This window comes from Siniperca chuatsi, linkage group LG7 (assembly GCF_020085105.1).
Source record: "Siniperca chuatsi isolate FFG_IHB_CAS linkage group LG7, ASM2008510v1, whole genome shotgun sequence".
Classification (NCBI taxonomy): Eukaryota; Metazoa; Chordata; class Actinopteri; order Centrarchiformes; family Sinipercidae; genus Siniperca; species Siniperca chuatsi.
In genome coordinates, this window is record NC_058048.1 from 20,183,319 (window position 1) to 20,319,466 (window position 136,148).

The 136,148-nt window shown below is 39.7% G+C and overlaps 4 protein-coding genes and 1 pseudogene across 8 annotated transcripts; 3 read left to right on the forward strand and 2 right to left on the reverse strand.

The window, feature by feature from the left end:
• The first annotated feature begins 658 nt into the window (after window positions 1-658).
• On the forward strand, window positions 659-28,262 carry LOC122878682 (rho guanine nucleotide exchange factor 26-like). Of its 3 annotated transcripts, none has more exons than XM_044201813.1 (16): window positions 659-1,028; window positions 1,111-1,171; window positions 1,658-3,208; window positions 4,165-4,216; window positions 4,386-4,528; window positions 6,489-6,545; window positions 7,021-7,181; window positions 9,481-9,633; window positions 9,836-9,965; window positions 10,510-10,584; window positions 10,987-11,076; window positions 12,327-12,481; window positions 17,103-17,312; window positions 25,761-25,831; window positions 26,054-26,158; window positions 26,539-28,262. In XM_044201813.1, exons 3-16 carry the CDS (start codon window positions 1,754-1,756, stop codon window positions 26,679-26,681), a joined length of 3,000 nt encoding a protein of 999 aa, XP_044057748.1. In that variant the 5' UTR covers window positions 659-1,028; window positions 1,111-1,171; window positions 1,658-1,753; the 3' UTR covers window positions 26,682-28,262. The 3 variants fall into 3 exon arrangements, with proteins under 3 accessions (XP_044057748.1, XP_044057747.1, XP_044057749.1); XM_044201812.1 differs by having other exon boundaries at window positions 1,127-1,171; XM_044201814.1 differs by having other exon boundaries at window positions 1,132-1,171.
• A 152-nt stretch (window positions 28,263-28,414) lies between these two features.
• dhx36 (DEAH (Asp-Glu-Ala-His) box polypeptide 36) lies at window positions 28,415-52,987 on the reverse strand. Its single transcript, XM_044201811.1, has 26 exons — window positions 52,408-52,987; window positions 51,491-51,648; window positions 51,194-51,307; window positions 50,828-51,035; window positions 49,981-50,019; window positions 49,686-49,856; window positions 49,404-49,483; window positions 45,227-45,301; window positions 44,074-44,240; window positions 43,877-43,958; window positions 43,596-43,736; window positions 41,362-41,467; window positions 37,997-38,084; window positions 37,158-37,213; window positions 36,981-37,045; window positions 36,281-36,424; window positions 35,752-35,869; window positions 34,576-34,674; window positions 33,522-33,695; window positions 33,287-33,373; window positions 33,112-33,195; window positions 32,852-32,951; window positions 32,611-32,701; window positions 30,665-30,785; window positions 29,083-29,235; window positions 28,415-28,998 (listed from the first exon to the last, which is right to left on the reverse strand). The coding sequence occupies exons 1-26, from the start codon at window positions 52,654-52,656 to the stop codon at window positions 28,768-28,770; spliced, it is 3,201 nt and encodes a 1,066-aa protein (XP_044057746.1). The 5' UTR covers window positions 52,657-52,987; the 3' UTR covers window positions 28,415-28,767.
• Window positions 52,988-56,541: 3,554 nt separating this feature from the next.
• Window positions 56,542-68,581, reverse strand: LOC122879305 (probable G-protein coupled receptor 149). The gene is made up of 5 exons (XM_044203274.1): window positions 67,219-68,581; window positions 64,723-64,903; window positions 64,047-64,552; window positions 59,902-60,045; window positions 56,542-58,904 (listed from the first exon to the last, which is right to left on the reverse strand). Exons 1-5 carry the CDS (start codon window positions 68,185-68,187, stop codon window positions 58,392-58,394), a joined length of 2,313 nt encoding a protein of 770 aa, XP_044059209.1. The 5' UTR covers window positions 68,188-68,581; the 3' UTR covers window positions 56,542-58,391.
• An 18,291-nt stretch (window positions 68,582-86,872) lies between these two features.
• LOC122879019 (neprilysin-like) lies at window positions 86,873-117,233 on the forward strand. Of its 3 annotated transcripts, none has more exons than XM_044202635.1 (23): window positions 86,875-87,333; window positions 90,632-90,808; window positions 92,306-92,341; window positions 94,000-94,161; window positions 104,214-104,294; window positions 104,748-104,843; window positions 104,941-105,059; window positions 105,245-105,313; window positions 105,910-106,044; window positions 106,635-106,736; window positions 106,841-106,977; window positions 107,148-107,241; window positions 108,280-108,408; window positions 110,751-110,849; window positions 110,968-111,045; window positions 111,267-111,370; window positions 111,728-111,786; window positions 111,903-112,022; window positions 112,461-112,594; window positions 113,019-113,084; window positions 113,622-113,717; window positions 113,933-114,009; window positions 114,212-117,233. In XM_044202635.1, exons 1-23 carry the CDS (start codon window positions 87,291-87,293, stop codon window positions 114,309-114,311), a joined length of 2,313 nt encoding a protein of 770 aa, XP_044058570.1. In that variant the 5' UTR covers window positions 86,875-87,290; the 3' UTR covers window positions 114,312-117,233. The 3 variants fall into 3 exon arrangements, with proteins under 3 accessions (XP_044058573.1, XP_044058570.1, XP_044058571.1); XM_044202636.1 differs by lacking the exon at window positions 86,875-87,333 and adding an exon at window positions 89,567-89,844; XM_044202638.1 differs by lacking the exons at window positions 113,933-114,009; window positions 114,212-117,233 and adding an exon at window positions 113,218-113,302 and having other exon boundaries at window positions 86,873-87,333.
• A 12,085-nt stretch (window positions 117,234-129,318) lies between these two features.
• On the forward strand, window positions 129,319-133,256 carry LOC122879095 (annotated as a pseudogene).
• Window positions 133,257-136,148: the final 2,892 nt, after the last annotated feature.

A 136,148-nucleotide genomic window follows, 5' to 3' on the forward strand; every position in this document is an offset into this window, starting at 1 on the left:
AATAGATGAAATACTGGCGCACAAGAGCCACACGGTGGGGTACAATCCATACATCACACAGTATGTCAGCCTGGTCAGTCATTTCCAGTTAAACCCACTGTAAATGTTGGCACGGAGTTTCCGTGTGAGTGCTTAATTATGGTTTAGAAATTAAAATACGGTTATTATAAGTGTGGATTTAATGAGAAAATACTTTTGTCACACAGTGTTTTGCAATCTCAAACTCCCAGTGACGCATGAATTAACCACAGCCTGAAGTTGCACAACACAGATTTTTATTGCACCATAAAAGAAAAACTATAAATCCTCCCAGAGCATCTATTTACTCAATACATTTTCGAAGCATCTACAAATGTCAAGGGGATATTGTATGGATACTATATGCGAGGAGCTCAAAGCGCCAGGCAGGATGCCGTTATTATAAAGGCATGACTAATGAAATATTTTGGGAATACTATATGATTTCCTGCCACTGCCTCCACTCTTACTGACTAGCAGTGCACTAACAAGTTGACTACTTTGGGACTTTTTTGTGAAATCAGTAAATAGCCTCCATGTCATTTTATTTTAAATCACTATTTCTCACTGTTGTGTAGTCCGGTCCAATTACGCCACAAAACACACGGTGGCGCACAACAGCAACGAGTCAATTTAGTAGCCCAACATTAATACTGTGTTTGTGCAGGTGTGTACAAAACTTGTAAAATGGACTTTTCTAGACGAGTGTAGCTAACATTTAACTAGACACTAACACGAGTATTTTAGTTTATCTCATCGTGCAACTTTACTAAACACGGAATGTTAGATGAACAACTTGGATAACCACGGCCTCAAGTTGCCTATACCGGAGGTGATTTCATGTGAACTTGGGAGTGCTGTTCTTGCCCTCTCACTTGTGTTCAGCTCCCCTCCCTCCTCCTCCTCCCTCCTCCTCCCTCCTGCTCCTGCTGCCCATAGAAACTCCTCGGTGCAGTCAGCAGCGTCAGACGCGCTCACTGCCGCGTTTCCAGTCGATCACAAACTTCACAGTAAGTTATTCTCCGGCTCCAAATTTGGTTTCGATACAATGCTGGATTAAGCCAATTAATCTTTGTTATTCGGTTAATGAAGGTTTGTTTCACTACAGCGCAGGTACAATGACCGCACTCTGCAGCAGATCGACTGATTAGAGGTAATGTTGGACCCGACACTTTTATCCTACTGAAAAACTGTTTTCTTCTACAGCCGAATCAGAAACTTTCAGTTTATTGCTTGTTTAATGTCTTTTTTATGTAGTGATGTTTGTACGGATACACACAAACAGAAGAGCAAATAAGTTTGGATTTTAAGTGACACACGAGATAAAATCACTAAACTCACTGTTGCCGCGGACTATTGTTTCCCTTTTGGAATATTACAATGATTGCTCACAGCTAACAATAACTTGTCAGCTTGTAATAAGGCCATTTCACCTCAGTGAACATATCCAAAAGGATTACCAGCTGTCTTTGCTGGCTTGGCTTCTGTTTTGCGCAATTCAACAACAGTTTCACTCGTGTTTTTTAAGTTTAGCTGCCACTATCTGCACTGAGTCCCTGTTAATGAGTAAACTTTGGGAATTTGGACGCTGCACTGAGCTCTATACTGATTGGTATTCCTCTCTTTTGTTTACCCTTAGGGGTGAGATCAGTTTTCTACAGGGCTGAAGTGTGTGCACTGTGACCTGTAAGTTTGGGCACATATATAGTGAAGAGGACACAGACACTTTAGGATCATGGATATAGGCAATGATGTGGATCTGTCCAATAAAAACATCACTCCATTGTGGAAACGCTGCACAGACAATTCTAAAAAATCCCAGGACTCAAGCAAACCCAAACCGCGACCCATCAGTTACCACATAAATGGGGTCACGTCGAAGGATCTCCCTGTGGAGGGCAACAAGTCATCCTTCACCTTGAGCCAACCTGCTGAGAGACTGGTGGTCACACCCCCGTGTTGGGGCAACAACACTGTGGTGTTGAAGCACATTCTGCACAAACCCTCCAAGAAATCCCGAGTTGTTCGAAGCATCAGCATCGGGCACTTCTCCAACGGACTCTTGTCACTATCCAAATTTAGGTCTCAGGATAGAAGATCTGCTTCACTGGACAATAGAGTGCGTAATGAAGACTGTGACAGGGGGAAAGCCAGTAATGGAGTGACAGTATGGCCTGAAAAGCATCTGCAGGACCCCCAGAAATGCATGTCCAGTTCATTCAGTCTGAGCTCACAGAAAGACCAGATAGCATTTGGGATGAGTTCACCCGAAGCTGTTCCTCTTAACCATTCCTCTCCTGTCCTGTCACCACGTACTCCTAACAACAACAACAACAACTACAACTACCATGAACTGTCCTCCCTTTCATCTGCATCCAGCCCCTCTCCTCCAGCCCGACGTACCCCCACCCCCTCCTACAGCTCCACCTCCAGCATCCCCTCCCTCTCTTCCCTTACCTCTTCAGACCCCCCGACCCCACGCTCCCCGTCGCCGGCAGACAGAGGGCAGGCACTCCTTAGACAGTCCTCATCCTCGCCTGCCTCCTCACAGGACACCAGGCATGCCTCTTCCTCATCTTCCATCTCCTTCGCTTCACTCTCTCCTTCACTTTCACCATCCATCTCTCCCTCTCCCTCCATCGTCCTCAGCACCCACAGCCCTGCTGCCCTGAAGATGGGCACCCAGCAGCTCATTCCCAAGGGTTTAGCATCTGATATTCGGCAGAACAAGGTGCCTCTATCTGGGCAGCAAGGCCAAGGTTTGGCAGGGCTGCTGGGGTTGGATCATTCCAAGCGAGCGTTGAAAGCCCTCAGCATGGTGGAAACAGGAACCTACTTTTCTACAGGAGGGGGCCACAGTGAGGGGATGGATGGGGAAAGTGAGAGCCCAGGGACACTAAGAAGAGGCCTGAGGAGTACGTCCTATAGGAGGGCCGTTGTGAGTGGAGTAGACATAGAGGTCCCGTCGGAAGATCTAAAGGCCCATCCGCTGTCCCAGCCTGTCGTCAAAGGGCTAGATGGGGATAAACCAGCTTCACCAGTCAGCCCAGCAAGTCCTGGCACTGTAAGCCTTACTATCCGTGGAACAGCCAAGCCTGCGAGCCCTGTGACACCCACACTTGCCAGTCCTGGGACACTCAAACCTGTCAGCCCCAGGATGTCAAAGCCTACCAGCACTGGGAAAAACAAGGTAGGTAAACTTGTTAGTCCAAAAGGATAGTGGTGGCTTCAAAGAGTAAGTGTTAGGGTGCACTCAAGAAACAGACACTGGTGCTCTTGAAGAAGAAAGGTTAAAATCTCCCACAATATATGCAAATGGTTGCATTTTATAGACAAAAACAATAGAGGTGTTCACACATATGGGTGCAAGAGCAATTTTGAGGTTTCATAAGCATCTTTTAGTTTTGTGGCTTTTTCATGAGACAGTTAAAACTGTCAAGTTTTGACAGTTTTGACTTGACTGAATTTTGCTATTTTGTATATTTTTGGGTTGACTTTCTGTTGCTCATAAAGAGTACATGTACTTAACTAACATACCCGACTGGCTCTATAGAACTAGTTTTAGAGAAATGAATGCCAAAAGAAGTACATTATAGCTTTCATCTATAAAGCGAATCCCTAGTGAATGCATGTTGGTGAGCTATCAATGCACATGTACAGCCCTGTTAATACCCTGTGAACTTTGGCATTGCATTTAATTTTTTTTTCCTGTGCTGTAGCAGATATTTCTTGACTTATTTATATTATATTTATTATTATATTTATATTTGATTGTACACAAAGATTGCTATAGTATTTGGTGGGGGGGGGGGGGTAAAGTCCAAATGGTAAAATTACAACACAGGCTGTGTATTGTGGAACAAATGTAGCAGCAGCAGCAGCAGAAATTCGTGTAAGGCCTTACAAGGAAACAATTAATGTTGTTGTTGGGAGACATGATGTAATGTGACACCATGCCTACACATACACACTTATACACAGTGGCTCTGTAATTAGACAGGGGTCAGTGAAGGAGGTCACCAGAAAGGGCACAGACAGGTCATGTTGAGGTACACAAGCCTATTTCATTTAAAGTTTGTGTGTGTGCCTGCTTGGTCCCTCCGAGTTTGTCCAAGTCATTACATTTGTGTTGCATTTCTCTGTCAGAGTCCAGATAAGAAGAAAGTTTTGACCATTCAGCGGACGTTTGACAGTGAGGGTGAGAGACACTCATCTGTTTTGTTTTCACCACACTTTCCCCTTTCATTTTATTCTTTTAGTGTCTGTTCTTTTTACCCTTCTGTCTCTCTCTCAAACAAACAATATCTTTATTTTTTGTAAACTTCAACATGATGGATCTTTTTGTCCAAAAAAACTGTGTGTTTCAGAAGAGGAGTTGTACCAGAACTACCAGGAGAAGGCCTTACATAATGACTCAGATGAGGATGCCGATTCGAGAGAACCCAAACCTGATAACAGCATCATGGTGCAGTACAGACCTATACGCACCTCCTGGAGCCAGCTGAGTTTGGTCAGACATAATTCTTACATCTTTCTCACTCTTTCTCTACATCCAGTACACAGACAAACATACGGTATACATTCAGTGCTGTGGCTGTGGAGTCTTGGAATGCTAGGGCTCTGAAGAATGCTGTCATATCCAGTTTGGCCACAGTCCATACCCATCCTCCCACTGTTTCTGCGTTCCTCTGCCCCTCACTCTGTTTATCAGGGAGTACAGGAGCATTTCTTCTAGCACTCAGGTCAGCACGGAGGCAGACAGTCAGCCAGACCCACAGGAAGTCTTGGAAGCACTGCTGGGCTTAATGCCAGTGTGTTGGCAAACTCTACACACTCGTCAGACTGCAAATATGCTTAAAATGTTGCCTCTACTGTTGCCTCTACAGAGAAGTGCGCTGGCTCTGCATTACATAATATAGTTAGGGATTGGAATGGAGGGATAGAAGAATACAGAGGAAGGGATTGAGCTAATTTAGTTTTCTACTTAGGCATTCCCATTTGTTTGTTTACTTGTTGAGGAGGGAAAGTATGGCAGCAAAAACAGGCGAGGGTTTAGATGGAGGCAATTAGGATTAGTTCTGAAATTGCTGGGCAGAGAATGATAAACACACGGACTCTAATGAATGTGAAATTGGATTCAAAGTAGAGAACATTCAGAAAATGTCTCCGGCCCCTTTTTAATTGAGCTGAGTCTGACATTACCAGGCTGACCAGGACTTAGCTCTCTTCTTCAGCTGTGGATCTGTTAGTGTGAATGAGTTTGGCCAGACAGTACATGATGTAACACTGCAGGATTCTTCCTCAACTTTCACATTTAGTTGGAAATGCTTGCATGACACTGGAAAGGAGTTTAGTTCAAATTAAGCCAAGAACCAGATATAAAAGTTGTCATCATGTGAGTTTTCCCTTTCCAACAAATCTCCTCTCACTCAGCTCCTCCTTTCCCTTACTGCCCCTGTAGCACCTCTCGTCATTTAGGGTTTGATGAAATGTCACATCCCAGAATTTTCATATTTCCAGGAACCACCACCTGTAGTTTCAGAAGGTGGAGCTGTGCTGGATCTAAATCCTCCTGTGGCACTTGAGTTGCTTGAAGTTTGTTTTGTTCTGCTTCAAACAAGGAAACATGGATTTAAGCTTCAAAAAGAGAACTTATAATTCACTATTGACTAATGATACCTGATTGACTGTGTTTCAATTACACCCAGTGAAACCAAAAGAGGTTGAAGTTCAGTTGGCACGGCATGGCACATGGTTGCTAGCACACTAAAACCTTACAGCCTTACATAGCTGGTTTTGCTGATATAGAGTGTTGAAGGTTTGGCAGAAGGAAAGTAAGAGCATGAGAAATAATAAAGAGGATGTATGTGTGAAAGGAATAGAAAGAGAGGACTGCAAGAGATGTTTGGTCTGCTGCAGGTTTGTTTGTTGTCTGTGTTTGCTGAAGGCTGCAGGGCAGATAATAGAGAGACGGAAGGCTCCTCCCAGGAGCAGTATCACTTCCTTGTGCCTGTATATCAAAACAGGATGAGAAGCTAGAGAAGCTCATACTTATTCATACATATTGCTTTGTTTCAATCTTATTCAGATATCTCTGGACCAGATCTCGGCAGCCACATCCAACATGCACATACAGTTTTCTTTTAACCGTATCTTTTCGGCCAAATGACATTTTACCTTTTAGAGTTTTTTGGTTACAACAGATTTCCTATTTCTACACTCGCCCTGTATCTCTTTATTCAGTGAAGATCTTTATTTTCCCATTTTCTAGAACAGCTTAATTGGCTCTCTATTCAGTGTGGTATGCAAAGTGTTCCTTTCTTTGTGTGTGAGGACAACAGTTGCAAAGGACCCTTGGCATGAAAAAACCTCAGAGTAGTCAAACAAGCGTGACTTTGTATTCGAAATCTTTTCATGACTTTAAAATCATTCAGATATTTTTTTTTTAACAAATTGTGTTTTCTGTTTAGGTAAAGAAAAGTGGTCTTTCTGACCTAATGACTCAGGAGGAACGCAAAAGACAAGAGGTAGGAATCATATTTTACACTTTGGTTCAGAGTGAGTTCATAATCCAGTTGTGGGCTACATGCACGCTAAGTTGAAAGCTATCAAGTACTGAGGGAGTATGGCAGTCCATTTGGTCTCTGTAAACTCCTCTAGACCAATAAAAAAGCCATTAAAGGAGCATAGCAGGAAACATGCATCATGGACTATTATACCTTTTTAAAGCAGATGCATTGTAAAGGGGAGGAGAAGGGCATGTTCCAGTAAATATTTAACTGAATTTGTGTCATATTAAGAATGACAAGACTGATGAGATGAAACATTAAATCGACTGACAGATAAATGCAAGTGCTTAAATGTGAATGGTATTGTTCAATAGCATTCATGACAGAGCCCATCTCACAAAGCACAAATATGTATAAGTATAGTCCTTTCTTTTCAGTGTTTCCATCCTCAATGTCATGGTTTCCCCTGTTATTCTCTCTCGTCTTTCATCAGGCCATTTTTGAGGTGATCTCATCGGAGCACTCTTATCTGCATAGTCTGGAGATCCTGATCCGCATGTTCAAGAACTCTGCAGAGCTCAGCGAGGCCATGACCAAGACTGAACACCACCACCTCTTCTCCAACATCACAGACGTCTGTGAGGCTAGCAAAAAGTAAGTGTGTGGTCGTGTTGTTGTAATGTGTATCTTCTGTAGGTAGAATTATTATCAGATGTATATTGTCATGTATATTCATGTTTGGTATTCTTAGTGTATATTTATAGAATTTATTTTATGTCAAAAACCCATAATAAATGTTGGTTTTTACATGCTGGTTGGTACTTTTAGGCTGCTCTTACATGTTCCCTAAAGGTCTATCAGTGTTTGTGGTTTTTAATATTAAATTTTTATTTAACAGCACTTAAGAGTTGGTAGAGCACACTCATTCCACATGAGGTGTGTCTGAACACTACTTACTGTATGGTGATACCATTCTTTCAGCCTGACGTTCTTGGATTGTAGGCACACAGCACTGAGCTGCTTTCTGTGCGTATGTGAGGTCACATGCTGATAGACAGAAAACAGAGCCTGGGAAGAAGCGAGGGGCAAATTGAGTGGAACAACAAAGAACAAAAGAACACTTTAGCTTAATTATAGTTGCATTATCAACTGAACATTTCTCGTTGCTTGAGAGAGTAGTTTCTGCCAGTTTTTATAGGTGAGTGTAAGAAAAATGTAATGGCTAAAATTTGCTGCTATGAGCCCTCTGAGTTTACCTGTCCATCATGATTTGTAGTGCATGCGTATGGACTGTATAATGATATTCATGGCCAGGTAACCATGAACTTCCAAAGATCCCATAAACTGATGGAAACGCTCATGCATGAAGCCATGAAAGTTGAGACTGATGAAAATTGTGCTGCCTCAGCAAGTACTGTGTTGTACCGCTCCATTTTTACAAATGACTGAAAGAAGAATTTCTGACCCCATATGTTCTTTGTTAGGTTCATATATGCCACATGTGTTTTTTATGAGATTACTGTTCAGTATAATAATGGCCTCAAGTGCAACTATGATATAGCTGTTCAATGTGTGAATATTCTCATGTTTTACAGTCTTTTCACACTTTCACTCCCTTAGCCCCAAGTTTACTGAGCCTACTCTGCCTCAGAATTATTCTCAAAAACCCAGTGTTAATATCACACTGTAAACCTCGGCTAGAACCAAAGCAGTGTGACATTTTGATGTCCAATCAGATTATTGTGATATGCAACAGCAGAGCAAAGTCAAATGCAATGAGTGCTCTTAACCCTGGGCTCCCAATTTTCATGTGTGACCCCTTAACCAGGGGCTTGCTGGAAGCTCTGGGTCCATAAATCTAAGCATGAAATGAGGTTAAGCCAGCTGTAGTCTTTCTGTTGCCTAGGCTGTGTGAAAAGCCTTTTTAAGACCCTTTTCTGAGTTTTTGTTTATCATGGCTGTCTTAGTGAAGATGTGTGTTTGCATACATGCAGAACATTCACTGCCTCCCTTGTGCAACCGTTCATGACATTTGGTTAAGGATTCCATGTCAAGATTGCAGCCGCCTCCTCAAAAAGATTTCACCATTTTATACAGCTGGTTGTATCTCACTTGCAGCCCTGGGATATGACATACCTCATAACATATAACATAATCACAACAACATACTGTAACACAGAGGCAAACTGTGACAGGGAGCGCACACCTGAAGGCTGATAAATTTTGTTTTCTTCTGCTGCTAGAACTCTTTCATTTTCATTTATAATTCTTGGTTAGCAGCCTAATTTTGGGCATCCCTTTTTTTTTGGGGGGGGGGGGCAGCCTGAGCGGCATTGACCTGTTAAATCCCAGAATACACCTTTAGGACATGGGCCAGAGGTCAGGGCAACAACATGTGTGTGTGTTTTCTGTTATCCTGTGTGCTCATGCCCTCATTAGAAAGGGTATAGTTCAAAGAGTACGGTGTCAGGCAAGGACACAAGGCTACATGGTCATAAGAAGCATTGTTTCCCATAGATAGTCATAGCACAGTCTGTGTGTAGAGTAGGTAGGGACACTAGAGGTGCTTTTGCAGATGGTCCAGCCGGTCAAAGTCAGCGTCCTGTGTCTGTGCGACAGCTTCCTGTTTGTCACCTTGGCTCATGCATGCAAAAACACTTCTCTTGAAGCTGGCCATGTGGCGTGCCATTAAACCGGCCATTTGGGGGTGCTCAGGAAGTGGAAAAGCCTCTGTGTTATGGTTAATGGTAGGCTATGTCTATTTTAAGAGGCGGGGAGTTCCTCTTTTGTGATCCTGCAGCGGGTTTAGACGAAAGGTGTTGGCGATGCTTCCTGACTTTGTATCCTATATTTTCCCCAGTGCAGGATGACTTATGATTTGATGCTTCTGACTCAAGCTACCATGTACGGTATGAAGCCCTGACATACTAACCCCTATTCATCCTGTGTTCAGGTTCTTTAAGGAATTGGAGGAAAGACACCAACAGCATATAGTGATCGATGAGATCAGCGACATCGTTTGCAAGCATGCCCAGTCCAACTTTGATCCCTTCATCACATACTGCTCGAATGAGGTCTACCAGCAGAGAACCCTGCAGAGGCTGGTGTGAGTGACCGAGCAAACACACACAAACAGAACATCTGTTGTTCTTATCATATCTCTCATGGATTTGATCCAACATGACTGTTCTGACACTTTGAACCAGGGAGTTTGCTCTTCCTCCCACAAATTTTTTTCTCTTTCTCTCAGTGTATCATCAGTTCCTCCGCTTTCTGAATACCCAATCTCCCTCCATCCTCTCTTGCAGGTCCAAGAATCCAGTTTTTAAGGAGGTGCTGACCAGGATAGAGGGCCACCCAGACTGCAGGAATCTCCCCATGATCTCCTTCCTCATCCTGCCCATGCAGAGGATCACTCGCCTGCCTCTGCTCATGGATGTGAGTGCATTGAAGACATACAGTAGCATAAGATTTGGAATAACAACACTTTGACTCTTGCGCAACAATTTTAAAATTCATACTGCCCTGACTAATTCTACATGGGATGTGCTCTAACCTCAAAGATGTTTGTGTGACCTTACATCATTCCTTAATTATCTTAACTGATTTAACTTCTCTTTCTTCCATTTTAATTTTTTTTTCTTCTTCAGTTCCATGCTTCCTTTGGCACCACATTATTCTGACCCTACTGTGCCTCCCTCTCTTCCTCTTGCTCTACTTTCTACCCTCTCTCTCCAGTCTTCTGTCAGTGTCTCCCAAGGGACTCTGGGGTTTATGCTTGTACACTCAAAGGCTTTTGAATCCTGAGAAAGTTTGGTTTCAATTAATTTCTTCCCACAGCTCACTTTAGGCATCAATATTTTATCAGGCTTTTGAGTATGGTGTGCATGGGTACAATGAATTTTTGTGGGTATTTGTTCATGAACGTGTTTACGTTATAAATTTGTGTAACTGATTTGAGCCCTGACTCCCTGTGTTGCAGACAATTTGTCAGAAGACACCTAAAGACTCGTACCAATATGAAGCGTGTAAGAGGGCTTTACAAGCAGTCAGCAAGGTGTGTGGGTATAATCAGAAATGTTATACACACTCATTCTGGATTTTTTTCATAAATTTTCACCTTTATGCATATCTATACATATTATTTCTCTATATATGTTGCTATAGGGATGCTATGCCTTAGGAGGCTTGCCTTAGACATAGGAGACTAGGATTAGGCTGAGAGGCAATCACTTCCTGTTTAATGTTGTATTTTGGTGAAGAATTTTCTGCAAAAATGCGATTAAAAACAGCAAATATCCAGCACTTCTTGTACTTGAAAAATGTAAGGCCATCAATCAAGGAATGCTTTAACTATCATCATAGCATGCAGGCATGCATGTGAAAAGCAGAAGAAATATGTACATTGATTAACACACTGTGTGTGTGTGTGTGTGTGTGTGTGTGTGTGTGTGAGCAGGTGGTAAGAAAGTGTAATGAAGGAGCTCGCACAATGGAGAGAACAGAGATGATGTATACCATCAACTCTCAGCTGGAGTTCAAGATCAAGGTATGGACATGGCGTGAAATTGTTACACACTTGTATCTTAGATAGTATTTCTTTTGAAAACAACGATATTCTGGTTAAGCTTGTTCATGTCAGTTAGATTAGAAAGTTAATATCACTCGTGTCCTTTAAATATGAAGCTACAACCAGCCAGTTAGTTTAGCTTAGCATAAAGACTAGAAACAGGGGGAAACAGCTAGCCTGGATTTGTCTAAAGGTAACAAAATCTGCATACCAGAAAGCTAAAGCTCACAAATTAAAGGTATCATGTGGAGTTTTTGACCTTCAATAGCGCTGTGGAGCAGATTTTTTTTTATTAGTGGATCCCTGTTTTGGTTAATTTGTGCACATGCACGATGGTGACGCAAAAGACATTCCTGCCAATGGTTTCATGTTATTCCACTGATCAACAGGTGGTGGTAATATACCAGGATAAGCAGCAATGTGCCAGCAAATGCAGGGAAGAAGAAGACTGCGAGTTAGCAGGTTTCGAAATGTTTAAAAAAAAAATTGGCTTTGCAAATGTTTTATGAGAAAGCAAAAATGCCACAGCACCTTAACACATATCTCTGTTCTTTAATCCAAAGTGTAAAAAGTTGCACCTTTACTGAGGGTTTGTGTCAGACTGTGTCCGGTGATGTTAGGTGGATTTTGTTACTTTTGGATAGAGCTGTGCTAGTGCCCCCCCCGTTACAGAGTGGTATTGATCTTCTCATCAAACTCTAGGCGATAAAGCAAATTAGTGTATTTCTCAAAATGTCGAACTATTTCTTTAAAAGTGTAATTAAAACATGAGCTTATGCAGTCATGACTGACATGACACACATGCAGACAGCAATACCATCGTCACTCACTTGTGTTGTGTGTGTGTGTGTGTGTGTGTGTGTGTACATACCGTTATATATATATATATATATATATATATATATATATATATATATATATATATATATATATATATATATATATATATATATATATATATATATATATATATATATATATATATATATATATATATGCACACAAGGCTTAAAAGACTCAAGTGTGTTTAAGTAGTGTGGGAAATGGCTGTTGGCACATTTGGGATTCACAGATGTCTAGCGAACATATTCTCAGTCTGCATAGCCAGCTGTTCACACATGTACACTCAAATTGTGATTTAGCATTTCCTGACAGCACCAACATTATAGACATTTTAAAATACTTTATTCTGTTTAGATTTATGCCATTCTCTTTCTTCTTTTCTCCAGCCTTTCCCCCTGGTCTCATCCTCCAGGTGGATGGTAAAGAGAGGAGAAGTGACTGCGTTTGTGGAGGACAATGGCATCTTTCTCAAGCGGATGTCACGGCAACAAGTCTATTTCTTCCTCTTCAATGACGTCCTCATTGTCACCAGGAAGAAGAGGTGAGTCTAAGATTACGAATAACTGTTAGACAGTGCAGGCAGGTTCTGTGATTAATTTAGCTGGTGTGAGTGTGGCCTTGGTGTGCAGGCTTTGCTTATAACTAACCTGTTCTGACATGTTGAGGGGGAAAGTGTAACCAAAAGCCCTTGGTTTTCACTGTGTGAGTGTATGAACCGCACATGGCCAAGGCCCTGAGTGCAATATTATAGTAATATTGTCTTCTCCATCCTTATGTTTTACCTTGTCCTGGGAAATGAGCCTGTTCAGATGGCTGTTCATGGGTGTGTTTTTAAGCTGAACAGGTGCAGTTACCTGAACCTGCTGTGACTTGACATTATGAATCTCTTTTTCTGAATGTTGTCGAGGTTTCAACATGCCCTGGTGCCATGAATCATCTGGAGCTAGTAAACCTTCTTATTGTCAGCCCTGTCAGTGAGCCTGCTTTCCCCTCCTCTGTTTTCTCTAGTTTACACCATGAAGCAAGCCATAAAGAGGACTTCCATGAAATGATGTGGTTTTCATTTTCGTGTGTAGTGTGGGTGTGCGCCTGCAAGTGTGTCTATTTGTGCCAAAAAAATCCCTTCCCGTCTGTCTCCCTCTGTGCCTGGAACTGATTTTACCGCCACTCGCAGACTAAGAATCACTGAAAAAAGAAAAGAAGCATTCCATATGATATTTTTCTGGGAATCTGATCCAGGACGGCAGACTCTAGCAGTGTGTGGTATCAGGCCTGTGTTTGGAAGACGGATTTGGGAAAGGGAGTGCTCCGGAATCGGAGTGTGTATTTGTGCGTGTGTGTGCGTTTGAATTGGAGAAGCTGTTATAATATTGGTTTGTACTGCGGGTAGTGCTGGAACCCAGCTGTGGCACGCTACTCTACTGCACTCCATCTGCAGTAATCAAAACAAAAACACCAGGGGTGCACAAGCCAGGCACAGCCAGGTCACAAACCCTCCTAAACATAATGGTATAATAGCTCTTTCCCTTGTCATCATGACTCAGAGTGTATGGGGGGTTAGCTTACAAGCATTGTTGCCAAATGCAATAATTTTGTGTACTTGAATGCTTTCGGCTTTTTCTAGTCTTTCACGAGCTTACATTTCTAAGAATAGCATGAACACCAGAAGGAAGGGGTGAAAAGGTCAAAACCACAGCACTTACACAGTAGAGAGAAAACATAACTATGACCTTAGAATGATTTCAATTGTATAGGCCTATATTTCTTAATATAGAGAGCACAAATGTGTGTGTTTAGCCTGTGTTAGCTGATTGGGAATCCTGAAAGGTTTGTATGCTGTCTGTGGTTGGGATTCAGTAGCATACAACTGAAAGTGAATCTAGTATCATATCCGCTTATCAAATCTGTATTGGTTCTGCTTTTAACAATTTCAAGTAACTAAGGCCAAACATTCCCTCGTTCCAGTTTCTCCAATGTGAGGATTTGCTATTAGTTGCAGCCTTATAACAATTATTGACAAACAGAAAATCAAATTTTGACATTCAAAGATCCAAACCCCTGGTTTTGTTAGTTTACTTATTTGGTATTGTTTTGTACTTTGCTAGTTATAAAAGGAGAGAAGATAAGTGTCCATAAGAGATTTGTTCGACTCTCAGCTTAACAAATAACTTTGAACTGGATCCAAAATGGAACTGGTTATTGGAAACCAACCCCATGTCAGACTGGGCTATTGTCACGCAGCGGGGAAAGTGTTGATCTGCTGCACTCTGGCTCACAGGAACACTTACGTAACACTGAGTCCACACCAGCTGGCTCCTCTCTCATCTTCACTTTCCCCCTTTTTCCTGTGTAATGCTGGGCATCATCTAAACATTCGGTATTGTTGAGGTTTCCATCTTTCTGTCTTCTCATGGCTTTTTCTCTCTCTGTCCTTTCTCTTTCTTTTTGGTAGTCATGACCTTGTGCGTGCAAGTCTATAATCACACTTTCTGTTCTAGTTTTTTTTTTTCCCTCCCCCTATTTGTTTGACTATGCCATAGTCTTAACACTCCTACTTTTAACCAGAGCATTGTGCTCTTACCATGTGTGTAGATTTGTGTGTGTGTGTATGTCTGTCTGCGTGCTTCATTTGGTGTCTTATCTTAACATCTCTCAGAAGATTTGTGTTTATGCTGCTTGTGTGTTGAACGGGTTATACACTAGTAAGATGGTAGCTGACACAGTTGTGATGACGTGTGGTAGATGCCTGCGCTATCTCTACCGCCAGAGTGATTTTCATTCCAGCAAACTTGTGTGTTTGTTTCTGTGTAAGTAGCTTGTGAGATGGCCAAACAGTAGATAGGATTTCTTTCTTCTATTATTTCAGTTCTATTATAACACCTGTCTCCCACATTTCGACATGTCTCGATTTCCCACATTCATTCATCTATTTAGCAATAATCCAACACTGTCTATGCACCCACCCACATACATGAGAAAACTCACCCCACAAAAATGCAGATTCCCCACCCATCCCATTCCCCAGTGTCATGTAAATGGAATTCTAGGCATTTTACCTTTAGGGTTGTCAGGAGCCAAAATGCTGACAACCGTAAAATCCAGCTAACAAAGGGATTCTTATTTTACCTCCAAGCAGTATTTGGGAATATCTGATATATTATTTTAGGAACTCATCTGGGATCATTAGGATTTTCTACAAAATAACATTATATGTACATACAAACGCCCTTAATTTGTACCTATTTAAAAGGTGCAAATTCAGAGGTTCACCCCAAACATGGAGATAAATTAATTGATTGTCATATTTTAAGGCATGTAAACCATTACAGACCGCTCCCTGAATTTTAAAATTAAAAATTTTAAGGGGTTTTTACCTGTGTGTGTGTGTGTGTGTGTGTGTGTGTGTGTGTGTGTGTGTGTGTGCGTGTGCACGTGTAAATGAAAGAGCGAAACAGTAAGACATGGACAGATACACTGTCACTGCTGTTTGTTTAACTGCTAACCTTTTGTCCCTGCGTATGTGTGTGTGTGTTCAGCATGAATGTGAAGACTAATGGACATGCTGGCTTACAAAAAGCTAGTTCCTGTCCAGTAGCTTCTCAGCTTGGCTGCTGTTTCAGTCTCAGGTTGATAAAACACATGTGTGCTGGACTTAAGCTCCTGTACTTCATAGCACTATGAAAACACACACACACAAGCGCGCACACACACACACACACACACACACACACACGCTCTTTCTCTGGGTTCAGTGCTGCATTTGAGGTACCATGTTTCACAATCAGCTCCAGATGTTTTTAACTAACTCTGTGTACTGCTAGACAGAGGGTCATGCTCAGGTAAAGGTACTCATGGGAAATGTAGGCATGTACTAAAGAAACCAGGGGGCAGCTGATTTAGTGTAAGGATATGTAGACAGCTGAATGTTTAGACTTTTGACTGGCACTGAATCTGAGACATAATGTGACAGTTGATTTATTAATCCAGGTGAATTCCATTAACTACGCAGCCTTTAGCCTCTCAGGGGATGAAAAACTGAGGTACCATGAAACTAGATCTCTACTGAAAACAATGAGCTTAATTAGATGTGTGAGAGGAGTGAAAGGATGGTGTAATAGTACATTATAATAGGCAAATGTTATGTGTTTCAAATGTAATTTTGTTCTCAGTTCTTATTATTCCAACAAGATTATAAGATTTTTTCAAGCTTTTGATATTCGGCATTTTTTATATTATATTTATTTTATTTGCTCTAAATTGATTATCCAATAAGAAAAAAATACTGTTGCCGTAACAGACATTAATTCTTTAAACAATTTAGTCTGTATACAAACATTTTGATTTAATTTGATTTAACAACAACATGGTATAGTTTTATTAAAGCTCCAGTTGGTGACCTGTGTTTGATGTCACAGCCTGCATTCCTGTTTCTGCCCCAACATGGACATTTGGGGCTGAACAACGTATTACACCAATTGTGGATCTGAGCTTTCAACAGACTACCACAGTAACCATTTGGGAACAGAGAAGCACAAATGAGTCATTCCAAAAATTCAAAATGAAGAACAACTGTCTGTTAAATGATACTAATGTTTGTCTAAATCTTAGAAAAGTTGAAAAAAAGGGGAGAAAAGCAGCTAAATCCACATTTGTTAGAGTACCGGCCTGCCAAAAGAGCATCCAAAAATCTGGATATTTAGGGCCTTCGTGATATTTCTGTCTGACTCAAAGTAAACCCAGTTACAGTTTTACCTTGAAATTGCAAAATGAAAAATGTACTGGTCTACTGTGTATCTGTATCAAACTGCACTGGCTGGTGGGATGCATTCGGTTTACAGTTTTCTGCTGAAGCAACAATATGTGTGCGAGTATGTGTTCGTGTATGTAAGATGACATTAAGTCTGTTTCTTAATACATGCAGTAACTACACTGATGTAACTGATGTACATGTGGTGCCCTTCCATGTAGTAAACTGTTTGTTGTTTTATCTCAATATATATCTGAAACCTCTTGCAGTTTGTTAACTAGCTTGTTCAAGAGCACTTTAATGGTGGTTGTTGCAGGATGGCATGTCACTGAATTACGAGCAGTTATACCTTCATTAACGCAGTACAGAAAGTGAACTCTTATTAAATCTTTCTGCCTCTCTCTCTCTCTTTCAGCGAGGAGAGTTACACTGTGATAGACTACGCTCTGAGGGATCAGATCTGGGTGGGTTCCTGCCAGCCCGAGGATCTCAACTTATCACCGCTCAGAAGCACCACCAGCATGTTGAGCTCACGGCAAGCCGGCGCCAACCATCTTTTCCGCCTGTGTTTCTGTAGCAACCACTCCGGTGAAAAGGTGCCCATGATCCTGGGGACGGAGTTGCTGTGAGTGCTATTTTTTTTTTTTTTTTTTTTTTTTTTTTGTCCCTCTTAATTGTGCTGTTTTTGTTTTGCTTGCATTTCAGTTACATATTTAGGAGATCTGCTGTTAAGCAACAAGTGAATCATTTTTTTCCTCTGACATAACATTACCCCTGCACCTTTTTACATGCATATTAGTACGCCAGCATAGTCATAAGGTTTAATATATTGGTTTACACTCAACAAAGCAGAGTGAGTCTAAATTCATTATTATTTTTTCTAGGGTTGAATGCTTGTCTCTATAAGAAATAGCTGAGGTCCTTCTCTTCTCCATGAAACAGATTCCTACTCCCTTATCTTTCCTATGCATTCTAATGTGCTTTTTAACTTGAACTAAAAAAATCCCATTACCCCATTCTCCTTAGCTCTTATTTCTTAGTCTCTTTTTGGACCATTACAGGTCACAGGGGTATTTTGTTACATCTATTCTCAAGACACAGACTGAGCCTTACTGCTTGTTGTTTATATGGCCTAGGAAATGAAGTTTATTAGTCCGTTTTACAGTCATACTGTCTGCAGTCGTACTGTAACACAGACTGGCTGTACCGGATAATTTTGTTGATCATGGGTCTTCCAACTAAACCACCTATTCTGGGGAAAGCAACTCTCTTTGTTTAAAGTCTACTGGTTGTAGCTGAAATGTGTTGCATATGTAGCGTGAATGATTACTCACACATCTGACCTAGAAATAAAGTCAGCTGGTTTGAAGTTCCTTGAAATTCATGCTCATTCAGCTGTGTTGGTAAAGTCTCTCTCTTCTCTCTTTGTACAGCAAATGGAGTGAAAAGCAATGTTGTGTAGATTATATAACCCGCATAAACAAAGGGGATCTGTCATATATTGGGCTTCATACAGGGTTTATTTGTTCTAGTTAGTATGAGGAATTGCAGTCCATGTGCACACATGTACACACACTCAGTTTTCACTGTAGTTATTTACTGTGGTTCAAGGCTTTGTTAAGGAGTGTTTTCATATGCACAGGGCCTGTTCCTCCTCATTCCTGTGTAGTTAGAGAGCGTCCCTCTGTATTCTCATTATAGAAGGTGTGGTTTTCAACTCCACTGTACAAAACACTGCCTTTTTAAGCAGCTCTTAGCTCTTTTAAAGCCTTTTTTTCAAATATTTTTGTTATGCAATTATATATTGTGTTGTGTTGTGACTCCAGGTGTGAAGTTATAATCTAGAAGAGTTTAATTTTTACTACTATTTTAAATTGTAAATTGTTTAAGGCAATTGAAGGGATTCAGTCAATGAAAATTAATCATGTAACCTTACACCAAGGTGCTAGTTCAAAGAATAATTAATGAAAGTTATTTTCAAGGCAGAACATAAAGTAAGCCTCCTAACAACAGCTCATGACATGGTACAGGTGCGTAGAAGGCAGGCGACAGCTGAACAGAAACATGTCAAAGTGACAGTAGTCAGAAGCATTTTAATGAAAAGAAACACTTTAATGTAATAACTGTAGAAATTGATGCAGCTTTCCAACCCAACCCTTCCACATCACCTACTACAGTGGTTCCCAACCTTTTTTGCGGATGATCCATTTATCCAGGCTATGTTTACTTGTGATCCGTCATAAAAGGTCATTGTTTCATTTGAAATATTTTTAGAGGCCTGACTGTATTCCCCATGCTGTTACAAAGTGAAACACCTGACAAAGCGACTGCAGTAATAGTGTCAAGTGTGACTGCTATTGGCCTGCGTAAGAGGGAATCTTAGTGAGCTGTGCCTTTTTATACTTCCCATGTATACATGAGGGGGGCCTCCTTGTCTAACTGTCCCCTCTGTCTAGTATGTGTGTTGTTGTGGAAAGCCCCTAGACTCCGTCCTTTGATAGCTTTGGTAAGGGGCCCTCGGCTTAGTTGTAATGATGTGTGTGTGGGTGTGTGTGTGTGTGTGTGTGTGTGTGTGTGTGTGTGTGAAGGTGGCAGCGCTCCACTCACTGTACTACTGAATGAGCTGAGGAGAGAAGACCTTGGCAACTATCCATTGTTACAGTGGTTGCTAGGCATTGCTTAAGCTGTTGCCTAGCAGCGGCCCATTGTTAAGTGGGCTGTTTCCCACGACTATCCCTCCCCCTAGCCTGTTATTTCACTCTCCCCGACTCTTCTTCACAGTCCCGTGTCTGATCTTTTAGACAGCAGCCAGTGTCTGCTCTTTGTTTTTGATGACCAGAGAATAACTTCCTCTTCCTCCAGCCATTCATCCCAATTTAGTGATCTAACCCAACATGACACATGGAAGTGATGTTACATTAGTCAGCCTATTTTGGTCTTCTATCAGAGTTGAATGAAGTAGAGGACAATAAGGATTATTGAGGCTTTCTCACAAATTGCTAGAGTGGAAAGTAGGGCTGCAACTAAGGATTATTTTCATAATCAAACTACTTACTATTCTGATTACTCATTAAGTTTATAAAATGTTAGAAAATAGTAAAAAAAAAGATGCCAGGGTGACTTCTTCACATTGCTTATTTTGATGGAATAATAGGCAGAGCTGCACTTAACTATTGATTTCCTTATACATTTTTTATTATTGATTAATGTTCTGATTGTTTAGTCAATGAAATGCCAGAAAAGTATGAAAAACTCCTAAACTCAAACATCAATTTACAATTATAGAAAACAGAGAAAAGCTGGGATTCCTCACATGTGAGAAGCTGGAACCAGAAAATGTTTGTCATTTTTGCTTCATAAATGACCTCAACGATTAATGAATTATCAAAATAACTTTTTTATCGATCTACTAATCGATTAATCGAAAAATATTTTCAGCACGGCATTTAAGATATTCAATTTAATGATAAAAACTGTCAAAAGCAACAAATTCTCACTTTTGAGAAGCTGGAACACATTTTGACTTTTTTGCTTGATAAATGACTGATTCATTGATTATCAAACATTTTGATTAATTTTCTGTTTTGCTCAACTAATCTATTAATTGGCCAATCATTTCATCACAGTGGAGAGGTTAAGTAGCGGTATAATAACTGAAGAAATGGGTGTGCTATGAATACCCTGTGTTGTTTTGTGACATATGATGTATTATTACTAAAAGTATGTTAGAATTTGAATAAATGAATTGAATAAATCACCTGGTTTCACGAACCAGGTGATTTATTCAATTCAGTTCAACTTTGTCATTATACTTGCATGCAACGAAGCAGTCCTGTCATTTCAAGATAGTGTAACTTGCTAAAAATAATTTTAAAAAGTGTACAGTAAATGTGTGTAAAAGTTATGTGCAGAATTATTTAAGATGCAAGATGATTAAATCATTTACAAACCTAGTTTACACACCTAAGGTACCCTTACTGTGTATTTCAATCTTCACACAGTGGTCAGGAAATCCTGGGAGGTAAGCTGGTGATTGGATAGGACAGGACAGCGAGCTGATTTGTTCTTGCTGTCAAAAGGGAAAGACCACAAAACTGCATATTTTGTGCATGATTTCTCCGTTAATGAGCGTTAGAGCAGGTATATGCATCATTTTACTTGGGGAAAATTAAGAATACTCTACTGGAAAAACAAGTGGCTATATTGCATACACTTGCCTATATTATTCACCACTGAATTTAAGTGCAGCTCAAGTTGGGTTCCAATGTGATATTCCACACATTCTGAGTGAAGGCAGGGTTTTTGTTTTTTTTTTAAATTTTTTTGTGGGAATGAAACTGTAGAAATTGACTTTTTCTCATGTTGGTCAGTGTGACCGTTTCTGCTTTCAGTTCTATTAGTTCTCTACCTGCTGACCCTTTTAAGCACCTGTGTCTGTGTATTGCTGCGTGAGGTCTAAGAAGCATACATGCAGTGGACAGATCTTTGACCACAGCGGTGACATAATACGTCAGGAATTCAGACAGACAGCCGGATTGGAGATGGCACAAGGATGTCTGTGTGGCTGGTCTCTGACAGTCTCTCTGGCATCGTTTGTAATTCTCCTCTTTTTGGTCTGTGTCCTCTTCCTTTTCTCTGTATTCTTTTGTTTGGTGTGTGTATGCCAGTGCGCCTACCCCATGACCCTGATGTTGTGTCCTGTCCAGAGTCAGTGAATAGTGCTTCTCTATTAGTGGAACAGAGCAGCTACAGGAGTCTGCAGCAAAACAGTTCTGTTAATCAGATATGCAGCTATAACACAAAGCAGCACCGGTTACGCAACAGCCCCATACAGAGGAGGGAGTCTGTACTTCTGTTGCACACTTTGGCATTGTTTTTGATTTTCTTACTGTCTGTTTTTGTTTATAAGATAACGATAACTTGCTGATGGGAATCATTCCCTCTGCCTGGGAGTTTCCCTGGCTGGTTAGCCCCAGCGAGATGTCATGTTTTTGTCGGAGGAGTAGGAATTGTACGAATACTGTTCTGACCTGTGGTTTAGTGGAAACAAGGGAGGGACTTGGTTGAGAGTAAACAAATTGATAGGAGTGAGGAGAAAGGGTTAGAGAGATGAAAAACAGTGGTCTGGTGATTATTTTAAGTTGGCAGAGGAAGGAAGGTTAGAAAGAGTCATCGTTCTTTATCTGCCTGTGTGAAAGAGGTTTTACAGTGCAGCAGCGCGGCATCTCTTCTTTTCAGCGGTGAAACAAGAACCTCTAACAATAGATTTATGATTCTTGGCATTCTCTTGAACGTTGGGGTGAATGTTTAAAGGCACAGGGAGCTTTACTACCATGAATAGACTGAACCTGTACAGGCTTGTAGTCATCTAGAGGGGAAGAGGGCAACCACCTGCTGTTTGTGCATATGCAGTATTCACATGCCTGCATGTAAACACACATACTCACTCTCACAGTTTGAAGGCTGCTTTTTTTTCCTGAACCTCTTTTAATATGTGCCTCACATACCACAGATAACCATTAAGTGCCTCTCAAACACGTGGTTGCCTGTTTGCGCCGGTGCTCGATATATATTGAATAGGTGTACATTCATAGCTTTGATAAAGTGTTTCAGCTGTTTAAGCATGAGAAAGCGATCTGTCACGATGGTGTGATGTGTATGTATCCGACTGTGAGCATGCGTGTCCAGCTGTCAAACGCAACGACTAACAGCTGCCTTTCCCACAGAGCAGCTTGGATGTAAGAAGAACTTTCAGCACAGAAGCACATATTCACTTGAATATCATTTATTTCATGTAAGTTTGTTCTCATGGGATGTTGAGCTGAGTTACCAGACCTTTGGCCTGTAAGGCAGGCAGAGAAGATTGGAAAAGTCACAGTGGTAGATGGATCCCCAAACTGATCAGTGACAGTCACTGTTTAACACAAAATGTTGTGATAGAATACGACCTCCCGACTGGGTTTATAAATAAGACGGATTAAAATATGGGTATTGTAGTGTGTGTGTTTCAGTAATGAAATTGGTGGCTGGTATGCCTCCTCCATCTTTACCTCCTCCATCTAACCTCTTTCCACTTTTTTCTGTTGTATGCTTTTCCATTCCTTGACAGTTATAAGCTTAATATGTAGATCTACATAAGGATTTGCTTCGCCTACTCAATGATTCATGTAGATATGATGGTGCCTGGCAACAATGTTGTTCTTTTCTTTTATTTTTTTTAGCCATGCTAGCAGTGTGGTTCTATGGATGACAATGCGCGTTGGTCAGTCCACAACTTTGGTCCAGATTGAAATATCTTCTTTTTTTGTACAGACATTCATGGTTCTATGAGGATGAATCCTAAGGACTTTTGTTATCCCCTGACTTTTAATCTAGCACCATTTGGTATATGACCAAATACTAAATTAATGACATTTCCATCAGCCTCAGGTGTACTTTGGGTTGTGCTAATTAGCAAATGTTAGTATGCAAATATGCTAAACTAAGACAGTGAACATGATAAACATTATACCTGCCAAACATCAGCATGTTAGCATTGTCATTATTAGCATACTTAGCATAAAGTTAGCTGCCTGAGTACAGTCTTACAGAGCTGCTAGCATGGCTGTAGCCTCTTACTGTAAGTCTTATTTTCATTTATTTGGATATAAACAAGTGTTGCTGCATTATTGATTGGCTCACAAAAGGAACAACTTATAAACAGGTAGGAAATAAGACCACAAAAATGAAAGTTGAGTTAACCTCCAAAGTCAGCGGTATAGCAGGAAAGCTTGAAGCAAACACCAAATAGAAATATGAAAAAATAAACATAAAAAATGATTGACGTCACTTTACTAGTGAGTGACTATTTCCCACCTGGACTATGGCCCCAGGAAATATTTAAAATGGTGGTGCTGTTATTGAACATATTGAAAGGTACCAAAGAGAGGTGATCTGATAGGCATTGATTGGAGTTGATAACGATACACTTTACAGTCTCAAAGGTCACACTTTACCTGTCATAAAATTGCATTGTGGGTACACATTGATGCCCACTAAGATAATGATTTTATTCAAAGTAATGGTTATAAAGGTTTAGATGGTGATTTCATACAGTCCAATTAGTTGTTGAGGGATGATGTGACATTGTATTTTATAGCTTATGTGTTCTGAATAGGATCAAAACAGCATGTGTACAATAGGAACACAATAATGAGGTCTGACTCATGGGACTTGCCTGTTTGAGGTCAGTTTTGAGGCCCTTGTGAAGAGTGTCCACACATTTACCGCTCTTAGTCTGTGATTGTCTGAGCATGTTGTACCCACCTGCATGATGTAGGCCAACGGTGCTGAGTCACAGGGGCCTCAATAACCCCATGTGGTTCATTTCCTGAACCCCCTTTATCTCCCCCTCTCTTGCTTTTTCTAAATCCTCGCGTCCCTTCCGTTGTAGATGAGAGTATGGAGCCAGAACAGTGACACTTGAATTTGGCATCGAAAAGAATATTTGGCATTGGGGGAAAAAAAAAAAAAAAACTGGAACTGAAAAAGGAAACCATGGCATTGAAACATTTGTACTGGAAATAAGTAGTATTGGCACTGAAAGTATTGGCAAAGTTTCACTGAAAAGTAAAACACAGACATAAAGTATTTTATTTTGTTTGGATTATTTGGATTTTGCCTTCTGATGTGTTTTTTAATGACATGTTCTGGGTTTTTTTTATGTCACTTTTTTCAGTTTTTTTTTTTTTTTTTTTTCCCCGTGTCACTGGTTTTCAGTTTCAACCAGCCGTTTTGGTGTGGAGAGGAGGGGTCTGAGGTGAGGGGGCAAGGAGAGCGTGATTTACATATAGTCTGCATACTAAGGAGAGAACGTCACTCTTCCTGAACCAGCCGACCTCTCGTCCGCTCCGAAGCCTCTGGCATAACCGTAAACCTACGGCAATGGCTTCCATGAGTTCACTGGGAACTTTCAAATTGCAAGTAAGTCTGTTTCTCTCTGCCGTTGTCTTCTCACATAGAACCGGGCAGTTAACTTTTAACTGACAAGCCTAACGTTAGCTAATAGTGACAGCTAACTAACTTTAGGCTCTATGTGAACAAACAACGGCAGAAAGAAACAGACTCACTTGCGGTTTGGGATTTCCAGGTGAACTTGTAAAAGCCATTGCCATTGGTGTGTGGTCATGTCACAGGATTACTGCTGTCAAGCCAGCCGCTGTTTGGATTTTGATGCGCGTCTATTCTTACAGTTAAGGTACCGGTGCTTGGAGCGGCCAAAAAAGACAAAGACAGACTTGCATTTAAGCAATAATTTCTCACATTGTATACAATACGAAGAAACATTGTTATTGAAAAATACATCAGAATGCAAAAAATATCAAAATAAAATAATTTTTAATGTATGTGCTTTATTTTTTAGTGAAACTTGTTTCAGTGCCAATACAACTTTTTTCCAGTTCAATGCCAATGTTTCCTTTTTCAGTTTTTTTTTTTTTTTTTTTTTTTTTTCCAATGCCAAATTTTATTTTCGATGCCATATTCAAGTGTCACTGTCCTGGCTCCATATGAGAACAGGTGAAATGAGAGATCGTTTCTTGGAATATGACCTGTGCAACTCCACCCACTGTTTTTTTTTTTTTTCCCCCATGAAAAAGAAAGCAAGATCAGGTCTGTCCCTTCCAGAGAATCAGCCTTTGTGCTTGTTCTCCTCAGTTCTCTCCCACTGAAACACACCTCTGTTCTCTCATTGACAGGGGACAGAGAGGAAAACTTGCTGGGCAACTAAATTATCCATTTGCCTCAATAGCCGGTTAGCTTGTGTGCATGCAAGCATGCCTATATTTGATGTTGCTTGGTTTAAGTCGAATCCATCTGTCTGACTTTGTATCTGCGTATGTTAAAAAAGCAAAACATCTGCCACATCTGTAATACAAAATCAAAAGAATTAAACTCCTTCAACCACAATTTAGGAGGTGAGCAACTCCCACAACACTCAAGTTTTGGGAGTTGTGAAGTAAATAAAACTCTCCATTGTGTTCAGAACTCTTTTAGTGCCAGAACAGTTTTCATATGCTGTTATGTGTGCTTTTAGGAATGAGCGTGCTCGATGGATCAGTGCTCTGGGTCAGAATGTCAACAACAAGAGGAGTCAGGACAGAACCAGTAAGTTCCCACACACACATTCACATACACACTCCTCTTAAAAAGCTCCCGACCTCTCCTTTTAGCCTGTTGCACCACCATGTGGTCATTTAATGAAAGTTTTTTTCTCAGATTGATTTTAAAACAATTGGCTTGTTAATTCACATATTCAAATAAGGCCAGTGTATCAGATGTAACTTATCTGAAGTGATTTATTTGACTTGTGTTTATGTGTTGTTTTAGATGTCATGCAGGTGGAGGTGATAAGAACTTACACAGCCAAGCAGCCAGATGAATTGTCCCTGCAGGTGGCTGATGTGGTGCTGGTCTCGCAGACTGTAGATGACGGTACGTCAGCTCTCAATACCTCTCTCACTCCATCTTGTTCTCTAGCTCTTTCTATTGCTGCACTCACCTTCTTTAGTATTCCTCTCAATGCCCACATTCCTGTTTTAACTGCATCCTTTCATTATGCACTTTTGTAAGCTCTCCCTTTCAATATCAGTCTCACATAATGGACCTTATACCTGTTTGCAGATTTTAAAAGGTTTTAAAATCTATACAAAACACACAAGAGGCCAAAGGTCATTTCCCTTTTGGTGACCATGGCAACTGGCTTTCATGTTAAAGAACAAATAGCACTGAGCATCAAAAGAAGAGAGACAGTGACAGCACAAGGAAACACACATGCTTTGGTTTTAATGTATCAATACAATTTCTCCTCTTAGGCTGGTATGAAGGTGAGCGACTGCGCGATGGAGAAAGGGGGTGGTTCCTCGCCGAGTGTGCCGAACCAATCACGTGCCAGGCCACAATCAAGCGCAACATGCAGAGAATGGACCGCCTGCAGGGGTTGGAGACTAATGTGTGAGCAGGACGAGCCGGCTGCTTAAACCACAGAGGGCTTTTCTCAGCTGTTAGAGACCCTTTGACACCTCAGTGACCTGCCTTTTTAAGCAGTGAACCCAGACAAATGAGTTCAGTAACATCATCAGTGACCAAGTGGACCAGTATGGGAGCTGTGTGGCGGCTGGACTCTTTACACTGGGATAAAGTTAAAACCATAATTCGGACTTCTGCTCAGCGTCCACTACATATCAGGCATACCGTCTGAGTTTCAAAGCAAAGAACAAACACAGTGGAAGAACAGAGATTTCCTTAATTACTGATCGGTCCCTGTGTGCGTGGGATGGCTCTGTCACATTCATTAATTCCCTGGTTGGTTAGAAAACTTCACACCCACTGCTAGAGTCACTGCTTTCAACACCCTGCTACATAACTGTTGGTGTGAAATTTGTAAATTTTGTAGGAGGGGTCAGACACATTTTATTGGTATAAATAATGAGCAGTGTAATAACTGAGACTACAGTACCGCTATAGGAGGTAAAGTGACAGCAGCCTGATGTGTGCTCTGTTAATGAGGCTCAGGCCATGTGATTAGGAGCTTTGCCAGTAACAATGTAACTATGAATATGCTGATTGTTAAAGTGATAATAAGGAAAGAGGGTGGGACTGGCAGCTTCTTTAGTGTGTGGGTTAGTGTAGAAACTCTTGAGTGTTTTAGTAGCATCTGTATGTTGAGCTGCAAAGGAAAAAAAATGAACTTGTCTGAAGCCCATTGCACTTTGTCTAAATAGAATAAGTCATAATTGATTGGATAATACTAAGAATTACAGTCATCTGTGAGGTAGAAACGTATGTCATACATAGGCTAAGCAGAAGGGCCAAGTGTCTGTTCTCTACCTTGCTGTTTGTCACCAGTTAATGTCAACACCATGAATCAGACTCTACGTTTGTGTCACAAATGCCATTAGTCTCTAGATCCACTCAATGATTTGGACAGCCTGAAATATCACACACACTTGATGCCAGTCAGAGGTGGATATATAAATATCCCCTTTAGGATTTATACCTGTGATGTTACAGAGGCAAGCTGAAATTAATTTGTGTGTGCTGATGGTGAGACTGGAAGAGTGGCCCTGCTTTTAATGTGATTGTCCACTGTGAGTCATCTTTTTAGTGTTGCCATGCCCAGCCAAAGGAAATTAATGGCTTGGTCAGAGTGTGGTGATAACAGCATCTATCAAGCCCACTGCTCTGGCCCCAGTCCAAATGACAACCACAACTGTTGACCTACACAAAGCGAGGTATGACAGTAGCGGGCATAGCACCCAGCAGGAGGGACACGACTATCAAGAGAGCAGACGAAGCATTGCATTTGCACTCAGGGAAAATTAGCTATGTGATACCATAGATCTAAGCATGAACTGATCTTTATTTCAATCACTTCCTGTACTTGTAACTATTGTAAATCATCTGTGTACATGTAAATATGTAAAACAGCCTGAATTGTAACATGTATGTTTTCCAAAATACAGATTTATATTGCAGAAACTTGCTTAGTCAACCTTATATATTTTAATCAGCCACTATAAATAAAAGCTTAATTGCTTGGGGCCTGTCATGTATTCTCAACAATCAAATATGACATCTATTTTCCCTGAGGACCTCTCCTAGATAGACCAAAGAAAATTACTCCACTTCTATTCCTCCAGTAACATTCGGAATTTCACTCTAGTAAGGCAGATGAAACTGAGCAAGTTGTTTCATGGTAGATCCTTTCTTTATTGTGCAGTCTATTAAGTGACATTACTCAAAAAACAAGAGCATGATTTATCCAAATCAAAAATGTACAAGCTAAACAAACAAAACAGCTACTGACTGTATTCGAACATGGATTGGTCCTTATAATGACCAAATAGGCAAACAACAAAAAAAAAAATCTGGGAGTCATTCAAGTGCATAACATTTTCCAGTGCTCTTGTGTCCTGGGTTTGGCCTTCAGAAGGACCCAGGGAGCACCATCAAGGAGGCCAGCTGGTTATTATAAATATCTCTATGCCAAGGATGCACACAGAGGCTCTTCTCTTCATAGCCAGCCAAAAACCTGGCCACTTCTAGTCGTCGTCGTCATCATCGTCATTGAAGTACATGTGTTGTCCTCTTTGGGCAGATGCCCATGTTCTGCCATAGCCCTTAGTGCTGCCTGTAGGCTTCTCCTGGGTGGTGATGAGGTCTATGATGGCTGTGATGACAGCACAGTCTTTAGATTGACGGTTTTGCCAGTCCACAGGAGCAGGGTTACGAATTTTCTCCTCCAGCAGAGAATCCAACTCTTTCTTTAAACTCTGCAGAAAAGACAGGAAAGGGAGGTTGGTTAAAATGAATCTCATCATGACAGCTTTGTTGATGGGAGTGTGTCACTCGCTTACCTTGACAAGGTGAGCGATGCGTGCCGGGGATCTGAAGACAATCCACTGGTCCACTGCGATGGTCTCCTGGTCCTCGTCTTTCTGGATTGTGATGTCTCCTCCAAAGAACAGCAGTGAGAAGGGGGACACCTCAGTGCAATCGTACAGGAAAATCTGAGGACACAGAGAAAGATGTCGCTAACACACAACGACAGGAGTATTACAACAAACACGCTAACGCACTCAGTGAAAGGGAGCGGCATCATTATGACACAGCGTGCCCGACAGCTATTCTGTGGTGTGGGCTGAAAGTGTCCCATTAGTGAAGAGAGGCTGTTCGAGTTTGAAATGTGTTTCAGTGCCTCCAGTGTTGAAAAAATGTCATCTTGCCCTGTCTGTGAATCTCGCAAATGTGTTGAACTCTTTTCAATCAATTTCCCTCCCTGTGCAAAACTGACAGCTGCTTATGTAGAGTAGTTTTATTATTGATACCCAAAATGAAATATAGTTTCCCTAAATAAATGACAAAGTAAGTAAATATTTTTCACAAATTATTGAAAATTCAGAATATTGCAGACAGAAAATAGAAGCAATGCTCTATGTAATGCACACACATCAAAAGCCACAGAGACTACATAAGCAGCAGTTTGAGGTCACACAAAACCTATTTCAGCTTTGATGGTAACAAACGGAAGTGTTGAAATTCAGTGTCAGAGAAATGTGGAGGGAGTGGGTAGGAGACAAGGAAAAAAAGAAGCAAAGAGAGAGCAGGGACAACTGCATTTGCCCCATGAATGTGTAATGTAATGGACCACCAGGGGCAAGTGCGTCAGAGGAGATAAAGTTTAACGTCATCCCTCACTTTCTTTCCTTTTTTTTGCTTTCTACGGCCATGGTCTTCTGGTTCCTTCTCACTCTCTCTGTAAACAAATGGCCTTGACAATCTTTCACTCTCAGAATACCTTACTTTTATAATAGACACAAACGCATACCAGTGTGCACAAACCAATTACACAGTACCAGAAAAAAAAAACATTAACGGTGGCAATAATGATGGTGAAATCCAGCAAAACACTTTTCTTCATAAAGACAAAGGTAGCAAAGTGAGAGACAAAGGCATAGGCAGCAATCAGAGAGGACATGAAAGGTGTTTTTCTGCAGAATGGTAACATTCACAAAGAGAGACAGCACAGAAAGAACAAAGACAGACAGATGGAAGGGAGGGGGAAATGGGAGTGTGAAGAGGGGCAAAAAAAGAAAGAAAGAAAATGATAGAAGTAGGGAGAGAAGAGAGGGCGGCAGTCAGGGAGCCGCATTGACCGTTTACCCCCACCACCACCACCTCCTCTTACATTGTGTCTGGAAGCTTTGAAGCACAAGAGCCTTTGAGAGAGAGTTGAAAGGCAGCGTTTTAATCAAATATTCATTCAGTGTAAAGCTGGCGTGGCATCACCAACCATCAACCTTTAACCACTGGTCCTTCTTTCCACTCATATACTAAATCAAAGAGATACAGCAACACACACTCAAATGTAAAAACACAACACATGCAGCAGTGTTCAAACACAGCATAATGCCTCCCCATGTCCCATTGCCTACTCACACTGCTCGTTCTCATTTTGAGGTGGTAGATGAGCCACGTATAGTTGAACTCAGTCTCTTCAGCATTGACAGATTTCGGGTGGATACACACCTTTCCATCAGCCTGGGTGTACACCTTAACCCTGAGAAAGATAAGATGTTAGAGTGTGTGTGTGTGTGTGTGTGTCCTGGTGTTAGGGTTAGGTTTACTGGTAAGAGTGACATTCCTAACACTTTGTAACACAAACTATAATGTTTTTGTTTTTATCATGATTATCTCGATAACTGACAAAAGAACACGAGGAAGCATTTTCCATAGCTAAAGGTGGAAAAATCAATTTTGTCAGCAGAGACAAGAAAAGGCAACATAAACATGACCTGAAACATGATATTTCAGTTTTATAAAAGGTGACTTAGAATATGTTGAAAATAAAGCTAAAAAATATAGTGATTAATTGGTTGACAAAATGTATTAATTGTTTAAGTAATTATTAAGCAATACTCCAACCATCAACTTTCATCTGTTGGCCACACAAAACAAGGAATTTGAAGTTGACACCTTCGACTCTAGGAAACTTGTGATGGGCATGTTTCACAATTTCTGACATTCAACAGACTAAACAATCAAAGAGATAAATTAATCAATAAAAATAATTGTCAGTTGCAATCGCTAGTTGAAAACATAGAAAGTGAAGGCAGAATCGCAATAAATTTAAATAAAACCGCAACTGCCACCATGCTCTACAGTACATGGTTAAGATTCTAGTCATTAAAGGGGAACTCCACCAACTTTACACATCAAAGTCTGTTTACAGGTCTTGAGGAGTACTGCATATGTGAAAAAAGTTGTATAAAGCCTTTTGTGGCTCAAGAGGGAGCTGCGCAGAATCTGATAAATTGCCTCAAGTGATGTCACTGAAGACTACAAGTTTGAAAATTCTGCTGCATTTTATCCTTTTTTTTTTAACTGTCCATCATGAGTCCAACAATGTTATAGTGCAGTGGGAGAATCAGTGGCATACTCTTTTAATATGTTTCAATGCTATACAGTAATTTTCAGTAATAACACCGATATTATTGTATTATATGATTTTGGTCAAAGCAATTTCACATCTACACATGCCTACTATGAGTGTGTTTTTGTATGCACATGTTGCCAAAATTGTATGAAAATTCATCATCACCAGAATACATTTTGTTAAAATGAATCAAAAAGTAGTTCTACAACCCATCAGGTGCTTTTGGCTTGTTAAAATGATGCACAAAGCATGCCTCGCCATTTTGGGACGGAAGGTACCAAAGAGAAATTGTGATGCAGTCTGCAAATCATCTCCAACATGAAAGTAACACTGTGTTCCAAACTCCTGTGTGTCTGCCAGACAAAACCAACTTAACTGCAGGGAACAAGCTGCTTGTACCAGACAGCAGTCTGATTTAGCAGCAAAACAAACAAAAAATGCTTCATTGAGCAATAAATTCATTAAATAAATACTGCAGAGCTGTGGTGCGGATATGTGAAAACTTACAACTGGCTTAGCATCATAATACCTGAAAATTACTTATGCAGAGCAAATGACCCTGGCAATTTCACTGTGCAACTGGGTCTAAAGCTGTCAGCTGACAGCCCTACTGTGAGAGTGTGTCTGTCTCCCTGTTGCGTGCATCTGTCTTTTGCACACAGGTCAAAGCCGCTGCTTATGACAGCTGCCTGAGGTGATGATGACTGCATTGATCTTCAGCTGCAAAAGCGCCTCTGTTTTTGACAATTTTCCTAACATGTCCTCTGCACAGCCTCAGGTAATTGTCACAGGACCCTTACAGAACTCTTACCTGAGTGGTCTGATGAGCTATTGCAGTGTGAAGGCTATTTTTCTGTCTAAAGATCAATAAGAATGATTGTGTGCTTCTCTATCGTGTGCTGTGCAGCCCTTTCTTTATTCATCTCCCTCTTTGAATTGGCAGACTCACCCCGGCCTCTTTTTGCTATGAGATGGTCTGATCATGGCCACCTTCGGGTACAGACCAGCTACAATCACTGCTTTGATTAACTTCTCATTGTCTGAGGAAGGAAGTGAGAGAAAGAACAAATGAGCTCTGCTACATTTACATGTTGCATATAATATTACTGCTCCACAGCATTGTTTTAAGATTCATAAGAATGAACATTTTCTGACAGCTGAATCATAACCAAAAAACTCTTCTTAGTTACCCGAGTTGACGTTAGATTTGGGGTCTTTGGGGTCCCTGCTGCTGACAAAGCCTGTATGCATTAGATGCTCAGCAAACTGACCCTTCATGTTGTGCAGCATCTGAATGATAAAAGGACAAATTACTTCTAAAAAGGCTGCATGTCCTTATCTGCCAAGACAGAAGTCAACTTAAAAATGTAATCATGGACTAACCCTGATTTTATTTTCAAAGCACTTCAGTGTGGAGCTCAGTACAGCACTCACAATCAGCCTTGCTCACCTGGAGTGTATTGGCAGACAGGAAGTTGTCCCAGCAGTACTCCCTCTCATACCTTGCACCACGCTGTTTCGCTTCTTCCCAGCCCTGGCCAATCAATGGATGAAAAAATGAATACACGATCAATTAACACAGCAGACAGAGAAGGACAAAAATTGTCAGATGTGGGCTGTTTTACCTGGAAGGCATTGACAATAGTGAGGTGGTCACTCTTGGAGTTTCTGGACAGGACCTTTCTCCTCATGTCTGCCATCTTCTCTTTACCCTGAGAGATACAGATACATTAAAGAAAATTTCTTTAAGACCTGCTTTAAAATTAAATAAGTCAGAAGGTAGAATACAGCAATGTGTTGAAGTGTGCGTGTGTGTCACTGCCAACATAAGCTTTCATGTCTGTGAACTCAGTGCCCTACCAGGGGTATAAAGAAAGGGTCTTTGAAGCTGAGTGAAGCAGCAATGGTGAGTACGGGGTCGAGGCAGCCCAACAGAGCCCCAAACAGGATGAGTTTGCCAATGTGAGGCTCCACAGGCAGACGAGCCAGGTGGAAACCTAGCGCTGTCAGATTCTCTGCACGGTCCAGGGCGTTCTAACACAGAACATCACACATCCTTAGTCATCCTGAGCTCAAGAAAATACAAATAAAAATATCCACAAGAAAGGGAATGAATCCCCCCTAAAATTCAAGCTGTACCGCTTCATTAAAGTGCAAAAAATTAAAAAGCCTTCATTAACATGGCAACAGGTTACAGGCTGGTCTTGCGTTTAATCATGTAGCCATTTTAATAAAAGGTGAGTTTCATTACTGTCAGATTCAAATATGGCTCCCAATATTGATTTTCATTGTGTTTTACACCTTAGCATGAAATATTGCTCATGTTTTAACTTATTAACCCCTGTAATAAGTACTGATTTCCATCTCCCTCCTCCACTAGAGGAGCATCCTTGGATCAAGCAGATAATGCTTCCAGACAGGAGACCTTGAAACCACAAAATGCTACTGTTTCCCAAATGGCTATTGTACTATTGTTGCTGGCACTATGTATTTTGGTGAAAACAGTTCATTAAAGCTTAAACAATTAGTCAGTTAATTAATCGACTAATTAACTGTTTTGATGATCAATTAATCGCTTCATTCATCTTTGAAGCAAAAAGACCAAACATTCCCAAGTTCCAGCTTCTCAGTTGTGAGGATTTGCTGTTTTTATTTGTCTTATATGATATTAAATTGATAATTTTGGTGTTTTAGACTGTTGATTGGACAAAACAGGATATTTGAAGACATTAACTTTTGAAATTGTAGGGGCATTTTTTTCTTTTTTACCATTTTCTGACATTTTATGGAGCAAATGATTATTCGAAATAATTGTCAGATTAATTGATAATGAAATTAATTGTTAGTTGCAGCCCTAAAGTCAATTGTTGTTGCTGGTTTGTTTTTAACATATCTTTTTAATGATCTTTCTTACCAGGTCTATGAGGTTCTTGATGGCTAGGTTGACGGCCTTTTCAGTGGGAGGGTCCAGGGCCTTCTCCAGGAAATGAGTTATAAACCCAAGCTTTAATATCTAGGCAGCACACATCACATTACATTACATTACACATTTATCAGCAAAAGTATGTAATTATTTTTACATTAAATTCTCTTCTCTTTGTCTAAGTGCTTGTCATTTGTAATAAACACTGAATTGTGGGCAATACATAGATATAGTAAGGTCTACTGCAATTAGCTGTATGTATCTTCCATTTAGCTCATATTGCTTCTTTCTTGTTTACAAGATGTAAGTGACAAAACAACCAACACTGTGTAGAGTTTAACCGCATTTACATGCTTCTCTAAGTGCTGCACTGAGCACAGAATTAATGTGATGATAAAAGCTTATTCTATGAATATCCACATTCTCTAAATGTGTATTCACTTCCACATCAAAAAGATTTTTAAATACACCAAACATCTACCTGTGACAAACTGAAGAGTAAGGAATCGACCAATAGGGACTGACTAATAGGGCAGTGTTGGAGTGTTTTTGCATTAAAGAGTCTGCTCAGGGTTAGCATGTTGTTAGTGTTTCTCTCACTTTAAGGACAGACTGATGCATTAGTACGCCTCTCACCCACTAGCTTCAAAAACCACATTACACACATACTCCAATACATCCAACTGAACTAGTGGAAGACACACTCAAATGCATATCCAATAAAGCCACTGGTGAGAACAATCATTGCAAACACTAGATCTGAGTGAACTTTGGCTTAATGTTCCATTAGCAACGGTTGAAATATATCTGAGTGGAGTATGAGGATTTAAAAAGAGAAAGCAAAAAAGAGGAAGGAAAAAAACAGTAAGCAACTAAAGAAGAAAGCGACTGTTCACGTAAGAGAACGAGGCCCAGAAGAGGAGCGATTATGTTGACGGCAAAAAGAAAGAGAAAGAGCTGGAGAGCAAGGGGCATGAGTCAGCCCAGAATGTTCATCCCTGCTTTTCATTAGGCAGGAGAGACTGTAATTCAACGCCAAAGACCAAAAACAGCAGCGCACCCCCTCGCACTCTCAAAACTCATTCACAGCAATCTTGTCCTCATCTCAACTCCCAAGCCAGCACCTATTTGTCTCTCTCTGTCAGACTGTCTCTGCACATGCACAACCTTGATCTGCAGGCAGAGCTCCTCCAGTGGTGTCCTCATGATTTCGGGTAATTGATAGGCATCCAGCAGGCTGGCCCTGAGACCATTGTACAGATGATAGCACTTCCCTGGACGCACTCTGGACATATGCACAGGAGAAGAGAGTGGGGCAGAGAGGAAAAAAAAAAAGTTATGTGTTATATCAGTCCTGTCAGAAGAGCTTAATCTAAAATCAATGGGATGAAACTGCACTCAGTAAGCAGTTCCTGCTAATTGGGCCTTGCTCCACTTTGATGCCAGAGCTAGCTAACAGAACAGACGTCTCAAGTCACAGACTGGAAACGACCTGGGAGTGACTTCCCTTTGCCTTTCTCAGTGTTTACAGATGAGAAGGCAGGAAGGAGTGGGCTGATGGGGAAAACTGACAGAGAGCTGAGATGGTAAATAGAAGGAAAAATAATCCTCCCAGATTAGTAATGCATACCCAGAAGCACTAATACACACCATGCTGTCATTATAGAAATATCCACAAACACACACACACACACACCTGCCAGCACGTCCTTTCCTCTGTTTGGCATTGGCCAGGCTAACCCACTCTGCTGTCATAGTGCTGATGTTGTTGTTGGTATCAAAGTTGGTCTCCTTAATTTTGCCTCCATCTATCACATAAACAACGTCATCTATGGTGATGCTGTGAGGAAGAGTGGAGAGAGAAAAAGAGGGAGACAGAAAAAAGTGGATTCACTTCAAAGCAGTCTGTCAAGAATACTTAACCAAGACACACACACACACACACACACACAATCGTTGAGAAGTAAAAATAAAATTTAGCCCTTTGGTAGGTTTAAAGTCTATATTTAGCGGAGGGATGTGAGGGGAGTGCAGGCAGCTTCTTAATTTGCTCAGTTTGTGTGCATGCAAGGCTCTGTGAATGCATTAACAAATTGCCTGCCAGAGACTCAGTGTGTTCCATCCAAGCCAATGACAGTATTCATAATCAATCTAAGAAATGTATGCTAATTAGCCCCAAATCCGCTCTTTGTATTAATGACAGGGACCTACTGCATTACACTTGTACACACAAACACACATACGCACGACTGAATGGGAATAAGTGTCATCACTCTTCTTCTTTTTTTTTTTTTTTTTTTACTTTTCCCCAAACTTACCAGAAAGTAACAGCCAAAAATACAGTTTCACAGGGAGTAAGTACAAAGGCTGGACAACCCAAACAAAAATACACATACCTGGTCTCAGCTATATTGGTAGCGATCACAATCTTTCTAACTCCAGGAGGAGGCCTTTTGAACACCTGATAAGAGTGAGAGAGAAAGATGAGATTGGACTTTTCTGATAATGAAAACAGAATAAAACAGGACAATCGGCAGAGACAGAGACAGTCAGAGAAACAGAAGAATGCTGACCTGCGCCTGATTAACGGTAGGCATGAGGGAGTGCAAAGGGATGATAACAAACCGGTCTGAAACACAACAGGACACAAAAGACAAACTCAAACAAAGCACCATTTGCCAACATAAGATACTACTGCTAGTGCTTGAGGCTGCATGATTATGTCTAAAAATACATTGAGAATGCAATAATTCATCACCATTATTTATTCATCTTTGGCCACAAATCTTATTATTTTGTTATTTAATATGGACAGAACACTTTGACATAGTACTTAATAAAGGCCAGAAGGGACCTCAAACCAAACACTTATTAATTTCTGAAAAATCCAATAAATTTAAAGATCCCCCCAGTTATGTTTTATGACACATAAAAATACTCTGCTTGGAATAATTTGTCTTTGATATGTTTTTTCACAATTTTCTAAAACCCAATTCATTTTCTGACTGACTAACTGATTAATTGTTTCCGCTCTACACACTTTAGTAAGTTGTATGTTGGACCAGAATTGGCTTCCAAACTTGTTGCGATGTCACAAAATCATGCACATATGTACAAGTGTTTAACTCAGATTAAAGGTAAGCACAAAGAAACTTTCTCCATTCAGCAGCTGAATGTGAAAACAGCCTTCTAGTGTCAAACTCTGCACAAACATCATTCTGCACAGTGAAGGCCAAACATCCAAGTGAAGTAACAATAAGCAAACCACATTTTTGAGTGGAGGGGGACTTTAAACTCACAAAACAGCACAATCCAAAGTGAATAATGATCTCTTCTACAGTATATTAACCTGCAAGTGACTGGAATGCACTTCCATGTCACATATTCTCTATGTGTGTTCCCGTGTGTGTACCTGATCGGAACATCTGCTGAGCCATGAGCAGGTCATTGAGACTGCTGATGTTGTCCCAGCCAGGCAGGAAGACCAAGATAGCTCCTTCCTGTCAGACAAAGACATGGCACAACACTTAGCAGCTGAAAGACACAAAAACCAGCAGGGCTTCAGAAGAAAAAAAAACAAAACAAGAAACAAACTGCCAACAGAAACAAACAGCCATTAGCCAGAGGAGCCACAGCGACAACTGAACCAAGCAAACAGGGTGCCCGTGCCCTCAGAGGAGCTGAGCCAAGGTAGATGGAGACGACTTGCCCTGAGCTCCCAACCTCCACATTCAGCCACACAATAGGCCCTGACACTGCCTGCCAACATTATTATAACAAAGTCTTCCTACGACAGGATAGCCTCTGCTTCACATTACCACAGGGATAGACTTCTCTCAAAGCAGCAAAAAAAAGGGAAAAAGAAAACCAATTAGTCACCTGGAAAATATAGAGAGACACACAAATGCAAGCTGAGAAAACATCAGCAGGATAACAGATGATGGTGGCTAATGGAGTTGGAGGTATTCCAGTGTGTGCAGAGCAGCTGTCTGACAATGGCTGCGAATGACTGACCACTTAACATACAGTAGGTGTCAGCTGCTCAACAAGAAAAAGAACATCACATAAAGCTACAATGGTAAAATGAGATAAAGAAACCTTTAATGATTGATGAGGAGCAAAGAATAGGATAGAGAAAATAATACAATGACTCAAACTGGACTACAAGACAGAATACTTTACAGGTTACAACAGATGTTTCCAGCTTTTTTAAATTATAGAACAGACATCTGCATTATCAGATATACAGAACAGATTTACAAATGTAAATTATTTAGGGTTGGGTACTGTAAAATGTTTACAATACCTCAGTTTTGGTACAAATACTAATGATGCTTTTCAATACCTACTTTTGGGGAATATAAACATGTTTTTCTTTAAACCTTTTTTTTCACTTGATAAAATGACAACTCCTCAATGCATCAGTGCTTAATGTTGTCTTAACACAAGTAGCCATTCAAGAACTTTACACAAATAAAATACTGTCTAAAATCAGTAAAGTTTCCTCATTTCCTGATTTAGGGCAGGAAATATCTGATCAAAGAATAAGTAAACAGAACCAAACCAGGATTTTGATCCCAATGCTGGCAGTTTTTAATACTCAATGCTACAAACACATTTCATACAGTACTCAAAAAGTAGTGAGGTTTGATACCCGGCTCTGGAATTATGAATTACACACATAACTTGAGTTATAAACAAAAGCAACAGGGTGTCTTGAAAGGTGTTAAGAAATATGTGATAAATCTTTGACACAAATATGAAGGCTGAAATTTATGACATACACCTGCAGATCAGATTGTACAAAGCAGTCCAGAGCAGCTTCTAAAGACAATGCTGTATTCACCATGCTGAAAAGGTCAGACATAGATAATAAGGCAAATTTGTCTTCAATAATGTTTTTAAATATATAGATATCAACTAAAGTTAAAAATAATAATAATAATTTAAGAAGCTCTAAACTTTGGAAACCTGAGCAAAAACCAACAGTGATGCTATCATCAATGGGGGAAAATTTCTGAAAATTGTATTTCAACACAAAAATTATACTCATGATAATATTAAGCTGGTATAAAATAACCCACTCTTTAAAAAGGACTCTGCTAGCTATTCATTTCCTGAGAGGAATAAAGCGGAGATGAAGAACGGACATAAAAAGGATCTTCTGGGCCTTGAGCACCCCCACCTTTTGATTAAAGCTAATTATTATTACCAGTGCTCAACCACTGGCACCCACATGGGACTGTATATGTGTGTTAATGTCTGTGCATGTGTATGTATGTGTGAAAGAGAAAAGAGGAGAGATAGATGCAGGCAGTGTGCCTAGTTACAACCTGACAGAAACACATGTTCACACACATGCAGCTCAGAAAAAGGTTCTGATTAATTCCATCTAAAAATCAAGTAACAGTAAAGTAGGCTCTGTACTGTTGGCCTACTATTTAGCACACACACCAAACCACCCACATACACACATAGTTGCACCCAGCAGGCGTTCATTAATGCCTGTATGTCAACCCCCTAGGTGTCTAATCACAGACTCCTGCAACATAATTAACCAATCATCACAGTCGAAAGCCTGGCGGACAGCCCGTATCCTTGGTTCAGAACGCCGTCGTGGTGAATCAGCCAGTTCCCTCTCAGGCGTTTGACAATGCCACAGCGAATCAGCTGGTCGACTGGCTCAGGGTGGCCGTGACTGATAGAGATACGGCTTCATATGGGAAGGGATAATTATTCTGTCTATCTGCGTTAGTCACTCCTCATTCAGGGCCAATCTCTTTCAACTGTTCTTCTCTTGTAAACGTATTTTCACAAACACAGCCGCAAACTAACCAATAAGTTAAACTAGTTCCACTTCACATGGAAAAATAAAGTCAAAGTGAGCGCAAAGTGTGTCAATTTTTTCCTTCCTTCGATTCTAGCTCTTAATTTCCTAAATTGTTCTCACCTCATTATTCTCCTTTTAATAGTGACAATAGGCTACACTGACTGGTATTGACTGTGATATTCTATCCTACTGTGCAGCTCTGTTTCATACATGTTGGCACTGGCCTATATGACTCTGTGACTGGAAACAGTTGTAAAATACAAGAAACATGCTGCAAATACAAATTTGAATAGGTAAGTTACTGATACAGTGAATATTTTTCAAAATGTTTGCTCTGCAACTCCTGATATTCGTATAGTTAGGCTATGTGTTACTGGGTCAACTGAAAAAGTAAAGCATTCACAAAAAACAGAGAAGTTTTATCTTACTTAGTTGACATTATACTCCAGATTACCAAATTCTAAATTGAGCACTAAAATGACGCTGACATAAAAATGAAGAAATTTAACAAGAACTGGAAAGAGAAAAAAGGGAATGGGCGTGTGTTTGGAGAGCATCTGTTCAATCACTCATTAGCACAGATCTGCTGCCAGGATCCGTATTATTTCCTCTGATCTAATGTCGCTCTGTGTTTGGAAGCTTGCCCTCCTGTTTCTTCCATCTGCTCTACCTAGGAATGAACTGTACTTCTCTCCTTTTGTCAGTTTCCGCGTCTGTTAATCAACTTTTATTTGATATGAAACCATCATCCACATGGACCACTGCTCTGTCAGCCTATTTATGATCAAAATGTTGAAGATTTTCAAGTCTAAGAACACTAATCATGTCATTCTAGTACATTTTCATAATAGTACAAATGTACTTCATTCAAAATCAAATTTAAGACACCAGAATTTTGCCACTTTCAGACCGCTGCCCTGAAACCAGACTTACAAGGTTAAACTCACCTCATCCTTGAGCACAATATGGCAAATCAGTGCCAGGATGAGCTCCAGGTCAATCTTCTCATCATTGTCCAACATCTCTAGTGCCTCAATGGTGTTGTCAGAGTATCTGTAAACATGGGAAACAGACAAATAAATAAATAATCCACCATCTTCCATGCTTTAACATGGCAAGAAAACTGTCCCCAAGTTTCTCTTAATTGTTGCTTTGGCCGTCACACCTGGGTTATGGCTGCAAAGGATTTATATATTTGCAGACAGACGTTTTTCTGCTGATGTTGTGTAAAGGATCTATGGCAAATTCTGTATGATGTTGAATATGTTTTTACACAAAAACGATGAACAGTTTTGACTCATACTTGATAAGTGTTTTGACGGTCTTGTATTTCTAATTGTATTGGTGATCTTGACATCAGCTCCTACAAATGAAATCAATAACTGTTTATCGGTTCCTTTACTATTTTTTTTCCTTGTATATATGTATGTATGTATGCATGCATGATACTTATTTCCTGGCTCTAATGCTAGGTTATGAACAGCTTCAAATTATTTTGTCACAGACATGAAAGTTTCCAAATATGGAAACTCTCTTCCCTGCCTTTGATGTGAGATTGGCAGGTCATTAATGAGCTCATCAGAGTTGAGAGAATGACGACTTGGACAAGGACTATGATGGTCCTTGCAAAATGGGTGTTTTCTGTTGAATCATTTTGGTGCATGTGAAGCATAAGCTGGTGTCCATTTTCAGGTGTGGTGATACTCAGTCACTGTTCAGCACAAACAAATTTTTCATTTGGTTACATGCTGGCGTGAATGTATCAAGGTGTATTGCGGTAAGAATATTTTGTTTTTATAAACGGAAAGATAGCAAAACATGGCAGCATCGATATCAAAATGCAATGCACATAGCACTAACAACTAAATAAAAATAATAAAAACAAAAACTAATATTTTTTATTTTTTTAAGTTTGCAGATGCTTTGGCTCAAGTCTGTCTTAAAACAATAGTCAGGGGCCCATTTGAACAATGAATAAGCTTTTTCCTGCTGTAATCATTTCTCATGCGCTTTCAATGTAAGTGATGGGGGACAAAATCCACAGCCCTCCTTCTGTGCAAATATGTATGTATCTGAAGCTAATATGCGGATTCAGCTGTTCAAGTTAGACAAACCAAGTACATATAGCTTCCAAAGTTACTGTCTTTTAATATAAAATTCCCTCTTTTTGCTACTATCCCTCAGCAGCTCAGCAAGGAAGCACTATCCAAGGGAATTTTGTACTAAAAAAAAAAAAAAAAAACTAACTTCGGAAGACACCAACTTGATTTGCCTAACTCAGACTGCTGAAACCTAAGTATGAACAGGAGGAATGACCACAGGAAAAAAAAAACCCTGTTTCAATGTTCATATGGGCACCTGACCTATTGTTTTAAGACAGACTTGAAAAATGATGAACCTATCCTTAAAGTGACAGCCATTAAGTGCTAAATGGGCACTAACCTTACATTTAACTTGACAGTGTAGCAGTGTAGGTGCATACAGTGTAGTGCCTAGAGCTTTATCCATTGATTGTTGTGGTGCTGTTATGACATGATAGCAGTGCTGTGCGTTCAGGCAGTGTTTGTCATGTTTACATTCTCCTGCATTCACTTTGTGACACATAGCAGTAATAATGGTGGCAAAGACAAGGGACTGCACTGCAAATAGCTGTACTAAATGAAGAAGAATGTTTGTTGAGTGTAATTGAGAAGAGAATTATATTACGTGGAGCTGGCCCCCTTCAAAAATGTTGAGGCAGTTGCAGGAGGGAAATATACACCACAAAGATTCAGTGTAAAGTGGCAGTTGGAGTGTTTGTACAGCCCATGTTACCTATACATACAATTATATATTTGAAGAGGATCAAATAAGCAACAACATTGCCTTTTTTGTACTTAAGGAGACACTGCAGACACCTACAGCGTAGATACAACACTTCAATGCAGATGTATAAATCAGTGTTTATGTGATAAATCTATCAAAGGGTCAGGTTTTCCAAAGCACTCACTCTGCTCTGTATTCAGCTTTTACACACTCAGGTGTCAACTTTAAGTCCAAATTCACAAAGAAGAATGAGTTATTTATTTTAAAATGTGAATGTCACAAAGCCACATCCTCCCATTTCCCACCTAAACAACACATCTATCAACCTGGCAGGTGCTCTGTCAATTTAACTACCCTGTTGTTCTCACCAACTCACCTGCCCTGCAGTGTGCGTGCATAGCAAGGCCAGCTCTCCTTGTATTCAGCCTCTTTTTCCTCCTTCTCAGGTCTGGAGTTGCGCCCTTGCAAAAAGCCTCTTTTCCACGAGGAGCGACGGTCCTGATTCTGGGGACGATACCTGGCAGACACATACCAACCAGTTTATATAAGACCCTTTTAAAACGAAAGGGATGTAGTGGTTCCATTTGTATTTTTATGTTTTTGTATTTGTGTCTGTGCATGTTAGGGCGTGATTGTCTTTGTATGTGTGTGTTCTACCTGGTCATCTCCACAATGTCCTCAAGTAGGAACTCTTCCACTGGGAACGTCAAACCAGAGATGTGGATCATTGGACAGTTGTCTAAAGGTAGTTTGACAAGAAAAGGGGTAGATGAGAAGGAGAAACAATCTAAACCAATTAAACTGCAAGATTTATGCTGAATAAAATTTGGTATGTCGTTTGGTGGGTTACATACCAAAATATCTAGAAAACTTCTCTGCGTTGAGCGTGGCACTCATGAGGATGACCGTGAGGTCGTCTCGGAGCTTGAGAAGGTCCTTCACAATGACGAGCAAAACGTCAGATTGCAGGTTTCTCTCGTGGATCTCGTCCAGCACCAGGTGGCTAATACTAGACAACAATCTGACACCAAAAAAATAAAAAAAATAAAAAATGTTTTTATTTTATTTTTCACATTTTGCTGCATGAAAAGTTAAAATTTATTTTTACATTCTTAAGTTTGTAGCTTTAATTAGAGGCCACACCCATTTCTGCCTAAGGAGATTTGCCACTAATTCGAATTTCTGGCAAAAACATTTTTTCCTCACTTTTCAAAATATGTCATCTAATCTTCTCTATCTAATGTTGGTATATTAGATATTTAGATAGACTCAGTTAAAAAATGTTTTAACTTTGATTACACTTTATAAATTGTATATACACATTCCCATGTAGTTCAGTCTGACATATTTGATATCTTTGGGATCTAAACTAGAATATAACAGAAATACTCTATACTGTTCTGTGCTCATCTGTACAGCAGTAGTCCGTAATGATGAGTTGAAAGGGTCTGTGGGACTGAAAAGGTTAATGCATCACTAATGTGGTGGCTAGGGAGAACCTAGCTGACAAAACTGACAAGTGTAAACATAGCTGCAGTCCATACAGATTGTCAGCTTGTAAGCCAGCTGTAAGTTGCAGCATTTTGTCAGACAACTGTAGTCCTAAAATGACTTTAACTACAGTCGTGCCAATTCTGAAAGAGCATGAAGCAAGACAACAAAAAAAGCTGGCACCCTCACTTTGTCTCTGTGGTTTTTTCACTCAGAATGCAAGGATGAGCATGCAGGGATGAGTCAACAGAAGCTGTGTGTGTGTGTGTGTGTGTGTGTGTGTCTCTGTCTTCATTTCTCTTGCCTATAAGAATGGGGACCCATACTAATGCTTCTTCCACAGACAGTAGAGTCAACCACAAATCAATGGGGATAAAACAGTGACACAGAGGGAATAAGAGAGTGGAGGAAGGACAGCTGGAACAGAGACACGCAGAGAAGAAGAAATGCTGGGAGAAGATGTGATGAGGATGAGGATGAGGATGAGGAAGCAGGGTGGGGGGGTGGAGGACTCACGGGTCTGAGCGAAGCCACTGAAGAATAATGCCTGTTGTACAATACAGGACCGAACCTTGTCTCCGTGGTAACCGGCTGAGAAATGGGATGAGAAAAAGACAATACATTTCCCAAATGACACAAATTAAGACCAGTACAGCATAAAGTGAAGACAAAGGTTGTCTAGGGTTTCTCTGTTAATTTTCCTACATTTGTGTATGCTACTGTTATAGACTCAATTGTCTTTCCAACATTTCCACCTTCCTTTTCCATTTCAGGATTCAACACACACACTTTGTTATTTTTCTTCTTTTTTTTTTTAAGTTGGTTGCTCAAAGATTATTTCATAGCAGCAATAGCTTGATGCTCAGCCTGTACACAGAACTGCACATAAAGCAGAGATTGATGTTGCTATAAAACGTTGCTGATACAGAAAATGTTATCTAATAAGTAATGTAATTGGTTGTAATAGGCACTTGTGCACACACAATCTTTACATCATACTTTGCATAAGTCTAGTGATGAAAAGTTTCTCCATTGAATAGCAACCATGAAATGACTTCTCATTTATTTTAATCCCAAACAAAGCAGAAACTGCATCTCTTATGACACATCTGAAAAATGCATTTCACTGACAACGGAACCACATTAAAGGCTTCACTGTATAATTGATACAAGTGTGATATTTCAAAAACAACTTGGGCTAATTTCAGGAGAAATAACACTAATAACAAATGTATGAAACACAACATAAACACGAAAAAAAACATAATAAAAATAACAGTAAAATGGAGTGATAACAGCAATCCATTTTAACACTTAAACTTAGTGTAAAGCATGTTTAGTATACAGTTTGTTTAAAAACTACTGAAGGAGGAGCTTGCCAGGGGCCAGGCACTATGGCTGGATTAACCTGCTGAAAGGCCTCAAGGCAAATAGGAGCTGATGGGCCTCCATTAACCCTGTTTCCTCACGCTCTCTGTGCAACGTGTACAGTTTTTCTACACTGCAATACTACCTGGGGACAGGTTTACAGTGTGGTTCTTTGATTAATCATAAATTAATTTAATATGCTACATGTAAGCACAAACTTGCAACTATGATTTATCACAGGGACCCTCTTCCAGACACAGCCTCAAGCCCAGGTACTGTAATAAAGCAGCACCAACCTTAAGGCTCTCAGCAGGTCAGTTGCTTTTGTACTTTAATGGTGCATATCCACAAACAAGTTTTCAATCAAATTAGGAAAAATCACAAGACACTCTATAAGCATTGAGCTTTCAGGGACCCAAAACAGTTGCCTGGTCTGGTCCAATCACCTTTTATTTTCAAGTGGATAGTGGAATAACTAACTGGATTGTGGCTGAGAATTTCAGGTTGTGTTAGCTCATAAGAGATTTTTCGTAGAAAAAGGTTTCAGTCGTAGTCATCTGGACACTGTTTTCAGAATCAAGACGTTTCGGCTACCATCCGGAAGTCATTCTCAATTGTGAAAAAATGGGGGACGGGAACTAAAAATTTAAGCTACTCTGTGTTACATAAGCCCTGCCCTCAGGAAGGAATCTACCTGAGTATCTGTTAATAGCTAGTTTCACCTGAAACTGACCTAATTGTTTCCAAGATGGCCCAGTAAGCAGGCCTATTGTTTTCTGGCTGCAACTACCTCATCACTGAGGTAGCATGTAGCCTGATTAGCATGTGATTGGCGTGACTAAGGTGTTAATACACTGTACACACTATACACTCATAAGAGATTAAAAGGTATAGGTAGGTGTTAATTCAGCACACTTCTTATTAGTGATCAGTAAAACTGGAGTAGAGAAGCTAAAAACAGGTTACTGTCATATATAAGGTGATGTTCTCCAAACATCCAAACACAAGTTTTCCATTGTCTCTGGTTGTTTTAACAGTTTTGAAATCTCATAGTTGAGAAAGATTATTATGAATCTGATTAATTTAATTGCTGTAATCAGTTTCCTACTTTATGTTCATTATAACCACCCATCATTTGCTGCAGTATACCAGCACCAGAGAGAACACATTAAATTCAGTGACTGTCTGCACTGGCTGAGTGTAAACTAATACACTGTTTCCCCTGTAAATGTAACTGAAATGCCAAAGACTAGATTAAATGTGTTCTGGCCAACTTGAGACCAACATAAGAAAAGTAAACAGTGCAGAAGTGTGTACTTTTTTTAATATTAGTTGCTATTTGGGGGAGCTAGCACATAAACAGAAGTTTAACAAAGCTTGAGGTACAAATTGCCAGCTTTTTCATATACCAACTGAGAGACACCCATGGTCTCCATCAGTGACAGTGACAGTGGGCAGTGACAGCAAAGCAGCAAGCTTAAAAAGATGCCTTTCTAAACGTCTAGACTTTATTTAAGTTCTTTGATACAAAACGTTGTTATTGTTTTTCTCCCTTAAGGAGAGCTATGAATCACAACTGCAGTAACTTGATGAAACTAAAGAAAAAAACAGCACCAAATGAAAAGAAAAGAAAAAGCCACAGTCCAGCACCTTGTTATTGGTCTCATTCCTTTGACAGTCAGTAATCATTTTTCTGTCCATCTTTTTACTTTCTCATCCCCTGTATCAGTCTCCATTCATCACCCCTTAATTGCCTCTTTTCATCCACTCTTACTGCATCCAACCTATCTCATCCTCTCTCACACTCCATACTCTATTGTATATAATTCACTTTAAGATTGCTGCACCCTCTTGTCTCCTTTTGCTCGGTCTGCATACCGCTCAAGTGCCTTTCTCCCCTCACCTCACGTGTATGACTACACAAAAAGAATACACATTTACAGGTACATCTGCTTTTTTTCTGAAGACTATGAATCAAACATAATACTCAGCAAGGATAACTGTACCAAGAAAATCTATAGGTCACCAAATCAAAGTTATAGAGCAGCTTTAATGGAATGAAACAGATTGTTGATGCTTTTTCAATGAACATTCATAGCTTCTATGGAATATCAGGGCCCATTAGCCTTTGTATTTATTCCATGGTTACATGGGGTTTATATCTTGACAGTATAATCTATCTTTAAGATGTACCAATCCATCAACAACTTTAGTCTAACCTACAAAAGCTGTTGGCTCAGTTGTTTTCTTTGACATTGGAAACAGCCATGCATGAAAACTGGCAACACTAAACCTTTTTCAATCACTAGTACACATCTGAGATGTTGGCGGCAAATCAGAAGTCTGAAACCAGTCTTAGAAAGACAGAATCAGGGAAGGAGAATAAATAGTCTCCGTTCTAGCTGCAACAACCTCCGTTCCTTCAAAAAAAAGAGCCTATTAGCAAAACAAACAAATTCTTCACTAAGTCAGATGTTATTTTCTTAATGCTGAAATCAGATTTAAGACAAGGCAAGATTATTTGTATAGCACATTTCAACAACAAGGCAATTAAAAGTACAGAAAGGCATTAAGAAAAGATAAAAGAAACACACATGACATACACATTACACATAAATAGGATTTCAGAGTAAAACAAAAATAAAATAGAAGATAAAAATAAGCTAAAACAGCATAATAAAAACGACAGTGAAGCTACAGTGCAGTGAAATATATGAATAAATAGTTTAACGTACTAAAAGGCAGTGGCAAACAGAAAATGTTTTAGCCCTGATATGAAAGAACTGAGAGTTTGAGCAGATCTCAAGTTTTCTGGGAGTTTGTTCCAGATATGTGATACATTAAAACTGAATGCTGCTTCTCCGTGTTTAGTTTTGACTCTGGGGATAGTAAGCAGACCTGTCCCGGACGATCTGAAAGGTCTGGACGGTTCATAACGTAGCAGCAGGTCAGAAATGTATTTTGGCCCTAAACCATTCAGTGCTTTATAAACCAACAGTAGTATTTTAAAATCAATTTTTTGATTCTCTCCCTTAGGACTCTAGCAGCAGCATTCTGAATCAGCTGCAGCTGTCTGATCGACTTTTTAGAGAGACCTGTAAGACAGCATTACAGTAGCCTACTGAAGATAAACACGTGGACAAGTTTTTTATCCTTTAATTCTTGATATATTCTTAAGATGATAATAGGCTGAATTGTCTTAATGTGACTACAAATCATAGAGCATTTCTGTTGGTTCCTTAACCACTAAACCAATTTCTGATAGCTATTTAAACAAACTGCACTTTCATTTTATGCAACATTACGTTTGAAGAGACTTCCTTACCTCTGGAGGCGGATTTGGTAACCACAAGAATTTCCATTTCCTACACTTTCTGCCCTCTCTGCTGCTACACGCTCTGCTACCTGAGAGGAAGCACAAACATACAAAAAGATTTAAGAACATAGTCAGTATTGTGAAAAAATAGCCATCAAATTAACATGACTGATGCAGGAAAAGACATATGTAATGCCTAAACATCATATCACACACTTTAGCAACCTCAGTATACACAAACAGCAACATACAATCCAACACAGTCAGACCCAAAAAACCAAGAGTACATACCGAGATGGCACTGATGCGACGAGGCTGCGTGCAGACCACACGACACATCGAGCCTACGCCTCTGTTGATATAGTCATCTAGGATGAATTGGGTGACCTGAGTGGTCTTTCCACACCCTGTTTCTCCACTCACCACCAGGACACGGTTCAAATTGATCAGCTCCACCAGCTCCTGAGGATGAAAAGATGGAAGCAGGTGAGAGGAAGGGGAAGTATTATGAGATGAGGAGGAGAAAAAGGGTGATGATAGAGGATAATAAGATTTCAAGGAGGAGAGTATGAAATCAAAAACTTACCTCTTTTTTCCCATAGGATGGTAGTTTTTCCCTGAATTTCTGAAGACAAAAAAGAGCAAACATTTGTAAACACTGAATAAAATAAATAAAATGAAGAGCATATGTTTTAGCTAGTTATAACTTGATAATAGGTATGGTTCCTACATACCAAAACATATCTTATTTAATTCTTACAATTACAGATTCTGTGTAGCGGTTTGGCAATAATTCAGTAATTTCTCAATATTCACTTAGTGGAATAATATGACATTCGGATATTGTGATGCGCTGTAAATTATTTTTTTTTAAATGTAACATTATTTTGCAAAGAACATTGTGATAATAATAATTTTGATAATTCCTGCGATTACTGCGATACTACTACTTAATTCACCATATTGCCCAGGCTTATTCTGCATTAGGGTCTTGTACTAAACAACATAAACATCTGCTGACCTGTAAATCTCAGAGTAGCCAACATAGCAACAAATTCCTGCAAACCAACTGTCATGTTTTATTAACTATTGAGACACAGATCCAATCTACCTTTTGTTGTTTTGTTATTTAAACTCCACTCTTCGGTGCTTTAGCAACCTAATTTCCCCACAGAAATCATCGTGCAACTTTGATCATATCATCTTATCTAAAAATATCAGTTAGGTTGGGGATCAAACAAACAATAAATGACTGGCACAGTGGACATTTTGATACCTGTAGGCACATGATAAAACAATTTAATTCAACATAATGAATTGTCAGAGAAATGCAACCAAGGCACTACTAAGGTCATCAGGCCTATTTTAGTAGGCTAGATGCCATAACTTTTACCGCTGTATATATAAAACTTTATACTAATCATTTTCCTCACCAGCATTTCTTTGTACTTTGGATCTGATTTCTTGCTCTGCAGATCTCTCTTTAAGCAGTCATCCAGTGAACTGTCTCTGACTACTTCCTGAAATAAGAACTCCAGATCCTTATCTTTCCTTCTCAGTTTCTCTTTCTCCTCCTCTGGCTGCTCTTCTTCATCCCACTTGTCTGGAGGCTCATCTTTAGCGACTGCCGGAGAGATGTAACTAAACAAAAACGTGTGTAAATATCCACAATATAGTGGGTCACATGACAATACTGGTTGTTCTGTGATTGTGGCATGTAGCACCATCAAATATTAAACTATATTTTTGGAGCAAGCCACATCTTTTTTAGCATGCATCTGATTTGCTTGCAAAGTTACCGTTGTGATTTGTGAGTTGCTTTTATCTGGCCCGGACTAATATCTTCCTCCTCTTCCTCAGATTTGATCTCAATCTTCTGTTTATCCTCTTCAGGCTCATCCCCATCAAAGTAACTGCATATACAGGTCATAAACATGTTAGAGTTAGAGTCATACTTGTGTCAGCAGTCACAGCTGGAAAAAAAAATGACATTCCAGGCACTTTGATCCTATCTAGCTTCTCCCATTTTTGTGATTGTAAGCTAGAAATTACACTGTGCATGTCTCAAACGGAAAAGCTATGCAAGTTGTTCTTACCAATGACCGCTTCTATTGGCAGATGTCGGCCAGTTGCCAGACGTAGAGGCTCTTGCATCCCAGCCATCTCTCTCTGGACCAGGCTGATCATTTTGGACAGAGTTAAGTAGCTTGGTAATGTGCTGCTCTCTGGCCTCATCCATCTGGACCACTGCCCGCTGCACACACACATGGAAAGGGGAAAGTTCAGCCATAACCTTGAAGTCAGCCTAACCAAATGTGACACCAGGGGCTTGGTTTGAAGCAGTGTTTCCTAGTGTTGTACCAAATTTATTTTTATCCTACTGAAAAGGTGAAATCCATGTAACAGCGATACGCATGGCTTCTGTCATGTGAAAACAATACCAAGTTACTTTTTGCATTTTAGTGACAGCTGAAGGATTACTTGTTCCTTTAGCACTTTGTAACATAAATAAAGTTTGTTTGCCTTTAAGGATTGAAACCAATTATGTCACCCTGAGACATAAGATGCCCATTCAAAACCCAGTGAATGAAATCAACAAATGCAGGTTTTCCCATGGTGTTTTATTGTGGAGATGGGCCACTTCGCCTGAAATAAAGAAAACCTCTGAGTGTGTCTATTGTTAAGGACAATGTCTCCCTACCCACTAAATTTATTAAGAGATGAGGCAGGATCTTGGTGGCTTACCACCTATGTGCAGGATTTTGCCTACAGATCAGCCAGAAGACTTTGTGCTCTGAAACATTTTCCAATTACATCACCCTATGCTCCGAACTTTGCAGCTGACACTTGAGTTCAGAGGGCAGACCTATTTAGTGAGGAAGGAACTGTCACTTTTGTAACTTTAGTGTCTCTCATATCTGTACTGAAGATCCTGATCTCTGTTGACACCCTGCAGACAACCTGCCCTGCTCAACTTAATGTGCAAGAGCATGCAACCAAACAGAACCCATACCGATCTCCGGTCAGCCTGCTTCCTCCTCACGGCTCCGTATCTTGCATACCAGAGACCTATCTCACGGCCCTTTAGGTGTGGAGGAGGACGGTCCCGTTGTCCACCTCCTCCGTCCTGGTCAAAGTCGGAACTGTGTCCTCTCGAGCCTCCTCCACCTCCTCTGTCCCATCTTTCTCTGCTTCCATCTCTGTACCCTCGACCTCCTCTTCTGCCTCTTCTCCCACCTCCACCGCCATATCCATAACTCATACTGCCGTCAGAAACAAGCGGTGGTTGCAACAAATGCTAAAACTCTGTCAGAATACCCGTTAACCGGTAAGAACGGTGCTAACTTTTACTCGCTAACGTTAACGTTGCTTAGCTATACGATGTTTTGGATGGAATTGTGAACCAGAGACTGAAGTTAAAAATATAAGGCTACACCCTCGTAGCTACTGACAGTTGGTTTCTTGATAGCTACATGTACAGTTTAAATGTTGGTCCACGAATTAACGCATAAAGCATTCAGGTGCTGCAGTCAAAATATAGCAGTTAGCGAGCTTTCTTGTTTCCATCCGGCATGTCGCACAGTATCGACGTCAGAGTTTTCAGTCGTCCGCTTTTGCCGTCTTGCTCTGTGATTGGTTGTTCGCCCGCCCCCCACACGCGCCACCACCACACACATCTCAAGTTATTTACAATAGAATGATGAATTCATCTTAGATAGATATATAGATAATTAACTTTGATGTTAAACTGTCCTCATTCCACAAGCAAAAAATGCTATATTGAAACCTTATGTAGAAGCACAGCTTTAGTCATCTTTTGTCTACATCTTTAAGCATTTGAAATTGGATGAGTTATATTCTGTAATAGGCTAATATTTAATAGGACAATCCGAACTCTTTTGCTTCAGATGTTGTACTATGCTCTGAGGTTCTTGCTTTTTCAAAATTCAACTACAACCTTAATTACACACAATGTAATAAGGTCATTAGAGCTGTTGTGGTTGTGCAATGGCTCCGTTAGAAGATTTAGGCGTACTGTTAACATGACATTATCCAAATTAGAGCCAAATGTTTATTATTGCCCTTTTTCCTTCAAAAGGAAAGGATCTCCCATCAGAAATCAGTCATATGCTTTATAGAATCTGTATGCATTGTAAACAATAAATTGCTGCTCTCAAATAATTTTTTACTTAAATACAGGCTAAATTTACAAGTCACCTCCTGGATTTGAAGTGACTGAAAGTTAACTTCCTTCCTAGAAACGTATTTTCATTCATTCCTGGTGTACCCAATTTATTATATTTTATGTTCATATTTTATTTTCTCCTTATTTAACATGGATTTTCAATGAGTCATGTTCCTCTTGTTTATTTTATTATACCACTGTATTGTGGTGCCTGTTTGAGTTCTGTAAATAGTTAATCGGGCAAAAAAGAAAACCAAAATGTGAGGAACCTCTGACTATTCATTCCCCAGACCCTAACCACTGACATTCCCATTTACCCTTGGAACCTAGTCAGTTGTTAGGCGCAAGTCCATTTTGAGTTCCTATAAAACAGACTTTTTAAACAACGTCCTCAAGCTCTAATATATGCAGAAACTGTCTTTGCGGTCAATGTAACTGCTGTAACCAGCTCATCCTTCTCCCAGCCCAAAAGAACATCAGGGAATGACCTGTTGTCTGAGCTATAAAGGTTACAGCCAAATGAAAAAGATCTACCATGACTGCTATAGACTGTATCACCTTAACAGTTCTGGCTCTGCTGTATTGTGGGCATTGTAGTGAATATCGTCACATTTATAAAAAGTCTGCAGCTTTTCAGTTAAATTGTGTTCTATTCCGTTCTAATATATGATGATAATGTATCTACTCCAATAAAGTTTAATAAACAATAGCAATCTCTCACCCTATAACTGAAAATAGACTGGATTAATAACATTAACAATTCGTAAAACACTTTCAACACATTTTATCGTAACCTTGGCACTACATGACTTGCTTCATGTAAGGCTGAATGTTTTTAATAATTAGTCTGAAAACAAAATGGCAATCCTAAAGTTAGATTCTTTTCAATCAATAATTGGCTCTGCTTTGTTCTTATTTCTGAATGATTGTGCTGCAATTACGCTGTATTCTTATTTTCTCACCGATTCTGTGTTTTTGGATGTTCACACTTACAGCAAATATCTAACTGGATTGTACTCAACATTCCCTTGTTTTAAATTAGCCAGAATATTGAATGAGTGTTTGTTCCTCTACTCTCTCTCTCTCGTTTTTTATTCCCCCCCAACTTGTCTTACAAAATAAAAGGAGTTAATGCCCAATTAGTGCCATGAAGCACATGGCAGAGACAAGAGAACAGGAAGAGGGATGAATGGTGTGAGGGAGTCATTCATGGGGTTTGTGCATGATGATCATGAGAGGTTGCAGAGTAGATTCCACCCTCAAGCTGTGTCGCTGTCCTGCAATATCATGCATCACCACTTTTAAATGAACTTCTTCTCTTCACACACTCTCTTGTGCTGCCGTCATCATAGCAATGATACGTTTGAGGATGTGATACGTTTCATTTTATAAACTGTGAAATTAACATTTGTGTAGCGTGTCAACATTCAAGTTGTCATCAACCATTTAGCAATGAAGGAAATGCAGCTGTCCACACAGACAACCACACTGATACAGTAGAAGAAGATAATAACAAGCTTAGAAAATTATGAATGATATGAATTATTGTCACTTTGTGTGAAAGATAAGCCTAGTATATGTGACATTTTTGTTTCAATCTGTGTGTTGAGGAGTTTGTTTTCATCAGCTTTCTCACATCAAATTCATATTTGACTATGTTTAAAAAAATGGTCAATATTCAGCTTGGACAGAAATGTATTCAGTCTTGTCTTTGACTAGGGCTCAGTTTGAAAAACAAAAAGAAACTGTGATCAGCTAAACTGTGTTTGTTTGAATTAGGAGTGCCTCACAGGAGTTTGCCTGAGCTGCCAATACTTTTATCTGTGTCATTATTTTGAAATATCTGAGCACTATCAATATCTCAGCAGGCGGCTCTGAAGGGAACAGGGGAGGGATTGAAAATGAGCTGGAGTCAGAAAGTAAGCAATGCAGTAAAATAGTGACAAACTAGGAGAGGAGAGTATAAAAAATGCTGAGAATGAAGCTGAGATGTTTGACGAAGGGGAGAAATATGAGAAAGCCCTTTGAGTAGTGGAGGAGTTGCAAAAACAAAAGGATATGAGGGGAGAAAGGACTGTTTCATATGCTCTGAGCCCCGTTCCCCTATTCCTGTCAGTACTGTTGCAGATGTACCATTATTCTGCACACCTTGTTTTTTTACCCTCAAGGTATGCACCTGTGATGCATACAAATGATCTTTGGCCCTAATGAATCATTTAACTAAGATGAAAAGCTGTTGTTGTTTTAACAATATTTTAACATAGGTTGTTTTTTCTCCTCTTCTGGCTTCTGCTTACATTCTCAATAATGCATGCTGTACTCATTGACTGTGCATGTGTTGAACTAGAGGTCTCAAGCAGTGCCACTGATTCGACATTTTGATGTACCTCATTGCATTATCAGAGGTTGTGTGTGTGTGTGTGTGTGTGTGTCCTTGGATCAGAGAGAAATGATTAAACATTGGAAATAGCTGCTGCCCAAGGCATTTTTGATTATTACAATTTTTATATTATTTTACTTTTTGTTTTATGCCCTTTCCTCCATTTACTCCTGCTTTCCTACTATTTGCTTTCCCTCTCCCTCAAAGACTGCATCTTTAAATGTCTGCACATATACACAGATAAAATATAATGAATAATTTGTGAAACCATCCTGAAACATAAGAACATTTTATGTCTTTACTGTTGATTTGATGTCAGCTCAAACACTGATAAGAACACATTAAAAATACCATACAGCTGTTGTGGATTAATCACATTACTGTTATCCTAGGGGCACAACAACCAATGATGGCTGCTAACTATCTAGGTCAGTCGCTTTAAGTAGTTAATTATTGTGCTTTATTTGCTTTTATTCGGTAATAGAGAATCCCATTTGAGTAGTTTGTGTGTCACCGAATCGGCCCAGATGGTTGACGTGAATGCGTAAACATGCTAACACTTGTTCATCTAATGTGCAATTCCCAATTTCTCACAAACAAGGCAAATAACAGTTTATTGATCACAATGTTTTATGAGAACACTTGACCAGAATCTGAACGGTTGTCCTGTTTAAAAGTGAGAATAAGCAGATGATCAAATTACTTCCACTCTGTTAGGCTGCAGAGATGAAGCTGTGCTCAGCTGAAAACCTTTGGCGCCATTAACAGCTGAAATGGTTGACATTGAATACAACTTTACATTCATTATCATTCATAACCTGTACATTATTTTGTTTTACATTTTGCCCAGGAGCACTCGAAATAGAATTTTCTGGTATGAATATTTAATGACAACATTCTTCAGGGGGATGGAACATGTCGCAGCTGATGAAGTGGGCTTGCTAAAGGACAATTCAAAAGCTTGCAAATGAAGTCTACAAAGTGTCAATGTTGTGTTGAAGATCAAGCAAACAAACAGCTGACATATATAAGACACCATCATAAAACAAACTTAAATAAATATATATTCTAAAGTTACTCTAAAATACCTATTTTACTATGTTACTGCAATTGTATACACACACACGTACACGTAAATGTGCATATAAGGAATGGATATACTCTGTGATACTCTTTCATATATATGTGAAAGAGAATAAAGATTTATATGCTTCTGATAGATGTTCACAGTCCATGTAACCATTCAAAAACAGTACCTGAAATACACAATACTATCTATGTAAATGTTCTTCCAGTCCCGAATGTATGCATGTATTCGATAGAGTGAGAGGCCCCGGTGGCTCACTGATTGGATGGGCAGTGAACTGAGCAGGCAGAGAGATGATCCCCCAAAGTGGCTCTGGAATGTACATTCATATGCTGCCTATACTGTAGTAAAATATGCACACGGTTACTCATTTAAATTGCACTGAATGTACAAGAGGCAGAAAATTGCTCTGCATAAGTATCCCCTTCTCCAATAATCACTTGCACTCTCCCTCAAATGCTTGCCTCTCCTTTCCTCTTTCTCTCCACCTGTTTTAGACTTTCAGCATGGATAGTGGTCTCTCTCTCATTTGATAGTAGCAACATTAATTGTGTAATACATGATGGACGTAGCAGCTGGACACAAAGGAAAACACACCACAATTAAAATAAATATATGCAGAATAAACACATTCGTATAGAGGAAACATATGAATACTTTTGGTAGTTGACATCACAAAGCATTACTCTCATACGTATACCCTCATCCTTATGGGCAAGTTACTTCTCACACACAAAAATGCACAATAACACACACTGAGATGAGTCAGACACATGGGTCAGGTGACCCCTCCCCTCACAGCTGAGTCACCGCTGACGTAGTCTACAGGAGCAGCTTCATATCAGACATGTGACCAGACCATGGCCCCTCCCTTTCCACATCTAAGTGAATTTCTCTCTTGCTGTATCTATTTTATGATGACAGGCTGCCATATGGTGAAAGTCTTGCAAGGAATACAGATGCTCTGCCAGAATACTGTTTCTCTTTATTACCCTTCCCTTCTGTTCTCTCTCTCTCTCTCTCTCTCTCTCTCTCCCTCTCTCTCGTTTACTCCAATGTACTACTATCCCTCTTCCTTTACAGACTAATCTATCTCTATGTACTCTACAGACAGGTGATGCACATCATGATGATATCTAAAGAGGAAGTACAAGAGTAGGCAAACAGACTATTATAACAGTCTTGAGCTAAGTCTCTATTTGGATCACCTGTCAGTTCTATTAGAGTGGTTATCAGAAAGAAGTAAATGTGGAATGATTAGGAAATGTGTCTTTCATCCTTTGATGTCAGAGGTGCTCTTTCAACTTCCTCCTGGGAGACACCTTCTTGTTACCTTAATGTGTGTTACTCGTCCCTCTCCCCAGCTTGCTTTCTGTAGACCTCATTCAGCAGCTGTATCTCCTCACGATACCCTGAGCTCTCCTGTGTCTGCCGTCGGCTGTTCTGCCGGTGAGCCTCCACAGTGTCAGGTATAGTGATATTGATGGTCTCTGCCTCTGGGTTGCCACCACTGGGGATAAGCAGAGAGTAGGAGGCCGTCTCACCCAGGTCGCAGGAAACAAAGCGGTTCTCCCTTCGTGAGTAACGCAGCGATGGTGATCGGGCGTGGGTGGAGGACTGGCTGATGTTGGAGATGATGGAGACACTGTCCATGGCCTCCTCATTGTCACAGATCTCTAGAACCTCAAGGTGGATCTTGACATTGGTGTCCCCCACACCAGCTCCTATACCCATGCCCATTCCGATCTCCATGCCCATCCCTACGCTGCTGACATTCACGTCTCCAGCCTGGCCTCCTGATGCTGGGTCATCTGCACTGGGCTCGTGGCCAACTGATTTGGAGCGATACACTTCCACCTTTAAAGCAAAGGGAGATAAAATACCTTATAATTCAAGTTCTTCATAAACAGTATGGGGTCACAATGTAATTCAACATTAGTTACATTTCTTTCTGAAACTAAAATATTTGCTTTAGTCAATAAACCCAATTTCACCACATGGATCATTCACGTCTTATCATATCTCATCTTGGAATACAGTGTATAATGCATAGTGTATGTCTTATTTTACTTTATGTGCCAAACCAAATCATCCCATAGATTTGTTATAAGGCTAATAATTTCTCTCTACTCCAAAATCATTCCAACTATATATTCCATTAATCTTTGCCCAGATACCCATGGGAAACATATGTAAACTCTACAGAACATATAAAGTTGCTGTGAGTCAATAGTTGTTTCTGACAGTAATTGTTATAATTGAAGACAATTGATAAAGGAAAAGTTTGACATTTTGGGAAATATGCTTATTTGCTTTTTTGCTGAGAGTTGATGAGATGAGATGAGAAGATTGATATGAATTTCATATCTGTGTCTTAAAGATCTAGGCTAAAGCCAGAAGGAAATTATCTTAGCATAAAGACTGGAAGCAGAGGGAAACAGCTAGTCTGACTCTGTCAAAAGCTCAAAAATCCACCTACCAGCATCTCTAAAGCACAGTAATTAACATGCTATATCTTGTTTCTTTAATCCATATGCAAACTGAAATGTAGTTGTAAGTTGTAGTTTTACGGTCAGGCACCACAAAAACGTATAGCACGTAACTCCCTGTAAAACCACAACTTGTAGTTTTTTGTGTACAGTTTGAGCCAGGCTAGCTGTTTCCTCCTGCTTCCATTCTTTTTAAGCTAACTGTCTCCTGATTCTAGCTTCATACTTAATGCACAGACATGAGAGTGATATCGATCTTTTCATCTAACTCTCAACAAGGAAGTAATAAGCGTATTTCCAAAAATGTCTCACAATTCCTTTGATTAATTGCTTAAAATGAATAGGAATTGAACCCTAAAAATTACCTTCTTGGCATTGTTGGGGGAGATTTTGAGTCCATCACTGCTGACCTCATAGGTGGAGAGGGAGAGGGTCTTTCCTGTGGGGGCTTGCAGAGATACGGTGCCCTGAAAGGCGCACAGGGGGATTGACAGACCACCTGATGACCGCTGCGTAGGAAAACCAAAGAAAAGAGCAAAACATGTTGAGTCAACATTCATCAAGCACCACGTCTTTAATAACATATAAACAGGTCTTATTACTTGAGAATACTATTATACATATTTCATCTTTTCTGCTCATCACGTTATTGACAAGAAGTACAAAGCGTCCAAGGTCATTTTCCATCTCGCTCCCTTTGTTCAAACTAATTGAGCTTAGATTGTGTCCATGATGTCAAGGACAGGGAGATGAATTTGTTGACCAACCATTTCCATCCCATGATTTTACAAGGCTTACATGTAAGAGCCCTGTCAACTGCACACTGCTGTTAAAATGAGATGTTCATGAGGCTCCATGCATAGAGAAGCTACCAGAGACCTTTCAGGTTCAGAGCAAAAAGATGTAGGTATGATCTACAAGCTATTTAGCCGTTATCAGATATTTTTAATTAACTAATTCAATCAAAATAATATAATTTCAGTGTATAAAGCATCAATCAAATGTATTCTGGGTCTCGTATCAGTTTGCCATCTTTTTTCAATTACTGGGCTCATTTATGTCACTCACATTTTTAATCATATTTCATGTTTTCCTGTCATATTTTTATAGTGTTTTCATAGATATTAATTTACCACACAGTACATCAAAGTGAGCCTCTGTCAACATGATTTGTTTGAGAAAATGCATATTGCTGGCAGGAGAAAGGAAAAGCATCCTGTGGTGGGGACAGTGGGGAAACTGTGGCAGGTCTCATTAAGCCCTCTAAATTATTTAGATTAGTTCAATGTAATGATCTGATTGTGACTATGACGCACAAATAGGATGCCAATCTCTTGTCCTCCCTGACTCTGTCTGTTTTCCTGTCATTGTCTTGCATCATTATGAATGGAGAGAGACACAGAGGGAGAGAGAGAGGCTGCGATGTTGAGCTGAAAGTCAAGTAAATCAAATAATGCACAGAACACATCAATGTGGGAAGTACATTGATGGATGGGTGTATTCTGGGTATACTTACATGAATTACTTGTTTTCATTACATGCAGTGTTGCAATTGTCTTAATTATTTAGATATACACCTGCATGACATGAATGCAAACATTTCCACTGTGCATTGCTTTTACAGTATTGTACAGTATAGAGGCATTGCTCTACAGATCGCAATGTCGTTTAGCCGTTAGACTACTTTGGTTCAGACAGAAATATCTCGACAAGTTTTAAATGGATTGCCATGAAATTTGGTACAGACGTTCATGTTCCCCTCAGGATGAATTGTAATAACTTTGGTGATCCCCTTTTCATCTAGCATCATCATCCGATTTGATTTGTGACCGAATACCTGCAACACTAATGACATTCCTATCAGCCTCAGTTGTTGTGTTTAGTGCTAATTATCAAATGTTAGCATGCTAACATGCTAAAACATTATTAAATGCAAAACATCAGCATGTTAACATTGCCATTGTGAGCATGTTAGCATGCTAAATTTAGCATGTAGTTCAAAGCACTGCTTAGCCTGACTACATTCTCACAGAGCTGCTAGCATTGGTGTAGACTCTTTTTGTACGTATATTCACACAAATTAAAGTGTCAACATATACCACCTATTTCATAGAAGCAACAGTACTGTACAGATCCTGGTATGTTTGCAGTATATTGATTCTGGTTGTGTTACTTTCCTGTCCAATAATTTTTTTCATTCTCCACCTTGTAGCCTTATTGGTGAGAACAACACAGTTTTGGATGTGTTCTCAGAAGGGTGAACAGGTTTCAGTTCCCTACATCTGAATGCGCATTAGGTCTCCATTTCCCCTCTGGGAGAGGGCTTGTGAACGCACCCCCAGCTCTGCGCTTGCTAACAGAGAGTATAAAGTCACAGAGAGGGTAAAGATGTCTTTAAGCTCTAATTCCACCTTTCCCTGTGGATGCTGAAGGCCAATAGGGCTGACAGTAAGGAGGACAGACGCTGGGTAATGACATCTAGCCTACTAACGAGGAACAAAACACTATAAAACACAAGCTATTTAGGTTTGGCTTGTGTCTATATACAGTATGTATATGTGTATGTATATGTGTTTGTGAGCTAATTTTGATCTTTTGTGACTGTGTTTGGGAATGGAGAAGGTTGCTGGCTCTGTGTATTTTAATTTTGTTATTTGTTTGTTTGTAGATGCATTGTGTGACTGCACATACTGTACATACCATTATTGTACTTGTATATAGTGACCCCAATCAATGAATACGGTCTAAGGAAGCATAATATACAGAGTTTGCTACTTCGAAGCTGAGAAGTAGGACACACACACACACACACACACACACACACACAGACATACACAAGCCAGCAGTGAGCATCTCAGACTTATACATGATGCAAAGTGAGTGCCAGAGCCATGCTGTAGATGCATGCTCCATGGATTTTCCACCCTCTGGTGATTTTCAAACCAAAACATTTCAGACTTATAAGTAGAGCAGAGACAGATAAAGTGTGCGCATGTGTTTGTATGTGCACATGTATGCATGCATGTTCCTGCATCTGTTCATGTCCCAGTTAGTTTTGCAAGTTTAAAACAAGCTCATAGTGTTATCGCTCCACAAGTCACATTTACTGTGCTGTCAGTTTGAAAAGTAATGCCTGTGGCTGCTCTGCTGTTTCTCGGGAACAGAGTGAGACTGTTCTCTCATCTGTGTTTGGTAACTCTAAGGCCAGGATACATTAATCATTAAGCCTTTACTGTTTTGTCCTTGTTTAACAATTCAATTGGGTCCTACAAAACACAGAGAGAATTAAGCTTCTGGTATTACAAGAGCACAGGATGTCAACAACAAAGAAAGAAATGGATTAAAAATGGATTAGTGGATAGCGGTTCATGCGCCTGTAGCAAACTGTTTTGTGCTGCATTGTTTACATCTAATGCACTTTGCATCTACTGGATAGATAAACTATTGAATGACTGAGAAAATAATACATTTACGAGCACAACTTTGGGTCCTGGCAGGCAGACAACACTGCAGTATATGTACACATACGTATATATACAGTATGTCTTTGATTTCACTTAACAAAAAGATGTGTTGAATTTTTCATTCAATTTTCATTCCAAATTCATACCAAATCACAGCTATGCACAAAAAACATTCCAAAACACACATAAGGGAGCTAACCTTCAGTGGATAAATCTCATTAATACTGATCTTGAAACTGTAAACGCTGCCTTAAAACCCCCCAAATCACAAGACTAAATCAATGAATAGAGCTGAGCCTTGAGAGCTGGTCTGATTTTAGAGGGTCTGTGGAGCAGCAATGAATGAGTATTTTCTTTTGAAAGACAGGCTGACATTTGTTACTTAAATGGTATGCTGTTGATAGTATCTCGATCAATTGCTCTGTTAGTCAGAATCCATTGAGGCTTAGCACAAATAAAGATATGCAGAGAGAGGAGAGGGGAGGAGAGGAGAGAGGCTAAGGGAGAGGGAATGTTAACCATTTTATCTAAATCACATGTGCAGCTCCTAGTCTGTCAGCTTGATTATAAGGAGGCATATTCAAAGATGCAGAAAAAACCCCCACAGAGACACAGATCAACAAACAGAAAGTCAGACAGGCCTTCACACAGACAAAAACGCACAAATATGCACATACATCTTTAAGGACTGACTATGTAAAGACTGCATCCTAGTCCAGATGTGTGTCTCTGTATCTCTGTACATGCGAAGGGCAAAATGATATCATTTAATTTCCTTTTGTAGAAAATGTAAACGCAGAAAGGGAGATTGAAAATCCATCCATTTTATGGTCCTGAGACACTAATCACTCCTAATTGATCATCTCTAGAGTACATCACCATATGTTGCATGCAAATGCAGCAGTTGTTTGACTAGTTTAGGAAAGCAATAGAGTGTGGAAAATCAATTAATGGCAGCCATAAACCACAGAATGACAGATACAAATGACTTAATTTGATGGTTCAACATCAGGCTAATAAACCGACTACCCCGGACAGTGGTGTACCTGTCTGGGTGTTCTCTCTGATTTGCTCCTGCACCACTCCCAGTCTGTCAGCTCGATTTTCCGACACTGCTCATGCGACAGCCTCCTCTCTGTCCCCTCGAACACAGATGACGTGTCAGCGAGATTGTGATTCTGCTCCCGGTGATGAGAAGGCAACGGAGAAGGGACACAGCGGAAGTCACCATCATTTCCGTGGTTCTCATGAGGGAGTGATAGACAATCAGCCAGCGCCTCTCCTCCACCGGCTACCGCTTCCAACAGGAGGTCTCCATGAGAGGAGCTGTCCACAGGGCAGGTGGTGCTGAAATCAAAATCGGGCCCCAGACTGGAGAGCCCGCCACTTTCTAGTGCATCAAGGCGGGTATTTGGGAAGTCACAGTTAAAGAGGCTGTGATAGGCAGGATTCTCAAGGGGCGGACTGTTATGAGACATGGTGCCATGTGACAACTTGTACACTCCATAGCCTTGTTGGAAGGAAAGGTTGAACTCAAATCTTCTTTTCATCACTGTGAAAAAGTAATTGAGAAAAAATTATTGAGAATTTTATTACACCCTCATGCCAAAAAAGAAAAAAAAAGTACCCTCTATATCACACTGGGAAACTTACAGGGGTTCATTATGTAGAAACACACTTTATGGTGCATTGTTGGTAAATGTGTATACCATCATGGTTTACCTGAGGGTTCCTGCATTGGATCCCGTTTGCAGTTAATGAAGCAGCCACATGGCATGTGGATCCAGCGCTCAGACAGCACAAATAATGGAGTAACCGCAGGGGCAAGCAGAGTGAGAAAGAAGCTCAGAGTCTCCAGGGATGAGCTGCGTGCATTCAGTGCATGGCGCACCAGCACCAAAGTCTGTGAATGAAGGGGAAATTAATTCACTGGGGAGTCAGTGATTCAATATGCATGAGGAAGTGGGGGGAAGGGGGACACGTGAATGGAAAGATACAAAGATCCTTCACCTATTCTGGACTTTTTTGCTTTTCATTGTCTTTTGTTTTGTTATTTTAATATGTCAATGCAGTGTGAGCCAAAATGCAACATGATGAGAGAGTTGCACTATTGTTCTGTGCATGGTTGTACTAAATTGAAAAGAAATGTAGACATTTATGTCACTTATTACAAAAACTGAAAGTGTTCCTTTATAGATAGTGTTTTTATGACTCAGCCATTGTGGCCCAGCATCAGGTTCAGCATTGTGCTGATATTGACCTCTACAGCTTTATACATTACACCTTACACCAGTAAATGCAAACACAGATACAAATAATATATATCTAAAGAGAAACCATCTTAGACATGTTTATTCAGACTTGTTTGTTTCTTAAAGGGAACATTTGCCAATTTTTATGTGGATGTCCAGTCAGTGTTCATGGTAAATGTAATCAATTGAAGCAATCAATTCTTCAGTGAGTGCTATATTGAGAGAGAAAGCTGAGTTCTCCTCAATGGCACTGCCAGCAGAGCTGTGCTGGCAATACCTACATGTACCAGGATGCATTGCGCATGAGCTTCTGACTCCCACACTCACTCAGCAGGTAAATGTAGTCAAATAAAACAATAAATTCCTCAGTGAGTGCTATATTGACAGAGAAAACTGAGTTTGCCAAGTAGTACTTCCTTCATCCAGTGATGTCATTTTACAAGACAGTGACATCATTGAAGGCAAGGAAGAACTACAGGCTACTTCAGCCTGGATTTCTAGTCTCTGCCTGAGGTGGGGAAGTTTTTGGTTTAAAAGCGGTTATTGTAGTGATATTCACAGTAGAAGTGCAGCTAGACTCTGTTAGCTTTGTTGTTATACAGAAGCCGCTGAGTGAGTGTGGGCGTCAGAAGCTCATGCGCAGTGCATCCTGGTACATGTAGGTACTGCCAGCACAGCTCCGCTGGCAGTGCTGTTGAAGAGAACTCAGCTTCCTCTGTCAATTAGCACTCACTGAAGAATGTATTGCTTCAATGGACTACATTTACAACACTGACTGGACATCCACATAAAAATGGCTAATTTTCTTTAAAAACAAAACAAAATCACAGAAAGAAAACTTATTGTGAATTGTACTTCTGATCAGTGAAATTTTGACATTTTCTGTTTTAATCATATCCAGTGCTTTTGCTTATTTTCAGTGTTGCAAGTTTGAAATGCCAATTCTGTTTGCCCGTTCATTATCAGCTGGCTGCACAGCATTTATCACCTACAATTCTTTTTTTTTTTTTTTTTTTGGTTTAAGCAAGATTAATGTTGAAACAACGGAACGCACTGTGTGGCAATCATTTCACAATGCAACGATGCTAACATTTAGGTGTTGACTAAAACCTGCCAACTACTGTTCTCCACAGTCCTTTAGGGAATGTTAATTTAATAGGACACTGGCTGTAACTAAACAATTGCTTGCAATTTTTAAAAAATATCAGTCTGTAGTAAATTTAATGAGACCACAAAACATGATGAGATATCTAAAAGGTTTCAAAACTGTAAAGATAACAGATTATTAATGACCTGAATATATCCTGTAAAATTCTACAGTGTTTCCCAAAGTTGCCTCAAGAGACATTCAAGGTTTCTTAATAGGTAAATAAAGACTACATTATGTTACTTTTGTCCACATAATAAACTCTTACTGCTCATAGCCTATACACAAACTACAACAGAGATGATGATTTGATTTGGGGATGTAGTTAAAATGTTTAGCAGTCTTGTGCTACATTTGAGGCCCATACATGAGTTTCTAGTTGGCTGTAAAACACTTTTATGGTGCTTAGTTGACATATCTTTGTTGCCCCCCCTAAAGTGAGACAACTTTTGAGATTATTTTAGGTAAAATCTATATAGCTTGTTGACCCAAACGGTCTAGTTCTGCGTATCTTGCACATTAAGAACTTAAATCATCAAATTAACAGAAAAAAGTTGGGTGAGTTTAACTTTAAGATTGAATCTTGAAGTGTTTTTTTTTAAACAGATGAGAGGATTGTACTTTCATGAATTTTCTAGAAACATCTGTAAAATATGGCATACCATTTCAACTAAATAACTAAATGTTTTCGTAAACAAGGAAATAATTTCAAGTCTATTAAATGGTTTGGCATGGTGTTTTGAAATGGCAGGGTATTTAGTAAAAGTTATTATGATGTTGCTTTTGGCTTCAAGCATTTGCTTTTATCACGCTGCTTACCATCATTGGCATCCATAAAATGACTCGGACAACTGCCAGGATCATGGAGAAGCGTTTCTGTGCAAACACCACTGGCGTGTCCTCGACTGCAGCCGTCCTCTGCCCGTTGACAGACACTGGGGACGTGCAGCTGTCCTCTTTCTCCCTGAGCTCTGTCCCGCATGAACTTGGGCTCAGCTCGTTGTAGGCACTGAAACTTTTGTTCAGGCTGTCCCGGGAAAAGGACTGGAGATCACAGAGGGGAGCGGAGCCACTCAGTCCCCTCGCCATCTCCAAATAGCTGGTGTACAGTAAAGTCCTCTGGGGCTCTCTGGAGCACAGCAGCTGGTAGGTGAGGGGGACGAAGAAAAATAACAAGCCGCAGAAACACAGGGAATATAAAGAGAAAAGCAGCAGGATGTAAAAACTGTCGCTCTCTGGAAAACACCCGAGCGAGGCCGGCGTAAAGCTGCCCCATCCGCACAAAGGTAACACACTAACGGCCAGGCTGACCGCCCACACACCGGCAATGGCCCACATCACTCTTAGGGGCCGGCGGACAGACTGAAGCACTCCAAATCTCTTAGTGACATAAAAAGTGTAGGCTGCTATAAGGCAAGCCTTCATATTGCTAGAAACACCCTGGAACACGTACAGAAGTCCAGATAAAGTGCACAGGCTGCCCGACCCTCCACCTCCATCTGTCTCCCACTGTAGGAGCATGAACAAGGAGAGAGTAACCACGCTGAGCAGGTCGTCCACCGACATGGAAGCCACAATGAGACACAGGGAGGTTTTTCTCCTCATTCGGAGGAGAGAGAGCAGCGAATACACACCTCCGACAAAGGTAGCAGCGGCGATGGTTACGCACAAGCCGAAAAGCAGCAGGCGAATTTGCCTCTCCACCCCCGCGGGGTCTGTCTTCTCGTAGGTGGCCGTGGAAAGGTAGCTCTGGTTGGGTGCCGGGGAGCTGAGGTGCGTCGTGGACATTTTCAGTGAATTAACTTCTCTGTCTCTTTCGGGACTTTTAATTGGTCAAATCTGACTCACTAGCCTGTAAAGTTTACCGCGCTGAAAGGATGTGAGAATGGCACAAGATGCGCCGCATCTCTAAAAAATTCAGACAGTGAAGATGATGAGAGAGACATAGGGCAATATCCTTCTCCGCTCCAACTGGGAACGCACGCGTAACCAACGCTTTCCAGTCCTTTGGATGTGGAGCCTGGATGTGCTGGCAGGCACTTGTGTTCACCGTTCAGACCGCGCAACCAGGGCACTTCTTGGTTCCTGGCGATTTACGCGCTGTCGTCATCATCGTTTCCTCTCACGGTAGTCATTTGGGGTTGGGCCAAACGCAGTATACTACTACCGTGTCTGTGTAGAACTGGTCCGATGCATCAGGCTGCGTTTTTATTTGTGGCTTGGCTCGACCCTTTCCTCAGGTCATGCAAAATACTAACACCCCCCCCTTCTCCCACTGCCCTCCAACTGAACTCAACTCCCACAACTGAATACAAATGAGAAAATAAACAGGCTTTTAGGGATTTATTTCCTGCCAATGCAGATTTGTGTAAGGGGCCCATCACTTTGTGGTTAATTCCATTTGGAAACCAAAATAACCATCTACACAGACTGTGTGCATCATTATTCAAAGTCACATCATAAGGCTGTTGTCGCGCAAGCCAGTTTCAGCAGATTGACTGTCATTGTTCCATTTTCAAAACCTTTTCAGCTTAATTAAGTCAGGAAACTAAATGCCTAGGGCTAAAATAATAAGGGAAACATAAATTAGATAAGATTTGAGTGGTATCTTGCCACTGTGTATAGGCTGGAGTGAAAACAGAAGGCCAGTTTACTGTAAGTGCATTGGTGTCTCTGTATTTAGCCCTGTGTCATACTACTGTCAGAGTGGAGCAGCTCTCACGAGGCAAGAGGGCAAAGGACACATTCAAGGCAATGAAGTACTTTAAAAGAAAGTTATCCTTGCTTGACCCATTCAAATGGAAACTGTGTTACAGGATAAACATATTCGTCTTGTTTGTCACCAGAGGCATGCGTTTTAAATGATAATTTAATGAATGATTAAGTTGTAATTTAAACAGTCTGATAGTTTTATTAGATATAACATTAAAGCAGGTTAGAGGGACAGCATTTGTAGATGCAACCAACTAGAGAAAACCCCCAATTAAACAGTATGTGACCCTCTGGCTGGACAGCGGCAGATTAGTTTGTGTGCAAGTGTAGCCTGTGTGTATGTCTTTATGTGTGTGCAAATCCTATACACTGGTGTGGAATTGGCCTTGTCTCGTCCTTCCCTGTTGTGTTCAAGGATTTTCAGGCTGAAGGACTCCTCAGTTTGTTTAGATGGTTCATGGGTGTTTATTTATCTTCATGGTGGTCCATAGATGATACTCCAAGTGTAATGCTCTGTTTATCACTGGTGATAGATTTTTGGACTCATGCCCTTTATGTAAACGCAACATGAATCTGCATGATGACAGCCCACGCGTATTTATTTACACCCCCCTCCATACGGTATCTGTGGATGCTCAGCTCTTTCAGCCTTGTGCAACATATATCGAAGTGAATGCAATCATGACTGTAAGTGCATCTCACTTCAGGTTTTGTAATTTAATTAGAGTTTGGACTAAGTGACTTAGAGCCAGTATAATGACTACACTCTCTCTGGGGCCACGAGGACACAGAGAGGAACATAAGAGGACAAAACACAATCCACAAGCGTGCAGAAACACAAAACCAGACACAGACACACACACAGATACACCGGCTGAGCTCAGCGTCACACATCAAGGTGACCTACTTTGTGTGTGCGTTTGTGCGTACTGCATGCAAAAGGTGAGAGTGCAGCTCTGTAAAGATTTTCATAGACAAGTGCATTGGTCAGGAATAGAGTAGCCAAAGTGTAATGAAACAGGATCTTTTAGAAAATATGAAAAGCTAACATTCTGTCAAAACACATTCCATTATCTATTCATGGAGAAAAGCCTGAAACTACATTTTATATCAAGGCAGTTAGATGAATAGATGGAAAGGAAGAGACACAAAATCACTGAAAAATATTTACCATATGAGAATAAGAAAATTAGGTATGTGTAAGTTATTAAAATTCTCATATATGCAGAAAGTGTCAATCTAGATGTGCACTGTCAAAACAAAAAAGCACATCTTTATTTACATATTTGAATATGTATCATAGTTTAAACAGATTTAGCAATATATATTATAAAAATGCATAGTGAAATCATTACACAAAATATGCACTTCATTTTGTTACAGTTGTGGAAAATTTGCCACAGCTGCCATAGTTAGCCATAGCTGTATGCCTAATGCAAAAATGTAAGTCCTCAAGGAAGTCCTAAGACGTAGTCCTATTTAAATGGTAAAATTCCAGACATTGATCACATGTCAATAGCAGAATCACAAACAGAAACACTGCAGCATGATATTTTCTAGCTGTAATATCCACATACTAAATAAAATTTGATCAAATAAATATATTTCTCCATCTGCAGACTGACACACATCCAGATGTTGCTGTCTGCTGATACATGATGCGCTAACGATAAACACAGCAAACCTGTTGGTAAACACTAACAGAATTTCTCATTCCTTTTAGATTCTAGAGTCCTTTGTAGAGAGTTATGGTACATTAAATCTGTGAAATAAGGCCTGTTATGATGGCCGATATTATTCTTGTGTTGACACAGAAAAGGTGTTACATTACAGTGTCTACTTTCATTGCTATGTCTATTTCAATAAACATTTAATGGACTCTCATGAAGTTAAATGAAATTACATAAAAACTAATGAAGCAAGAGTTTGATTTGAGAATAACAGCCATCTTACAACATCCAATAAATCATTCATCTGTAATACTGGCTTGGAAATGAAATGAAACCATGGGAATGCAATAAAGTAAAACCTCATTGTGTCTCTGCTGCAATTCGTCTGGACCGTGAAATGGAAGCGTCTAATCAATGATAGATGACTGCAATATGTTGTATAAATACCCTTCAAGTACAATAATAATGCACTGTGCTGTACATATGCTCATATATCTATATACATGTTTGCACATATCACACTGTCATTACTTTGGTGCTTACTGGCCTCTGGTGGTGCATCCTAAATTCAGCACAGCACAGTTTGTAACTTTAAATTACAGAACTACTGGAGTGTACCCCCCCTCTCCCACCAATCACGAAGCCACCCACACTTGCACTCACAGACACACACACACACACACACACACACACACACACACACACACACACACACACACACACACACACACACACACACACACACACACACAGCATGTACAGAGTCTAGGTGCATCATTATCCTAAGTCACATCAAATATTAATGAAGCAGCACTTGACACAGAGATACAGAGACAGAAACAGAATGGAAGATTATATTTGCATAAAACAGAGAAGTAAAACTGAATGAGGAAAGGTGGATGAATAGTAAGTGCCATGAATTCATAATGACTCAACCCTTAACTTTCTGCTGAGGTGCTCTTTGGGGTGCAGCAAAATATAGACAGTGCATCTTAGGGTTGATTAAGTGCTGCTTTGAGAATTATTTTGACTTTGAGAACCAAAATATACCTAGCAGGAATAAAAGAGCATGGTGCTAAAAACAACACTGAATCAAATTACCCTTTGCAATAAGAAAGGTATCTCTTGCAGTGCTAAAATCAGAGAAAATAATCACTTAACTGTTTATGGCTGAGCCTCATCAATCCTCTGCTCTCATCAAAAGCTTGGATAAATCCACTGTACACTACCAGCCCTGGACCAAATATTGCTGGATCATGCATATCAAGCCAAATACCCAATAGCCAAAATAACTGGAGCAAGGCTTGTTTTCTATGAGTGGGTGGAGACCAAAAGAGAGCTAAAAGGAAAGTGAATATTGGACTTAAATTTATTACATGAACATAAACACCACAATGAATGCTAATGTGCCTCTGGATCTGCTGCATCAGCCATAACAACTTTGATCTATAAACCACAGATATGGTGTGAGATGTATAGATGTTTTCTGCCCCCTAGTGGCCAAATGTTGATTCACGCAGCTTCAAGCTGCTGTATTTTTTCTCAGGGACAGGGACTGCATATTGTGTTGTATATTTGGTCTGTTTAGTCAGTGTTAGGCTATACAGCATATTGTGTGTTACTCTGGGAAACAGAAAGAGGCGACTTAAATTATTCATAGGAAAAGGTTATATAATTTGTTAAAGAAAAAAAATTGCATTGTGTCAAGAACTTTATTTCTTGGACTCTTGCAGGACACTTTCACATATTATGTGTATACAGTATGACTGAAAGTAAAAGTGAATTTGAAATATAAATGAAACTTTAAGCAAATAACAATAATCTTCCACATAACAGGCAGTTCAAGACTGATATGTCACTGAAAATGTGGCATTGAATGGCCTAAATGAATGGTGTATTTTGAATTTGATCTTGATTCTAAACTAGTGTTGAATTATTTGTACATGGATTAAACTGGATTTTGAAACATCTTTTTATATTTAGTATTTCGGAATTTGTTGCCTTTATTTGATAGAGACAGTAGAGATAAAGGCAGGAAATGTAAGGGGAAAGAGAGGGGATTGACATGCAACGAAGGCCCGGAATCTAACCTGGGGACGTTGCAGTCATGTATACATCTTAACCAAATAAAATTGATAAGTCAATAAATATTACAATTTTCAACAAATAAAAACATTTAATTTCACAGATTTACATACAAATTCTCAATGCATACTTCAAATTCAGAGCATAAAATTCTAATCCATTTGGCAACTCTTACACAATACATTTGGCTGTTAATTCGTATGTGCACAGGTGTGTGTGTCTACAAATGTGCACAAGTCTGCATGCACCTGCAGGCTTTGTAACTGATGATGTCTGTGTAAGTGTGTGTGTGTGTGCATGTGTGAGTGAGCACACATCTTTGTGCACATCAAGAGCTGTCATCTATAATACATGAGGCAGTGTGTTTGAAGACCGTACCTTTGAGCATATTTCCATTACTTACTGATGTATTTATATTTTCTGTATATAGCAGAAAAAGTTAACAGAATGATGTTGAGTGTAAGAATTTGTTTCCAAGCCAAACCAAAACTGACCATCAGAAAGTCAAGTCAGACCACATATAATTCACAGCACCTGTTTCCACGGAAACACGGACTGGAGTTCATGGTCATACACAAACACCTTTTTCCACACACACACACACACACACACACACACACACACACACACACACACACACACACACACACACAAACACACACACACACAAATGTTCAGTTTGAATATTTATTTTATACTTTTTCCAAAAAACTTGCAAAAGTGACTACTGGTGCAATGAGAGGGTTAAGAGAAAGAGACAGCCTCATCAGTGAACCAAACTGCATCACACATCTCTCTTGGTAACAATGATTTTTAGGTGAAAAGAGTGGGAAAATATCCAACAGTAACAGTACGGAAACAACCATTCACTGCCTACCTCCCACAAATACTTATACGCAAATTTAACTGAGGTGAAGTTATAACAGGTAACACTTTACAAGTAAGGAACAACATTTGGAGTTTTTCAAAGTTTTCCAGAGATTTAGTTTAGTGCGGAGTTAAGCTGATTTGCATTTGCAAAAGCCTTTGCCTCATCGTTGAGCTGGAATAACTGACATGCAGCTGGTAGAAATTAAGGTAGTGAAAGCGAGGAAGAAATCAACATGTCATTCGTGAGCCATGGACCCCCTAACTACCCACAATATGTTTTTTAACAGAGAAAAGAGACAAAGTAAAACTGATTAAATGACATAACTAATGGAGATTTACAAGGGGTCACTGTATGGTTTGATGAGTATGAAAACGATGAAGATGAATGATGAAGATCTCAACCCAGGTAAGCACCTATGGGTAAATGTGTTAGATGTTAGAGAACACTCTCCACCACCATCATTAAAACAACAAATGAGGGGATTTCAGAGACTTCGAGAGTCTATGTCAAGGGGCACTGAAGCTGTTCTCGAGGGTCATGGTAGCCTTATTAGGACACTTTAAGTTAACTTTGCCTTTAATTTGTCGCTTATCTCAGGAGAGATGTAAGGAGCTGTAAGGTGCCCTTTCACAAATCCTCCTTTGGACAAACATCGTTTTCTGTTTAGGGGGATCAATATGTGGAATTTCTTACACACAGAACTCAAACTCAAGACTCACGTGTCTCACACATTTGTCTTTGATTGATACATTTGATGAAATGGAAGCATTTCTGTTCTGTGAGATGGGCGAGTGACAGATGTCAAAAACGCTTCTAACGCTTTTCTTTGCCTATACAAAGCACTTTAGATTGCCTTTGTGTTTGAAATGTGCTATATAAATAAAGCTGTCTTGCCCTGCCTTCAAATAACGCTTTCTATGTGGATTGGCCTTTAGGCTATAAATGGTGTTCGTATGTAGCATTGGTCCATGCTATATACTTGTCTCTATAAAAATAAACATTAAATAAATAAATAAATAATCATTCTTTATATTACACAAATTAGATTTACTATATAGTTAGTTAGCTTGGATCTAATGTTGCTGTGTTACATTCTATATATAGTGTAAATATGTGTGGAATATGAAATACTTTCTTTTAGAATTCTGCTTTCTCTGCCTTGTGTAATTGATTAACTGAAGTTACCAGTAAAACATCAGAGCTATTTGTCAGATGGGTACTGTCGGGTGACACTTCGCAGAGGGGGCACAAAAATGGTCAGTAATGTCAAATTAATAATTAAGTATTGATACATTCTTAGAAACAACTCGTGCCACTTTACTTGAAAGGGCACAAACATATCAAATACCGTACATAATAAATAAAAAATGATTAGTTGTTTTTTCTGTAACATATGTACCTGATTTAAATGTAATCATTATTCAAGGACTACCATTTAACTAGTCATTAATTAATAGTTATTTTGTGATTTGCTCCCTACCCTTTCCCTGGAAACTACCAAAGATTTTGTGTACTTTAAAGCAACAATTCCCAAACTGGGGGACGGGACACCCCACAATCGCAAGTTCAATCTGAGGGATCTTGAGGTTGTTCACAGGACATGAAAGCAGAAAAACATATTTCTACAACTATACATTGGTTTGTTTTAAGGGGTCATAAACGTAACATAAAAATGTTGGGAACCACTGCTATTAAAAGGACAGGTTCAAATTTTTTCACACACACATTATACAATACTCACATGCCTGTACTGTATGTACATTAAAATAGTTTTCCTTGCTCTAATCATTCCTCCTGCTCATACAGGTCATTAATATATCTTTTCCTAACACGCTTTAGATGTAAGTGATGGGGGACAAAAATCCACAGACCTCGTTTTTTTTATAATTTAATATGAGGAGACAGTAGAGTTAATCTAAACAAGTGGGTTTCTTAATTTACAGTCTTTCTAGTTCAGAATTCCCTCTTTGTCTTTCCTGGACGACATTTCCTTGCTGAGCTGCAGTGGAGGGACAGTAATACAAAGAATACAAACTAAAAAGATTGCAACTCTGGAAAATATTCACTTGATTTGTGTAAGTCAGACTGCTGAAGCCCCATATTAGCTTCAGATACACTTTGGAACATATTTTTGCACAGAACAAGGACTTTGGATTTTGTCCTTCATCACTTAAAGCACATTAGGAAGGGATATGTTTAGGGCCAGTATGAACAGGAAGAATGCTTACAGCTAGCAAAAACTTTTTCTGTGTACATATGGGTTGTGCCTGTTTATTGTTTTAAGACAGACTTTAAGAATTGTGAACCTATAAGTATTAGCAGGTCACAAAAAGTCTCTGATTTGTCCACCAGATGGACCTATTGCACTGTGGAAAAGCTGGACTGTGTGATGGACCAGAGTCAAAGATAGCCCTGGGTAACAGATCACTCAGAAGGAAGCAGGTGTTCAAAATATTGCCTAAAGCCAGTATAAGAAGAAGCAGAGCGAGACAACAATGTATTTCTAAACGCACATCTGCTTTCCTGCAGGTTTGTAACCCTGCTAGTGTTATATGGGGATGCTGGTGTTGCTCTGCAAGTCCTGAATGCAGAAGCTCCGGTGCAGCTTCAGGTGGCTCACTGCTACAGTCCTACAGGGACAGAAGTCATCAAGGCATCTGACTGTGAAGAAATGTGACAAATTAGCTCTCTGTTTTTTTTACCATATCTCTCCATGAACTCCAAACCTCCATCCCAACAACCTGTGCCACACTAATCAGTATAATGAATTCCTCCAGCATGCCTGGCTTAATGGAATCAATTACTTGTAGAAGAAGAAAAGATCTGGCGAGAAAACAACCAGCCCAGAGTAATTTACCTGGATGGTTACAGAGGGAACATTAAGGCAAACCTATGTAGCGTGTCTGAGTATTAATGGAGAGAAAGTGATGATGAAAAGCTATCATTTGTTTTCTTTGTTATCAGATTGAAAGATGGCATTAAAGGAGCAGTGTGTAGGATTTAGTGGCATCTAGTGGTGAAATTGCAGTTTGCAACCATTTAAATGCTGCTCACCTCCCCCTCCCCCTCCGTGGAAGGGGACCTCCTTCTCTGGAGATACAAACGGCTCATTCTAAGGTAATGAAAACACAATGATTCTTATTTTCAGGTGATTCTACACTAATACTAAAACATACTGATACATATTATTTTCCATTTCTGCCAAATTGCTTCTCCTAAATGTTACACACTGGTCCTTCAAGTGGTGGAGGACAAAGGAGATAAAAGGAGAGCATAATAAGGAGGTGATGTGACAAACCCATCTGTTTTTCTGTGCGTGTGTATTTGCATGTGTGTGTGCAACCGCTGAGTCTTGTTTCCCTTCCCTGCCCATGTGCATGATGTGTGTATATTTATGCATTAATGAACAGACTAGTGATTTTCATTAAGGCCCCATTAGTACCTTTTTTTCCCTCTGGGCCCCATCTCACTACTGCACTCTCATTCATTCCTCTGATGCAATAACTCTAGAGAGGCAGACAGAGAGTGGCAGCAGACATGGCTCACTGTCACAGGAATTCAGTAAACTGGAATATGTCTGGCACCACTTTTAGAATAAACTGACTCTTTTGAACTCAACCATCAAATGGGGTTTTCAGAAAAGACATCAGCTTGAAATGAGGCAGAAAGGCAAAGTGGTGGAAGTAAATTATGAATTATGATTATCATTAAATAAACATTTGTGCATTAGGCATTTTAAGCTAAGAGCTTAATGTCTGAATTATCCAAAACAAACAGATGGTATGGGATTGAGCCCTGGTCTAAAGGTTTTCTTGATTGACATCTGTGCACTAGCTTGGCTATCATCCACACGCTGCTGACGAACATGGCTGGGCAAACCTTTAAAAACCTTTCAAGCAGGCTTGCTATCAAACTAGAGCACGCACTGAAAACACTGTGGAAGTGTTGCAACTCCCCAGCAAGTCAACTGGCAGCAGAGTTTATCTTGGGGAAGCGTGTTTTCAATCTTGGTCTTTCCAATCCAGTGCGCATCTCAGACAGAGATGAGCAGTTTGAAAAATTTGGCTGCCGTAAAAAATCTTTCTTTTGAACATCACTAAAAATAACAAGCATGTTTCACCACAGGGGTTTAGAGCATCTAGTGGATGTTGCTGTGCTTTCATTACAGAACATTAGAGGGCAGTGGCTTTACATAAAGCACCAAAGCAGCTTTTAGATCAACCAGAACCCTTTAAAATACATTGGAGAGGTAGAGAGCTTTCAGTTGTTAGTGTTAACAAGTCTCTCTGTGCAGCTTGCTGTGTGTTTCACCTTCATGCTGCCTTGACCTTATTTGCTGCATAACTCTCATTTCACTACTCATCATTTGCTCCCTTACTGCTGAAACTTTGAGAAAGATGGAAAATACAAATAGTAACAGTCCTCTGGTGCATTGAGAGTAGGAAAGATGATTAATTTGTCTGCGTCTGTACTGACTGATCAGTACAGTCAAATAGAGTAAAACATTTCCCGTCAGAGTAGGACAGAGGGGAAGACAAGAGAGGGGGAGGAAATGGAGTGTGTAAACCCAAATAGAGGTGTAGGAATGTCAATGGTGGTTGACAGATTGTGTTGCCGTGTTAAGACAAATATTGCTTGAAACAGTACGATGTCTGCTCACAGAAAACAGAACACCACACAAAGGTGACCACATGAGCCAATACTGTTGTTCACGAGGACGTTTGTCACAAAGTGCAGTAGTTAGTCATATAGCCCAAACCCAAATACCACAGCATTAACTCAAAGTTCCTCAAATCCGTCTTCAGTATCAGGATTAGGATGAATTCCACCGTTGCATCTGCATTGTTATGCGCCCACTTTATGCCATGCCCAGATTCCTGCTGAAACATGGAGTGTGGTGACAGAACAAGTATAAAAGGTACAAAAGAACAGAATCGGTGTTGAAATTCATTGCTAAAAAAGAACATCATGTGCATGTAGTGAAGTGCCAGGTTAAAAAAAAAATATTGTCGTTGCTGTAACTGAATAGATTTTTTTTACAAACTTGTACTTTGAGCTTATTCTAAAATCAGTGATACTTGAAAAGACACGCATTATAGTGTAGCCTATAGTTACTATGCTGTTATGTCTAAATCCAGAAGTGTGTGCATGTCAGCCTGCTTTTAACCCCTTTCCTTGTGAGGGAAGTTTCTTACAAGGAAAACATAAGAATCACTTTCTATTAAGCACCATTTCAAATGGGTTTATAAAACAAATTTATGGTTAATAAATAATTAACTAAAGCTTTACAGAAAAAATATTGAACTAATTTTGGGTTGCCAGGTTGTGAAAAATCCATTTAGCTGTTGTTTTTCCTTTCTGTTTGGTAATAATGCTATTATACATGTTGGCAATCCTTTAATACATGCTTAATAAATTGTTAATTAATGAATTACAGTTCAGATACATTAACAGCTCTTTTCTGGTAGGTTAGTGGTCATACAGTCCAATCACTCAAAGGTATTTTTCACAATTTGCCAACCAAAAAGTAGTTCTTTTTAATGGCTTATAACAGATCTATAAACACTAGTAAGTGATTTATTAACCATTGATGAATCCATTAGTTACAATTTTTAAATACTTTATAATGGGTGACATACAAAAAGCGGTACTACTACTTTTCAACACAGCAGTTTTGTCTTTAATTGAGTTAATTATTTCAGTACTTCCACTTGATTTGGACAGTCTAGTACTCTTTCCACCACTGCTAGAGAGCATTTCCACACACATACACCAACCATTGTCTCATCATTTGTGTACTTAGACAAATTGTACAGTAGTGGGACACAGTGTAGTGGTCAGATCAGTCTTTGAGAGCCTGGCACAAAGGTGTAAGGGGGGTAACAGCACACACTCAGGAGAAGGCATGCTAAGTAGCTATGACAGATGAGAGCAATCAGAGAGCATTCTTCTGGGTCTAGTTCAGACCAATTCAGAACAGCTGCACATGCAGGAACACAACAACACACAAGACGATGCACACACATTGACAAATAAACAAACAAATAAACACTAATTTGTCAAATGATGCACATTTAGTTGGTTAAAGTGGTTTATGGGAAACAATTAAGAGCAAGTGAGCTATTCATAAAGTTGCCAGGGCCAATTACACATAAATGCAACTGGAAATGGCAAATTCTTCAGAGCAGAGCAGCCTTGTCCCTGGTACAGTGTGGAACCCAAAGCACGGAGAACAACACATACTGTACTGTGGACCTCCGCCCAGGACAAATTATCACTCTAAGTCTGAGATCAAAGAAATCAGCTTGACCGTTTTGACCTTCAGCTGTCAGCATGTGTGAGTCTTTGGAGGGAGAGGGATCTGTGTGTAAGTGTGTGTGTGAAAGTGAGAAATGGACTAAACAAGGACACACACTGTCATTGACGTGAAGCACCTGTCCACCCAATATCCAACTACAGAGCTGCAATTTCAGAGCCGCAGTTTTGGACCTGAAATTCCAGGCCAACCTGCACCACCTATTGGCAAGAAAAGTAACAGCAGCAGCACTTTGGCAGGTCAACATGTGGGGAACTGGTCAGAACAAAACAGCTCCCCCTGTAGAGAGTCTGCAGCCTGCTAAACGTGAAGGAGTGAATTTGTGAGTGAGTGTTGTGATGCTTCTCATCTAAAAAGTTGAGAGTTAAAAGTGTTATAGCCACCATATGTATAATTTTTATATTATTATTGTATATTTAAAATTACTGTGATGGGGAAAGTTTTGTGTAGAAAAATTAGACAATCCTGATGAAAACTGGTGCTATATGTGTTGCTTTCAGTCCATTCCTCTTAGTAATCCTTGGGTTGGATCTATGGGGGGGCTTAAGGGTAGGGACATACATTGCTGCCTGCCACAGTGCCTTTTTTGATACTACCACTGGGGGACGCTACAGGACATTTTGAAATTCTACACAAAGTGGCTTTAAAGTCGAATTAGTTTTTAGGGACTTAAGAGGCAGCAAAATAAAACTGAGACCTTATGAAGTTATTATGGCTAATGTGTTAGCAAACTGTTGTCTATTTACACATCCAGCAGACACAGAGCAACATTGGCATTCATTTGGAGTCATGTTTCTGCCACCTGGAGTCACACATTCACTCTTTTTTAGCTTTGTTTTGGTCATTCACCAACTTCTGAGAAAAATATCTGGCTTTTTAGCTGATAAATGCTCCACTATATTCACCTGCTAGCTGCTAGCCTTGTCTGTCTGTTGTTTTCTGTCTGCTGTTTGGTGCTGGGTAAGCAGCATACAATGGGTTTATCAGAGCTTTCTTTTGCTGAAAACAGCTGCCTGCTGAGGCTGGAAATGAGGTTGATGAGAGTGCTGAGAGATAACCCAAAGAGTAATGGCTGTATAACTATAACAGTAAACCGAAAGTTGCTAAAATGCTCTGTAGAGTTGAGTGGGTGACAATTCTCACTCACGCATTCATCACTACAAGCGACCCCTTTCACATTACTCATTAGTCATTTGATCCATTGTTGATATAACAACATCCATTAGTGCAGTTTTAAATAAAACTTATGATGGAATAAATTATTAATATTTTAGGTGCAACTGCAAAGTATATAGCTGTATTTGCTGGGTGCATACACATGACATGAAAACTTTGTGCTAAGTAAAAAATCTATTGAAAAATCTATTTTGTCCTTGATATCTGAATATATTCAACATGTACTGGCATGGATAAGATAAAAGGAGAGGGCAGTGGAGAGGACTGTTAGGAGAAACAAAGAGACATTTCAAGAGAATGGACGAGTGTGTCACACAGCACCATGAGCATGATGAGGGCATAGCATTACCACCACCTATTTACGTGTTTAATGTGTCTCAAAATATGTCTGTCAGAATTTTTCTCAAAGTAGAATTATGGATATTTTAGCAATATGAGTTTATCTGATCTACATGGGAGGTCTTGAAACAGGCTATCTAAGTCACCTGTCATTCATTTCCACATCAGCAGATTCCTAAAGCTACCAACTCACTATGGCAAAGCAAGTGCAGGCAAGTGAAGGGCAGTAACTGATGAAAGCAAATGTCTCTTGAATTGTGACTTTGTTCATGACAGCTACTAAACTGATAATCATAAAAGCAACGACGTAGGTGAACACACAGACGACGCAGAAAAGAAAGAAAGAAAAGAGATATTTGTCCCACTTATGCATTTCAAATGAAATTGGAAAAAAACTTGAGAACGTCATCACAAAAACAATCTGTGCACAAATAATGTATATCATACAAAACTGTATATATTTACATGTGTGAGTATGTGTGAGTGGAAATGTATTAATCACCTTGTGGGGACTCACCTCCCATGTGGGGACAAAAAGCTTTTCCCCACAAGGTAAGACATAAATATAAATATAATAGTTAAAGCTTGTTTTTTGGTTAGGGTAATGGTTCTGATTAGACATGTAGTGATCGTGGTTAAGTTAGCGTGAATCTTCAGGGATTTAATGTAAGTAAATACAGTGTCCTCCCAAGTGACAAAAACAAGTTTTTGTGTGTGTGTGTAAATGTGTAAAAAGATAACATCTGATCATTCAGCCTTGCTATGACATTGCGACCTCTTCCCATGTGAACACGTAGCTAATGTTTAATCACACACTGTATTTCATACTGAGTCACATAAATCACTGAAGTGACTGCAAAGAGCAGTATTACCAGTATCATGGAGCTGTGAAGAACCTTTGTTATTATGGTGGAATTTTGTTTTTAGGACAGGCTCAAGACATTATTTTCCTCCATCCAATTTCTCATAGATAACAAAAGCAAATAAAAAAAAAACTCCTGAACTGTCTGTGCCAGTCTGGAAATATTGGGTTAGTTGGCATTTTTAACCATTTTCCTCTTCTTATCTCTTTTTCCGTCTTCTCTGTTCCTCTTCTTGCTGCCTCATGACCGGATCAAACCTCAGCCTGAAAGCCCCTCTCTCTGAGTGACAGCAGTGAGGTTATTAATGTGTGTGTAGTATATCTGAGTCCTTGCCTGTGTGGGTGTATTTGTGTGGTTCTGTACTTTGGTGCTAGATTGTGTGTGTATGTGTGTGTTTATGTGCATTGACAACAGACTTTGAGCAGAACTGGACAGGCCGTCTGTCACTGATAGGAGAGTTACTCTCCTGACAGTTCCTGAAGCGGGGTGCTGATAGAACAACCCATCTGAGCGACCTTGAGCCAACTAAATAACCTTCAACCGCCTAACAATTATACTTCAGTTGAATTTATCTGATAAAAAAAAAACTTCTTGAAATTGTGACGAACTTGCTGTTCTGTGTGAGTCACAAGCATATGTGGACAAAATGCAAAAATGCTTATTAGTCATGGTGTTTGCTTCCTTGAAATACCAGTTCTCTGGAAGGTGGTAGTGAACAGTGAATCCATTAATTACAACACAAGGCTGTCTCTCAAAACTCTGATGATGAATCATATCTAAGGTAAGTGTGGAAATGTTCTTTTAGGAAATAAATTCTACTAAGGTACAATTAAAACCATATCTTTCAGTTCAGAAAGGCATGGTTTGAATCTAAATGTTACTGATGCAATGTGCATGTTGCTACTTGATGCATGTGTGTATCTGTGTAACGGTGTTTGGCACTGGTTGGTTTCATTGAGAAATACTACAAGACCTAAAGACTAATGCAGAATGCATTTTAGTATGTGTATCTGTGTCTGTGTTTGCACACATGTGCCTATTTTTGCAACAAAAGACTTTGTTAAATACGTGTGTCACCCCAGGCACAGCGCAATTAAAATCCAATACTCTCCAGGAGTCCATAACATGCTGGTTTTACTGACAGTGAACAGAGCTCAAATGGCCAACAAAGAAGGGGTGAGAGGTTTTATTTGAAGAGCACAGCAACAAAATGATGGAAAATATGATCACAGAGGTTGCACTGCCAGCAAATGTGAACATCCTTTAGACGCAGTGACAGGCAGCTACTGTGAAAACTGCTGTCAGTTCAGCTTCACAGATATTCAAAAGATATACACACAGATGGAATTTCCTCAGAGGGGAATCATGCTGTTCATTATCAGAAGCAATGAAACATGGATGGTATGATGGGGTGACACTAAAATAAGCTTGCATATTTATATTTTAAGTTTAGAGTATGACAATGGAGCTGTAATGAGAGCATATGCATTGATGTCTAAGGACCACATGAAATGGTTTGGGTGTAGTCAAAGAAGTTTAGAAAAAAAACAAGTGCAGTCTCGCACTCAGAGCATATGTAGGTGTCATCAAACAATGTCTCTTTCACCAGATGTGTACCCTGCCTCACTTAAAACATGACTATATGGTAAAATGTTGCAACCTAAATATATAACCACAGCTTGTCGCATGACTACGATCAGTTACTGATAACAATGACTATAAGTTCACATCTGGTAAACTCCGTTGCTTCCACTGAAATTAGGTAATTTATTGTCTGCAGTGATGTACTCTATTTACTTTCTTCTCACTTTAATGCTAACTTTGGCTTTTAGACCCAACATCCTCATATGTTTGCAGAGTTAATTGCTCTTACAGAGGTGACCCTTTGATGAACTTTGGTGATCAACAATAAAGAGGGCACGAGCAAAACGCCACATGTAAACAGCACCAAAACAGAATAAACAGATCAAAGTAAAAGGTTTTTTTATGGGGCTAGATAGTGAGCCGTGTCACCATGCTGTAAAATTGTATATAAGCTTACAAACCACTAGTGGTTTAGAGTAACAAAGAGCAGCAAGCAGGTTTTTAATGTGGAAGCACAGTGGCAATTGTCTTGGTTCAACTCCTGTTGTAAATTACAAAACTCAGTAAACTTTGATCATTTAGATGACGCTTCCATACATGTGGTGCAGTTAACTGCTTCTGTGATTGAAGAGTGCTGTGGACAGCAGTAAAGGACCCGAAAGCATGGTGATTTGCGTGTCAAGCATGCATATAGGTGTCTGCAGGTTAAAACTAAAATTGGAATATTTTTTATTTATGTATGAGCACTGTTTGAACAGCATTTTAGTGACTATATTTCAGCATGAACCAGGTCCTGCAAATACATTAAAACATAAACACTGAACTCACTAATGCCATATGCCATTACCATAAGTCTAGTGTGAAATTCCACTCTCACACTGGCTAAAGGGTTGCATTTAAAATTACAGAGTGCAACCTAACATAATATATATATATATATATATATATATATATATATATGAATATGAATATATAAATATATATGAATATTTTGCATAACCATACAACCTTCCCAGCCATGGTTATAGTCGGATGGGGATTAAATGTTGTGCTGCATGCTTAGCTAGTTGCTTTCATTTTATGTATGCCTATGTGTGACAATTTATTCCAATGCAATGATCCCGCTTCATAGTGTCAAAATGACAGTATGCAGCACTGCCAGTCAAATATGTGCTTCAATCGGGTTTAAATTGGTTTGTTTTATGTGATATGAGTTCCCAAAGAGGGGTCCAGCGACCTTCAGGGGATCCCATCCCAAAAATTAAAACTATCTTGGCTTGTGTGGACCAGAAAAACGATGACCTATTGTTACTGAGGAATTTATATTATTCTATATAATAATATAATGTTCTAAAATGTTGTTTAAGAAACCAACTATTAATTATTCCATATGCAAATTCACTAACAAAGACCACACCAATAAAGTATGGATTTTGAATAGTCTTTTGGGTATTATAAATAGAGGAGAGCCAAGATGATGTAGGAGGGATGGATTGAGGGTCCGGAGGGATGGGGGGTGAGGGTTGAGGGATGTAGGGATGTGGGGAGGAAGGGTGAGTGGTGAACAGGTGAGGGGAGAAATTGTGGGTCGTGGACGAAAGGATGAATGGAGGAGTACGATAATGGACCGGAGTTGCGGAAAGACATGAGGGAATCAGGGGAGTCGAAACTCTGAGTGGGGGAGCCATCTCTTCATGTGCTCTGATTCAGATAGAGCCCAGGTGGTTGCTGTATTCAAACAAAAGAGAGAAGGGAATAAGAAGGGTTTGGGTGGGAGAGATGTGAAAACTGAGTCGAAAGGGAAGTGAACAGATAGGGTGTGCTTAAATGCTTATGCGTGGAAATGAGATGTGTTCAAGGCGTGGTCTTTGTTCTTCAATCTAGTTATAAAACTTAATATGTTGTAGGCAATAATTCCACTAAAAGCTGTTGGTCACCATTAACTTTCTACAGTGTGTCCCTAAATAAAGTAAGTAAGTAAGTAATTTTGTGTCATGCACCAAAAGGTGGCCCACATGAGCTTACAAGACACTACAAACATAACAAACAAGAGCAAAAACATCAGAGTGAAAGAACAAATATATACACCTCCATACATGTCAATCAATGTCAAACCAAATGTGAACACAATCCTGCTTCTTAGACATTACAGCTACGAAACATAACTTAGGCACATCTGAGGCATAGACTGTGCCTTTAACACATCAAACATTAAAGAGGGCAAGAGCAAAAGGCCATCAAACTGAGCTATAGGTGAAACACTTTTTCTGTAAACAGGTACTGAAGTCTACATTCATCAGACATAGAACACAAATCATTCTGCCCGCAAGGAAAAACCTATATCTAAGATTATGATATAACATAGAACAAAAAGTGCATTTCATTTTAAACCTCTCCCAGATCACACATTGACAGTTTCTTTCTCTTCTGGAATTGAGTGGAAGCGTCCTGTTTCCACTGCATGAGGCAATACCACCATGTCAGTGCTCTGGTTAGGTTAAGAGATATCTATGTATAGTGCTCTGGAAGTAAATACACTTAATCGGATACGTTCTTGGTTAACAGAAAACTTCTTCTGACAATTTCCGTGTATAATTTTAAAATAGTATTGTTTTAATTTGACTCACACTACAAGATAATGTATTTATACAGAAGACATGCCTTGCCAAATCACTATGATTACAACAGGGATTTGTCTGCATGTACTTTCTAACCACAAAGTGCTTTGGATTAAAAGCTATTGACAGCCCTATGAGTAAGTATACTGAAATATACTACATATCACACTCTTCACCTGAACCTGCCCCCGGAGCTATTTAGGCTCCACTGACAGCAAGTGCCGCTGACAGGGTCACTTCTAAACGCCGCCCTGACGGAGGAGGCAACGACTCGGCGGACGGGGAACTCGTCCTCGGCCTCACTATATGTCATAGGCTGTATAAATATGGGATCTCCCCCCTGTGGATCACACACTTGACCAATTGCGCCGCGCAAGAGTCTGGTGGCTCATTTGAATTCAGCGATCCTCTGTGGGTAGATGTGGTACAGTATAGTAGGTAGTTGTAGTGAAGGATCTTTGCGTGAGTGTGTTTGTGTGAATGTGCACTCCTAGAATAGAAACCCAAAGGAAGAAGAATAAGAAGGAGAAGTGGAGAGGCGGGATCGGTTTGTGCCTTGTTGAAAGCCAGGGCGAAGCAAAGAGATAGTCTGTAACAGATCGATCAGCACTTCGCGCTCCCTTTGAGGATTTGATGGATGTTTGATCAGTGGATGTGATGCCCATATATATCATCGACCGAAAATTTCCCGAAACATCTGGTAAGTCGCTCACGCACCCTGAGCGCTTCCTATAACGCAGTGCCATTTGTGTGCGTCTCTGTCTGTGTGTGTTAGTGTGTGCCCGCGTGAGTGCATTATTCATGCGTGTGCGCGCGCGGGTTGGGCGCGGGCTGGGTGACACAGGGCAACGTGCACCAGTTGATCATGCCACCCCCCTTGGAATTCCCGACGTGCAACAGGAGATGAGGAGCTGGCACGCATTTAACTGCGTCTTGCTCAGTTGCGAATCACTGTGTGTGTGCTGCAGCTGAATATTTTTATCACTGGACTTTTAACACCTAGTTGCATTTGGTCCTATCAGAAAACACTAATGTACTGTCAGATTATTCCAGCAGGGTATCCTAAGCTGACTTTATGGTTTTGGTTCACTGTATTCCAGCTGTATGAGTGGTGGTGATGTTTTAAGTTGATATATATATATATATATATATATATATATATATATATATATATCCTTTTAAAATTATTTTTTTCCTATTCCATTCATACTGCTATTAGAAAAAAAACATTAAGAAAGCAATTTAAAAGGTGGGTTTAATTTCAGATAGATTACAGCACTTTTGGGCATCAAGTCTCTTCCCTCAAAAATGATTTTAAAGTGATTTTAGTCTTCAGTGTGCAACCTAGGCCCAGTGCAGAAATGAGAAGGTGTTATTTTAAGTTAAAGTAGGCCACATTCCAGTACTTACTCAAACTCAATTAGGCACAAGACATGTTCATGGCTCACATGGATGTAGGTTGTTAAAAAGTAGTCTCCTGTTGACTTGTGTGTGTGTGCAGACACATGGTGTTTTCAGGTGTCTCAGTGAATGATGGGTTTAATTTTGAAGAGGTTTGTGAGGTCTTACAAGACATGGGGACCTTTTATGTTTTCGATAAATCATTTCAGACAGACAGACAGAGAGTGTAGAAAAAGAGAAAGAGAGACTTTTGACTTTTGCTACTCCTTATCGTAAAACGCAGACACGGCAGCACATACCTTCTCAGCACACTCAGGAAAAACATCAGAGCCACATTATGAGAACAGTGACTGGTCCTGCAACAGGAGCAGTAACATCAGTAGCAGAAATGACAGCTCACCTTACAAAAAACTCACACACATATTAGGCCTTCCTTCCACACAGAGCAAACATCCTTAAAGGAATCATGTATGTACCACGGTAACAGGTTCCTTAATCGACCCAGCGTCAATGTTGGTAAGTGAATGAGAATTACCTGACTTTAAACGTGTACAATTCCTAATGCCTGCTGAGTCATGTAAAGTAACATAGCAGTAAGCATTATGCATGAGTGATAGTGCATGAGAGGGACATACAGTAAGTGCTCCTTAAGATTCATACTAAACCTGCCTCAGCACACTGAGGGGGAGTCACTTAAACATGATTTACAACCTTCAGTGTCCCACTCTGTTTTACCCCCCCCCCCGCACATTCCTTCTCTCTGTCTTTATGTCCCTTTGTCCTTTTTAATAAATTTCGCAGGAGTTTCATGTTTTAGCATACAAGGTTTCAGGATTAGAGTGAATGAATATGATGTCTCCAACGCTGACATGCACACATGGTTTTACTAGAGCTGTGGGACTGCTGTCACGAGGATGTGTTTGCTTGCAGAAAAAAATAAAAAGTTGAAAGTTTCTGCCCCCTCCTGCAGCCAGAGAGAGGTTGACAGGAAGTTCTGATTAACACATTAACTCGTGTCATCCTACTGTCTCATCTCCTCTTTTTATGGCTTCAATCACTCCTTTCCTCCCATGATTTCAGTTCTCTTTATGCCTGTTGTAGAATCACATCCTTCAATCACAAACATTGCAGAAGGAAAGGTATGCATTACATGTAGGGCCACCACTCTAGTAAATGTTATGACCCATGGTGAAGTCATGCATGCTGTAGTGTTGGTGTGGAGTTGGGAGAGCAGCCTGTTGCGAGCTGTGGTTGGTGTATACAGTAATGGCCAATTACCAGGCTGAATAATGACTGTACCATGGAGAGTTTACTTTACATTGGGCTATTATGTAGTCATGAAGAAGAATGATAGGGGTTTTGACATTCAGCAGGTCTGTGGATGTGTGTGTGTGTGTGTGTGTGTCTGTGGCTGTCTACTCGTTCAAAGGAAGCTAAGAGACTTTGTCCTTTGGTTGAGTGGCGCTCTCATCTCAGCCAGCACGCAGAGAGATCCACCCATCTGCACAGGCGCCTCATGACACCAGCTTGTAAAAGTGTGTGTTAGAGCATGGCTGTGGACGTGTGTGTGTGTGCAGTGATTGCATGAGTGTGTGTTTGCGCCGTTGGTAAGGGATTAAGGATTAATTGCCTTCAGAGATAGACTTAACTGCTTGTTACATGAACTTTGTAAAGTTCTCACTTGGCCCCAGAGAGGAAAACAACACTGTATAGTGAGGAGCAGAGGAAAGGTCTCTCTTGTTTTCCGTTCTTCAGAAGTGTGCTTCTTGTTTTTTTTTTGTTTTTGTCTGGAGTGTACTGCCACTAGAGGGTAAGAACTTCCATTGTTCTCACCTTTTGCTCCAAGAAAAAATACTTTTTGTCTTTTTTTTCTCATTTGGTTTCTTATCACTACCATGTGTCTTATCTCCCTTTCACTCTTTGTGTTTTCTTTCTTTAGCTTCTGCCTAACAAATCTGGAGACTTAACAGAATATTTGCTTTATTAATGTCAAAATGAATACATTTCAAAAATAGTATGTTGCCAAGGTGCCCACATCCTCACATTTGAAAAATATTGACATTTTTGCTTGATGAATTCAAAGATTATTTGATTATCAGAATTGGATTTTTAAAAGATGCTGACATGATGAAAATGTAAGTGTTTAAGATGTATTTGTGGACGAATATCAAATGTGCACATTCTTTAGAGTGTAAAGATTCTGTAGTTCAGTTTTTGGTTCATTTAGGAATTTTACTTTTTTAACCAATTTTTTTTGTCCATTAATTCTTCAATAAATCTATTAATTGATTAGTGTTATGTCAGAAAATAGTTAAAAAAAATGTCCACCATAATTTCTCAGAGCCCAAGGTGATATCTTCAAATTTCTTGTTTTGTCCGACCAACAGTCCAAAACCAAAAATTATTCAATTTACACAATGATGTAAACCAGAGAAAAGCAGCACATTCTCATATTTAAGAAGCTGCAACCAGCAAATGCTTGGTATGCTTGTTTGATAAATGATGATTAACTGATTATCAGAATTGTTGCAGATTCATTTCCTGTCAGTCGACTAATCGTTTCAGCTCTATTTTTGTGGTTCTCCCTCTCTCCTCAGGTGAGTTGATACAGCCGGCAGCTGAAGGAGGAGACCTGAGAATGACAGAGACCAACCCCCCCAAGTCGACTAAGAAGCCCCGCTGGACCTCCCTGGAGATCGGCCTCATTACTATTGTCTCCTTGCTCTTCATCGTCATCGTCGCCCTCATCATCCTCTTTGCCACACAGAAGACTGGTGAGTGCTAAAGAAAGGACAGGGGACTCATGCTGATAAGAAAAAGTAAGAAACGTTTGAAAACCTAAGTGGCTCCTAGAAAAACATGATTTTAAATCTTCATCAGACTCTGACAAAAACCACAGTGATCAAAAAAAGTGCGTCATGTAATTAAAAACTATTTTTGGGAGCAACTCAGCGTAAAGGACATTCTTTGTTTTATCTTGTCACCACAATATTAAATGAACCTTTCAGAACTTTTGAAGCTTGCCTTCTATAAGCTGTGTACATGCTCTGGCTATCACTTCGAGCTGAGTTCATAGTTAATGGTAAGCATGAAGAAGCATGCTGAAGAACAGCATTTTGTTCAGGTGAGAAGAAAACACTCGAGATGTGTGCTTTTAAAGCACAGTGCAAAGGTACAACCACTGAGCCAGAAAGAAGAATGCAGTGTGCAAAGATCCTTTTTAGAGTTTCCTTCTCAGTCAGTTTTATACAACACTGTGAACCTCAAAACATTGCGCTATTTCACATTTCAGACTTTTGTGTAAATTATGAAGAATTGTGTATCATATATATTTCTGTAAATGTCACATTATGAGAAATGGATCATTTAAAATGGACACAGTGAAATCGAACAGACACCCCCACCCCCCTTTCCTTGCCATGGGAAACCGATCAAACCTGCTTCGGATCAATGTCACAATAATATCACATGGGTTTTTTAATCATTAATATCCTGACTGCTGCTTTACTTGCTTTTTGTACTTGGAGATCAAATTTATTAAACTTGTACTCAGAGTTGACACAAAGTCTTTGTTATGTAACATGATGAGGAGCCTTATTAATCACTAGTAAGTCCATGGATGATGGATCACTGTGATATGGTACAAGGAAAGCTACTAGTATGATATTAACATTATTAATAAACAGCTTATTTATAGATTAATCATTGACAAATAGAACCACTGTGAAGTTCAGCAGGTCAAGAACACAAGAATCTGACAAAAAAGCCAATTTAATTAAATCTAACGATAGATACAGAACTGGCTGGGTTGGTATATGTGGGTGTTGAGCTATTATTATCTTTTGCAGTCTTGTGCTTGATAAATGTGTAAGCTGCCATGTCAGGAAAATGAGAAAGTTTAATGACTATGTCTATGTTTGTACCTGTGTGTGCACTCACCGGTGTGCACATCATGTGCCATCATACATAACGTATAAAGCTGTGTATTTAAGGTCATATGACAGTTCACTGGTGTGTGTGTGTGTGTGTGTGTGCGCGCGCTTGCGTTAGTATATGTCAAAATAAGTTTCGTTAACAGTTTAGCATCTAAATTATTCCTGACAGAATGAAAGCAACACTTCTAAGCAGTTTAGGGTTTTATGTGTGTGAAGGATGAGATAGAGATGAAAAGAAATGAAGGAAAAGAGCAAGGAGAGAATGAGCATTTGACATAATGACTGATGACTGCGAAAATCCCACTGAGTGATGATTTGTTGTGCATTTTCCTTTAGATGAAATCTGCACCACAGCTGACTGCACGCAGTCAGGTAAGCATTGTGTGTTTCTTTGTGCACTCTCTTTATTGTCTCATTCTGAAGACTTTGATTTTCTCAGAGGAGGACAGAATGGGAAAATTGAGACTGCTGCAGAAGCCCAGGGATTTCATACATACTTAGAGAAAATGGCCTCTTCAACTGTGAATATGTTGCCTCTAAGTCAACGCAGTGATCAAACAAACAGAAACAGTCCTCATCAGCAGAAACATGTTGCAGAGGTTTATTGTCCTCGGATCGTCTCTGAGCAACTGTACAAGAGCATGTATACAGTATGCAGCTTAAGTAAATCCATTAGGATATATTTGTACATACATACATACATGTAACATAACCAAGCTTTTCTAACTTAACTGTAAGTGTTCCTTGACCACATGACTGCAGTAAGGTGCTGAGACCTTTTTCTGTCTCTTCATTATAGTGGACATATAACAGATATAGACCACTGTCCTTACGTTTCTTTTATTAACCTTTTATGCAAATCTCAATAATCTCAAATTATATATTGTCACTTTATTTTCTTACTAAAAATTGTTCATAGGGGAGCAGTTTATTTTTCATGAAAAACATGACCATAGTAAATTAAAGATTTATAGGTCTACTTCTAGTTTCCAGCAACAGACCCCTATTCATTTTCAATGCATTTTTGGGGAACCAATGTCCCAATTCAGTCAAATTTGACAGACAGCCTTGTCACAAGAGATCTCTCAGCTGCCTCATTTAATTTAATTGCAGTTCAAAAAAGTTAACACATTTCTTTTCCAGTACTGGTGCCGAACTGAACCCAATTACTGCCATTATACTTTCATACTTTTTTTCACAGGTTAATTACATTTTAATGTGTTTTTGGGGTACAATATGTTAATCCCTGCTACTAGAAGAGCATGTAACATTTTGGTGAGCATCCAAGGCTTAAGGTGGTCCATAATCCCAACTGCGCTTTCTAATAGTTAGATGAGAAGATCAATTCCACTCTCCATTCACTATAAGGCTTCAGCCAGCAGCCAGTTAGCTTAGCTTAGCACAAAGATTGGAAACAGGCTGAAACAGCTAGCTTGGCTGTCTGAAGGTAACAAAATCCACACCTTTAAATCTTTGCTGCCTGAAAGTGATGAAAAGACTGTCAATGTCCTGACCTTGCCAAGAAGTAGCTCAGCACATAATATCATGTGTCAGTTTTACACTTCAGTATTTGTACAAACAAACTAGATATAAAGTTTGTGACATAAAAAATAAGCTTAGTGAGCTTTAGAGGTGCTGGCAGGTGGATTTTGTTACCGTCAGACAGAGCTTGTTGGCTGTTTCTCTCCGTTTCCAGTGTTCATGCTAAGCTAAGCCAAGCTAAGCTGGCTGTAGCCTTATATTGAACAGACCCATATGTGAGTGGCATTGATCTTCTCATTTAACTCTCGGGAAGAAAGTGAATAAGCATATTTCCTAAAATGTCAAACTCTTGGTGAAATGGTCGGCATCTCTGACCTCCTTCATCCATTTGTTAAAAGGATGTATAGTTGTCCATAGAACTAGTTAGAGGACAATTCACATGCATAATATATTACGGCTTTTGATATAATTTATGTTGGTTGATTTCACATCACACACCTATATCCTGCAGTATATTCTCAGAGCTTGTTTCCTTTCCGCCCATGCAGCGTCTCGTCTCATTGAGAACATGGATGCTAGTGTGGACCCTTGTGACAACTTCTACCAGTATGCCTGTGGAGGCTGGCTGAAAAAGAACATCATCCCTGAGACCAGCTCTAGATACAGCACCTTTGACATCTTACGAGACGAACTGGAGGTCATTCTCAAAGGTCAGACCCTTACCACATGCAGAAAGACAGCAACACAGCCAGGCAGGGAGACTAATTTGTGAAAGATGTGGAGACCTGTGTTTCCTGTTTTCATTAGAGTAATAATACTGAATTTAGTCAATGAAACTGAGTTGTAAAGCTACCTAGAACAGTAAGTCTTTTTCAGTCCACTTATTTGGACTTATTTGAGGACTGAGAACAGCTTGACTCAATTGCTCGAGAATACGAGCTAAAGAGGACTGTCCTTCAGGGACCACAGGTCTATAGATATCACAGATGCTATGGGAGTTTGGCTTCAGTAGTACCATGTGAGCTGAGAGTTTGTCAACAGAGCTGGCATTATCAGTGTGTGTGTGCTTTCAGGCTGTTTTCTAAAGACATCAACACACGGTTAGCGAGAAAAATCTTAACTGCAAGTGTGTATGTTTGTGTGTGTCTCAGGTGTTTTACCAGCTTTTAGCAAGCACCAGAGTCTTCTTAGTGTCCTTGTGACATGGTTGATACAGAGAGGGTCAAGTTATGCTGCGTATGTGCAAGCGCTTGTGGATTTGTGTGTGTGTGAGGGTCCATATGTCACCTCAGGTTGTCTGTGAGAAGGCCAGTCGAGTCCTGAGCACTGGGTGCTAAATCTTCAGGGGGCACAAACTTTCCATGGACAACCGAAACTCTTCATCTACCATAAATTTGCGATTTATATTCCAGTCCCTTCCACTATAATAAAGACAGTGCAGATTGGCTGCAGGAGAAACGGAATGATTGAGAAGGGTGAGAGAGATTGATCCTTAGTGGGAAAGGAAAACCAGGGTGCAACCTCTGAGTCTCGAGGACTCAGATAATTTGCACCAGACTCGAGCACTTTATCTGTCCAATCTTGATGGAAAAACACGCAGTCTCGTGTCTTGGGGAACTGTTTTTCTTTCTTTTTTTCATTCTGCTATCTGCCTTTGTGTTGTCCATTGATGACATGCAGATTATTTTTCATAGAGATAAACCTGAATGTGGGTGGTAATGGATGTGTTTACTCAATCCAAAATTAAATATACATATTTAGTCTTTCCCAATAATTTGCACAACACATTATTGTTTGAAAGGATAGGGAGCTTAACATAAGTCTTTTGCCAACAAAACTGTAACTTTTTTCTTAAACTTTAAACCTTTTTCTTTTTGTGTTCTGGAAGAGAAATGTCTTTAAACTCGTTCTTTGTGTACTGACAACTCTCCCTGTCCTCACTTTCCTTTTATTTCTTGATATACACCTTTTAGCAGATCAATATAACATTCATTAGGGTTTAGAGATTGGTTTTAATATAGTCATTTCATTTCTATACCTTTTCTTTTGACGGTGCTTGTAGTGGTAAGTGCATCTTAATTAACTCTGTATAGTGTAATTATAAGTGTGTTATCTGGCTCTTATTCCTTCACAATGATTTGCTTGAACATGAGATTCTGTATGATTCAGAAGTACTGTGAGATTGCTAATTAGATTTCTAACAAACAGAATATGATGGTATAGAATTGTAGGAAAAAGCATATGCAGCTGTAGGACTTGTCAGAAAAATGATGCATATGAACTATTTGTTGCATTCTACATTGTTTTATAACAACTTATAGCCCATCTGTTCTGTTCAGTTCTGTTCTCTTCTCCATGTCAGTCTTAACACCCATAAAAATCACACACAGGGGGGAAAAGGAAAATAAACATTGCTCAACAAGGGCTCATTTTAGGCATTTTGTTACTGTATGTGCATTTACGTACATAGCATGTCTTTGTGTGAGTGTGTGGCGTCATTTCACACTTTGTTGTATTTTTACTGCTATTGAGACGACTTATCAGAGGTCTCCTGGTGATATTTGCTGCCTGTATGAAAACACAAAGAGAGAGGTAAAAAGAGGACAAATACACTTCTGCAAGTGATGATGAAATATTGGGCCAAGTGCAAAGGTTGATGTTTTAGAATCATTGACTTATTTGCTCTAAATGCTGCATTTACCGCAGAAGGGAATGAAGCAGCCAAAGAAGTGGTCCTAATCTTTCAACAGCTTAAATCCCTAACGACCATCACTGTTGTGGTCATTCCTTCAGGGTGTCTGGCTTACCAGTCAGAGTTGGAATGTGTAGGTATGTGTGTTTTAGACATGTAAAACAGAGAATTCTGTGTATTTAAGATTATACTTGACATTCCAAACACAGGCATGTGTGCTTTCTTCTTGCATTCACATACAGTAGCAACTAAGACCTACAGAGTAAATGTTTTTCTGAATGGCTTGTGCATGTCGAGATGTAGGCCACAGCAGTGTGAGGCCTCAGCAGAGTTGTGACCTCTACTCTGGAGGTGACGTCAAACATGCAACCTCTGATCTCGGGGCTGGCTGCTGCCACCTGCTTGGATAAACCCGCCTGCAGATGGACAGATCCTTTTCCTGTCAACAGCTGCAGGGGCCTGGAAACACCTGGGCACTGCAGTGCTCTAGGCTGCATGACAGCAATAAAAAAGGCTGTGTGCATGCGTATGTGCGTAAATAGCTGTGTAGATTTGTGGTAGCTTGTAAATGCCTTGGATTGTTCTCTGCTGCTGTAAAAGGCCATAAATGATTCATAACGAGGATCTGCACTCTCATTGTGACCACAGCTCAGTGTGTACAGGTGTATGTGCGTGCACACGATTGTGTGAGTGTTTTTTCCACCTCCCCCTACTCAGGTGTGGCATACTGTGCAATAGTTTGCCCAATTAACTGTGAGCATTTTAATTACTAACTAGTTTGTGTCAGGAAGAGGGAGGGTAGAAGTACAACAGACAGAGGAGGATGAAAGAAAGAAAAGAAAACAAACAATGAATACTAAGGTGAAATGAAAGACAAAAGGAGGGTGATAGAAGAAAAGATAGGTGAGATACATGAAATGGGGGCTTTGAGGTGAAGTGAGGAAGCACTCTGTAGCCAGAGGATGATGGTATATTGAGAAAAGCTTTGAGGATGAGTCAGGAAATGTGAAACAGCATGTGGTAGTCATCTCCAAGCTAAGCTGTATGTACGTATGTCCACCTGTGCCTGAGTACGTGCGTGCGACTTTTATGAGTGTGGGCACACTGCTGCTCTGAGATGCTTCTCGCATGACTCCAGGTCTAAATCTCATTGCACAGAGATTATTCTATCCCCAGGTGTCAGGCATGCTGTTAACAGTCTATGACATACAGTACCAAAGAGACCGAATGTCTGTGTTTTTCCTGTGATAACAATAACTGAAACAGAACTTATGTCAAACAATGCTGACTGCAATGAGACTTTTGAGATAAATGGTTTGTTCACATGACCTCTGTGATATCAAAATTCCATTCAGATCCATTGCACAACACCATAAATACTGTATTTCACATAAACATATCAAATAAAGATAGCAGAACAGAGGTTTGTGGCCAAGTAAAATAATATGAATATTAATGCAGTAATTCTTGGCCAACAAAATATATTGAATAAAAATACTGAATTGAATATGTTTTTCCCAGCTAGGATGCTTATGAATAACAGGAAAGAGATCAGACCTCCACCAAAGTAATAATCTCCCCTGTTAGCTGTCTCACAGCCAACACTGTCCTGGGTACATGACATAACTTTTTTATACAGTAAGACTAGCTAAGGGGCATTGCCTTGACTGGAAAAGTGGTACTGAGTAAATGACAGAATAGGTATAAGGTGTAGATGGCCAAAGTGTGTCTTAATGGCATGGCTATTGGACAAGTTAGGAGCTCACCAAAATCTGTGGTTTTATACTTGCTGGGAGCATATATATTTGCTACCTTTACATTAAAGGACACTGTTGAGCTGGATAACTGTTTTCAGCAACCACTGTAATGATTTTAGCTCACAACATAGTTTCAAAGTGGGGTGAGCCACTGGGTCTGTAGGTAATTTCCCCCCACTTTAAATTCCCATTAAAATTAAAATTTTCTTTTAATATTATCTTCAATGTTTCTCAACAGAGAAAAAGAGTTGTGTCTCATAGATAATTTAATGATACTGCAGGTTTATGTTATGGCCATCATTTTTAAATGTTTGTTTCTGAGAAATCTGAGAAATTACGTTTTGTTTCTGGCAGTTTGGTATGGCAGATGGCTCTAAGATACCCTTGGGGATTTGATGCCATTGCTATGCAGAAGAAGCCAGTCAGAGGTGCAGATGATGGCTGTAGCAAATTCAGACTGCTTTGTCATTGCCACTGGGAACAAAACTCCATGCCATTGTTGCCATATTCATTGAAAATTGACTGAGAATTTTAAAGTGAACTGATTTACGCTGTAAAATGTTTATTGTGTTTCTGCAAAAAGTGAACTATAGCTTCTGGTTGCCTTTAGCGGCACCAGCATTAGATTTTGTAGTACAATGATTGGATGTTTTGTATCCATATGAACCTTGGAAGTTGTAGTTGACTTCTCTCCTTACATAGACGGGCCTTTCCCTTTTTTATCAAAGAACTAGATTTTTCTAAAGCACTCGCTCATCTTTTGAACTAATGATTCAACCAGGAGAGTTTCATACCCATCCAAGCTTTGAAAGAACTGTCAGGCACCTAACACAGTCATCTAAGATAAATCAACACATGCATTGCAAACAAAAATTGGACACCTCAATTAAGCTGTAAATTATGTACAGCTTAATTAAGGTAGTTAAGGGAGTTTCTAATGGGCTGTTGTACTGGTTTGCATGAAATGTTCTTTTGTCAAATGTCTTTCCTTACAGTGGGTTTATTGCCACTACAAAAAAGTGACTGTAGAAAAAATTGTCTTATGTTTTTATAACACACACAGAACAGTAAACAATTCTATTGTTGCTGATTGATACTCATCACTCTCATAAAGTATCAACTCATTTTGGTTTCAACTTCATTTACAGCTTCTGCGTGTATTATACCATAAAGATATGCTTCATAATAATAAATTATAAGCAAAACTCTACTGGAAACACTACAAGTGAAATACCTCGTGGAACGAGAGCCAGTCAAGGATAAAATGGCAATGCAGAGAGGAGAAACTCAAAATTCAGATTCTGTATCGTGCTGAGTGGTTTGCTTAAAATTGACGTGATGTCTCAAACAAACATCAGGTGGCACAAAATCCATTCTCAAATAAATCCAAACAGGCACACACACGGGGCGAGAGAGAGAGAGAGAGAGAGAGAGAGAGAGAGAGAGAGAGAGAGAGAGAGAGAGAATGTGTGTGTGTGTGTGTGTGTGAGAGAGACAGAGAGTGAGGGGGTAAGCCTTTGCTGTGGTTAAACATTAGCACCAGGCAGTCAGTAATCCAATCACACACACATGATCTGTGCCCTTTTGCAGGAAGCACCCTGTGAAGGGTCTCTATCTCAGGACTTCATTAAGATTAAATGAGCACATAAATAGTGCACACATGGTAATGAGAAAACGGGAGGATTAGAAAAATGAAAGGGTAGAAAGAGGCTGAAGTGAAATGCAGTCATGCAAGAAGTGAAACAAGTAAAATTAATGGAAATAAATGACTCAAAGCACTGAGCAAATAATAGAAAAAGATTATGATTTAATATCAAGTTAAATTTAGAACATTTGGGGCTGCTATGTGGAATGACAGTAGAGTGGATTTTTCCTAAATTATGTAATAACAGAACCGGTGTTTTTAAGACATGATGATCTGATGTGATGTTAAATGAAATTAGAGATTAAAGAAAGGGATACACCTTGTCTTATATATGCTAACTGCTTTATCTAACTGTCTTTTGAGGCTGTCTATTGTGACTGGTCTGTCAGTAAATCCAGCAAATAAAAAAAAAAAAATCTAATTTTCTTCATCTTTCTCTTTTGATCCCAACTCACGGTGACATGAGTGATGCCTTGTTGGACTCAGGGGAGAGTTTCCTGTCAGTTGGCTGTGTAATTTAAATTCCATCCTCTTTCCTGTATTGATCCTGGCGTTGCATTGAGATGTGCAGTATGATAGGGAATATCTGTTGATCCAGATGCAACATTTATAAGAGATAACTTTATAAGTGGCCTTTATAAAGGCTATACTGAAACCATGTTTAAAGGGTTTACTTTTAATTAGTAATGATATTTAAAGATCATTATTTTCAGAAATACTTATTCACTTTCTTGCCAAGAGTTAGATGAGAAGAAACAAAAAAAATCTGCCTGCCACAACCTCTAAAGCGCTCTGAGTAACACGTCAATATCTTGTTTGCCTGGCAAGAAACAGTCCAGCACATAACCCTCCATAAAACAGCGAATTGTCGATTTTACACTTGTGTTTTGTACGGATTAAACAAACAAGATACAATGTGTAAATAAGTGAGGAGTGGTGCTGGTTGGTGGATTTTGTTATCTTTGGACATAGCCAAACAAGCTGTTTCCAGTCTTTGTGCTAAACTAGCTGGATGTAGCTACATATTGAACGGACAGGTATGAGAGTCTTATTAATCTTCTCAGCTAACTCTTGGCAAGAAAGCCCATAAGCGTATTTCATAAAATGTCGAACTAAGCCAAATTCTTATTTCTAGTTAGATTACTTTCATTTACAAATTTAGTTTGTAAATTAACTTCTGTGTTCTTCTCACACCTTAATAAAAATCGCTTTAGTTTTACAAAACATGTTTTTAAGCAGTATCATTTATTTTAGCACATTGCATTGCAAAAGAGGCAGAATTAGTTTCAGGCAGGTTGGGTTAGAGATGCTTGTGTTTGCCTCATGGTTTGTTTGGAAAGCTAAAAGCCATACTTGAATCACACATTGTTTGCACAGCTTAACTTGGTGGATGTCAACAAGTGGCAGCTTTGTCAATGCACAGAAAAATGCTAAGCTAGCTGATTCTAATGATTATAGCATTTTCAAACTTCAAAAACCTGAGGACTGGAGTTAGAAATTCTACTGCAGACCTCAGACAAATGTAATGTTAGAGCGCTCAATTCATTTCCCTCAGCATTTGTGCAATGGTGTAACGCTAACTATCTTGTGTTTAATGTGAAGAAGACTGAGGAGATTGTGTTTGACCCTAGGGCAGTGGGCGATTTTATGTTATCTACAATGAATCCGTCATTCAGGTCTGTTCGTATGAGAACCTCGGGGTTCATACTGATAATATACTTAGCTGGAGGGCTCATGTTGATAAGCTCTGCTCTAGACTGCAACAGCGGTTGTATTTTTTATGTAGACAGGGCCTATGAAGTTGAGCCAAAGTTCATGTTACTATTTTACCATGCAGTCTTAAAGAGTATTATAAGATATGGGATAACAGCCTGGTATGGTAACTTGTCTATACAGATGAAATCACGAATTGCTCTTCTGGTACAGGCTGCAATGAAAATTATCGGGGTTAAAAAATACTTGTCCCTCCAAACATCTATGTGCAGTCTATTATCAGACAGGCACAGAGAATGCTGTCTGATCCAACTCACTTTGTCCACCCAGAGTTCCAGTTCTTACCCTCGGGTAAGAGATTCAGGGCTCCAGTGCGGGCCAAACCATTATAAAGGATATATAGGATGTTGGCCATGAGGGTTCTGCAATATGTCGCCATTGTCAGACTGTGTGCATGTGTATGTGCAAACTGTTACATGGAAAGTATGTGTGATTGAGATGCTGACATTTTTTAATTATGCATTTTATCTTCTGTGGAACTGCAGAATGAAGTCAAGAACAAATTTCCCTATGGGGACATTAAAAGTATATCTTATCTAACTTCACGAGCATCTTGTCCAATGTGGGCACATGCATGTCATGTAAACACATAAACCATCTAAATGCATAATTCTGAAATGGTCAAAGTAAACATAATGAATTAATTCACGACATACCTTGCACATGCAATGCAATAATGTGTGATATAAATGTAAATGACAATAATGACAAAACATTTTTACGTGCGAAAATCATAGAAACCTCTGACTGCTTTCATACAATTTTCAAGTTACGTATATTTGTAGATGGAGAAAAATGTTGAACCCAAAACCAGAAAAAATGATAAAACAATAATTTTCCAGGGCCAAGAACGAACTATCAGCAGCAAAGAAAAAAAAATATACATCTTACATAAAAATATTTGATTATGCTCTTTTGTTATATTGTCATAGTGGTTTGTTTTTCAGTTTAATGTAAGCAAGTAGTGCTGTGCCACTGAACCATGTGGTGTTATGGATTATAAGAGATCACATCAAAATCCTTCCAAATCTCTCTAGACTAAACAACCGTGCGCTGTAAATCATGATAGCTGGAACTAACTTGCTGAAGTGACTCAGTCAGGATGTGAGCTCCCATCTGTGACAGGACAAGCCCTTTCTGAAATTTTCTTTAAAAAGAGTCCTGTGCCACCCAGCAGCCCCAACATTCTAGTTGAACTGCAGTAAACTTTGTGTTGTGTGAGTCAGGCTCATGAGGTCTTTGTAGTTATATAGTGCAAGAGTGCAGGCACAGTTAAGTTTTTTTATGTTTGGTACTGAATGACAAATCATCAGATAGTTTAAGCTGAAGATGAGCTGAAGTTTGAGACGCCTGTTGAGTAGGTGAGGTTTTCTTATTTCGAAGGACAAAGGGCACAGAGTTTCTAACACTATCACAACAAAACACTTGTATTCACCATGGTGGTTTTCAGCAAACACCAAAATCATCATGTGGGTATTAAGTTGAACCTTGATGATCTGAAAATTGATCGCGCTTATGTTCGATGCTGCTGAAAAGCGACAGGGGATCCGGAGGGTATGGTTACACTTTAAAACCTGCAATATGCAACTCAGTGCCTTGAGGCAGCGCAGGAAAAGTGTATTGTTGGTCCCATTCTCCTCCCCCTCTGTTGAGCAAGTTTACACCCACTTATCACCCATTTTGATTAGCTGTCTACCTAGAAATGCTATCCAGCCTGAGGCTGAGCTAACTGCCCTCCATATGCCCACAACAGGTGTTGAAGAGGCAATGAACACAGGCAATAAAACAAGCAATGGTGTTCACTCATGTTTTCAAAGGGCCCTTTACTGCCACACCTTCAGCTTTGCTGCTCCTCGATTTCTTTCCACTTTTTTGCTGTGACTTCCCTGCTCGAGGCCACTAGCCTCACCTTGATTACTGCTGCCATGCTGAGAATCCAATTTATAGCAACTAGAGATTAAAATATGCATTGCATACTGCCACTCTAATTTGTGGTTTATATGACAGCGTTGACCTCTACAACAAATGACCCAAATAAAAAGATTAATTGCACTGCAACTAATAAATAGTTCGTGTTTAATTATTTATTCAATCATTCAAAGCAAAGATTGGCCATACACAGTACAAGGGAACATTTTGTGCTTGTGTATTGCTGTGCTAGCTATTGTTATGCATTTGATGCGTTTGATGATATAATGTTTGATCTTTTCAAAGTTGGCAAGAGGACTTGATATGATGTTGAAGAATTGCCTGAATAGTGAAAACTGACAAAAGTCATTTCAGTAAGGGAAAGTCAACATTAAAACTCTTTGTTCTCTGCAAAACCTTTAATATCTGCATACGAATATTATATTTAGATATTGGCCAGTTTTGTGATTATATACAAACTTCATAACAGCTGTCATATGAAAATGTTACAATTCTTCATTAGTTTTTCAGGAAGCTAGTATGCATATTATAAAAAAATAATGTATTAAATTGAGAAGAACTGGTATTTGTTTCCCATCAGTTTCATAGCATTTATTTGTGAATGAGTTTTTACCCCTGTAAATGCATTCTTAACATTAATTTTTTTTCTCTTTGAATAATGTCATATTATCTGTTTTGTCATTGGTTGGTATGTATTGCCACAGTTTGAAGCCATCACTTTATTTTTGTTGGTGATTTCTGACACAGGGACAGACAACATGCCTTAATTAAAATGATAAAGTGCATCTGTACAACATCTGGATCCTATTTTGAATTCACAAAGATGAAAAAACATTGTACCTGAGGTTATTTACACCGCTTTCTCTTTCCCCTTCCCTCTGTACACATGTACACTCATTCCTCCTTTATCTTTCTGTCTGTGTTTCTTTCCTTCATGCTTGATCTGTTTCTTTGTTCTATTTCTAGGTGTCCTTGAAAAAACAGTGGAGGGGGAAGCCGCTGCTCTCAACAAGGCTAAGACCCTTTACAAGTCCTGTACCAATGAGAGTGCGTCAGCAGGCAACAGATGTCAACACAGACTATTCCTTTTTGTATCTTCTATTGTCCTAAAGTGAACATTTTTCTTACTGTCATCAAAGGTTATGTGTCTTTCATTCAGTTTATTGCATTGTCAAATTATCATTAAAAACTGTAATAACATTATTATCAATTATAAGTTTTAAAAGCAAGAAATACTGTCTTTCAGCTTTACACCATTATGCAATGGAAATAAATGCTTTCTTCAAAAGCATTTTGGCTTAGAAGTCACATCAATAAATTCCTTGAATGCGGCCAAATTTGCATAGATTAATTATGCTTGATAAGAACTACAATATATGAATGAATAACAAGGTTTCTTTTCTTTTTTTGAATTATTTTCTGAATTTTGATTGGTATAAAATAAATGTATCCATTTTTAAAAACAGATTTTTGCTTGTTTGTATCTACGCTTCATTTAAGGTTTAATTGAGCTCAGAGGAGGGGCTCCTTTGCTCGACATGCTGCCTGATGTGTTTGAGTGGCCCATAGCTGTGGACAACTGGGAGACCAACTATGGTAGAGTATTCTTTTCCACTGTCAGACACAGCTGTCACAGATCTAATGTACAGGAAATTCTTTCTTTCTCACTTTTCCTCCCTTCTACATTCTTCAGGTAAAAAGTGGAGGTTGGAGGATGTTATTGCCAAGCTGAATGAGAAATATGGAACTCAACTCTTGGTTAACTTTTTTGTCGGCACCGATGACAGGGACTCCAATTCACACATCATTCATGTAGGTGTGCAACTATAGCTAGAATGCCCTCGTCTCTCTGTTTCATGGACTCACATTCATACAGACTCACACATTATATCCATCCAACAGAAAATATCCACCCACTATTTTTTTTTTCAAATCTCATTTCTTTGGCTTGTATAAATAAAAGTGCAAATGTGTTTTTTTGTCTTCCTCTTTTCCAGTTTGACCAGCAGACAAGCCTCGGCCTCTTGTCCAGAGATTACTATGCTTGCACCGGACCCTACGCAGAGGTAGGCTTAAAGTTCACATGCCCACACATACACATGCACACATACTTGTAAATAATTAAGGCTTTCAACCGATGCACAATGAAAACAGCTCCAGTGCCAGCACCAGAATCTGGTTTCTATGTCCCCTGGAGTTTGTTCTGGGAAACATAATGCCCAACAAATGATGAGGGCATCAGTTGAAACATCAGTACCATAATTAACTTTGTGATTATTTGTGCACTTACGTGCATTTGCAGACATGTGTGTATACAATAAATAAAAATGCACTCTGAGGCAGCAAGTGATGATTAAAATCAAAGAAGCAAAACAGAACAGATTTGGTTGTGTCTCAATCCAGACCAGATGTGTGTGATTAAAGCAGACATCCTCTGCTCTGGTTTTACTTTACAGTTTACCATGAACTCTTGATTGATATGCAGAAAGCAGCACTCAACCGCACTTAGCTTGAGGCAGACTGAGTGTGTGAATCTGTGTGAAAGTGCATGCTGTCACCTCTTGTTTTTGGTCATTGGTTAAATTCAAACCAGTGACCTCCTTTCCTTCCTGTTGAAGTAAAGTCAAGATACAAATACTATGAATGAGTGTGTGTTTGACAGGCATGTCGGGCCTACGAGCAGTTCATGATTGACCTGGCTAAGCTGATCCGCAATGACCGTAGACTGGCCATCAATGAAACCCACATCAGAGAGGAGGTGACACGAGTTATGGACCTGGAGAGGGACATCGCCAACGTAAGTGTGCTTTCACACTTTCACAGCAGAAGCCTAAATAGTCTGATCTTTTAGATCTGAGAACTTCTAGTCTCTTAAAGAGCGCTCTTTTGTTCTTTGAGAAACTGAAGGAAGGAGGCCATGTTTTCCAGCAGCAATACATACCTTATCTCCTATCTTAGCTTCACACCACAGGAGGATTTTGTGAGCTTCTGACAGTATGACCTTCCATTTGTAGCCCAAACCTCTCTCCTTTCTGTGTGTTTTTGGGTCCAGTGTGGAGCAGCTGCTGTGTAAAAGAAACCGTTAACCAGCCTGATCCCTACACAACAACTTTTCTCAGACATCAACAGGTTTCCACGGTCCACATTTGTCATTCTGTGCTGGTCTGTTCTGCTCACTGCCATGCTTCACTTCCCCTCCACTCGGCTGCTGGCTTTTACAAGGCAGTCACCGTTCAAGCTCTGACATTTACAGACCCGAAGCCTCCTGGAACTCCAAATATGTTTGTTGCTGCTGGACATGCACTGCAATTTTATGCATGTGTCAGGAAACTGAAGGGTTATGACAGCATTCTTGATTTTCAACCTCTATGTCTTGCTCTCTCCAAGGCTACTGATACTCCAGAGGACCGTAACAACCCAGTGTTGCTTTACAACAAGATGGAACTGGGTGATCTGAACGCCAACTTCACCCTTGAGGTTGAATCCCAGGTAAAAATAGACTTCTGTCAGAATGTGTTGTTTTTTTCACCTTCTTTCCTCTTTCTAATGTTTTTTTTCTCCTCTCTGTCTGTGCTTTCGGACTGGCACTGAAGGTATTTGACTGGCGTTACTTCACAGCTAAGATAATGGATACAGTCAACATCAGTGTTCCTGACACAGAGAAGGTCATAAACTACTCCCCCAACTATTACAGAAGACTCAACCTTATCTTGGCCAGATACACCAAGAGGTGTGTTTATATGAGTCTATAGTTGTGTTTGTGTATAATAGCCTGTTTGTGAGTTTGTGGGGGTGGGAGCATACTGCATGCAAGGAAAAACATCTGGTCACCCATTACTCATAAATTGTAGCTTTGTGTGAGTAAGAGAGTTTCTTTGAACATCCTGCCTCTCCTCACAGGGATCTGCAGAACTACATGGTGTGGCGTTTTGCTATGAACATGGTGGTGGGCCTAAGCAGAGCTTACAGGGACACCAGGAAAGCTTTCCGCAAGGTACAATGCCAGGACCATGACACTGAACCTGTCTGTAGATACACACAAGTGCCAACTAATACTGAATTTTAGAGGATATCAATATTAAAATGTAAGCGTTAAAAAGAAAATCCAGTAAAAATATATGGGACAATATAAATTTTTTTTAACATAAAAACAAAGAAACATGTTTGATGAGGATCCTTTAAAATGTGGCTATCAAAGAACTGTGACCACGGTGAAACATTTTAGAGTTAAACAAGACTAATACAGCCTTGCTAGTGGCTCTGTGAGGCTGTACTTGAACTAAATGCTAACATTAACACGGCAACTTGCTTACACTGACAATGCTAACATGCTGATATTTAGCAGGTATAATGTTTACCATGGTCACCATGGTATTTTGTCATGAACTTTGGTTCATGGGCAAATTCAAACTTCGACCTGCTGGTGGTACTAGATGAAAAGTTAAGGGCTCACCAAAGCTATTACAATTAATTCTAGGTGGGGCATGAATGTCTGTACCAAATTTCATGGCAATTCATTCCACTCAAAAACAAAAATGTCAATCTCATGGTGGTGAAAAGTCAAGGTATCACCAAAATCAGTAGGATTAATCTTCTGGGGAACATGAATGTATGCACAAAATTCCATGGCAGTCCATCCAATAGTCAATATATTTTGATAGCATGGCTCAAAATAAACTTGTTGGTGCCTTGGTGAAGACTATATACTCTTTCTAATTGATTCTATACTGCAGTTTATTGCTACTTACAGTATCTGCTGACATATATGCCGATACTGAGGTATCAGTTGGGCTCTAATAAGCACTAGATGTCCACACTCAGCTCCATTCATATTCTTCCTTCACATTTATAACTTTCTAATTCTAACCTAATCTAATCATTTCCCTTCTGCCCTATTTCTTATAGTCCTAAGTGTAATGGTAATGCATAATAAATGTGCAAATAAAGAATTGCCATGAGCCTCTTTAACCAATATGCTGAGTGGTTTATCCTGCCTCTCTAATTGATCGGTGCCTCTTTACTTTCCCTGCAGGCTCTGTCTGGTACAACGTCAGAGGCAGCAGTGTGGCGACAGTGTGCACTTTACGTCAACAACAACATGGACAATGCTGTAGGACGACTGTATGTGCAGGAAGCCTTCTCTGAAAAGAGTAAAGAACTGGTCAGTAGGGGGTTGATTTTATCATATTATTAGATTAGATAAGATTTAATGCAGGATAAAAAGCTATTACAAATATGATCAAGAAGAATTTCTTATTAGACAGGATACATTCTGTGTAATACGTAATTGAAGCTATGTTTTTATTGACACTTATAACTGGTACTGAATCATAGAAACAAATCACAGGGCATGTGTTTTTACAAAACAGTATGAGAGTGTTTATGTATTCAGTTATTCATATATACAGTATGTTTCACGCACATCCCATCCCAGTGTAATTTTGTCTCTCACCTGTGTTCTATCACCCGTGTTTTTGTCACCTTTGTCTCTTGTGTCTCCATCACAATACTGTATTTTTTGCTTGCACCCATTGAAAGCAGCTGAACAAGGTGTCCTTGTTATCATGCTCACACCACCCACACTGTAAATCTCAACTCTGAGTGCGCATGTGTGTATGTGCGTACTTTGGTGTGTGTGACTGTGTACATCTGTCGTAATGCTGAGTGTCTCATACACTGTAAATGTCTGTCATCTCTGTCTGGACCTTTGCCCACAGTAGCATGTGGATCTCACTTCTCAGCCTTTGTAAATGTGTCTCTGTGTGTGTGTATGTGTGTGTGTGTGTGTGTGTGTGTGTGTGAAAAGCAACACACAACTCCTTTGAGAATGCATTTATATATCAACACCTCTTTCCCCAAATACATGGCCATACATATGATGTGTGTAAGCGTGCTGAGTTGACCTGTAGCTGACACACATGCTGCACTCCTCCCATACCAACCTTCTCTCAGCCATAGAGACACATTTCAGATATGATTATCAGTGGAATGTAACTAAGAACAAGTACTGTACTTGAGTAGATTTGAGAGGTACTTATACTATACTTGAGCACTTCCATTAATGCTACTTAATACTTATCTTACTACCTATGTGTCAGAAGCACGGTTTAGTCCATTACATTTCAATATTTATTTGACACTATAGTTACTAGTTATTTTGCTGATAAAGATTAAAATACCCAATAGTAAATAAAGTAGTTAATATTGGATCCACCATGACCAACTACAACAGTAAAATACTACTTACACATTAATGAAACTATGATGATAATCAAAACATGTAATGTAATAATATATCACTCACAGGGGCATTTTGAGTATTTTTGATTCTTATAATGATGCTATTTCTCTACGTTTACTTAAGGGTTTTATATGCAATGACTTGTACTTTTCGTTATTTGGAGACAGAGTGAATTAAATTGAAAAGCAGTGGATTAGTGCCCATAATAGGAACTCATTACATTTCTACAGCAAACTATCATGATACATACATATTTAGTAGGCTTACCTTAGTATATAAACCCTGCATTTGACCCCTGTAAATTATATTATAGGATTTCACATGCAAACAGAGATGCATGCATGCAACCACAGACATATATGTGGGCACACAGCATAAATTCACGTGCACACACACACATGCTGTATGCTAAGAGGTTTTCGGGAAAAGCCTCATCAGTATGGTCCCTGCCGGTTAGTGGCGAACCACAGTGTGTTGTCCAAGTGGTTATGCAGTGTGTTAGCGAGGGGTCTGCTGATGTGATGAGACACTGGAATGCTCCTGTCAGCTCACTGTGGTCTCAGAGCACAACTGTGGTTTGAGGGATCTGGAAGGGTGACCTTCGCTGTCACTGCAGTTTTTTTCCCCCTTCCTATTTTGCTTTTATTCATTTATTAGTTCAGGTACTTTTTGTGAATTATTCAAATTCTGTTTTTGTTTTGTTTGTGGACAAAATCTGGCTTACTGTCTACTGACCATGGCACAGCATCATGACAGTTAGTCTGTCTCTCTGTGTGCAGGCACATTCTTGTAAATACTGTAACTCAAGAGCAATACATACAGAAACATTAAACTTACACCACAGATTCCCACTGAAAACTGAGCTTTTGATGTGGATCACCTTGCTGTGATCCAAAAAAATCTTATCTTGACACAACTACAGCTGTGTCAATGTGTTATGTATGCTGACATATAAATATTTGTTCAGTTACATACGTTTATTTGCTGAATAAGAATAGTCTGACTTGTTTGTTATAAGTTATAAGGCTCTGGATTATTTCAGTAACACAAACTCCAACCCAAATTTTATTTTTGTGTGCTTTCCACTGGATCCTCTCTGCAGACCATATGAGAAAAACTCCCACACTATGGGCAATTTGTACTGACTGACAGTTAGTGTTGAGGGTTTTTCATGATAGACATTTGATTGTTATATATCAGTGATATTTGTGAATTTTGTCTCTTTCTCTCTTTGTGTGTGTGTATATGTGTGTGGGCATCAGATGGAGGAGATGATTAAAGATATTCGGGAAGTGTTTATTAGTAACCTTGATGACCTGACCTGGATGGATGCAGAGACCAAGAAAGCAGCTGAGGAGAAGGTATTGGTTATTATAAACTGTCTATTGTATTGTATTGCATTGTATTGTATTATGTTCTTTAGGATATGTGATGACAGAGACGTTTGCTTGTCAAATTTTCTCCTATACTTTTCCATAGGCCCGTGCTATTCGGGAACGGATCGGCTATTCTGACAACATCATGGATGACAAATACCTTAACAATGAGTACAAAGATGTGAGTGACTGGAAAGATGTGATTGTGAATGTTTTTCTTCTTTTGCTGAATTAGTGTAACAGAATACAGAGTGGGTTCATTTGTAGTCGCATATCAGTTCTATGAAAACATCTCGGTGAATTCTTGGCTTTTATGAGTTTTTCTGGAGATTATATGAACAAGTGTTGATAGCTCTCATCACGGCTAATCCTCCTGTTTCTCTGGCTGTGTGTTGGTGTTAGCTAAGCTACAGTGCAGAGGAGTACTTTGAAAACATCTTACAGAACCTGGAGTATGTGCAGAAGAAACGCCTGCGGAAACTCAGAGTCAAAGTCAACAAAGAGGAGTAAGATTCCCCGTGGGGGCAGGATTAAATCAATGCTCAGCAAACAGGCTTATTCCAGATGTGTAGTAATTCAGAGCTACAATTTTAAGTATTTAAATAATAAATGACTTATTCACTTTTGGTGCTTTTGGTGTGACACACTATCTTGCATTTAACACTGCATTCATATTCTCCCACACAAACTCCTACTCGCAGATACACGTCAGCCTTCCACTAAGCACATCAAGAATGCTAATAGTAGCCTGTTGTTATTAACCACAGGTTAATTTTAAAATCTTTAATTGAATTTGAATGGTGCTGCACTATAGTGCACCTTACTCCACCATTCTTTAATTCCACCTTCCTTGTCTTCTCCAGGTGGGTAACTGGAGCTGCTGTTGTCAACGCCTTCTACTCATCCAGCAAAAACCAAATAGGTATTGTCAAATGTGTACATGCAAACACATTCATGTTTGCAATTATTCAACATTCTACATTTTGTAGAGACAAACCTATTTAGTTTTTTTTTTTTTTTGTTTATCCCTGGTGTCAGTGTTCCCTGCAGGTATCCTCCAGCCGCCTTTTTTCAGCAAAGGCCAGGCTAAATCTCTCAACTATGGTGGCATTGGCATGGTAATCGGTCACGAGATCACACATGGCTTTGATGACAATGGTATGATTTTCTACACTGTTGCTCTCTTTTCCACCCAGGGGGATTTTTAGCAGATAATACTGGTAATTGGACAGAAATATTTCCCTTTCTGTAACTGGTACCACTTCAGAAAAAAAAATGTTTTGAAATGCCATTTCTGCGTGCCACCTCATATAATTTTTCACCGCACTCATTATCATTGGGTTATGTGAAGTTATTATGTTCAGTCTCAAAGATGTCAGGATTCTTTTATACGGATATGCACAACTGCACGCCACCCAGAAACACAATGGAAATTAATGAAATGGAATGGAAACATTTAACTGACATCACTTGCAGCATTTTAGTGCTGTCTCAGATCACAAGATAATGGGTGTTTGGGCATAAAGAAGTTTTTGTTTTTTCTTGTTGATCAAATCCAACCAGCCAACCTTTCATGCATTTGGCCTCTTGTCTTAGGTCGTAACTATGATAAGGATGGTGACCTGAAGGACTGGTGGACACCAGACTCCACTCAGAGGTTCCTGGAGCTGTCAAAGTGTATCGTCAATCAGTATGGCAACTTCTCCTGGGACCTGGCCAATGGACTTCATGTATGTCCTGGTAGACAATCTCTCTCCTTCGTCTTTCCTCGTGTTTCAAAGTTTTTATTTACAGCAGCATTTTCTCAAATATTATCCCAAACCTTTCTTTTTGTCTCATTTATTTGCTTTCTGGTTACCTTTGCCAGCCTATCCATTTCCATCTTTCCCCCAGTTTTGCAGGCTCATCTCTTCTCTGCTTCAGGTGTCTTTAATATTTTGTGTTGACGTATCAATCCCTCTCCCTCTCTTTATCTCTCCTCCTCTGCCCTATTGCTTTGAACAATGCTTCTTTTATCCCCTGGAAAAATGATTTCTTGTATCCCAAAGAGTGATATTTGTGATTTGCTGAAATACAGAGGGAAAAAAAATTACCATCTCCCACTGTCCTTCCCTGCCAATCTCTGTGTTCACTTTCCTTATGTCCCCTCTCTAGTTAAATGGTAACAACACCCTTGGGGAGAACATTGCTGACAATGGAGGGATACGGCAGGCATATCAGGTAATGAGCCTGAAAACAAAGGAGGAAACTTGGTTTAAGAGCCCTGGTTTAAAGATGACAGAGGATGGGATTCAGTCTGTGTTTTGTTATTGTCATCTGCTTGCTAACATTAATAGATGTGTCATTTTACCAGGTCACTGACTGGCTCATTAGCTACAGTACTGTAAACACTATGAAGGACATGACGTTGCCACTGATTTCGTCAGTTTTGACCAGAGGTGAACAGAGAAAGGGCATTTGAAGATTTGAATGCAATACAAGATAATAAATATTCTTATTTTAGATCAACCATGATGTCATACAAGTATTTCTTTTATAATTATTTACATTTACTTTGTCAATTTTGATGCTCTTTTGAGGCAGGAAATATGACAGTATACATGTATTTTTTTCTGTCCATCAACACAAAGTGACATGAATTATCTAAACTATATTTTCAGCATTTAAATGCAGTAACAATTAGGTGAACCATTTTTCATATATTTTTTAACAGCGATGAGATAAAATGAGAACTTTTGTCTTATATTAAAAATGCAGGCTTATAAAAACTATGTGGAGGAGCATGGAGAAGAGCCACCACTACCTGGCATTGACCTTTCCCATGATCAACTCTTCTTCCTAAACTTTGCTCAGGTAGTTGATGGATGGACGGATGGATGATAAATTAATGGACTGATGGATTGCATTAATTGATGGATGATGGATAGATAAATGGATGATACATGGATGGATGGATAATTTGGTGGCTGGATGATGATTTGGTGGATCATTGATTGAATGGATGGATGAATTGGTGGATGGATGACTGGAAGTCTAATGCAATACGTCCTAATTTCTGTCTTTCTCAGGTGTGGTGTGGAACACACCGACCAGAGCAAGCTGTTAATTCCATCAAAGTGGATGTACACAGTCCAGGGAAATTCAGGTAAATTCAAACCAACACTGTTTCCTTTACATCACTCAGCCACGTGCTTGGGGAAAAGGTCAGGAAACAAATGACAGTAGTAGCTAACATTTTAAAACCTTGATAAAATGACATGCCATGCGATTTTCAGTTTCAAGTAACCTTATAATAGGCCTACATCAACTTTAACCCCAACTAACAATCTCCTCTGTATGTAACACAGGGTACTGGGCTCCCTTCAGAATTTCCCAGAATTTGCCAAAGCATTCAAGTGCAACAAGAGCAGCTACATGGTCCCTGACAACATCTGCCGTGTGTGGTGATTCACAGACCTCTGGGATGGGGACTGTTGTGACCTGGGTCGTCCCTGTCCCCTTACAGTACCTCTCCCCGCTGACTGTTGGAGCACTCCTGGGGGGCTACAGGGAAGTGGAAGCTCCCCTTAGCTCTTTACTGGATGGACCAGGGCTGGTAGACTGACACTGCAGTATGCCTTCCTCTGAGGAAAGCAATGGACTGTACCCTTACGGACAGACGCACTGTCTCTCCAAATCTGATACTGTAGTTCATTCAATCAGCCTGATTATTCTGCTACTCACTGGATACAATCACTCCTTGTGTTTTTATTTTTCTTATCTCCATTTTCATCTTGTTTTACTCATCATTTGTGAGTCTGCCAATGTGTATGTGAGTGTGTGTGTTCAGTCAAAATACTGCACAAGTAGTTGTCAAGAGAGGGGCAGACAGACAAATGTACTCAAACCCATTGGCATATGAATACACTGCACACCCACTCACACTTATACACATGTAACAGGGCTGAACCACTGTACTGTATGTGGGACTGAGCTGTATGCCTCTCATAAAACCTCAGCTGGTTTCAGCCTTCATATCCATGCTGATACACTCTACAAGGTACTCGTAATGTACTTTTGGTTAATATGTAGAACTAGAGTAGGTAAATTATTACAGAAAATCTGAATATATTTTGTTGAATAGACCAGTAAATATTTAACCGTAATCATGTTACACAATACTGTTCCATATTTAATGTTAATGACTTAACTGCAGTTGACAGGCGACTGCTGTTCATTAACAGTATGTCATATAAACCAAAATGAAGTTTTCGCCTTTAAGATGACAACTGGTCATGAATCATTGAGCTGACAATCGACAGACATTCACTGAGACTCATGTGTTTCTGTGTGGATGCATGTTTTTATGTGTTTTCCAGTCTTTGTAAGTCATTATGATTGCTGCCTACTGTTTGTCAAGTAAACTGGTATGCCTTACATGATCTGTTGTGCTACTGTGTGCGAGAGTGTGTGTGTGTATTTGCAGGAGAACAAAGTATAAGAAAATGTAACATTAAAGGAATAGTTTTCTTCTTGCTGAGAGTTGGATGAGAAGATCAATACCACTCTCATGCCTGTACACTACAGCCAGCAGCCGCTTAGCTAAGCTGAGCATAAAGACATAAAACAGCTAGTCTGGCTCTGTCCAAAGGTAAAAAAGTGTCTACCAGCACCTCGAAAGTTAACTAAAAAGCTCACTTTTGTTTAATCAGTACAAAAACAAAGTGTAAAAAGTTGTGGTTTTTACAGGGGCATTGTGTGCCGGACTGTTTCTTGGCAGGGAGCAGTGACTCCTGAATGTCATCTGAAAAAAACACATCTTGGAGCTCTGAGAAATAGAGCAAACCTCCTCAAATCCTTCTCCTTGCATACCCCTCCTTCTCACTCTCTCCCTCTGCAGCCTCAAAAATTAATTAATTAATTTTTAATTAGTTAATTTGTGCTTTTTCCCACACTCACACCATGTCCTGATCATGTTCTGACTGCATGTCAACCATATGCATGCTATTTTACAGTCTTACCTTGTATAATAGAACATAAACATTTATTTTGATAGTCAAAACATTTTATTATGAAATTATGTTTTGTATTTCTGACTTTGAACATCTTTTTACCTTAGGAACAGCAGTATTTAGGATCGTCGACAGAGCACATGAGTACAGTATCAGTCTGCTGCATCTGTGTCTGTCTCTTTCAAAATGACTGACAGAATGCCCCTACCCCCCGATAGTGTGTGCTACTTTAAATTAGGACCCATGGCAAACATGAAGTCAATAAACAGTTCCATCTATTAAAACTGCATAGGCGGAATTGAATGCTTTTGACTCAGGTACCCCAGGACCCCAATACATTGATATTTTTTAAAAGGCCCAAATTAAAACAGAAACAGAAAAAAATATATTAAGTCATTAGGAACAAATTGATTGACAAAGTCATGAAAAATTGGAATGATAGAATAAAGCACATGTGAGATATAGCAAACAGTATACCTCTAGGGATTGCGGGTACCCCAGTTGGTAGGATGAGGGTTAAATGAGCTTCTAGGCAGATTTGTTTTACCTTTAGACAGAGCCAGGCTATCTGTTTTCCCCTGTTTCCAGTCTTGGCTATAACTTTATATTTGACACTTATATGTGAGTGGTATCAATATTCTCAACCAACTCTTGGCAAGAAAGTGAATAAGTGTATTTCACAATATGTTGAACTATTCCTTTAAGAAAGGTGTAGTGATTTTTCAGTTTGATCTTGGTTTAATCACATAAAGTGTGTTGTATTTCCCATCTTTTTTTAATGATTCTTTTACACATTGAAGCAAAAGTCAATTGACAGATGATATAATTAAGCTTTCGAAGGAATGTTTATCTTATTCTATTTTAAACAGCAGGCTAAGTCTTTGCTGGAACTTAATGAACTTTTCAGTGCAAGCCTTGTTCTGAATACAGAAGGTTGTATTAAGACAGTGGATCCCAGTAGGATTCATCATTTTTTACGCCTTTATTTTCTTTGTTAGTATATAATTGAGGCTGTGATACAAGGTCGTTAATTGTGGAAATGTTTGCCTTTGCCTTTTATATAGAAATGAGTGCAATTAATGATGCACCATGATCACGTAGACCACTTCTCCAGTCTGTATACAACACCCTCCATGTCCAGCCTTCACACATTGTTGTTTCCCCATGTTTTGTTATGTCATTGTTTGTGCAAGCTTTCTGTCTCTCTGTCACTGTCGCTCACTCCCTCAGGCTTTCTTTCTTTCTGCCTCTCTCTCTCACACTCCACCTGTAGAAAGACAGATATACCTCAGTTGCCTGTATTTAGATACTTTATAATAATGACTGATAATCATCTTGAAGAGCATTTTTTTCTTTCAAAATAAATCTTTAAATAACACGCTGAGCCTGCAGGCGTTTGTCCTACAAGGTTTGTGTGTGTATTTGTGTGTGTGTTGTTTTAGCATCTGAATCAGGCTTCTATATAAATGCAAGCTCTTAAATCTGGTACAAAAAAATATTACATTAAGCGTTGGTGGTAATTTTTGGCAGACAGCCTCAAAATGAGAAACACTGTTGGATGTTGGATTTAAATTGTGCACTGTATAAGAATATTAGTGTAGATCTTGGTCCTGCTGACTTGACCTAGTGGTTTCTTTCTGGACTTTAGAGACTTTACATAGAAATCTTGTAGAAAAGTAAAAATTCTGCAGCAGTTTCCTTTTGCCTTTCACCTAGAGTGTAGAGCGATGTTTTTAAAAAAGGTTAAACTATAGAGATATTCCTACATTCTGTTTCACTCAGTATTATTGTCTTGAGGAGACTATTAGGAATATGTTTGTTTCAATTTGTAATTTCCACAGAGACAGGAAAAAACAATAAGTTAATTTAAATGCAGCCCAAACTCTTTTCCATCTAATTGGACCTATAAGCATTGTAGGAGTAGGGGCTAATGTGTGAAGTTAGTCAAAGGCACGATGCAAACAAATTAATGTAAAATATCTTTATGGCTGGTCTCAAGCTGCCTACTGGTAAATATACCCCATGCTGCAATGAACCAGCAAGCACATTTCCTGGCACAGGAATGGCTTGTGCCCCGGCTGAAACTGGAGAGGTTAAGAGTCCAGGATGCACAGGGAATAAGAAAAAAACACTTCAAGAAGTTCAGGAGTAAAAGAGAGCGCCAACCAGAATTATAACGCACAGGATGTGTGGGACAGGGGTGCCAAGTAGGAGTACCAGAAATGTGACCAAACTTTCGAAGCCAACTGTCAAAAATATCTTGAGGAATGGGGGAGTGTAACAGGGGCCAGAACCAACACACACTTGTGCAAATACACAAAAATAAAGTTGGGAAGTTCATGACCTGTATTTTATTTATTTCTTCATTTTTAAAAACATTTTTACCAATTGATATATTTTAACGTATTAGTGGCTTACACCACATTGTTTCAATTAAACAACTCTAATGTATTTCTGACTGGTGGAGCAGACCAACAGCATTTTTGGGGTTTTACTCCCTATTCCACAAAATGTCCCCAATGTGGCAGAGTCAAATAGGTTGGCTTTAAAAATCAACTACAGACTGCATTTCTTATACCTTTTCCAAGTGTTCATTTGGTTGTTTCGTAAAAGTATAAAAACAAGTCTGTGTGATTGTGTGTGAGCGCATTTCCATCTCTCTGAGACTCATTCAAGTATTGTTTTTAACTGAATATCAGTTACAATTGCTTATTTACTGCCTGGCTTCCCCTTTTGCTCTCGCGAGCTGGCAGCACTTTGGCAGATAACTGAAGGTTCACACCACCCACTTTCCTCGTGCTCTCACCCTCCCTGTCATTAGCAGCGATGCTTGCTAACATCACAGCTAACATTACAACACCTCAGCATGTTCCTGGCTGAACAGAGTGTTTTGCACTTTGCACACTATGGCTGAGGTTTTGTCCTGAAGCAACATGGAACATGGGGGATGTTTGGAGCTTTTAAACTTAATACAAATGAGAAACTTGACTTGATTGAAAATCTGTCATTGGAAAAAACATAATTAACACCTCTGCACTTCAAACCTTCAAAGTGATCTTGAAGGCAGTCTTGAAGTCACCCATGCTAGACCTTTTTTTTTGCTCTCAATGCAAAGTTCTGCTCCCCTCTGTTGCCCTCTAGTCATAAAACGACTCAGTTTTCTTTCATGTGCCCTTTGGGTGACCCTAACAGTGGGTCCATTGGTATGTGTGTGTGTGTGTGTGTGTGTAGGGGGGGGGGGCTTTGGAATGTCTGTCAGTGTGTGTGGCAGTGCTTGCGACAGTGTGGTGACTGAGGTAAATGAATAGGGAGCACAACACAAATGTGCACACACACACACACACACACACGCACACACACACACACACACACACACACACACACACACACACACATGCACATCTTAAAGAACACGTGCACAAACACGTGCACACACACATATACTGTACACATACAAATTATGTATTAGGATCATATGTGAGAAAGTGTTTCAGGAATGCAATTAGAGTGGGCACCATGCTATTGCACACTTGATTTGAAAGGAGCTCTTTTTGTGAAGTGCACTCTCACTGTGCTCTCAGTATTAAAGGCCACTGATAACCACCCATTCAGATTTTTAAGTTTTAATTGCCATGGCTTTACCAATACCTTTAATACTTTTTCAGGTATTGGTAAAAAAGAAAAAGAATCATTCTGTCCTCTGCCCATTTGAAAGTCTCACTGTTATTGATGCTCTTGATTTAATACATAAATTAAGTGACGTCTTCCATTTTAAAACACATTGCTTCTTACTTACTGATTTATGTATTTGAAATAAGTGACATACTGTACACCTAGTGGTATGCCTGTCAAATGTGACATACTGTACATTACGAATGTTGATATAACCACAAGCGACACAGTGAGCCTCAAAGAATCAACATTTAGACAGTGAAACAAACGCTTATTCACGACTAATTATGAACCCTTTCAAAATGTTTGTCATTATTAATATACAGTACACTACATCTCCTATTTGAGCCTTGACAAAGGTATAAATGCTCGCTCTGTAGTTAATGTAAAATGGTGACATCCTGTGGTTGTTCAACATATATGTGCTGTTCAGCTGAGCCTGTGGTGATTGACTTAATACAAATGTTTACTTAAATCAAAAATATGAGATCCAATTTCTTTTAAGGATTACAGATTATTTTGTTCCTTCAAATAGCAAATATAAACCATCAGTTGATTCCTGCATTGGAACAAAATTCTTCTTTACAGGTTAAGCTGCATGTTTGCTTGCTCTAATGCACTTCAAGACACAAGTACTGGCATGCTTTTTTTTCTCCTCACGTTTTGACCAGTCTGCTGCAGTGCACTTACCTTTTTATTTTCTCATTTAATCATGCTGACGTTCAACATTACACCCACAAATAATACCTCAAATCTTAATAATTACAGCTTTTATCTTGGAATTTTAGAAATTGTTTCAAACCAGCATAACGCTTTAATGAATCAAAACAGCATTTATCTCGAAACCCTCTTAATTGATCCTTTTTTAGCAGCAGTGAAAGATCAGTTTCATTACTTTTACATTTTAGTAGACTATGCAATTCTGATAAACTGCTTCAAGTTCGGGACTGGCGTGAAGGTCACAACACTTAATTGGTTCAGTTGATACAACACATTTTCTGTCACAATGGAAAATGTCACTTGTTTGACACCCAGTACTCTGTGGGGCTTCTCTAGATTACAGGCTTCATTCTGCTTTCCATTTTGATGCTCTTGTTAGGCCAAATAATCCATAAACACTGTAGTTCAGTAGTTTCTTGCATCATTATACACTGTTGATACAGAGATACAATTGACTAAAATGATGAGTCACTTGAAGAATATCATAAGGCATAAACTTGTAGATGTTTGGAAAAATTTGGCTTTTTAAAGGGAGACATGCATTCTTACTTCTTCAATTATCTGAACAAAGTCTTTTGTATTTCAATCTGCTGACGTTTGAGCTAGTTGTGATTCTTACATCAAAATGTAGCAGCTCTGTAGTTACACAACAAAATCACATTACTCCAATTGTGGCTTTCAGTATCTGAATTTATTTTAAGGTTTTATTGATTTCTTTTAAAGCACAGTTGGATCTGGCCTCAAGCTACTGTTATAACCAACTTGAGAGTTCCCTGTGACTCAGGGAAGAGCATCAGATTCACATGCAGGGCCCTTTTTGCAGTCCCAAAAACAAGTCTAAGCCCGAAGGAGAGCTGGCTTTGCTCTCAACACTCCTGGGCTTTGAAATGACCTTCCTTAGGCCAGGTTGTTCCAAGGCCATGTCAGACAAACACCACTACTGGTTCTGCTAATTCTACTACTGCTATTACCAATATTTCTACCACTATTAGAATTTAATAGTTCATTTCTATATCAAGCATTTTATTACATTTTCATTATTAAAACTATTTAACAATCTAGAATTGTGCACAAATGTGTAAATATGTTGTTGTTTAGCATGGTTTGAACATTTTATGACACCTATTAGCATAATTTTAGGATGGAACATCACCTTTGGGTCCTAATCGTGTATTTTCCACATTTTCACCAAAGGAGTGCATTCCACCATTCCACTGTGCAAGCAGTACGGCATTAATCATGACATGTAAATAGTAGTCACACAGAGTTAATGTACCACACCTGGAAGACATCTTATTACAAAGCACCATGTGGTGTACCTGCATTATGATCTATTTGTGGACACAAGTGCCAAATTGAGGCTGGCTGCGAGGGTTGGGAGGGGTGTGTGGCAGTGAGAGGTACTGTTTTGCTGTTATTGAAGTAAACAGATTATGCATGTTAACATCCTAAACACATAATTATTCCACCAGTTACAAACAACCTGATGCTACTAGTAGTGTGTGTGTTTAATACAAGCTTGTATACGCATGTGTGAGTGAGAGTGATTGTATATATTAGCATGTTTACCTGCATGATAATGTGTGTCTGTTGGAATATATGGGTTTCTGCTAAACCTATTGCATTGCTGTGGTACAGAAAGTTTCCATCTCAACCTCATTACCTTGTTGGATTGGTGTTTGCATCTGGTGCACATGTTCAACATGATACCAAGTGTATGGGCTTATTTGGTTTGTGCAATCTCATAAGGCTTACACATCCTGCTTACTGGAAAGTGGATGCTGCACAACCTGCAGTAACAACCAGACAATCTAATTCCCTGTTATTAAATGCAGACTTCAAAATGCTCCTTAAAGCTGACAGCGCTACTATTACCGATTTGGAGGCCCAGCTATAATGACAAGTTATGAGCTGACATGTTGGGCAAACATTAGTTGTCTGATTGCTTCTAGCTAAAATCCAAATACTGGCTGAAATCTTTGAGGTTGTGCTTAATTCAAGCTTTAATCTTGAGTTCAGTAATGTGCCAAAAGTAAAACATTTCATCATGTGCTTACGTTTGATAAAACAAATTATGAGCAAAAAATCCCCCCGGGCTGTGTCTGCACATAACAATTAAAAGTGTTTAAGAAAGTGCAGCTCCCCACCCAATTTTCTTTCCATTGTTTTTCTCTTTACATCCTATGAGTGCGGAACTACTCAAAATAAAAAAGACATACTGGTAGCCATGGCAACAACAGTCCTAACACCCAATATTTTTGATGCCCAGTAGTTTGACTAAATACACAGAGGACACACATACACAAAATCACACATAAACACACACACACACACACACACACACACACACACACACACACACACACACACACACACTCAGGTATATCAATTCCTCATTTTACTACCTCTTAGTTACAGAACACTGTTTTTTCTACTTTAGCTCTGAAGAGCTTTGCTGAGTGCAGCAGCCTGAATACACAAAAACTGAACTGTGTCACATCTGACACTGTTTATAGAAAAAGCTGGGTGTTCTCATTAGGACATCTATTTGTAGGGTAGAATTAAATGATTTCAATCCATGATGCCTAAAAGAGTTATAATTCACAGTGTGGAGAAGATTATATAAATTGAAGGGGAGAAAAATGCAGGAATATGTTTATTTTATTAATTTATAACAGGACAGACAATTATTCATAACAAAGGAAACTTTCTTCAGTGCTAAACATCATTACCACTGGACCATGGCAGAGATCCATTGCAATACATTGCTCACATTTACATGAGCATTTCCACATGCCTGAAACTAGCTGACAGTGTGTATCTAATAGAAAATTTATATCAAAACATAATGATGATATTTTCTTCCCTGTGTCCCCTGGAAGGAGTACTTAATTTCTGTGATGAATTCAATTTCTTCCTCGCACACCTCTTTTCTGGCAAAGAAAGAAAATCAAAATCCATTAGTAGAACAAACACACAGGCTGAGGCTGCAGTCTGGCTGGTAAGTTTAGAAAAATGAGCAGTATTTGCTAGCTTTTTCTTTTTGTATGCTACAATACCCTGACTGAATTGAGCATGCCAATTAAAGTGGAGTGTACATACATGTGGTCTAGCTGCTTTGCCTTATGAAATTAAACTGGCCTGATATAAGAGGTACTTTGTGCTTTCATTTTAGAGCTTTTGTAGGGCTTTCTTCATATATACATATATAATGTATATATGTATGTTAATAATGCATAGTACTTCTTGTTTTAACAACACTAAGAGTCTATAGCCACGTTAGCTGCTCTGTGAGGCTGTACAGTGATGCTTTGCGTTAAAGGCTAATGTCAGCATGCTAACATGCTCACAATGACAATGCTAACATGCTGACATTTAGCAAGTATACTGTTCACCATTTTCACCATCTTAGTTTAGTATATTAGCATTTGCTAACATTTGCTAATTAGCACTAAACACAAAATACAACTGAGGCTGATGGGAATGTCATTTTGATGATGACATTAGATGAAAAATTAAGGGATCACCAAAGGCATTACAATTCATCCTGTGGGAGACATAAATGTCTGTACCAGATTTCATGGCCATCTATCCAGTTTTCAAACATTTCATTCAAAACCAAAAAAAACAAAACAAAATAAACTTTGTGGTGGCACTAGAAGAAAAGTCAGGGGATCACCAAAGTCGGTAGAATTCATACTCTGGGGAACATAAATGTCCATACAAATGCTCATGGAAATTAATCATAGTGGTGGACTGACTGACAGTCTGACAGACCAACATTGCCACCTCCAGAGCCACAGCAGTAGTGTGGCTAAAAATACATTAAAAAATACATCCATTTAAGCATACACAGACACATCATTATATGTGAAGGATACACCTACTGTATTGTTCATACACTGATACATGTATATATAAGCATATTATATAGTTTAAAGATGGAATCGTGTACCCAAGCAAAAATGAAGACAAAGTAGACAACTGCTGTGCAACCAGCAATCCAACCCACGATCAGCAGAACAGGGAAGAGTTTGTGAGACGAATCTGTTTGATGCACATCTAGAGAGACAAATATAGAAACAATAACAAATTGTTAGGAGGGTGTGGAAAGATTTATTATAAACTCTGGGTAATTTTTTGCTTGAATCTTCTGGGTGGAATGTGGGTTACTTACCTCGCTTGGACATGGCACTTCTCTCTGCTCTAATTATCTTGTTGTGATGGGTGCAATGCCAGGCTCCATGATATGAAGAGTTGACATTGGCATCCGGCAGAGCAGGGAGGAACAAATTTGGTGGACTTGGAAATAAATCCATCCTTTGCCCTTCATCTGTCCCATCTAACTTTATCCTGTTCCGCTCTCCTCAACATTCACAAAAGGCATTATATTACTGACAGAAACTTCCAACTTACCAGGCCATTCCTGTCACATCCTTTTCTCTGTGGACCTGGTCCCAGCTGTGCTAGGTCCTGGGCTCCTCTTCCTGTATCCCCCTGGAGGAGCTGCTGCAGCTGGGGCTGGCAACTTTGTCTCTAGAGGGTATAATGGGTCTTTGTTAGTTAGGTCAATACTATGGGTCAATTTCAGAGCTATGAGGAAACAAATAAAACAAATTTTAGTCAATTCAATTCAATAATTTTAAATATTTATATAGCAATTATATACCAATTCATAACATTATCTCATTGCACTTTTCCTATAGAGCAGGTCTAGACCGTACTCATTATTTGGACATTGATGGGCTTACTGAGTGCATTACTGGCTACATTAACTTCTGCGTGGACTACAATGTCCCAACTAAGATGGTCCATTGTTATCCAAATAACAAACCGTGGGTAACAAAGGACATCAAAGACATCCTGAATGTCAAGAGAAGAGCCTTTATTGATGGTAATAGGGAGGAGGTGAGGGCAATCCAGGCTGACCTGAAGGTGAAGATCAGGGAGGACAAGGAGAAGTACAGGAGGAAGCTGGAGCGGAAACTCCAGCAGAACAACATGAGAGCGGCATGAAGAGCATCACAGGCTTCAGACCGACTGGCAGCAGAGGAGTTGAAGGCAGCTTGGACAGGGCCAACAAACTTAATCTGTTCTTTAACAGATTCGACACACCGGCTTCTGCTCATCCCCCCAGCTAACTCAGCTGCTGTCGGCCCTCAAGCACCTCTGAGTACTCTGCACCCCCTTCCCCCATATTCCTGGGAGAGTCCTACTCCCCCCTCAACTGGCTCTCAGGCTAACGGCCCTCTTCACACTAATGATTCCCCCCGACCCCGCCTGTAACCTCTGCTGTGTGCCTGACTACTGACCAGGTGAGAGGACAGCTGATGAAACTCCACTCAAACAAGGCTGCAGGCCCCGATGGCGTTTGCCCCGGGGTACTAAAAGCCTGTGCCCCCCAGCTATGTGGAGTCCTTCAGCATGTCTTCAACCTGAGCCTGAGTCTTCAAAGGGTCCCTGTTCTGTGGAAGACATCTTACCTCGTTCCTGTGCCGAAGACGCCGCGTCCCAGTGGCTCTAAGGACTACAGACCGGTGGCACTGACCTTCCACATAATGAAGACCCTGGAAAGACTGGTGCTGGAACAGCTGCGGCCCATGGTCAGACCCCTCCTGGACCCCCTTCAGTTTGCCTACCAGCCCAGGCTGGGAGTTGAGGATGCCATCATCTTCCTGCTGAACCGCATCTACACCCACCTGGACAAGCCAGCAAGCACGGTGAGGATCATGTTTTTTGACTTCTTCAGTGCTTTCAACACCATCTGGCCAGCCCTGCTGGGTGAGAAGCGGGCAGCGATGCAGGTAGATGCACCCCTTGTGTCCTGGATTGTAGACTACCTGACTGGCAGACCACAGCCTGTGCGCCTGCAGCACTGTGTCGGACAGCGTGGTCAGCAACACTGGGGCCCCTCAGGGGACTGTCCTCTCTCCCTTCCTCTTCACCATCTACACCACAGACTTCAGCTACCACACAGAGTCCTGCCACCTTCAGAAGTTTTCTGATGACTCTGCTGTGGTGGGATGTATCAGCGGTGGTGATGAGACTGAGTACAGGGCTGTGGTGGGTAACTTTGTCTCATGGTGTGAGCAGAATCATCTGCAGCTCAATGCGACAAAGTCTAAGGAGCTGATTGTGGATCTACGGAGGGGCAAGGCACCAGTGACCCCGGTTTCCCTCGGTTCAGTGTGGACGTTGTAGAGGACTACAAGTACCTGGGAGTACACATGGACAATAAACTGGACTGGGCTAAGAACACTCAAGCTCTGTACAGGAAAGTCCAGAGCCGCTTCTATTTTCTGAAGAGGCTGAGGTCCTTCAACATCTGCCGGACAATGCTGCAGATGTTTTATGAGTCTGTGGTGGCCAGTACTATCCTGTATGCTGTTGCATGCTGGGGCAGCAGGCTGAGGGTAGCGGACGCCAACAGACTCAACAAACTGATCTGTAAGAACAGTGACATTGTGGGGGTGGAGCTGGACTGTCTGGCGGTGGTGTCAGAGAGGAGGATGCTGGCCAAACTACATGCTATATTGGACAGTGTCTCTCACCCACTCCATGACGTTCTGGCCAAACAAAGGAGTACCTTCAGCGGAAGACTCATCCCCCCAAGAAGCACCACAGAGCGCCACAGGAAGTCATTCTTGCCTGTGGCCGTCAAACTCTTTAACTCCTCCCTCTAAGTGTTAGTCTGTATGACCCTAACGTAAAAAAGGTTTCAGTCGTAGTCATCTGGACACTGTTTTCAGAATCAAGACGTTTAGGCTCCCATCCGGAAGTCATTCTCAATTGTGAAAAAATTTAACGTCCAATTTTTTCACAATTGAGAATGACTTCATGCACTATTACCTCATACCGTATTATTATCATCAACCGGTAGACCCACTTTGTACTTCACAGTTATTTTATACTTATACCCACTTGGTACTTAATTTATTTTCTGACCTGTATTATAGTGTATTATATTTTTTGCTTAGTACTTCTATTCCTGTGTGCACTGATGTGATAGTGAGCTGCTGTAACAAAAGAGTTTCCCCTGGGGGATCAATAAAGTATTTCTGATTCTAATTCTGATAATATTATTTACAGAGACCCAACAAATCCAAATCACAAATTTTAATGAACAGCATCCGATTTTATGGAAGCATGGCTGAAGTGTCTACCTGTCTGTATTTGAGCAAGGCCTTGTCTAGTAGCTAGGTACTTAGAGGAAACACTGAACAAGCTTTAAAGGAATAGTTTGACATTTTGGGAAATTTGCTTATTTGCTTTCTTGCCAAAAGTTAGATAAGATTGATATCACGCTCATGTCTATAAGATACATTTGAAGCTACAGCCAGCAGCCAGTTAGCTTAGCTTAGCTTAGCTTAGCATAGCGTAAGGACAAGGGTGGGTTTGGGGAAACAGCTAGCATGGCTCTTTCTGAAGATAACAAAGTCTGCCTACCAGCACCTATAAATTAAAATGTTTGTCTAATCTGTACAAAAAACAGTGTAAGTGTAAAAACGTCAAGGGTTACATGCAGGACTATTTCTTTGCCGGGAGCTGTGACTTCCTGGAGTCTCTGCTAGTTGCGTGTAAACCAGGAATAAAACTGCAACTTTAACACTATGGATTCTGTGCAGATTAAACAAATTAGATATAACATATTAACTTGTGAGCTTTAGAGGTGCTGGGAGGTGGATTTTGTTACCTTTGGACAAAGACAGGCTAGCTTTCCCCCCCCTGTTTTCAGTTTTTGTGCTAAGATAAGCACAAGATAAGCCAACTGGCTACTCGCTGTAGCCTTATATTAAAGATTCTTATTGAATTATACCAGATATGAGAGTGGCATCAACCTTCTCATTTAACTCTCGGCAAGAATGTGAATAAGCATATTTCCCAACATGTCAAACTATTCCTTTAAAGGAAGAGGGCAGACAAGAGGAGAGGAAAGGAGAGGAACAGTAATTACTGGAGACTATTTAAGGACCCACAAAGGCTGAAGGAGAAGAGCAGAGGAAGAGGGAGATCAGGTGGTCTAGAAAGTGGAGAGCACAGGAAGAATGATGGGAATGGAAGAAAGAGAGAATGGAAAAGAGAGGACACTCATGGTGTAATTGGATGAACACTTGTCACTGACAGGGCCTGCTCCTGAAAATGACAGCTCTCTCTTTCTCCCTCTAACCTCTTTCATCTTTAATATGCCTCTCCAATCTATTTGTACATCTACTCAAGCACACTCACATGCCCACATATAGCCAATCATCAGTATGATGAGATTTGACAGATATGGGGTCAAATTACACAATTACATGGAATTACCCAACCCCTGCTATCACTTAAGAGTTTGGTTGTTGATGACCATCAAAGATCCAGAATTTCCTCAGGTTCCATCATTTTGTATGATCATTCAAAATAAGTGCAGGAATGAGAGAAAGGCTGTTGCTTAGGCTAAATCATAAGCCACATTATTGCATATTAAGATAATATAAATTACAATGACATAATCTATTTTGAAACTGCTATTCCAGGCGATCTGAATGGGTTTTGCTCCATTACTGTGTTAACTCCAAATGACTGTAATCTCTATTCTCTCCCTTCAATAACAAACTAATTTTCTCCTCCTGCTAAGCCACAGTCTGACTTCCCTCCCATGTGGCAGTGATTTCTGTATATCAAATGCATCGTCTTCCACTTCCTTTCTTTGGTGTAGTGAGAGGTGACCCGCAATCAAAGTAAGCTCAAAGTAAGTATCCATCCCTGTTACAGAGTTGAGGTGTACGTTTGTGTTTTGAGCAGAAAATAGAATATAACACTTCATTTGTAAAATATGTTACACAATAGTTAGATTGCCCTCTGTTTCATCAACAAAAAACAAAAAAGCATTTGATTTAAAGGTCACAAATCCTCTCTACGGGATGAAGTGTTTTTCTGGCTTTTGCTACATTTGTCACTTTTATCTTGCTTTATCTCATGTGTTAACTAATCAATGCTGTTAATACTTTGTCCTTCATTTGGATTTCCCTGGCTGTGCTTGTATCTTCCAAGTGATGCATATATGTGCTCTGCTCCTCTGCTGCCTTGCTAGGATGATCCAGGGGGTTTATGGAGGAGAGCCTTGCCAGCTGATGGTAAAGTATATTCCAGGTAGCGTTTATCAGGCAGGAGATGTAGTGATCAGGGGCCTGTACCCTGTTCATGTGAAGGCACCACATCCTGAGGTGGGATTTCAGGGTGAGAAGGTTAAGGCTTCCTGTGAAATGAAATAATTTGAACAATTAAATATTTTTCTTTTCTTGAACATGTTTAGCTTAACTAAGTATGTATTTAACACACTCTGTCATCATATGTCTTGATTTCTTATGTTCATCTTTCCTGCTATTATTTTCCTGTGCAGTTTTAATGAATGAGTGTTGCGTTTAATGAATTGCTGGTTACAGGCTATGATCTTTGTAGTGGAGGAAATTAACAATAACCCCGACCTCCTGCCCAACTTCACCCTCAGCTATCTGGCAGCTGATACTTGCCTACCAGAGAGCACCACTCTGTTAGCAGCCATGGCTATGGTAACTGGACAGGAAGTGCATTTGGCAAACTCAGAATGTCGATCTGTGCCTACTGTGCCAGTTATTCTTGGTGATGCACGCACTTCAGCCTCCATTGTTGAGGCAAACACCCATGGGATGTTTGATATCCCCATGGTGAGGATAATTGATGTGTTGCAAACATAATAATGATTTATGTGCTTTTTAGTTTTGTTGTAAAGAATTTCTAATATTGTACTACAGTACCATATGTCTCTCTTCTCTTCTTGCACATTTGTGTTTGGACTGAACAGTGTTACACTACTGCCTCACAAGAAGAAGGTCATGGGTTCAAACCCCAATAGGTTAACTTCAGCTGTCTGTGTCCCGTTTGCATGTTCTCTCTATTTTCACGTGAGTTTCCTCTGGCTGCTCCTGTTTTCTTTCAAACCAAAGACATGAATGTTAGGTATTAGAGGTGTGCCCACAATTGCCTTTGACTAAAGCCTAAACTAAAATGTGAACTGTTTCTTGGGAACTGCACAGCAGCTGCTCACTGCTCCCAAATAGTTAAGATGGGTCAAATGCAGAGGATAATGTTTTTTGCTGGGACTACTTAAGTATAACTCAACTTATGTGTCTGTTTCTGTTTTTATACTCACTGTCAATCCACTCACTTTTTAAACTATTTTTCTGTCTCCTTGTCTATCTCTTTCTAATACTCTTATTCTTCACAGGTGAGCTACTTAGCCTCCTGTGTGTTTGATTGATAACAGGAGGTACCTGCTGTTCTTCTGCACAATGCCCAGCGATGCTGCACAACAGTGGGGCATAACTGAGCTGCTGCGCTTGATGGGGTGGACTTGGGTGTGGCGGGTGTCTGCGGATGATGATTTTTGGCAGATTTGGGATTCAGATGTTAATGGATGCACTCAGGGGAAGTGAAGTGTGTGTTGCCTACCATGAAGTGATTCCAAAGCTACTGTAATGTCTCATTTTGAATGTGTCACTACATATCCCCTCTCTTTCTTTCTCATTCACTCCCTTGCCATTTTGTCTCTTTCTCACAAACTGCAGTTCTCTCTATGATTCTTAATATCTCTCCTTTTCATTCCAAGAACTATCCAAAGATGACAATGCAAAGGATTGTTGAAACCATCCAACAATCCACTGCCAGAGCTGTAGTAACATTTCTTATAGATCAGAAAGAAAAGTTAATTTAATCACTAAAGCTTTAAGCTTTACTTTTCACATTATTTAGACATACATATATTATGAAGACTAGCTGCACCTACTCAGGTACATGACACACCTCTGCGTCTCATCTCTTTGTCAAGCTTTGTTTGGGGAAGTGGTCCACCAGAATATAACAGATAAGCAGTGGATTGCTAATGAGGCTTGGGTTACTTATGGTACTGTCTCAGTCCCTCGCAACATTCCCTCATTGGCTGGGACCATAGGATTTGCTCTGCGGAAGTCCGATATCCCTGGACTGGGAGCAATTCTGGCTTGCATAAATCCCAGCCTGAGTTTACCTGACTCTAACCCTTTCATGAAGGAATTCTGGGAAACAGTGTTTGGATGCTCTCTCGGTTTCTTGCGTGGGAGGAACATCGTGTTCAGGCTCAGAGGTCATAGGTAAACAAAACTCATGGTAAAAGAGGCAAAATCTATCTATCTATCTTTCTATCATTTGAAGACATAAGGTATGTATTTTTGCTGCTTTTCATCATAAGTCTCTCTTTTACACATTCAGAAACTCCATATGTGGGTTTCTCTGCTTCTGAATTCTTAGTATATGATGAAATATTACTATAATATTACTATATTACCTGACCCTACTGTGATCCTAGGTGCCTGTGTCTGTGTGTAGTAGTCCTTGTCCTTCTGGTACAAGGAAAGCAGAAAGGGAGGCCTGTATGCTGCTTTGACTGTCTGCCTTGTGCTGAGGAAGAAATTAGCAACACACTAGGTACTTTGGAGGGTTCATTTTATTTATCTACTTCTTTATATATTGTATGAGTAAAGAGTCATAAAGTTAAACATTTTGAGAATAAGCTGTAAATGAAAGCTGCAACTTTGGGATTTTAACTCTAGTGTACTATTTAACATTAATAAAATAGAATAATAACACTTTCAGATTTACCTGTGGAAAACAATAATAACACATTTGCTTTTCCTGTCTCTGTGTCTTAGGATCACTGGATTGTATTCGGTGTCCTGATCGGTTCTGGTCCAGCTCAAACCACACAGTTTGCATTCCACATCATGGGACTCGTCCTCTCCATCATCTCAGCTGTTGGGGCAACACTGACAGTTGCCACATTTGCCACCTTCCTTTACTACCGACACACACCTTTGGTAAAGTGTAGCACCATCCCACATTTTGGAGAGTATTACATTGTAGTTTCATCATGCTAAAAGAATAATGGTGTAATGATATTGCAGTTTCCTGATCCATTTACGTCAAAATTTAAAAAAGACCACATCCAATGCTGTAATTTATCCATGTGTCTCCTTACTTCAAATCCCTCCCCTGTTTTAAAGTGCGAGCCAACAACTCAGAGGTGAGCTTCAGGCTCCTGCTGTCGCTGAAGTTCTGCTTCTTATGTGCGCTGGCTTTCATTGGACAGCCAGTGGCTTGGTCTTGTATGCTGAGACACACGCTGTTTGGAATCAGCTTTGTGTTGTGCATCGCCTGCCTGCTGAGCCGCACCGTGGTGATCCTGGTGGCCTTTCGTTCCATGCTGCCGGGGGAGAACCTGATGTGTTATGTTGGTCCTGCTCAGTAGAAGTTGAGCATCTCTATCTGCACCCTGGTACAGGTAATTCTGTAAATAACAGTTCTAATATTATTCATTACTGTAGGATTTCATGTGTGACATTCTATTTTTCACACCCCATTCCATGTGAGGACAGGATCAGTTGTACAAATAGAGATTCAGTGTCTTTCTTTGTATTCTAAACATATCCTTTGCTGACCCAACCTTATTTTCCAGATGCTGATCTGTGTGCTGTGGCTGACCCTGGCTCCTCCTCAGCATGCAGAAAAAGACATCATGGGCAACTGGCGACCCAAGATCATTCTTGAATGTGCTGTGGGCTCTGTGGTGGACTTTTCACTGGTTCTGGGCTACATTGGCCTACTGGCCTATCTTAGCCCCTCCTGGCCTTCCAAGCAAGGAAACTCCCTGACAACTTTTATGAAACTGAACTGATCACCTTCAGCATGCTGATCTTCTGTACTGTCTGGGTGGCCTTTGTGCCCACCTACATTAGCTCTCCTGGGAAGTACATTGTTGCAATGGTTATGGCCTTCTGTTCTGTATCTTTGCCCCAAAATGTATCTTCTTTTGAGAACTGTATGTTGTTTATCACAACACTTGAAACAACAACAACAAAAGAATGAAAGAATGAATAAATAAATAATAATAAATGTTATTTTTCTTCTGTGCTCATGTTAAGTGTACATAACTTGATCTAAGCTGTTAAACATTGCTGTTGAATGCACTGTAGCAAAATATCTGCATATGTATGTCTGTATAAATGGAAATAAACATTTCATCATATTATCAGCTCATGAGTTAGTGTGGTGCCACCCTGACAGCCCACCATAAACATTCACTCATTAGAGAGTGGATGTGCGAGTGATTGTGTTGAACACTGTGAGAATTGTTCACTCTCACACATATTATTCAGTGTGAGAAACTCTGTATTGCTGTCTCTTGATTACATCCTGTCAACACATTTCTTATCTGTCCTCCCATTTTAGAACACCCAACATGGATCTGGCGCCTAATCATATTAGCATAGTGACTCATACCTCATCAAAAAAAAAAGCCATCATCACTACCGCTACTTCAATTTCAAGGGATTTTTGAGAACTTCAAATAATTTTCTTCCCTATATAATGTAGACAACCACATGGGCCCCAGTGAATGGTGCTATTATGGCAGAGACCATTATTTTTGGCTGCCGTTTCTATGGTGTCCATCTCCTCTGTGACACTGGGTTTCTCTACATAATAGGTGAAAGAAAGTTGGAGAAAAAGCTACCATCATCATGAAAAGAGAATTTAGGTCATGATATAAATCTGTGCAAGACATGTTTCATTCACTCAACTCCATAGCCTTACATAATGATTATGCAAAGTCACTGGTCACTTACCTTAATCCTTTTAAACCCTTTTCTGTCATGCTACATCATGTCCTCTAATGCTGTCATCAGTAACACTGGTGCATTTACAAAAGGTAGAGAAGATAACAGAAATATTGTACCTCACAGTAAGATGCAATTGCCCTACAGCTGCCCTAAATTGTTCTTAATGGTCAGCTTGTTTTCAGGCTACTGGAGCTATTGATTCAACTTTATGGTCATTTTTTGTAGTTTGCAGGGTTTTTACACAAATATCCAGTTATTTGTATTTTGCCTAATGTTGGTAAGGGTCTAGTTGTGAATACTTTTCCCTTTTTGCTAATCTGTTCACCTTTATGTTGTCATCATTTTTCAGTGTTTTGACTGATGCATCAACAACCCAGGCAAGATATACTTGACCTCTTTTTACTTCTGCCAGTTATGTTGTCTTGAAAACTCACAAAAATGGTGCTTGTCAGACTGAAACTGACACATAATGCAAATTAATCAGGAGACAAATCCCACACTCAGCAATTAGATGCTTTTGCAATTGTGATTTGCCTCCTGAATTGCTGGTGTTAGTTGCAAACACTTCAAAATTGGGTGGGAGGAAAAGTCTCAAGTAGTGTAATTGTCAAGTAGCAGTCACACGTGGATTGTTAACAGCGCCATCTGAAAGGCACTTAACAGAATATTTGCTTAACAACTCTACAAACTATTTACTCAAAAAGACTATTAAGTTGAAGCAACACAAGCAAACCAAACATTACAGGCTGCACCAAATATTTACTGCAGGACTGCTGGATTTTTTGGTGTTGGTGTTGTTTTATCCACCCTTGTATCTCTAACCCAATCACTGCTAACACTTCCATTCATCTCAATATAGCATATCACAACTTCATATTCATGACACAGTATTTTGTATTACTTCTCTAACCTCTGTCTTTGGTGAGGTAAACCCTCATGTGTGCCTGAGCATGTCTTTTGTCATCAAAGGACAACATCTGGTCAGCATTTGTCCCCCCCAAAAAAACTTAGCGATGATAAGAGTAACTAAACAGCTGTACGTAAGTAGAAGTCATGCCCTTATTACGTCTTTCAGTTTCCCTCCTGTGTTCATCTCTACACTGTCAGCATACCTATGTCATCACATCTCAACTTATCCTTTTTCAGTGTTTTTATGGATTTCTGGGAATTCTGAACTTATTCTCTACACTCACTTGCTCTTTTAATATATTTTTCAGAACCATGACACACTTCCTTTTATTTCTGTGTGCCTGTAATTTGATGGCCTTTATTGATGAAATTACCACACAGTGTTTTCTCATTCAAATTATTTAACCCGCTAATGGAGAGGATCTATTCTGTTTTCCTTAATTAAATAAGCAAATTAAAAGCAAATAGTGCTACGATCTGAAGAATTACTCTTTGAAATGAAACAAAGACAGGTTGTGGACTATGAAGAGAAATCCTTCTTATAGTCATCTCTGTCAGGAGAGAGGACAGACAAGGGTTTAAAATGTTAAGAAGAGTGAAGGTTGGAAATAAATGTAAATCGACTAATACAGTGTCAATAAAACACTGATGTCCATCTGCCCCTCCCAACACCTTTTCCTCCTGTCTGTCTCTGATGGATGTCACGGAACCAGTCTCTCCATCTTCCAATTTATTCCTCTGCCTTGGGAGGAACAACAGATCAATCAGTGGTGGATAATCAATGTTAGTCTGAGAGCAGATGTGGAGAGCAGGAAAAATATCTGACGTTTTAGTTTGTTATTGCAGGGAACAGCCAGGCGTGATGTTTATATGTAAAGGCCTCTGGAGTATGAGGATTTAATTAACCAATGACAGCTGGGATTTCCACAGAGCATACCTCAGAGACCCTGGGCCTCATCATTCTATCTCAGGTCAAATCAGCATGGACACTGCTGCCAAATCCCATTCAGATCTAGCAATGAGCCGTCCTTCACATTCCCACTAAGAACGTCAAAGGAGTGTCATGTAGCTGGAAAAATAAAAACATTTGATTCAAGTCTTGAATATGGGGGTGAGTATGTGGGGGGTTCATAGGATAACATCACCCCATTTTGATGATGCACTGTTTTTGTGTTGTGTCTGTGATTAAACTGGCTGTCTTTATTTCAACACCACTGACTAAGTGAATTAATAAAGTTGAAGTAGATCTTTAATTACACCAAAGGTAAGAATTTACAGTATAATAGGAGTGAAAATGGTATCCAGGAAAATTTAAAAGGCACTGG

Bases quoted from the DNA above. Each gene is read 5' to 3' on its own strand.
- LOC122878682 (XM_044201813.1), top strand. From the start codon at position 1,754: ATGGATATAGGCAATGATGTGGATCTGTCCAATAAAAACATCACTCCA. The intron at 12,482-17,102 runs GTGAGTCTAAGA...TCTCTCTTTCAG, and splicing joins ATTGTCACCAGGAAGAAGAG to CGAGGAGAGTTACACTGTGA. The intron at 25,832-26,053 runs GTAAGTTCCCAC...GTGTTGTTTTAG, and splicing joins GAGGAGTCAGGACAGAACCA to ATGTCATGCAGGTGGAGGTG.
- dhx36 (XM_044201811.1), bottom strand. From the start codon at position 52,656: ATGAGTTATGGATATGGCGGTGGAGGTGGGAGAAGAGGCAGAAGAGGA. The intron at 51,036-51,193 runs GTAACTTTGCAA...GTTTTTGTTTAG, and splicing joins GCAACTCACAAATCACAACG to TTACATCTCTCCGGCAGTCG. The intron at 37,214-37,996 runs GTACACACACGG...GTTGTGTTTCAG, and splicing joins TCAGCAGATGTTCCGATCAG to ACCGGTTTGTTATCATCCCT.
- LOC122879305 (XM_044203274.1), bottom strand. From the start codon at position 68,187: ATGTCCACGACGCACCTCAGCTCCCCGGCACCCAACCAGAGCTACCTT. The intron at 64,553-64,722 runs GTAAACCATGAT...ACTTTTTCACAG, and splicing joins TCCAATGCAGGAACCCTCAG to TGATGAAAAGAAGATTTGAG. The intron at 60,046-64,046 runs GTACACCACTGT...TTTCCTACGCAG, and splicing joins CAGAGAGAACACCCAGACAG to CGGTCATCAGGTGGTCTGTC.
- LOC122879019 (XM_044202635.1), top strand. From the start codon at position 87,291: ATGCCCATATATATCATCGACCGAAAATTTCCCGAAACATCTG. The intron at 106,737-106,840 runs GTAAAAATAGAC...CTGGCACTGAAG, and splicing joins CCCTTGAGGTTGAATCCCAG to GTATTTGACTGGCGTTACTT. The intron at 111,787-111,902 runs GTATTGTCAAAT...CCCTGGTGTCAG, and splicing joins ATCCAGCAAAAACCAAATAG to TGTTCCCTGCAGGTATCCTC.